The sequence below is a fragment of the Ixodes scapularis genome, unplaced genomic scaffold (assembly GCF_016920785.2).
Source record: "Ixodes scapularis isolate PalLabHiFi unplaced genomic scaffold, ASM1692078v2 PGA_scaffold8__174_contigs__length_109621045, whole genome shotgun sequence".
Taxonomy (NCBI): domain Eukaryota; kingdom Metazoa; phylum Arthropoda; class Arachnida; order Ixodida; family Ixodidae; genus Ixodes; species Ixodes scapularis.
In genome coordinates this window covers 61,246,194-61,357,539 of record NW_024609883.1, presented here as the reverse complement: position 1 = coordinate 61,357,539, position 111,346 = coordinate 61,246,194, and the positions used below count along the sequence as shown (strand labels likewise).

Genomic DNA, 111,346 nt, shown 5'->3' with positions numbered 1-111,346 from the left:
TTCAACATAACGAGACACGGAAGTTTCTTCTTTCGACTGCTTCGCATGCATCCCTGTGCTGCTCTCCCTTTTTACGATAGATAATCAGTCTCGGAAGTTTTAGGTCATACCTCGTATATATACATATTCAGGTGTGGACACCGCATGCGTCGTAGCTGCAAGATAAAGTCCTCTCCTAGCCTCAGTTGCAAACGGCACCGCTGGACGCTCATCCAATGGCAGCCTGTCAAGGCTCCGGTTTCCCATGCTACTTTACAGGAGACGCACTTATTTTTAAAGCTGTTATCCGGAAGTGCCACATCAAGTAGAACTTGGCACTCGTGCTATGTGCATTGCTTAGACACTGCTTCGTCATTGACCCTAGTTTTGTGCCTCAGCGGCGACAATAACGGTTTTATGAACGCGTTGAGGCAGGGAGGTTTGGCATGGCGTTCGATCCCGAGTCCGTCAAGGTTGGAGCAGATGCTCGGAGCAGATGCTCCGAGCAGAGTTAGTGTGCTCAAATGCCATAAACGTGGGACGTTTTTGTTTAGTTGCATTGTATGGATGGGGCAGAGACGTGTCGGCTGAGGCTGCTTCGACGTGCTCCAATGGGACTTTATTTGGTCGATAGCGTCGCAACGTTTGCCATGTTTTCGAATAAATTAAAAAAAAAAAAACACACTTGCTGGTCAATTTTTTCTTAATTCGGATTTATCCGACAAACTCTGAATTTCGAGGTCACAATTACAAAATAAAAAAGCAAAAACGACCGTGTTTTACGCACAACGAGTTTGCCTTTCAGCTCGTCAAGGTTTCTTCACGATAAAGGTACCCAGACTTTATTTATATTGTTTTTTTGTTTTCTTTTAAATTCTGATTACAGTAAATTAAATTTTGTATTTCAGAGAATTGGGGAATCTAACAAAATGAACTCCGATAAACCCAGAATTTTCAGCGGAAAACTAAACTCTGAAAACCACCCTCCAAATTCTATTAAAAATAAACAGAAAATGCTGAATTGTAAGTATATCTTGCACCGTGATGCAGAGCATGCTCGATTGGCAATTGTTACGATTTGAAAACGAGACCTTGCAAGTTTCAGATGGGCTGTTTCAACCTTTCTGAAGGATGGGAGAGCGTTTTCTGTGATTTTGGCTAACTGGCAACCATGATGTTATGCACCGAGATGTGAGGGAACCGTCACATGGACAGCAAGGGATCAATGCTCAAGCATAGACTATGGTCTACTCTCACCTGGAATATATGACAGGCTGACGAGCATGAAAATAGATGAGGATGGCTTGGGCAACCTGGGGAGCGACCACAACCGCCTCAGGTTGATCTTTGAGACACATGTGGACAGAACAGAAAAGGGGAAACAGGAACATAGAACAGGACACCCAACAGAGAGGGAGATAGAGAAGATAGCAACAGCACTGGAGGGCTTGAACTTACCTCTCAAGGGATATGAAGACATGGAAAATGCAATGAAAAAGGCCCTGAAGGAGCAGATCCGGTCACGACCCCGACGGAAGCGAAGACCGAAAGCTTGGTGGAACCACGAGGTGGACACGGCGGTGAAGAGAAGAAGAGAGGCGAGCCGATACCACCGCGGAATCGTAAAGAGGGGCAGGCGAGAGAAAGTCAACAGAGCCTGGGATCTCTTCAGAAGCTGCAAGCAGAAGGCAGCGGCATGTATCCAGGCCAGTATACAACGGTGTGATCGACGATTTATGGAGGAACTTGGAAGAGCGGGAAAGAGTGCACCACAGCGCTTCTGGAGGAGACTACAGTGGGAGGCCAGGTCAACGAACCACACCCAGATATTGAAACAGCCGGAAACCGGAGCAGAGAGGTTGGGTATACAATGCATACCCCTCATAGAAGAATGGTATGGGAACATGATCGGGGCAGAAGAACCAATGTCTGTGGAGGGAGATCAGGAAATCCCTGATGTGGACGATAAGGACCAGGGGCCGCCGGCAGAGCTTAGAGTAAGACCCACAGATGGGGAGCTATCAAGAGCGGCACGGAGGATCGACGCAAAGACTGCAATGGGAAGAGACGAAATCCCCATGTCACTTATTCAGGGTCTGGGACCTAGCATGCGAGCCTTGGTGGCAGAAAACCTCACAGAGATCCTCGCGGATGCCCAAATACCGGAGACATGGAAAGAAACAAGAATGAAGCTCTTGTACAAGGGAAAAGGCGAAAAGGCTGATCTCGGTAACTACCGGCTGATTAGCATCACATCAGTGCTTTACAGAATGTGCACTCAGATTATCAGAACGAGACTGCAGAAATGGGCCGAGGAAACGGAAGTGCTGGTAGAGCTGCAAAACGGTTTTCGAACAGGAAGATGCATAGAAGACAACCTATTTGTGGTAACACAATGCATCGAAGTGGCAGCCCAGGAGGGCAGACCACTTTACGCAGCTTTCCTGGACATTTCCAAGGCATATGACACGGTGGACCGGAACATACTCTGGAGTCGACTTCGAGGGCTAGGAATAAACGAGGCAGATGTGAATCTGCTGCAGGCACTGTATGCTGGGGTCTCAGTGCGGATTGAGTGGGAGGGCCACATGACCAGGCGTCTACCAGTACCCAGGGGCCTGAGGCAAGGATGTCCACTATCCCCCTTGCTATTTATGTTGTATGTGGCACCGTTGGAGAAAGCGCTGGAGCAGTCGGGTGTGGGCTTCGACCTATCATACAGAGTGGAGGGAGCCTGGAAGCGGCAGAGAATACCGGCCCTCATTTACGCCGATGATGTGGTGCTCCTTGCCAACTCGCCTGAGGACCTCCAGGTGCTTCTGGACATATGCGGGGAGCTCGCCACGCATTTTAGACTCCGTTTCAACCAGAGGAAGAGTGCGGTCCTAGCCTGGGGAGACCGAGATGGACCGAATCGGGAACCAGAGGAACAACGGTGGCACCTGCAGGGAGGGAGGTTGACAAGACAAAACACAGTCAAATACTTGGGAGTGACCCTGACTGCGGAGCCCGACTACCTGAAGGTCCATGAACGAGAGAAGAGATTGGGAGCGATAAGGGGGAAAGGAGTCCTGGCGAAGAAGAGCACCTGGACGTTCAACAGGTTCGAGGTGGTGAGGGGTCTATGGAAGATGGCCATCGTTCCGGGACTCACGTACGCAAATGGCGTACTCGTCCTCTCATCGCAAACAAGGGCCTTCCTGGAGAGAAGACAGAGGGATGCGGGAAGAATGGCCTTGGCAGTTTCAAGAACAGCACCCAACGAGGGTGTCCAGGGGGACTTGGGCTGGTCGTCCTTCGAGGCCAGAGAAGCCAGCGCCAAGGCACTGTACGAGAGGAGAGTGCACAGACTCCCGGATGGGAATTGGGCCCACCGTACCCTGCGCTACATGATATACCAGGGAAGAGGCACCAAATGGATGCACCGCCTCCGAAGGCTGCGGGACCGCTATGGTTTTGAACCGATCTGTCTGGAGTCAGCGGGCGAGAGCCGGGAGGGCCCAGCGGCAATCAGAAAGGGCATCCGAGCAGTGGAGACGGAGAGATGGAGAGAGGGAGCGGCGGCGAAGCCGTCCCTCGCGATGTACTGCGCGGAGAAGGAGGCCATAGGGAAAGAGCCCTGGTACGACAACTCGACAGGCAGTGGACTCCTCGCAGAGGCCCGCATGGGCACATTACGGACCCGGGTGTGGAGGGCCAGGTTCACGGAGGGACAGGAGAGGACGTGCACACTCTGCGGGCAGACCGACGAGACGATGGAGCACCTAGTGCTGCAGTGCCGGCACATTGTACCGGTCCCAAGTACAGAGGTGCTACCTGTAGCACTCGGTTTCCGAATCGGTGCAGAACAAGGAGAGGAAGAACAAAAGAACGTTCGATCGGCGGTAGACGCGACGAAGAGGCGGCTGGAGGTCTGGTGGAGGGAGACGCATCGGCGGAGGGAATGCAACCGATCAGCGGAACATCAAGCGGAAGCGGAAGTCGCGGGAGGCGCGACAGGCTAGATCCAGTACTTGTTGCTGTTGATCACCCGATACAAAGGGAAGAGCCGCAGACTCCAATCCAATCCAATGGCCGAAGCGTTGTTAGCTATTTGAGTCATGGCTTACTCGGCGGCTCCAACAGACTAAAATTTAATTCTAACATGGCACCCACAGTCGTCTTTATCTCTGGGCATAAATCCGAGCAATCCATCCTCTCCTTGAGACGCCTCCTTCTTGCCAGTGCTAGAGCAAAGCACACAAGAAGCTGTTGTTTATCAATGACATCCTGTGGCAGCGGGGACACTTTTCCGTGCTTGGTGACAACAAATCCGGCGTCGCCGCTGGCCGCTGTACCGGGCAGTGAATGCTGCCGAGCATAATGTATCCCCACCCCTTGTGGCACTGTGAGCTACAATACACAATCTCTCTTTATTCTATGTCTGTGGTTGCCACAGGTTCCGGTATCTTGGTTCGTCGGAGAGTTTGGAGGCTGGGACCTAAACTCTGCGTTCCAGCACTTGTCTTCCCCCTTGGGGGGTGGTATAGCATAAGTGGTGGGAAACAACGACAAAGAAAATCACAAACGCCACAGATCTTGATCGGCGACACATTCTATTTGGTGGGAAAGGCCGTTCCACTCCGAAGCTGCACAGGGAAAGAATGAGGTGAAAAAGGTAGTTGTGCAAGTACGTGGGCAAGAAACTTGAAGTGGACGACGAGTGTGTTTTGGGATACGACACAGGGTGCATGGGCAAGCGACCGAATGATTCAAACTTTCAAAACAAATAAAGGCTGGTGATGTGGCGATGACAAGAAAGATTAGACCTGATTCAGCTTTCAATCGTAATATATGTAGACTATGAATATGACGAAATAATAAATTTAGTGGGGCAAATTTTAATTGATGCGGGTTCCAGATTGCAGGTGTATATTCGAGATTTGATCTAGTAAATGATTTGAGATAAGATTTAAAGGAGTGCTCCAGGCCAGAGCTTAAAAATCTGATAAGTATCAAAGAAAATTGTGGCAGGTTGTTGACATTCACACATTGTTCTCAAGACTATGTCGCTAGATGTACAATGTACACACTATGCTATGGTTAGTTACGGTGATAGATGTTAGCAGTATTTATTTTGACTTCATAACGTGCTATGCCATAGGGAGGCTGGTAGACTGTACATATCTGTTTGGGGAACCACACTGCTGAAGAAGGCAACCGTTGCGCAAGTATACAGGATAGCAGCTGTTGGAAAGTCTTTTCATCGGAAGGTGTTGGTCTTTGCTCCTGGTGGTGAGAGAGATGGAATTAGCAGGGCTTAGTAGTGGCATATGCATTTGAAGGCCATCCTAGGATCTGCAATGATGGCCATTGGTGCAGTGCTCTCTGTGAAAGGTCTATCATGCGAGTAACCCACTTCAGGGAGTCCTGGTGTTATGTTCCCAACAGCTAAGTGGTGATTGTTTTATATAGCTTATTCACGCAAAGGAAGCTATACAAAGCAACATACTCTAAGCAACTGTCAGGGCATCAAACATGCTAAAATCGAGTTTCTTTTAGATATAGAATATTGCATTCTTTTTAAGCTATAGAACTGGACTTGAAAATAGTGAGTTGGCTGGCTGCCAAGGACCTGCGTTGTTGGTCAAAGTGCAGCTGCCAAAAACAGAAGACTTCGCCAGCAGCGCTTTGAAACCACGACAAAAAAAAATTGTGAAGGTGGGACCGGAGTTTGCGTCTTGTGTTTCTCATAGAACGCAATTCTGCATATTAGCTAGGGTTTGATTAATAAATCAAACTACAATTCGTGTAAAAAAATATGGTTTGGTTTACGGGATCGAGCGCTCAGCGGCTCAGCCACTGCCCAGAGCGATGAGCGAGGAGATTATGGAATCACGGCTACATCCTGCATCTGGTTCGGACCGGCGCTCGTGAATTCGTGCCACCCCCCCCTTCCTCCCCTTTTGCCTCTTTCCACTTTAGCAGAACGAACGCTGAAGAGAAGGTCTCCCCCTCGAGATCTCCAGTGTTCACTTTGCTAAGGTGGAAGAAGTTAGGAGGAACTTCCCCTGAACTCCTACGTGTGGGGTACTATCGCCCCCTGCCACTCTACCTTTCACCTCATCTTCCGATGACTGTAACGTCGAAATCCTTTGATATCGCACCGATATGGAAAACAGGACGCCAAACGTAGCCAGGAGGAATAAACGTCTTTATTTGCCTGCACAGCTAGGTCAAGCCTAGCCGGTGCGGCCCACACCATCCGACGCCCCAGCGCAGGGGGCCCGAGGTCGGACCTGCCTGCGCAGTAGACGCCGGGCCTGCTGGACGACCGCTACCTGGAGGTCCAGGCTACTAGCCATCGTAGCACCGTCGCGCTCTTTTGAATTTGGCGGACTCTGGAAGCACAGTGTGACCAGACAAGTCAAGGAATTTCATTGCCAGGAAAATATAACTGTATAACTCTTAACTAAAACCCAGCCAATGTTTTAGTGGCATAAAATTTATGTTTATGAAAACTTAAAATAGAAGCACATTGTTAAGAAGACAAGAAAATAAAAAAGAAACAACGCTGCTGCACTTGTTCTGCTTGTTGTTTGGGAATCCAACACAATCCATGGCCTTGTAACTCAAAGATGGCGGCTTCCTTGGAAAATGTGCTGTCGCGGCTCCTCATCCCCGACAATGCCGTTATTATGCAGGTGCGTCGTCGACGTTTGTCACTCGTTCACTATGTCCGTTTGTTCGTCACGAATGAGCCCACCGCGGGACAGTCTATCGCGGATCCCCCAATGTCCTTGTTCAGCTACGCCTACGCCGCTGGCCCCATGTGCTCACACACGTCACTGGCGTGCTCACTTCCCAAGTGTAACCTCTCGGTCACTGCACACGTGTTTCGTACACATATATCAATAATTGCTTAGCTTTTGCAGACGGCTCGCGCGGATTGTCGTCGACACTGCCGTGTCGACGTGTAACATCGTTAGGACGGCAGGCTGTTATCGTCGAGTGCCGCTCCTTCAAATGTCACTCGTATCCGTTGTAGAGTTGCTTACGTCAATCACATTACCACGAACCGAATAAAAAAAGGATATATATATATATATAATGGGCACAGTTATAGCGTTAAAAAATTGCAATTCATTCTATCGAGTAGTAAAAAAATGCAGCGGTGCGCGCTGCGGACAGAGGTGTCGCCGGCGGTCAGTGACCCTGAAAGTTCATTCGGTCTGTCCATCACCCCAGCACGCCGCGTGCCATTTTCGAATCGAGGGCATACCTTGGGAACGGAATGTCCGCTGGTTTCTGGGGCGCATTCTGTCTGTGAGAAGATGCCGTCGGTTGTCGGGGATTGTTGTTGAAGCAGGGGCCGATTTGCCACAAGCGCGGGCTAAATGAGGTTCCATCGCAGACTAATTTTTTTCTTTCTTTCTTTCACCGGGCATATCGCGAGACATTGAGTATTTAAAATCGGCGATTTGCGAGAAAATTAAAGGAAACATTCCTTTGACTTCCAGAGGTTGTATGCTGCTCATACTACTAATTCCTGGCCATCTAATATGTGCCCCTTCAGGAGTTGCTCATTGTGTGATACCGTTGGAAGCATACACGAATGTGGAGAGCAAAAAAACATAATCTGGAAGCCTAGTGAATGTTTCCTTAAATTTGAAACGAGCAACAGAACCCGTATGAGGCCGAGCAATAGAAATCCGCTCAATAAAATTCACCCTCCGCGTTTCTTAGTACTGCCGCCAACGATTGCGCGATGTGCAAGACACGAGCGAGTGCTTTGCCGCCATTCACCTTCATGGGCCGCTCAATTTAGTGTTGTGCCACCATTTGCTTCCAAAGGCCACACGACGCGCGGACCTTGTGCATCAACACATTTGACCAGTGTTGGGTAAAGTACAACTAAAAAGTACTTGAACTAAAGTACAAAGTAAATGAGAGCTTATATACTTCAAGTAAAGTAGTAGACACACCAGGTGCAATGTATTTGAAGGGAAGAAGTAAACACACCAGGTGCAATGTATTTGAAGGAAAGAAGTACACCGGCTGCAATGTACTTGAAATAAAATACTATAAATACAATGTACCGGTACAAAGCAGAGCACACATACTTTTTATACAAACTTTTGATTCGCCCTTTAATTCCCCTGTAGTGTTATTTATAACTGGTATGCCTTGCCCCAGGGGTAATAGGGGGGGGGTGCATAAGTTATTTTCGGAAACGGCAGCGAACACTGGGGAAGTCAAGTGGCCACGGATTAGATATTTTCGGAAATGGCATCAAATTCAGAAGTTTCTCCGACTTCTGACTGTGGCGCCACTTGCACGTTGGCCCCATAGCTTCCGCAAGTAACACTCTCGTGAAGGAGTGTCCTATCCTAATATTTTTAACCTCCTTGCTTGCGCTGACTGAGCAAGAAGTAAGGAGAGTTTGAAATGCTGCTACCCCCCCCCCCCCCCCCCCCGCCCCCCCCCCTTGTACAAATAGAGCAATGCGTTGTTTGCTCAGAATTCTGGTGAGAATAGATTATCTCAAAATATCCATTTTAATATTTTTTAAGAGTTGGCAAAGCATCATTTTGTGATACAAATTTAACCAAATTTTGGAATGCGCTTTGAAGTAGGAAGTGGTGCTTTCTTCAGAAAGTACCAGGAAATATACTTTAAGTAAAGTACAGGCACACACGTAAAATCCCGAGATAGCCCAACTAACATTGAGAGCAAATCGCCTGAAAATATGAAGTGGGCTAGCTTTTGGTCTACAATCAAGAAAAGTAAAAAAAAATTGCTATTTTTAGGTTGGGTCTTTTCCAAGCTTGTTATAGTGGCAAGGAGCTATGAAGCAAAGATGGCTGTCCCTCCCAGTCAGCAACGTTTGCTTATATCCCGCCATAGCTAATTAGCCGCATTTACGCCGAGGCCATCACTGATCCCAACACTACTATTACTAAGAGTGGGCTATCTCTCTGTGTTTAAAAAAATATAGCAAATGGAGCCAAAAAGAAAAGTGGGCTATCTTATGGGGGTGGGGCATCTCTGGGAAGTTCACAGTACTCAGAAAATGTACTTCAAGTAAAGTAAACATTTTTTTTAACCTACTTGAAGTAATACTTTAAGTGCAACGTACTTAAAGTACTTCCCAACACTGCATTTGATGCTACTTGTGCTTTAGAGCAATAGCGGTAGCACTGCCCGAAAGTGCACAAAACAAGCTCCAAAACAGGAACATGAGCCATGCTCACGGCCGGGCTTTCTGGTTCGTAATGGATGGCACGTCTGACACTTGCGATTAAAAACCAAGGGCTAAATGTGTGTTGCTAAATAAATTGCAGCTATGTTTCAGACTTGTTCTGTTGTCTCTAATGTTTCATTATTTCCATGTATCTCGGCTCTAGTGGACTGCATCAATCAGTTTCTTGATTCTGTGTATATCTGCTATGTGCACAATAATAATTGTGTTTTGTGTATGTTTATACAGCCGGAAGTTAGTCAGGCTGAACGGGCGTCCAACTTCTCGCGGCCGTAGTTGAGCAATTTGGCCAGTGCGGTACAACCGCTAGCCTGGGGTCTTTAACGTGCACCACGCAGTAGTGGTATACGACCGTACGCCGGTACGATGCTCATCCAGATCGAAATGGGCATGGGGGGGAAGGGAATGAGCATGGATTTCTTGGCTTCTGTAGCATGAGCCTTTCGCTACATGTGCTCGAAGCTGAGGTGCGCTAACCCGCTCAGCCACCGATCCTCTTATTTGCGTAATCACTTTCCGAGTCTTTTCAAAGTTTCAGTCTGTGGTATTCAGGGGTAGTCAAAGTCACTAACAGCAGCTACTAAGAAAATTAAGAGGCTTCTGTTTCGCTTCTGTCTATTGCAATATTAAAATAATTAGACATTGTATTGACCAGGGCCAATTAATTACTCTCCCAATTAGAATTCTCAAACCAACGTTAGTCAACCCACCCCAGCAAGGTCTAAGGTTTCTAAACTGACTGCCAACACATATTGATATTGGAGTTCGAGAGTCTTTGGTCCTCTTTTTCTTTTGCTTTGGTCGAGGGAAGAAGGGAAAAACCTTTTTATTGGAATTCAGGGCCTCAGATAATCTGTGCTAGCACAAAAGGGACACATGGGAAGCCCGACATACTTTAATATCTTGGGAGATGGCCCATCTTCAATCAAAAGAAAACCGGGAAAAAATAAGAAGTAAGCTAACTTATAATTTGCAAAAAAAATAGTAAAAAAAAATGCTGTTGTAAAATACCGAGTGAGCGCCCACTCAAAATTTGAAGATAATTGCGAAAAAATAGGGGATGGGCGCATGTGAGCTCATCAGTTTTACATATATATGTACTGTGCATATTTTTTCAGATGTTTCAAATTTTGGGGTTGGGCGTCTAGTGTGGAATGGGCGGATGCATGGTATTCTACGGAAGTTTTAGAGCTTATGACCAGCGGAACTTCTGATTGCAGTGAGGGGCGATGAACCAAAGACGACTGTCCTTTCCAGTCGGCTATGTTTGCTTATTTATCTCGTGCCGTGGCTTAATAACATAATTCCCGCCGATGTCATTATTGGCCGGGGCTCTGCAATTACTAAAAATAAACCATCTTTTGGCATATAAAAAAAAAAATAGCATATCATGTCAAACATATGGGTGGGTAATTTTTTCTCTCGGGATATTAGAGTAGGCCATTGAAGCTCGACAGAGAGAACAGGAACTTTACTCCATTTACCGCTAATTTGACAGGGTGGTAAAAGACATGTGCTCGTTGAACACTGTAGGTTTCACACCAGATGATCATGCTCTCTGCGCACACTCCCACTTCAAGGGCGGGATCAGGTGATGAAAAGCAGGTGATCGATTAGTTTGGCGAGCACGTAGCTCCCACCACTTTGTCAACTTAGCGATGGAAGGGGATGCAGCTTCCGTGCCCCCTTCTTGGGAGTGCGCACATTCTACCCAGTACCCTTTGACTAGTTGCTCTGAAAATGATGGATTTGATATTGAAACCTTAATTTGCGTGATTTTTTTGAGCCTCGAGACTATTCTGCACCTGAGTATTATCGGCAAACATCCACAATTCGTTTCGGTTTTTCCAACTTTTATGTGATCTCCATTTCTGGACTGTGACCGATAAAGGCAGTCCTGGCTCGCCAAGGCTGCCATCGCCTAGGGTGAAAATATTGTTTCTCCATTGCCATCTCGGTCCAACCTTTCCGATCCCGCACAAATTTCAGCAATCATACCACACTCTTTAGACTTAGAGTAACATTTTCAATTGATCGATGCAGGCCACCCACGAGCTGCGAGAGCTATACAAGGACCCCAACATTGCCCAGTACCTGTATGCCACGCTCTGCATGGCACAGATTCCACAGGTGAGTGGCTACCGTTTCCAAACCGACCTTTTGTCCCCTTGCATCAGATGAAGAGAGGACAGTGGCTGTTTCCCTTGTGACGTGTGGTAACTAGCACCACCTAGCTTCGGTCATTTTCTCATGGATCGTTCCACATTTAGTTGTGAAACGCTGTTTTGTGTGCCGAGGCTTTTTTGTTCCCGGGTTTGTGATGCAAAAGTGTTAACTGTATTATGGAGCGAAGCCTGCGTTGTCTGTAACTGTCTGTAGCAGCGAAACGGCAGTTGATTTCCCACTGGCCAAAAGCACGGCAATTGAATTCCTATTGGCCAAAAGTAGAGCAATGCGGATGCTTTGTCACGGAAGCCGGCGGGGCGCTCAAGGTCAAAGCGGACGTGCCTCAGAAAAAAAAATAATGAAGTAAAACACACAGAAAAGCACAGTAACGGAGATGCTGGAGATGCCTCCATGGCCTCTGTGACGGAGGCCAGGGAGGCAGTGGGGTTCGCCGCGCCTGCGCAGTGGGGGGTGTAATGTCACAGCTGGAGGGTATATGGCTCCATAGCAATGGCATCATCGTTGCTAAGGAGCAGGAGGGGGGGACGCTGGAGCGCCGTGTGCGAAAGGAAGACGTTGTGCGCTGCTTGTGGAATGTGCTTTTGTATTCCTACGTGTAAGCTTTCTCAAGTGTCCTCTTTAGTCTTTTATATTTTGCATAATGCAGGTGCAGGGAACCCGAGTTACATTTTCAGGCTTAAATTCATGGAGCAGCCAGGCTTTCTTGTATCCAATCTTACTATTTGGCTTTTTATTTAATTTGCCTTTTCTGTTTAGGGTGAAAAACCTCACTTCGCCTTCGTCGAGGCGTTTATGCAAGACCAAAAATTGGTGTATCTGACCTGTAAGATGGTTTATACCTGATCTTTTCTGCTAGAATGAGTGACCTTTGTCAGAATTCCCTGCTATGCATAGTATAAATATACTGGGGGGCATTTCTCTGTTTTTTTTTGGCTGTTCTTTCAATGTTTTACCCATGCTATGAATTTCAGAGTTGTGCTGAAAGTATGTGTGTTTTGTATGTTCTCCTTCTTTAGAGCACAGCTCTTAGGTGCCCGTTTCCATGTTTTGTGGCGTCAGCGTAACTGTGCTAAATTTAGCGTGATAATTGACGCTACGTGACCTCAACAGCAATTCAATTACCCCGCTAATTTTAACGGGGAAAATGATGTCACATGACTTGGTATCACGTCACCTATGAACAAATTAAATTTCTTTGCTCGATTTTGTGTGAAAATTGACCGTCACGTTACCTCAACACCAATTTAATTCCCCGCTAAACTTAGCGGGGAATTGAATTAGTAGGTGGAGGGGGGGGGAGGGCCGTGCCCTTCCCTCCATACCTTTTCCTCCTCCTCCTGAAGAGCTGCACTCTAATTTCGCATTACAGAGATTTGTAAACGGCTTTCATTTTTTTTTTGTGTTCCTTAGTATTGCAGTGTGACTCATTGTATTGCACTCCCCCCTCCCACCCCTCCCATGTAATCCCCTAACACACCTTTTGGGTGTATAAATGCATAAATAAACGAATATTCTAATGTTCTCAAGAAAATATTTTAGATATTGCCATGCCATTTTCAGAAAAAAAAAAAAATTGCGCTTAACCCTTGTTTTTTAGAAAATGATTTAAAGGTGCATATATGTCTCAGTAATTTGGGTTATTTTTGGAAATGAAAACTGGTGTCGAGAGCCCGTCTTCCGTGTCTCTCACGACAACAGGTTCGGCAGTACTCGGCCGTCCTCCTAAGGAAAAAGATCTGCAAGACCAAGGCGTGGAAGCAGCTGTCAGAAGAACCCAAGACTGCGTACGTTCCACCTGGTGAATCGTTCACCATAGTCACTAACAGCGCAAGAAACGCGGGACGTGGCTTGTTACGGTCCCGGCTTCCGCTCGGTGCTTTGGCGTTCGTGTCGGCCAACGCCGCAATCCGATTGGCTGCAGGGCGGTGATGGGAAGCTCGGGACTTGCCGCACCCCGCGTTTCTTAAGCCTTCAGTTACTATGTCGATTTTCATCGGTCATTTCGTCGGTGACTAGCTCCGACGAAAAGACGTCGTCCCCTTTGGTCCCCAAACTACTGCCCGGCACGGGCAAGTGTTTGAAGAGATCCCCCTCCGGTAGCAGACGAGCGTGGCTGGTGTTTTGCTTGCACTGGTTGTTGCAAAGTTTGGGCTTTGATACATTGCAAAGAGAAACGCTGGTTTTGATAATGCCGAGAACTAAGCGGTGACTTCACGGGGGGGGTTCAAAAACTTTGAAAGACCTTTGAGTTTGAAAGTGCCATTTTCAAGTCTTTGAAAACCCTGGGATTTTTAACGGTGCTGTATGAACCTTGTGAAGTGATAACAAGCTGGGCTTACCCTATACCTAGGGTTCCGCGTTTTCGGTGTTTATTTGTTTTCTTGAAATTGGAGGGGTTTTTTTTTTCGGGGTTTACTTTTCTCCTACAGGTTCGGTGTTTTTTGTGTAAATCGGTTTTGACTTAATCAATTTATACAAAAAAAAAAACAAATCTGTTGAAGAAAATAAAACGCAAAAAAAAAAAAAAAAATGCCCCCAATTTTGAGAAAAATATAAACACCGAAAACGCGGAATACTGCTTATACCTGAAAACGTAATAGTCAAGGTAACACGGCATATTGGTTTTAAAAGCCATTTATATATGTATTCCTGTCGTTTCAGCCTGAAGAACAATCTGCTGCAGCTGCTGACTTCTGAAAAAGAGTATGGCTCTTTGTTTGTCTTTGCTTTAATCCTGCTAGTTAGCATATTCTGTTAGGGGTAGTTTTGCAAGCAGCTGAGCTAGGTGGTAACTTAGCAGCTTTGTGATAGCTACAATAGATATGCTAGATTTGAGGTGTGATGGTTAAGTATGCTAGGTATGTACGCTGCAGCATGCCAATTATCAGTATGCATATAAAGTTAGTGCGAGCTGTATGGTGCAAAGTAAACATTTCCAGTTTTAGCGACCATTCTCAACCTTCAAAATGTCAGATAAGAGACAAACTTCATTTGCTGGATCCGTGAAAAAAATAGTGTACTAGTTTGTAACTACAAAGAAAAAGAAGAGACTAGAATAAGCTATTTAAAGATCTCTAACATTTACAACATTATTCCGGGGTATAATATACATGTTTTTACGTAATTTATATTGAAGTGATGCCTATATTCGAAGCTATCACTTCTATATTAATTTCTGCTACGCCATTTAGTTTGGACATCTCCAGTCGTAAGTTGCAGTTGAAATATGGAGGCTGACGCGCGAATGTGTGTGCAGGAAGCCAGTGGTGCAGGCGATTGGGCAGCTGGTGGCCGTGATCGCGAAGCACGAATGGCAGCAGTCGAGGCAGTGGGCCGAGCTGCAGCAGTTCATGAATGTGCTCACACAGAGCAAGGACCTGGAGCAGTGCAGGGTGAGGGATGCTTTTTGTCTATCTCTCTTTCTCCTTCTTTGTGCTTTTTCTCCCTTTCTGTTTTTGTTCCCTTCTCCTCTCTTTCCCCTTCTGCTCTGTTCTCTCTCTCTCTCCTCTCCTCTCCCTTGCTCACTGTCTTCTTTCTCTATATTATTTCTCCTTTCCTCTTTAGCCCTTTCTTCCCCTCTCTCTTTCCCATTCCTCTCTACTCTCTCCCCCTCTCCTCCTCTCCCTATGTCTCTCTACTCCCCCTCACATTGAGGTTGAAATTCATCGACACCTCCTCGACAACAAGACGATGAGTGCCCTAGTGCCGGACTTTCTGTGTCACCTGCTGGAGCAGCTTGGTGCACGGTATGGATTGGACATGAGCTGCGTCGGCACGCGGCCGGGACGCGCGTTCAGTCTATGGGTCCCATCCAAAAGGCGATGCAGAACTCGAACCTAATCTGTACCTTGCGTGGGCCTCTAATAGGTCTGGTCATCTAAAAGGTGTTGACTTCATTTTCTAGACCTTGTAACCGAAGCGACTTCGCCCTCGCGACTGAAGCAAAACTTGCGCAGGCGGCGCCGCAACGTCCCCTGCTGCTTCAGCACCGACTAATAAACATCTTTGAGGGCGGGTCACTTCAGAGGAAGAAATCTCCTGAGGAGCAACGTGTTTTAATTGAAATAAAGGACGAGTTGGAAGAGGTTACGTAAAATGGGAGAAATTTATGGAAGAAATTTCTCCATGTAAAGATCACTTAAATTTCTGTCTTCGATCGCTTACGAAGGACTGTCTTTTGTGGCATCGGTCTTTATTCTTTATTCTTTATTCAATGATTACCCCGCAGTGCCCGAGGGCGTTACAGCAGGGGGGTTACAAGGATGAAAAGAACACGTCTTCATTGAAACAGCACACTTGCTCTTCAGACAGCCGATTCCACTGTGCAATTGTTCGTACAAAAAAGGAGTTTGCAAACATGCATGTCCTAGCGCGGTACTCTCTAATTTTAAGACTATGATCATTACGACTAGAAACATAATAGGGTTCTTTTAAGTAAGTCTCGCTATTTATTCCCGTTTTATTTTTAACTATTGAGTATAAAAATTTTAGTCGCAGTTTTTCCCGACATACGGAAAGTGGTTCCCAGTTTAACATTTTTTTCATTTCTGTACAACTTTCTTTCCTCCCGTATCGTCCAAGAACAAACCTAGCCGCCCTGTTTTGTATTTTCTCCAGCTTATCTATCAACGTTTTTTGGGCTGGATCCCAGACAGCACATGCATACTCTAAAATGGGTCTAACACATGTTAAATAAGCAGTTATCTTTAAGTTAGGTTGTGAGCATTTTAAGTTACGTTGAATAAAATTCATTGCCCTGCCAGCTTTTAAGACTACTTCCTCTATGTGGGCATTCCATGAACAGTCAGATGACAATATGACACCCAAGTATTTGTAAGTAAGTTCCTTGGTTATAGGGTTATTATTTATAAAATACTGAGATTCAATTTGTTTCCTTTTCTTTGTAAAACAAAGGTTAACACACTTTTTGTGATTTAAATTCATTTTCCACGTAGAGCACCAACTTTGAATACGATCAAGGTCTGCTTGCAACTGGGCGACATCATCTGAACTCTTAATCTTTCTATACACTACACAATCATCAGCAAAAAGTCGAATACAAGAGGAAATTCCAACAGAAATATCATTAATATAAATTAAAAACAAAAGTGGACCCAGGACAGAGCCCTGTGGAACTCCTGATGTTACATCAACGTAATTAGATTTCTTGCCATTCAGTACTACACATTGACGACGCTGGAACAAGTAATTTTCTATCCTTCTAAACACAGCCGAGTCTAGATTTAACATTCTTAGTTTGTTGAGAAGAAGTGAGTGTGAGACCGTGTCTCACACTCACTTCTTGTCGTTGGAATTGTCCTTTCGCCAGGTCTTTTCGTCGGCCCGTTCTGGTTTCGGGCCCGACGTCAAAGGCCAGCCTTTGTCTCTCTTCTGTGAACTTGTAGTCAGCCTCTGCCAAACAGGTCTTGTTTCTCCTCTTTTTGCTTTCTTTTTTATCTCTTCTCTTTTCCTTCTCCCAGTAAATGCACGAGATCCACGCAGAAAATACACTGAAGCGTTCAACCTTACGACAGTGGCAAATTTCTAGTGTGTAACGGCGTGTTCTGTGAATTGCCTCGATTCTGACGAAAGCAAATATATGTGTTACTAATTCCGAGATGCCAAAACGGTGGAGAAACTCTAGCTTTTACGGCGCTCCAAAGGTTCGGAAACATGAAGACGCACAAAAGTATGTTCCACGAGCGAAACGAGTAGGCGAGCGTGGCCGAAACTCGCAACATTCCAAAACGGCAAATACCATGTCTCCCTTGCCTCTACGCCATGGCTCGTGCCGCAGGCTCGCAGCACAGAACTCTGCCTGTTCTGAAATTGAAAACGAAAGTGAAACGAGAGCGCTCGGAAGATCACGACCGCTTGGATACTCGTCGAGCTGCAAAATTCAAGCAGGAGTGGCACAGTCAAAGCAAACAACATGCAAAGAGAGATGGAGTCATTCACGTTGGTACAGGTTAGACCACGTGAGAAGCGCAAGGCGGATGCCGCGTCCCCCGCTCGTCCTCCACGCATTTTCTCGTTGTCGTCATTGTTGTTTCCCGTTCTGCAGCTTGGCTTCCACATTGTGGGTGTGGTGGCCTCTGTGGCTCCCGAGGTGCTCAAGCCCCACCTGGTTCCCCTGCTGGCCCTCTTCGGGGGTTGCTTGCAGACGTGCGCCGATCAGCAGCTCTGCCTCGACGTTGTCAAGTAAGGCCACATTGAATTTGGTCTCTGTATCTCTATTAAAAAGTGAGACGTTCCTTGGCTTGGTGTTCGGCATTTCGTGAAGCTCAAAAGTGAAGCCTAGATAAAAGTATGGCCGCGATGCTCGACACTGATTGATTGACAAGTGGGAGAGGAGGAATGAGGTGCTTGACGTGGATTGGACTAACAGGGAGGTCCTGGGACCAGAGGGGTAGGCGAGGAGGTGTGAGGTAGACGAGGAGGAGCTCTACCACCTGTGCACACCGAGGGAGAGGAACTAGCGAGCATGGAAGGCTCTGGAAGATTGCCAGGTTTATCAGCTCAATTATAGCCAATTCACAAGACGGACCGAATCGCGATTTTCGTCTGCAGACCGTGTACCTCGTCACCGTCACGTCGCCGATTCCTGCGATCCGCATCTTGTCTGCGGACGCGCAGACTGATAAAGTCTAGCGCCTTTTCACTCATGGGCGTTTTGGCGGGAGATTGACTTGTAAAGCGTCTAGCACAATGTTGTCTTGTTTTTTTTTTTTGTTTTTTGGACGATTAAAACAAAAATGGCACATCGTTGTGTTTTGTGCATTAACTGGTTCATTTTGTCTCGCGATTCTTGATTCTATACGTGAAAGAAACTGAGGAAACTTCGTTTGGTTGACGCGACGCAGGTGGTGCTTCTCCTCCGGGTTCGTGTCAAGAAGCTTCCGTCAAAACTAACTTGTCTAGCACGCCGCGATAATTCTTGCACATCCAATCAGGCTTTTACCGAGCAAGACCTTTTTTGTGGCTGTGTTGTACTTGAGTGTTGTGCACGAGCAGAACCATGCCTGTGTCACTGTCATGCATTGGTTTAGTAAAGCTAGTGGCACTTTGTGCGAAGCCTATCGCGGTGTTCTGTCCTGGTCTGTATTTAGCAGCAGCGCACGATTCTTTATCGCGGTAGCAAACATCGATTTCTGTCTTGAACAACGGTGCCACAGTGGAGTTTTGCGGCACTGTGGGGTCTGCTCATTGTCTCCCTCGTGTGGATGTGCTTGGGAGACGACGAATCGCCGTCACGTGATCAATCCATCCACAGATCAGTCCGTCGTGTGAATCGGCCATTAGCGGGTATTGCTTCATTATAGAAACAACTGTCAAGTTCGCACATGGAATGCATTAAACTCTCTGATGAAGAGCATAATGAACCTAGGTGTCTGGCATCTGGAGACTCGGAGTACCGCTAGACGTTTCTGATGCTATAACGTTCCACATGCCACATGTGCACCACAATTGCCTAGCAATTTTCCATACATTTCTTAAATTAGAGTACAGTAAATCGGGCTCACGGTAATGCTTTTCGTGTTTATTGATTCTTCTGAGATCCTAATGTATTCCATTTGAGGAAACGTGATTATAGTCCATTGCAACTCAAGATGGTAGGGCGAGGCAAAGGAAGGCCGGGGAAGAGGAAGCTGACGAAACGCTAAAGGGAGAAAGTTTCCGCTCTCTCCTCTCCAGCGTTCCGTCTGCTGCCTCCTCTGCGGCCTCCCTTTTCCTCGCCCTACCTTCTTGAGTTGCGACGGACTATAGTATATTTTCCTTCTCTTAAAAACTCTTAAGTTGAGTTTTTTTTGGTTTTTTTTTGCTCACTAGCAGTTCAATCAAAACATCACTTTGCTAAATCTAGTTTTAGTGATACGGTAACCAATGTTTCACTAAAACTAGAGTTAGTTGATTGGTACTTACCACACTTGGACTGGCAAGGTGACACAACATAGACAATCTGGATGCCGAATTGTCTGTGTCCCCTGAACTTCGTTAGGTCACATTTTAACCATACTATTACACTTCATTCTACTTATTTAGATTTCCTCATAGACAGAGAAAGGGTACTTCAAACATTGCTAAAACCGACAAAGTCAAATTAAGGCAAACATTAGTGTATTAGAAATTTGCCTGTAAGCAATATAAAGACCCTGTTATAATTTCGTCCATATCTCTTGGCAAATACTGCGTACAGAGAAAACAATTTTGCAGAGGTCTTTCGTGAAGAGTGTGAATTGCCACATATATGTCATGTTTACCGAGCTTTTCATAGGATTTGATTGGGAGAAGAAACCGACATTAAAAAATTGTTTATTTTTTCATTGCTTTATTAATGTCACATGTATTAGCACCTCATGATTTTTCCTCAAACTTATCTCTAACCAGAGCCATGTCGTCCCTAGTATGCTGTCTTGGGAGTGAGCATGCTGTAAGTAGCCCACTTTTATTTCTCTTTAATATAGTTTTACTGATTGAATGAATGAGTTGTTAAAAGTGTGTCAATAATGAACTAAATAAGGAGTTTATTAACATGTTAATTAGGTGGGGAATCAATTTACTGAACAACTAGGTTGCTGGAGGGATTGACAGATTTAATTTTCTGTTGTCTGGTGGATGTGCCAATTTGTTGTAGAGGTGCGTAAATATGGAGTTTCTGATTGGGAGTCAAATATGAATAATGAAATATAACTGTGAATCAATGAGAATAATAAAATATATCTGCAAATAAATATTATTATTTTGAAACACAATTAGTTTGCATTCAATGTCAATTGAGGATGGATACTTTTAAGAAATCACACTTGGGAATTTTTTCTAGAAAGCACACCTATGAAAGAAGCAGTTTTGTAGCATGAGAAACATTTCACATATTACTTGCAGTAGAAAACAAAGGCCCTGATAAAATTAGTTGTTTAGGATGTAATGTAACATTGCAAGCAAAGTAATAACCACCATAATTATATAAATTTGGCACAAAGTTTTTTTTTGTTTTTTTTTCTTCCAAAGTATGATTTTATTTGGAGAAGGTCGACCCACAATAGTGAGCAAAATTTCCGAGACCATCGAGCCAGCTGAGATGCTCCGACACGTCAGCCATTTCCCCAACACATTGGTGCAAAGCGGTGAAGCTCGACACCAGAGAGCTGGTGCAAAGCAGCAAAGTTTGACACGAGAAGTTGGAGAATGCATAAGACAATATTCGTAAATTTAGAATATTCGTAAAATTTGTATTTCACACAGTAAAATTGTGCTGAGAATCTAAAAGGCCTTTCTAGAAAATTGTACAAGGTTTCTCGTCAATCCCGTATTGAAACCGTGGAGGCATTTGTGGGGCTGTTCTGATGTATGCTCGGTCATGCTCATGCATTCCATACATCCTGGAACTGGTTAAATTCCTTCTCTATTGCCACTCCAAGATCAGAATACAAAGGAAACAGAGTGAACAGATCACAAAGCCGATACGTAACCTGTTTCGTCATTGTGCTGCTTGGTTTGCGTTGTCAAATCGCAATATGCCAAACAGGTCTTTGATGGTCATGTTTTTTTTCCCCAAAAGATGTTTCCCAGTGATCTGGTTTTGTTTGCAAAGGAAGAGTATAAAATAAAGGGTCAATGCGCAGGTGTTTTTTTAATTATCTAGCCAGAGCACATATGGTGCTTGCAAGCTGTTTAGGTTTAGAGGCATAAAATATAAATATTGAAGCGAAAAGTTGTCTCCTTTCTTCCATTCAATTTCATATTGGCGAATCCGCTTCCGCGACATTCCGGTGGCTTCAGATTCATAACCGGAGGTACTTTACGGAACTTCTCCATAGGACGACGAGCTCTCGTCGTTTAAGTTTTATTGCGAAAAGCGTCGGAAGTCTGAATCGAAAGAGCTAGTGCTCCCATTGGCATTAACGCCAGGGCGGACGGTACACCAAGTGAGCATCGCGTGCATGGAGCATCTACTTTGAAGACTATAAATAGCCTAGCAGTGCAAAATGATTTGCGAATATAACGTTTATAGCTCACCAAAGACATGGCAAGTAGCAACACCTCTCACAGTGTGCGCAGTTTCACGTTTAGGCGGGCACTTTCAAATGTGCGATCACCACTGTTCGTGTATGGCGACGAATATGAAAGGGTGAGGGGCTACTCCTTTGCAGGCCGTACGTCATAGTGCAGTAGTGGGCCCAAAAGACGATGAGAGGTGCCGCATATTTTTTAAACGGTCTACTATCGAATAGTTGTCAGTAATATGCAAGTTATTCAAAGTTTTGAATGTTCACACAGCTCTAATTATTTTATTTTGCTTCGTTGTCTTTTTACGAACTTTTCAGCCCTCCTTCAATGCGCTCATCCCTCTGGCCATGGAGTTCATCAAACGACTCATCGAAGTGGATCAGGTGGGTTTGGGTTTTCTGACAAGGGTGTCAAAGATGAAATGAAAGCTCGGCATCTTTCGTTATCAGGTAGAATAGTAGTGTGTGTGCCTTAATATCCCGAGAGACGGCCCGCCTAGAATCGGGAACGAATCGGGCGAAAGTGAGGGATGGACTAACTTAAAGTGCAAACTAATTGTTAAGAAAATATTGAAAAAATTCAACTGTTGTATTTTGTTGTATTCAACTGTTGTACCTGCCAAAGTCGTTACCACGTAAGAGGCAAGGAAACATAGACAACTGTCATTTCCAGTCTGCAATGTTTGCATATCTACTGCCACAGGCAGTAATCCCATTTTGGCAGAGGGGACAGTTGGCCCGGGCACTGCAGTTACAAGGAGCAGGCTATCTTTCTCCATTTTTGAAGAAATTTATGTACCGTATTTACTCGCAGAATGAACACACTTTTTTTTCCGAAAGATCAATGCAAAGTTGGGGGGCATTCATACTTACTCGCATAATGAAGGGACCTTTTATCCTGAAAAATCAATGTAACTTGTACGTGACCCCGTAACCAAACTGGGCTGTGCAAAAAGAAAGAAAAAGCTCCTCTTTGTTTTTTTTTTCTTAGTTCCATGGTTTTTTTTTTTTTTTTTGCCGCCTTTCGCAAGCTGTTTTGTTTGCTTAGGCGTTGCTTAGGCAAGGGCTTCTCCGCTTATCTTTCTTATCTCCTTGCGGGCCGCGCGCAGCCCCAAAGTCCAGACTGCACTGTGAAAAAAAAAAAAAAAAAAAAAAGCTCCTCTCTATGTTTTTTTTTTCTTGCTTCCGTTGGATCTTTTTTTAATTTTTTTAACGCGGCGTTTTGTTCGCCCACGCTTCCCATGCATTCGCGACCTCGCTGCACTAGGATAGAAAAGTGTGTTCATTTTGCGACCGTGGGGGGAGGGGGTCAAAATTTTGACGTCCGAGTTGGGGGTGCGTTTAATATGCGAGTGAAAAAAAAAAAAAGTCGAAATTTTGAGAGTCGACTTGGGGGTGCTTTCATTACGCGAGTGCGTTCATTGTGCGAGTAAATATGGTAATTTTTCTATGTGTGTATGTCATTTTTATGGGGGCGAATCATCTCTAGAGATATTGCGATAGTGTCTTTCTCGCGATTTCGAAGATATAATTGGGCATGCCCTTGCCTGTCGTGTGTCAACCGTCATAACGGCGTCCTCGCACTTGGCTTCTCTCAGGACAAAGCTATGGACGCGATGGAGTTGTTTGACGAACTCCTCGATTCCGAAGTCGCCATCCTGCTGCCCCACATCAAGCCGCTGATCAAGCTGTGCCTGGATGTGAGTCCTCCCGATTCCCTCGACGGCCGCCGTTGCCACGCCGCCGCCTCGGCCCTTCCTCGGAGCCGCAGCCAACTCATAGGAAGCGCCGAGACACGCCTCTATGGCTTAGTACGGCGAGAAATTAACGGCGGTCCGAATTTTCTCACTGGAACTAACGTAGACTGTGTTTGCCATATGTTTGGGTGCCACTGCTTTGTTTGTGTCTTGCCCTACAAGAAGTTGTACTCTTCCATACTCCGTTTCACCTTACGATGAACCTCGGTAGATGCTAAGAAACGATCCTTGTCGTAAATGTATCATGCGACTTCGCATCTCGCGTGTCGCTGCACCGCTCCGGAAGGTTGCCCAATGCTCGCGTGACACAGGATCAAATCCAACGGCTTTTGACGTCTGCCGCAGTCCACCGTAAGGCGACGTGGCTTGCGTACTTCGTCTCGCCTTATGACGGGCCACGACGAATCTTACGAATTGCTTTAGACAATCCATCATTCCACACGCGACTTGCGCCTTGGCTGTCGGCTCGGCGGCCGGAAGGTCACGCGACGCACTCCGGTGGCCTGGCTTTGGTGGCTTGCAGCATCCGTTGCAATAGGTCGAAAGGGGAAACGGAGCGTGACATATGACACCTGCACGTGATAGGTCTCCCACGAAACCTTCATTATCGCTGGATGTTTTGAGACCCAGTTCAAGCCTCTCGGTTGTGTCGGCTCTAGTCCCGGTACGGGTGCAGGCAGATCCCTGTCGGTCACTGAGTTGCACGAATTACTATTATAAAAAATCTTCGAATGTGTCGTGAAATACCGAGCAAGTGCCCACTTAAAATTTGGAGAGTAATCTTAAAGAACTAGGAAATGGGTGCCTGCTATAGGCCCAAGAGCAAAAATGCAGAAGGGGCGCACAATGGGGTGGGCTTCCGTTGCTTTGCACCGGGGGGCTTGGAGAAGCAGCTGATATGGAGCACCTTCTTAGCAATGTGGATTTAGATGTCTGAAGTTTCTCGATACGTTTCTTGGGGTTTCTTCCGTTCGTTTTGAAATGGGTGGGTAGGGCGATTATTGGGATACGGGCGCACACTAAGTGTTTTACTGTCACAATCTAGTTGCGCACGTTCAACGAGGTACACAGTTTCTTAAAACTTTCTTTGTTGGGGGAAATGGCTATTTTAAAATCTATTTCTTTTTTTATCTGCCAAGTTTCTTATTTTTGCAGATTAATAGTAGAACCTCGTTAATACGTTTTTCAGGGGACCGCGGAAAAAAAAACATATTATCCGGGAAAACGTAACAACCGATAACGCTGTTGGTGGGGCTACAGATGTGATGGCAAGCAACCCTTACACTGGGGTTTACTCCAGGATGACTTTTGGGGGTTCAGAGAACTACCAAGTTAGTTACCATATAGCTGGGCATCCTTTTTTGGCACAGTTGTTTAGAACTAGCAGTCAATCTACCCGATTACAGCGCGACTATGATTGCTACCTCGAGGGGCAACTTTTCATATTGCTCAGTGGGGAAAATAGAACCACGAATGTTGCGTGAGGCTAATAAAGAAATGAGACGGTACCTTTATTTTGCTAGAAATCGTTTCCAGCACGATTTCTGACAACTGCACTCATTCACGTCGAGCAGTGATCAAGTTTTTCTCAGCTCTTGCTCCACTCGTGAAGTCGAAACGGGCGTCACACTGAGCCCGCCGCGTTGCCATCAGTTCCATCAAAACGTCCGACAGGAACGAATCTGTTAAGATCCAAGAACTAAAACACGCGCTAGAGACTAGTGCGTTAAAACTTCAAAATCTTTGAGCTGGTTGAGCTATACTAAGCGGACTCCGATCGTGTCATCGCTCGCTCGCTAGCCGCTATGGATTCGAACGGATTGGGATTCAACTAGATAATTTGAGGAATCCAGCTGAGAGGCCGAGAGGCTTACCAAGGCATGCATTTCCAACAGAAGACCGAAAATGCGCTGCGTGCAGCTCAGGAGCGCGGACTCGGGGGCGCCAAGGGGCAGCTTTTGGACGTAGCAACCGGGAAATCAGACATAACAGATGGGAAACTAGTACATGTATCTCTATGGGAGTTAAACGGGACCAGCGCTCGTAAACGTAACAGCCGGGAAAACGTATCAACCGGGAACATATCAACAAGGTTCTACTGTATTTAAGCTGTAACATCACTTTTGTTTATAATATCTATGCAGACTGAAATTGCATTGAAGTTGATGCTAAAATCACACTTTCTCAAAAACACATATTTTGAACTCTGCAAATTTTTAGAAGGGATATGTCAGCATCTAGGTCATCTAAAAATATAAAAAAATTTTTACAATATGTGCGAAGTATAGAATATTGGGGGCAGATTTTTCAATACACACTAGGTGTAGGAATATTTTAAACTGAACTATTGTTTTATTGCTTGGTAGCCACACATCGAACACTGAACACCAGTGTGTTGTAAAGTTACTATAGTCGGTGACTGGTCAAGAACGAAGTGGAAGCCCCTCCCACCTCTTCCCACTTTAGTAGTGCGAACACAGAAGAGGAAATGACCTCCTCTCCATCGTTCGCTCCACCGAAGCAGAAAGGTGTGGGACGAGCGTCCACTTCGTTCTTGAGCTGTCACCGACTAAATGGTTCAATCTAAAAAAATGCTTCCGAGAATGCATTATTCATGTTTTGTAGTATCTAACCATATGTTTGATTTTAAAAAAAAATGTTTTTACCCTTTTGCTTTTGGAAACAAAGGTGGGTAGTTATAATTATCCTGAGAACTAACCCACTGACTAGCAAAAATTCCCAGATATTTGAGATTGGCACTAAAATCTGAACGAGCCTGTGCTACTTCGATGGGTTTTGTCCAAAAAAAAATAAGGGAGAAAGCTCCAAGACACTTGTTCCCTTAAACTGTATGCTGGGTACGGCTAGCAAACTGTTAGCCTAGTGTGTTGTTTCAAGCGATACCCGTTCTCTTCGGCTCCGCTGTTGGTTGTGCTGGGTTCTGGGTCGATTCTGGGTCAAACGAGTGGTTGGCATTGCAGGTTGCGAGTGACACGAAGCGGGACAGTGCCCTGCGTGTGCGCTGCCTGTGCCTCATCAGTTGGATGGTGAATGTGAAGAAGAAGGTGAGGGGGGGGGGGGAGAGACTCTGGGGGCGGGGGAAATGGACACGGGTCACTCGAGCTTTGGTTTTGTTTCTGTCATACGTTTGGGACACTTTCGGGAAGATAGTTGTGAGGGCGTACGAATGCGAGGAGACAGGCCGCTGTTTGGGAGTTTTAAAAAGCAAATGTACCGGGTGTTTCAGGGAAGACTTTAGAAACTCCTACCAGTAGAATGATTGAGAAGGAAAAAGAAAATCTTTTCAGGAACAAATTGTTAGCCCCGGCAGACATCAGGTGTTGCAAAAAAAAAACACACTTAGTCAGGTAATTAACTAAACCTTGCTAGTTATCTTTTCAATTTTAATTAGTAAAAGTACAGATATGGTTCCAATTAGAAACTTGCTGAGTGTCATCAGAAACCTCTAAATCAGTCGATTTTAGGAAGATTTAAAGTGCGTGTGAAGCAGTGGGGGGGGGCACTAAAATTTCTGCTCGTTCAGCGAGTACAAGGCTGGCATTGTGAAAATGCAGATAATATTGTTATCGTCCGCAATTTCGCATTGCCAGGGATTTTTTTTTTTTTTTTCATCCACCCTTTTGGTAGGAATTTTTTAAAGTCTTCGCTCAAACACCCGGTATACCCTATTGAGAGAAAATATAGAAGCAAGTGGTAGGTGGCACCCGGGCAAGGCATTAATAATTCCACACCGAATATGAGCTCTCCTCAATTTAGAGGCCCTATCTTCAACTCGTGAAAGTTGCAGAAATTGAACCACTGTTTTGTGTGAGAGGCATCTGAATGAGCCATTGAATAGGTCTAGTATCTAACAAACTGACGACTTCGTAGCTTAGATGATGAGCCCGTAAGTTGGACGAGACGTTTCAAGGGTGGAGTAGTTAACTCCTTGCCTGGTGTTTCATTTGCCTTTTCTAAGGCGTATAAATTATGCTATAGGAATGCTGCAACAGCAATTTGTTCTAAGAGTGTTCTTGGCTCATTAGAGTTCACTGTTGTTAACATTGTTGAAATAAAATGCTAATACTTTTAGTTTGTTTGCGAAAAACCACTTTGGGGAGATTTCTTCTATTCAAAAGTGGAGGGAAGCAAAAAAAGGCTACAGCTTTATGCATAGCGTACATCATCAAACTCACATTTTTGGAAGCTTCTCCCGCTTGCGCCGGAGTACAACAAGGAAGCCGCAGCGCGGGAACGGCCCCGCTGTACGAGATATTACTCTGGTATTTTTCGCTCCCAAGTTAAGCCAATGACTATCGGCACCTGGCTCTATCAAAGCCCACAAAAGCTCAGAGCTGAAGCTGACTACTGAGGTTAAAGGTGGAAAAAGCTGATAGCAAACATCACGCAAACAAAATGAGTACGGCAGCAGCAGCTTCTCTGTCCTGGACGTGACCCGTTGCAGAGGTCTTCGCTCTATCTTGGCTCTTTTGGTGTCTGTCCAAGTGGTCCTCTCACACCTCTCACACCTATATATACTATAGCATATGCTTGTTGCTGATCCGCGCAGACGATCGTGAAGCACAAGCTGATCCCCGAGCTGTTGGACATCCTGTTTCCAATCATGGCGGAAGTGACCGACAACGACCTGGACGCAGACGAGGATGACGACGAAGACGACGACCTGTCGCAGACGCCTTCGGCCAGTGCAGCGCAGGCAAGTCTGCTCGTCGTTCAGACAACCTTGGTCCTTCCTGGGCCTGCTTCTTGTTATTTGTTTAATCTCGGACGCTGAATGAGGGGATGAAGTGGCATTAATTTTGTGAAAATGTACAGTGTGTTCTGCAGCTAAATGTAATTAAAGTTCAGCATTTTCGGCTCTTATTTTTTTAAAAATTCGGCATACTTTTTTTTTGTTTTTATTTTGAACGGTTGTTTTTGGCGTTTTTTCGGCGTATAAACGCTCGTAAGGGTTTCACTTTTTTTTTCCCTTCAAATTTTGGTGCTAATTTAGGTGCAGCCCGTACACGGATAAAAGCAAAGTAGTTATTGAATGTGCATAGAAAAACGGACATACTTGCAATCGCACGCAGTGGTCTTTGCGCCTTTGTTTCGGTCTCGGATCGTTGTAACCTGCGGCATCCTCGGCGTTTGGTTCTGACTGGTGTCATCAGTGAGTTGCTCTTTTGAGCCATCCAGTTAGCACCGTTTCAGGGTTCGCTTTAACCATTTATTTCGTAGACTTTCACCTCAACGCCCGTTTCGATTACGGCGTCAAGCCGCTGCAGCGTGCAAGTGAGCCTGCTCTGGACCCTAGGCTTTGTCCAGCACCGTGCGCAGGTCTTGTCGACGCTTAATTCGCGACCCGTTTCATGTGTGCTGCACTCCAAGGCATAAATGACAGCTTAAAAAAAAAAAAAAAAAAATTGGGGTGTGTGTGTGTTTATACAGTCTAGAACTTGGTCTGCCTCAACGGGCGACGAGTCTCCCAGCTGTAGATGAGAAATTTAGCCAGTGCAGTACAACCGCTAGCCTGGGGTCTTTAACATGCATCACGCAGTAGTGATACACGACCGCACGCCGGTACGATGCTCATCCAGATTGAAATGTGACAGTTCGAAAGTACTTGCCCGCTGCGTGTGTGGGCCTGCATAAACCAAACTAGCAAGACGAAACATTCGCGAAGCTTAACGGTGCTGGTTGGAAACCTGACTGTCTAATTTCACAGCAGCTGTTGTCACATGGCCAGAAGGCGACCGTGGATAATATGAAAACCATCAAAAGGACAGCTTTCCGAAGTTTTACCCCTGTAATCTTTCTTTTTTGCGCTTCATAACACGGCGAAAAGTTCGAGCAGAGGTGCGTGCACGGCGGGGTGAAGATGATGCAGACGCAAGGCGTGCACAACAGTGCGGAAGCGGTTGGCGCCCCTCGGAGAAAGGGGGGTGCGGCTAATACAAAAATAATTCTTAAAATCTTTTTTATATATATATATTTTTGGTGTACTGTATTTACTCGCATAATGAACACATTTTTTTCCCCGGAGAATGGACACATATTTGGGGCGGGCGTTCATTACGCCGGGGTAAAATTTTTGCATTTGTAATTTTATCGCTCTTTAATCGGTTTAAACCGACAATGCTTAAAAGAGGTACTGCGGTGATTTTTGAGCTACCCTAACTAACTGTATTTTCGATATTGCCGGCCTTTACTCCTTCCGGTATGCTATTTAGTATAGCGAAATTCGGAATAGTTATGAAATCAGCAGATGAAAATAACGCCAAAGCCAAGATTGATATATACCCGCGCTTTTCAATGCCATGACGTCGGGGGAAGGCAGGCTTGTGGGTCGAGCGGGCAGTCTGATAATGGACTGCCGAGCATTTGTTTCGTGCTGCTGGGCAGGAGCTGGAACAACCTTCTAAAGCGTTCATTTGACCCCATGAAACTGTTTGTAATCAGTTGGGAACAAAGTCTACAGCCCAAAGACGTCATGGGAAGGCCCCTGCCTTCCCATGACGTCACTTTTTCATTGTTGCCAGTAGAGACTTTCACTTTGAATGAGGACCAAAATTGTAAATTCAGTAACTTTGCAAAAAAAAATCATTTTGGCCAAATATTTGAGTTGCTATTTCAGCGATGTTTGTTGGTGTGTTTTGGCAATTTTTAGGCATATCGGGGACTTTGAAGGAACTGCTGGGGTACTTCCTTAGCCTTAAATATAACGCTAAGCGTCAGCCGGATAGACTGCCTGCGCCACCTAGTGGCGCAGTCTGGCAGCTCACGTCGGTGTTCTTTTTTAGTGTTAATGCTCCCAGTACGGACGCGATGACTGATGTTTGCTTAGGTAATTAATTTTATAAAATGTTGCCTTTTGACTTTTATTTTGTTGGGTTTGCAGTGAGTTTGCTTTTTTGAGAAACTGCTATGTCCATCAATATAGAAAGCCTTGCACGTCATCCATCAATATAGAAAGCCTGACTAACTTGCACGTCATGTGTGGTCGATAAGGCGCTTGACAACAATACAGTAATTTATGGTTCGTACGTAGGAGAAAAACTAGGAGGTCAAGCAACTTGTATTGGGAAATGGTAATGGTCTCGGGGAGAAACGCTTTATTCTCTGCAACACCATTATTGTCGTCGTTGGGCGGCGGTGATATGTTTTGGCCACCGCTCGCATATTATATTTGTCAGATGAGCGCACTGTACAGTTAGCTCTTGTTAACATGAGCACCATTCACCTAATGCTCTTGTTTTCTGAAGACATTGTATCTTTCAGTCTCTAAGTCACAGTTCTATGTTTTTACGGTCAGGGCAGTGAAATCACATTGATAAGCTCGCACACATATATTATGATTACAATATATGGGGCAGTGTGAGCCAGTTTCAATTTTCTTGCCAGTGAATCGAATAAGAAATATAACCCCCGCAGCAAGTTTGCACAGTTAAGGTTCTTCATACTTATAATGATAAACACATGCAAGTCACACCGTTTTATAAGGCACACTGGCAGAAACTCGGGGAAAGAATTCGCGACCTAAACACCGGCGAAAATGCAGTAAGTAGTTTCGGCCTGCGTCCCGAGGCACTCCCGTTAATTGTGGGTCTTAAGGCGAAGTCAGCACGAAGGACAGTTTTGTTGCACCTTGACAGACTTTTCTAACCCGGCGACGTCTTTGCAGCTCGTCGACACAATGGCCCTGCACCTTCCACCAGAGAAGCTGATTCCCCCATTGGTAAGAATGTGCTCGAATCGACGTCAGTGTCGACTAACCGGGGATGCTTTTGTCCGACGACGCCCAGTCTCAACACGTGGAGAAGTACTTGACGAGCGACAACCCGCTGCACAAGAAGGCGGCCTACCTGGCCATGGCGGTCATCGCGGAGGGCTGCTCGGAGGCCATCCGAGAAAAGTGAGACGCTTTTTTACGGTGACAGCTGTTTTGGGCTTTTCCCACTGCTGGAAATGACGTCCGTTGTTGATGTTACAGTACTAGTTGATGTTGTAGTTGGCGATGTAGGGGATTTGTCGTCGGTGTTGCCGAATCCTCGAAAAGATTGCCCACAGCCCGCGGGAACTGAACCTGGGTCCGCCGCATGCGAAACGGAGGATTTTCCGCTGAGCTATGCCATGGCGTTAACAAATTGCTTTAAATTTGGGAATTTTTTGTACCCAACACCCATTGCATGCACCCTCTAAAAAAAAAAAAAAAAATGCAATTACAGTCAAGGCCAAGAGCTCGTGCCGAGGGACGCGCTTTCACGAGCTCCGGAACAAAAAAAACAAACAAAAGCATTCGTAACAAAATGGTCAGACGTCTTATTTTGCTCCGAGCGTTTTTGTTAATGCACCCCACGGTGCGTGAATGCGACGTCGACGCTGAACAACTCCGCCGTGACTCGTCGCAGCCATCGCATCGCTGTGATTAACTCGGGACCACTCGATTTTCATCTCGGCCTCTTGGATTTTTCTTTTCATTTTCGCCGACACGCCTGCATGTCGGGGAGAGGAGTTAGTCGGAGCAGACTTGTCCGAGTGTTTGCAGTGTTCACTCACACCAGGATTTTTCTAGGTACCTGCAGACTTTTCTGCAAGTCATCTGCCAGGGAATTGGTCATGAGAATCCGCACGTGAAGAACGCTGCCCTCTTTGCCCTGGGAGAGTTTGCCGACTATTTGCAGGTGCGTTTTGGCGCCTCTCTTCGTGACGCCGAAGTTCTTGAAGGGGGCCGGCTTGTTAATGGGGACACCACTCCGTTTCGCCTCACGGTGCACCGCGACAAATGTCACGAGCCACGTCGGCCGATTCAGAGCTCCACGTGTGCCCCGTGGCTTCGAGCTCTGGGCCTCACTCCGCCTAACCTCCGGTTGCTCGTGGTGTCTGTCGCGGTAGATTGCAAGGCGAAACGGAGTGTAGTGCTCGCAACTTGTACGTTTAGAAGGTCCTGCTGGTTAGTACGTACGTTTAGAAGGTCCTGTCGCTTGTGGTTTTGGTCATGAAGGTAATCCTTTCACCGCTCACCGTGAAGCAATTAGAGCCTAATTATGAAATCTTTGCGACTTGGACATCTTTGGCATGCCTCTGGGCTGCACAATTTCAAGAGGAGCTAATGTCATAGAGCTATCAGGATTGAAGGGCACATCGTGGCAGCTTTGTTTTATAAAGCAGCTGAACATAGTTAAGCCTGAAGCGACGGATGCAACATAATGGAACTCAACGCTTCAGGCTTGATACAGCAGCTATGATGGCAGCTTTGTGTTAAAGCAGATATTGCTGGTTCAACACAGCGAGTCTATGGTGTCTCATTCACCATGGAAGTTCCGTATCGGACCTTGAGACATTGGATATAGCGTAGCAAGCTCTACTTGATACACCTGGTAGTATAACGGGCCTCGTGCACCAGATCTAATGGCGACGATGATTTGACGAGGAACCTCCTGGCTCGTCAAATCATCTTACTAAATCTTTCAACGAGCTGCTGGCTGCCACTCTTAGGCTTCCAGGTGGTTCTTCCTATGGTCCCTGACACGATTAGAACGTTATGGCAAATTCCACGGGTCGTTTTGGAGTGCGCTGGGTTCGACTTTCCCGGAGCCTGCCTATTTCACTGGGTGATCGGGATCGAGAGGAAAAAGTTCCACTCATCGTTTTGGATCAGCTCCCTCCAGATCTCAATCCGAATCCAAGAAAAGTTGCTCCGCCGATTTCAGCGTCTATTAGACCGAAAGCCAGCCTGGTCGGCCCTCGGCGCGCACACGTGACTTTCTTTCTCGTTGGGCATCTCGCAATCTCACCTCGGAAGAATTCGTAACGGCTGTTTGCGAAGTCGTCATCAAGTTGTTCGAGCAGCTTCTCCAGTGGAAGCGGCTTGAGAAGCAGCGAGGACGAGGATTGCTTGCATGTCTCACATGAATTCGACCGCCTCTTCGGACCTCAGCAGAAGTGGCCGAAAATCGAGACGTAGTTGGGCACCGTTCATGAGTATTCAAATGAAGAGGTGGGTGGGCTATGCTGATGCACGTCGCTTATCTACGCGTATCTTCACATTATGATTAACTTCGCTCGTTCGTTGGGCATGAGTTATTAACGCCACGATTGCGAAAACATATGCTTTGAGATCTGGGACTGTGGGAAGGGGATTCCGGGGAAGATGATTCTCGGGAAGGTGAACGACGGGAAGACATCCGCCGATCCCAGAAGAGTGGTCACGTTGCACTGGGGTACGGAGGCGGAGCAACTTCGTTCGGATTGCGTGCTCCATCTGGGATCTGGTCTACTGATCCCGGCGTGTTCCAAAACAGCCGGTGGAATTTGCCATCAGGGAGGCCCATCAGTTGTCCCACCTCCAGCGCGAGCTTTGTATGTCATCTCTCGAGTCTTCAGCGGGCAGGCATAGCCAAGGCACGGCAGACGGCAACGAGTATGTGCTGAAGTCCGAGCATCCAGAACAGATGCTCTACCGTTCTCGCCCTGTCAGCTACTGTACCAGCTCCAACCGTTTTATGACAGTTGAGGATGATGATGATAATTAGAAGTATCCTCGTGGTGCTGAAGATGACAAATAGCCCCGGTGGTACCTTGCAGCCGGACATCAACAAGTTTGCCGGCGACGTGATGCCCATCCTCCTGGTCCAGCTGACCCAGATGGCCCAGCAGATGGGCCAACTCGGCAAGAACGTGCCCAACCTCTCGAAGACGTTCTATGCCCTCGAGACCTTCTGCGAGAACTTGGGTAGGCCTGGTTTCGTTTCTTTCGGTGTCCGGACGACGTGCTCCGGGAGGGAAGACAGACGTCGAGACCCCGACGATGTCTTGCAGAGGAAGGACTAGTCCCGTACCTGCCCACGCTGATGGAGCAGATCCTGCTGTTCCTTACACTGCCGTCGCACAGGGCCAAGGAACTAGCCATCAGCTGCGTCGGGGCCGCAGGTGAGGCCGAATTCAACCTCTTCGTGCCGACGTCTTTGTCAATGCCAGTATCAGTCGTATACAGATTTGCTGGATTCAATTATGTCAAGCTTTTCTTTCTGGCTGCTTATGACCTTGTCACTTGGATTGTTTGACACAGCGTTGGTAGGGGTCTGTTGGCGTTAGTGAAGCTGGGTACGGTTGCGGTCGCTTAGCATCGGTCGTTTACCATCAGTCGCTTACAACCTGATTTTCTGGAGTTGCATTTGGTGAAATATAGCTGACACTTTTAGATTTATTGTTGCCCAGAATACAATCTTGATTAGCATATCTTGTTAGTTTGGGCCGCCTGCAGAAACTTATGTTTTCTGTGGTCTATTAGTTTATTTATTTACAATACTGCAGACTTTTTGATCTATGCAGAAGAGGGGAAAAAAAGAACACAGGATAAATACACAACAAACACGTCATACAGTTTAAGCATGCTAAGAAGTTTGGAGTTTCCAGCGCATGCTTTTACATCCATCATTTAACGAAAGAATCATTCAACTGGGTTGCAAATAGCTCAAGGCTGGGACAACTGACAATCTCTTCGGGCAGGACGTTCTACTTCATTATTGTTCTACAAAAAAATTAATATTTGGAAGCATCATTCTTGTATTGATACGGGCTTTAGTTGCTTTAGTGTTGCTCATCCCTTGAGGGCGGGATGCTGAAGGTAAAATATATGTTTTGGGATCAATTTTTGTCACCCTGTTCGCTATAATGTATAATTTTTTGAGTCTGGAAAGTTTTCTTTCGTTTTCTAGATGATCGGACCGCACCTCACTTCTCATTGCGGTAACGGATTTCGTATGCCTATATATTCAAAGAAAAAAAATTGTAATGCAAGGTCCTCTGTTGTTTCTATTTGTGTGACCTGGTGTTTCCTGTAGATATCCTACAGGCAACTCGCATATTCGAATATCGGATGCACATAAGATTCACATGCAGTTAATCATACATCTCTATTTGCATATCTAAGATGCCTTCTAAAGAATGCTAGTCTTTGATGCACCCTTGCACGTACATAATCCATGTGACTATAACATGGTTATAATTTGATATGGCTTTGTACACATATAACGCACGTGACTATAACTTGCACATATATTTATCCACGTGGCATATATAATGCGTGCAACATGTAACGGTCTTGGGAATCTCCGAGGTGACCGAGCATCTCTGCTCCAAACAGCCAACGCCACAAAGGAAGCGATGCTGCCGTACTTCCCGCGGATCATCGAACATCTCAAGGGGTACCTGACGGAGCATCAGTCGGAACAGGACTCCATCCTCAGGACACAGGCTTTGGGCAAGTGAATTTTCTTGCAGTTGTCTGGGGTTCTCAAGCTTCGCAATCTCGAGGAACTACCGTAAAATACCAGGGAAGCGCCCACTCAAAATTTAAAGATAATCATGAAAAAATGGGGGATGGGCACTTGCCCGGTTATCAATTTTACATATAAATGTACCGTGCATATTTTTTTATATCTTAGAAATTTTTATATGGGCGCTTAATGTGGAATGGGCGGATGCGCAGTATTCTACGGTAGGTACTCTCCGTCTCGATTGAAAGCCAAGGAACCCGGTCTCATCATGGTTACAACACAGCAGTACAGGAACCAACAGACCATGTAGACAATAATGGACATACCAGGGGAGTGTTTGGCCCAAAGCTATTGATTGAAGGGAAGCTGAAGCGGTCTTGTATTTGAGGAAACACACTTTAATTACCTTCATTTGACCCCCAAAATCTCAAATATCGAAATTATTTTTTAATTTGGTGCATAGAGGCTGCAGAAAATCATTTTTGAAGTACCGCTTAAGGCCCTCCTTCTGGGAGCATGACATCACAAAAGGAGTTTTCGGGATCTACGCTCCCGCGCCTCATGAGCGCTTGTCAAAGCTATGCACGCGCACCCCTGCTATTTTTAAGAAGGGCAGAAAACGACGTCACGACTGGTGCCAGTGTGGGGGAATATACCTGGCAAGCTTGCGATTGCACGCGTGGCCCTCGAGCGACACGCACTCGGCGGCCGAAAGATCCTCTTATGACGTCACGGCTGGTTGGAGGTTTTTCGCGTTTTCTCGCATTCAGTTACATCTTCGGGGGAAACAATTGTCATATTCAGATTCACGGGATAAAACTACTCTAGAATCAACCTCTATCTCATTTTTGTTTAGAGTGTTTCAGCTCCCCTTTAATGGATGGCTCAGATATGGTAATATAACCCTTAAAATGGAGAAACCTTTTGCTTCAAGGTAGGGGTGGGCAAAAAAATTTGGGACTTTGGGGGATTCCCCAGGGGTACTCGAGGAGTTTATGGGCTGAGGACCCATGGTTTAGATGTCCATTGACTGTGGAAAAGAGAGAAGAAAGCTTGCAAAAGGTTCGAGCTTTGCCTACCTGGGCCATTTACAGATACGCTGGGCTGCCTCGCCAAGACAATAGGGGAAGTGCACTTCCGGCCCATGGCCCCAGAGTGCGCCCAGCTGGGTCTACGACTCTTGGAAGCGGTGGACGACCCCGACTTGCGCCGTAGCACGTGAGTGACCTCTCCACACTCGTCGTAGTTTACGATGGAAAAGTTGTGCCTTTTTCTCGCATTCTAAGGGACGCGGCTAGAATTTCCCATTCATGCATGGCGCACGTGGCATATCACGTGACTTGACGTCACGTAACTCGCGGTGCGAAGTGGCGTTACCTACCATCACGGTGTCAACAGCGTTATTGGATCTAAGTAACCCCATTGCTTGATGTAATTAATGAAAGCATGCCAATATTCAAACGTCATGACAACCCGCCATTTCGCTTACATTGCAGTTCCGCATGAGATGGTTTGATCGATCGATCAAAGAAGAGCCGCCAATCTTTTGAACCTGCCGGTCTTCATCCAATTCCCAGTTTTCGTTTCGTTTTTTCTTTGTAACATTTCCAATGTTCTTTGTTGTAACTGTAAGTTGGCAACCCTTCAGGTATGGCCTGTTTGCCTCCCTGTCCCTGGTGCTCAAGGCAGACATGTCGCCGTACATGGGGCCACTTCTCGAACACATGTTCACGTCGCTTCAGTCAACCGAAGGAGTCGTGGTAAGTCGGCCAGCGCCTCCTTGTTTTTTAATCTAGAGTCACCAAATGTCCTCAGAGTAGCGCAACTTCCCAGGCTTCATTTCAGAACCACGTTGTGGTCTTGAAATCAACGGTTACAATACGGCGACTGTTCAGTCAAATCAAACTGGAGCTGGCAGATAGGGCAGCATTGCTGTTTCGCAGAAAGATTCTGGGCTTCTTGGCGTAGAAAACACTAGCAAAAACCAGCGTGGTTACCACCCTCCGGACTATCGTAATGTACCGGCTGTTCAGAGCTCCCATTTTTGTCTTCTCCCGGCATCAGCATGGCCATGAGGTTTTTTTGTTTTTTTTAAACTCTACTTTAAAACTTTATTTATAATCTAGCAGATGTTGTTTGGAGCTCTCGCTATAAATTTCCCTCTTTCTGATGGGTCCATTGAGTAGTTGTTCACTGCATAGTACTGTTGGAAACATTCAGGGAAGTGGAAAATAACAAACAGCATCTGGAGACCGAGTGGACGTTCAGTTCAATTGTTATGCAAATAGCTGATTCGCACAATGATTGAATTGATTTGCGTGACGACCTCCGCCTCAATGCTGAGGTTGGCTAAAGCTGACCTCCACCTTGAGGTGAGCCTCTCCTCACATTTGCAGATGTTACTTTTTTTTTTTTGGTGAAAACATTAGCTTCTTTGGTGAAAATTCAAATAGTAGCAGAACCTGAAGGGGGTAATGTCACCATCCGCTGGAGAGCACACTAAACGGGCCGTGAAACGTGTGCGAGACTCGTGGTCGGGGTTTTCGGTTCGTAATGAACGGCATGAGCCACCCTTGTGTTAGTAACCAAAAGTTAACCAGATAGAAAGTTTGATTGGCTTGCCCGGAAAACATTAGCCAACCCGAAAGTTTGATTGGATCACTTCTCGTGGTCGGGCAGACAATACAGAACATGGTACCATGGTGCCCGGGATGCCTATCCGACCGGTGCGTTTAGCATTCCATGCGGAGTGCAAGTTCGTCTGCTTTTTGCGCATGGGTTGCGATGATGTCGATATGTTATACTCTTATTGGCTGATTGAAAATAAAAAAAAAAATTGGGTAGACCTCCACGCATCTAGCATCAAGGTATGCGCCCACTGTCCTTTCAATCAAAGCCAATCGGAGCTCTGTGTAGTTCGGACGTCACCGCAACTCTTGCTCAAGAAGCAGACGACTCGCCTTCCGCATTCCGCCTATGCATCAAAAGCGTTCCCGAAATGGCAAGAAACAAATAAACACTTGGGCAACCCGTAAGGTGAAAGACGGCGACAGCCAAGGTGCGTCGTCGGAGCTGCTAATGCACGGAGGTAGGAAGCTTCTGGAGGCGACGTGAGGCCACCAGAGGTCAAGGTGGAAGTGTTTTGGTTGGTGCCATGTCAGCTTTCTTTTTCGTCCAATAGCACCCCTTGGTTTTTGGTCGTCGTTGGGGGCGTGTCCCTCCACACTTCTGGCTTCACCTCTGGTGCCTTTGTGTTGCCTCCAGAAGCTTCCTACCTCCATGCGCTAAGCTGTCGTTCTGGAGCAGATGGACTGGACAAGCGGTAAAGGTGCGAGCGCGCACGACGGAGTCCGCGTAGCCACTTCGTATTAAGCCGAGTAACGCGCTGGACGAAAATTTCGTTGGGTCTTCGAACCAATGGGGGTGTGTTAAGTAGAGGGCATTTCAGCTCTCTGCTGAAGAGGGGAGCGTGTCTTCGTACGTCACTTCGGCACGAATGGTTGTGCATGCCAAATGAAAAGTGCCGAATAGACAAGGACAAGGAAGTAAATGAGACGGTAGTACACTCTCAAATGAAGGTTTATTGAAACAAACACACACTGTTAATACCATCTTTCTGGCTATTCATCTAGAAAAGGAAATTTGTAAATCTGTCAGGTGCGTTGATGAGGCACTAATGCTCTTGCTTGCCCCTTGCTTTCTGATGCGGGATGCGTTGTAAAATTCCAAGGCAGTTTTATCCGCATATCTGGCGAGAATCATTCTTTGTGCTACTTCTGGGTCATGAGGGCACCTATGCCATTGCACTGCTGGTTGCCCAGCGGGGACATTTTGGCTGACCATGTATGTTATCTTGCTACCGTCCATGACCATGCGTGCAATCTCGCTTGCTTGTTATCTTGTTATCAGCAGCCCGCAGAATGTTTTGGCGGAGTGTCGAAAATGGCCTGCATCAATATGGAGCGCGGTCGACTGCGCGGAACCGGAAAGCATCCCACCAACATCTGTCACCGTAAAGCATTTGGCGACTCAGACGCATCCTCCTCCGTTCAAGGACACAAACAGTGTTGCAGCTGTCTGCAGTCGTCCCACCCATTCTCGCAAACTTCCCTGCTTTCTCGCCTCATTTATCCCCACTTAACTCCAATTGGCTTTTCCTGAAAATTCCCACTTGATCATACGATCCGATTCATTTTTATTTGAATTGGCTTTAATTCGGCTGTGCCCTCAAGGCGGTACCGATTGAGGCATTTTTATTTTTCAATCTTTTTAGCAAAGCAAAGCCTTATCAAATGCTTTCTCGCCTTGCTGGGACGACCTTCGGCAGTTTGGTCCTTGTCTGTGGGTGATACTAGACCCACCTAACAAGCTACATCTAGAATATCAGCTCTTCATTTTCTGGTTTTCTTCTGGGCACTGTCATTTTGGTGCTCGGTGCAGGGCAGGTGCCATTGGCGATTGTTACGGTTAGAAAATGTGATTTCACAATCCTTTAGGTATGGGGTTGGAAGGCTCGGGCAGACATTGTCTTGCCTCTGTTGCGAATTGCTTTTACGTTTCTGGAAGACAGAAGAGCATTTCCTGCGATTTTGAACAAAGCTCCAGATAACTGGCAGGTATTTCACATTTTTCTGCCATTTCAGCACAAATGGGAGCTAAATTTTTCCCATCTATTATAGCTTTCAAGAAAACCGACTTTATCACAAATGCTTCTTTATGTCCATGTTTCTTGCAATATCCCCATAAAATAATATGGCACAAATTATGTCTGCGTGTTCTAAACACTAGAAAGTACATCAAAGCCGTTGTTATGATTTTAGCATCGTTCTAAAAAAACATTATCCCCACTAGTTGAAATTTTTTTGCTGATAATTAGGAATGAGTCATTAAAGTCTTTGCCAATGAAAAACTTTTCATCGACGGAGGGTGGGACGAAACGGGTTAATCCCATTTTCCCCCATCTCGCCTTGAAGGAAAACTGGCGGACCAGTTTCAATAAAGTTTATTGTCTCTCTAGTTAACAATTGAAGAAATAGTAGTCTTGCTGCACCCTCTGATTTACGAGGTTTCAACCCTAAAAGAGTATTCAGTGCCAAGTTCTAGATTCTAAGATGCCATGGACAAAACTTTCTGTTTTGACGGAAAGAAGGAATTCTGAGAAAGCGGAAAGAACTTTTCATAAAATGTTTACAAACAGCCTGGGTATAAAAGTTTGAATTGATATAACTATATAAATGTGCACTCCATAAGTGTAGTACTTACAATGCATGTTAAAACTTATGGGACAAAAAAACTTTTTTTAATAACTTTTTTTTTATTAAATTTTTGTGTTTCAAGGACCAAGCTGAAATGTTGTTACCCTGAAACGTAGCTAAGTCAGTGGCTCTAAGCGACTCGATCAGCGAACCGACGTGTGAGGCGTCTTCTTGGCTTGCAGACGAGCGCAGGTGACGGCGGCTTCCCTCTGTTCGACGAGCTCGAGGACAGCGACGACGAGGACGCCGCAATCCATTCCGGAGGCGACGGAGAAGACTCCGACGACGACGAGCTCAAGGGGTGAGGGAGTGTTTCTGCTGAGTCCTGGACAGCAAATTGCCACGTGTATTTGACGAGATCGGCATTTTCAGGAGACCCTTCGCTTTGCGTCAGAACAGTGAAATGTGCGCCTTTTGAAAGGGTCATGAAATAATCTTCCGACTTCGACTAAATGCTGTTCAGAATGTGTCCTTGATGTCTGTGACCCACAAAACTTGCATAAGTTTTTGTCTGCACCTTCTAAGAGTCACAAAAATATTTTTAGGAAAATGAGCAGTGCTCACTCCCATCAACTGGCAATCCCTGGACCTCGTGTCAATTATGCGCTACCAACGTTTATTGTAAGCACGCGCCACAATTGGCAAAGACCAGGACGTGTGCTGCACCCCAGATGTTGGAATTCGACTATTCCTCTCACTGCAGCAATTAAAATTGAGTCCCAACCCAAATGTCTGCTGCGGCATCGATAGCAACCGAGCTTAAGTTGAACACTTGCGCAGTTTTGGTGTCCCATCTACAATCCACACTGAACTGTTGTCACGACGGGTCGATCCTTCCAACTATGTCGACGCGCTGACCCCTTCCGGAGGCTCTGAGAAAGAAAAACGGCAAGAAATAGTCCACTTTAAAGGGTAACTGCAAGGAAAAAGAAGTGTTTTTTTAAACAGCCTAATTGGGACAAGCATCTCACAATACAAATGTTCCGCGAAAAAAATAATTTTTTTTAGCAATATTTACGTCACGGGACGTAATTTAGTCGGAATCAGAACCTCTCCACATTTGAAACTTCCGCTCTTTCAACCCCCGTGGAGAACTACGCCCTGCCCCTCACTCTTGGATTTGCTCTTTCCTTTTGACTTGGCGAGTTGAACGACGCAGCGTCTTGACTTCCGGTAAGATCTGTCAACAACGCATGTTAAACATGGCGCCGGTATTGTAAGCTGCGCGGTTTGCGAGCACATAGCGAAGACGTGACCGGAGAAGTGTGCCTGTGATGTTCCCGGAAGGCTCAAAGTATCAATCCTAACCGTCGTGTGTGCTTTGAAAGCGAAGGGAGTCACAGGGTCCACGAGTGTGCAACCACAAGCCAAGGTTCACGACAGCGCTGCGTTGACATCGGCGATCTCGTTCTGTTTGGTGCAACACGGCGATGCGACAGAGAACTGAAACGTTCATGGTGTGTGTGGTATGGTGCTTGGAAGTAGACACCCACACTAACACGGAGTGCAAATTGGTTGTTGGGTTGAGGTTCAACGGGTTCAGTCCCGTCGTCGTCAGCTGATCCAGTCAAACTGGTCTGGGAGGATGCAGCGAGCGTTTTTATCTTCCTTAGTTCCTAAAAGTGTGGAAGATTCCCGACGCATACCATGAGTAAAAAGCTGCGGGCGTTTTCAACAAAATTATGTCGTTTTAATTGAACAATGGACTCCAAATTGTTGTCCTAAATCTGCCGTTTTATGCCTCGTGTTGTACTGCGTTTGCACAGCGACGTGTTGCGCTCATCGTGCGGTGTGAATAAATTTGGGCAAGATTTCCTACCTGCCCACAGACGCATGAACTGAGACCATTTTTTACATAGTGAACATAGTGTTGTTATTTTGGGAAGAGGCATTGTGCATTTATTACGGTACGATCACTTGAAAGTTGAGAAATTGGGGAGGGCGACGGTGCGGACTCCGTGTTTCGCGCTTTTTGCAAGGTGACTGGGGATGTGCTTTTGCAAGGTACGCGGATTGTACAACCGATTTTGTTATGCCCGTCGTTTGCATCTCTCCAGCAAAACAAATACGATAATCTATGAAGCCGCGATCACAAGCCAAGATTTACGATAACAGTACACATTCATTCAAACAATTTTACGTAAAATGGTTCGGAAGCCGAAAAAAAAAAACGGTCAGCTAACGCAGAATTCGGACGTTTGAAGGCTTTTGCGGACAGCTATTATGTAATAACCTGGCTGTTGCAGGTTTTTTACGTAACAGCTGTTTCTAGTCGCGGACGTTCGATGCACCCGGTGCGAATCTTGACGGCCTCCGGAGCGACATGACGAGAACGTAAGTGGACACAGTTGTCGCTATGCGAATGCCCGATTGCCTCCAGCCAAATAGCATTCCTTTCGGGGCGACATGGCTGCTGGAAGGCTCGCTGTCGGGATCACTCATCTGACATCTCCGAAAAGTCTGCATTTGCACGCGCAAGTGCAAGAAAAAAAAAAAGAAAGAAGAAAAAAAAAAGCACGCTAAGCAAGCAAAGAGGAAAATGAAAAAACAGCGCAATGAAAGCCAAAACCCCGCGTCACTTCCTATTACTAACACCTGCGACAGCTGCTAAACACACACTACTTCACTTCAAAAAGTCTTAATCAAGCACCTGGGTCAGCACGAAACACTGATCACTTCGGCAAAACGATTAGTCGAGGTAGTCGAGACAGGCGGGAGCAGAGATTTCAGGGGCTATGAAAGAATGGAGAAGGTTTTGTTTGTTACGGTATGAATCCTAACGGATGTGCCCGTCTTGTAAACTTTTTGTAAAGAATAATAACTCATCACATGGGTTACTTTAAACATAAAAATATGCAGCTTAAAAAGGAAATTAGAACATATAACAAAGGTTTAACAACCAAGATTTAAGCTGTCAATCAAACTCTTAGCCAATGAGAAGTATAGCAGCCAATTGGGGCTAATTGTCACGGAACATCAACTTTGTGGCGCGTGATTTAAAACGGACGAAATAGCGGCAAACTAAAATCAGTCTCACGCAACAAATATTGCTGTAAAAAAGTTTTTTCTCGCGGAAAATATGTTTTTTGACATGCTTGGCTGTTTAAAAAAAAAAACTTTTTTTCTTTGCAGTTACCCTTTAAGGGGACCCATGCTCCCCGAGAATATATATATATATATTTTTTTAATTTTGATGCTTGGAGGCTAAATTTGCACAGTTAGAACTATTGAGCTCCTCTTGTCATATATGTAGTCAGTTTTCTTATATTTGCCTTGGTGAAATATCTGTGTCGTATGAAGGCATATGAAATGCCTTTTTTGTGCACCCTTTTTCTAAAATTTACTAGAAGAAAGCATCCTAAGATAGCCTGGTTGCTTCCTTGTGAACAGTGGAGTGTGCAAATCCGCCTGAAAAAAATATATCTATGCCTCGAGAGAAAATAAAAATTGTGAACTATGAGTCATCACTTTTTATGTTTCACTTTTCTTATAAAAATGGTGTGGTGCCAATCACATAACTAGCAATGTTTGTGCACTCTCTGCATCACCAGGAACACCTGTACAAAATTTGGTTGCAATACAGTAACTGCAAACGGTGAACATTGTGTTCACAAACTCCGAAAACAAGCAGAAATACCAATTTGAGAAAAACGCAAATGAAAGTTTAGTTTTATGAGACATACCTAAATTCTCACTCAAACTGCACAAAACTTGGTGGTAATATAGTTCTAAATGTCAGAGCCTGGACCGCAAAACTAGAATTCCCCCGCTGCATTGCACAGCTCCAGAAAAGATGCCAGTCCCTTACGCGTAATGGCCGATTCCTGGACGGCGAGTTTGCACTTTCCACAAGTCGAGCATGCCATGCCACTGATAAAAGCTTTCGTCACGTCGATCTCGCAGATCGCAGTACTTGCATGCTCATCTCCAGCTCTCCCTCCGTTTTCAAACATCCTGATCTTCTTTTCCGATGCACTAACGAACTTGTCAATGCTGCCGATGAAACTCGAGCGATCGTACTCGGAAGCGTTGCCGGGTCGCCCTGACCAAGGTTAGGGTTAGGTGCCGCGAATGAACTTCTCTTCTTTGAAGCTTTCCGCTTGCCCTGTTTGAGACTTCCTTTGAACCTGTGTGTAGTCTGAAACTTCAGAGCTCGAAAGTCGCATTTTCGGTCGACGTCCTTTGCAAAGGATGCAGGATGATCGAACAAGACGTTGGTCTTGGTTTCAGGAGCAGTGCAACGCTAAAACAGCAAGCAAGCTTCGCCGCTCAGCACGTCGCTTTCGGCCAATGGCAGGGCCACAGTCGCTGCACGTGATTTAAAGGGCCAGTGGCGACGCGCATCTGCAGCGGGGAAAAAAATTTATTTCTTATTATTTACAACCAGAATACGAAACTATTCATGACAGTTTCGGAGTGAAAGGGGTAGGCCTATGCGCCGAAATAAACGCAATGGCGGGCGACGCCACGATAAAAAAAAATCAACCACTCGAAAATGGCTCATATTTGCACTGTTTACCATCGCGAGAAGGGCTTCAAACTCGTATCTTTTTGCGATGATAACCGGTCTGGATCTTTTTATACGCAAAAGAGGACGGTTCAAAGATAATAAAACACTAAAAAATTAAAAATCACTTTTTTGAAAAGTCACCGTTTTTTTATTTGCATTGTTCCTTGGCACTTAAAATTATGTTGTAACGAAGGAAGTTCCGTCTCGTTTGGTCTTTTTGCATGCGGGCGGGCTTGCTTGCTCATGCAAAATTTGTAACACTAAAACTCAGTATTGTTTTATGGCCCCTTTAAGCCGCTACTTCAGACGCAACTCTGCCGAGCATCTGTAAAAAAAAAATTAAAAAAAGTTTACGGCATTATTTTACCACAAAGATAGCTGCATATTGCCGAATGCTCACTCTCAACTTAAGTGATAATAATAACAGCAAGAGCCTTAGTGGTCCGAATTAAAAAGTTGGGATTTTCAGAAATTTTAATTTGGAAAGTGGCACCAACTACTAGAGAACAGGTGCCATTTTCTCACTAAAATTCCCAAAAATCTCCTCTGAGCAGGATTTCGTGTTTTGGGGGGTTTTTTTTCTTCGAATTCGGGAATATTTTTGGGGGTTTATTTTTTCCCGTGGATTTTGCGCATCTCTGCGTTTATTTTCGGTGTCAGACAAAAATCGGGGTGTATCAGGGCCTATTTTGAAGAAAATAGGACATGGAATTCCCCAGCCCCTAAAGAACATGAGTGTACCCTGAACACTTGAAAAACATCCCTGTACGGATAAGAGAAGGAAACAAAGTATGGGGTAGAACTCTGCATGGGCCCAGGGCCAACCTGAAAGCTCGGGTCAGGCCGGGTAGCACGCATTGTCCTCGAGCATGGGTTGGGTGTTCAGACGGGACACACTTGTACCGTCGTTAGCACACGAAGGCAATACATGAACAACTCTCTCTCTGTTTTTTTCGCCTCAATAGTCTTATTCAACAACATGTTTACCTTGCTAACTGACTGATACAAGAGCCATGTGCCTAAGCATGTAGCTCTTTAATGGTGAATTCCATTGGTAGATTCAGATGGGTTTTCAAAATCCGCGACAGAGGAGAAGGAACAGCTCCTTGGCACCCGGTCAAAATCGACGAGCTGAAGATGGAGTCGCATTTCTGGGGCGACCTGCCGGAGACGGTCTGTCGTTCAAAATGGTCACTTCTTGAACTTGCCCGAGCTCGAACTTGACAAGTTGAGTGAAATTTCCGACGACCAATTGCTACTGTCGCCGTCCACCGGCAGAAGGAACACCCGGCACGGGTCGAGCGCATTGTCCGAACCACGGTGTGCATGCCGCCGAGAGAAATAGGTCCGCGTTTGCCGCCTTCACATACATTTCGGCCGCCCTGGAGTTCACCAGGCCGGGCTCGAATCGGGCAAGATTTAGAGTTGGCGGGCCCGGGCCGGGCCTCAAAAAGTAGGCCTGTGCAATGCTCTGGTGTGGTTTCCAAGAAAAGAAGCAGCCTTTCGGATAGTTTAGCGAATGCTCTATTCTAAGTTAACGCAAAATAAAACTGTAGATAAATATTTTCTCCAATGAAGCTTGTTTTATTTTTTCTTTCAAGGACAGCTTCGATTCGGCGTTTCTCTATTTTCCCCCATTTTTCATAAAATTGTTTCGGGAGCTAATTTTCAGGGTTCGTTGATGTTTTCTGAACACACGGAACCCCACTTATAACGTTTTTACTCGGGTATCGGCAAGCTCTGAAACTTTGGCATCTGGTCCAAACCGCTAGTGCTACGTTAGGGCTAAAGCTGAGCATTCGGCAATGCATAGTAAAAAAAACGAAACAGTTCAAACTTCTTTTCTCTATACACCCGGTAGACGCCTGTTGCACAAAAACCTTCTTCGTCTACGTGTGCGAGCATAGGCAACATTGCTATAGACCTTTGCAACTCAAGAAGGTAGGGCGAGGGAAAGGGAAGTCGGGGAGGAGGAATCAGACGAATGCTGGAGAGGGGAGGAGTTTTCCCCCTCTCCTCTCCAGCATTTCGTCTGCTTCTTCCCCAGCCTTCCTGTCCCTCGCCCTACCTTCTTGAGCTGTAACTTACTACAGGTCACAACCGGTTGGCAAGCTTCCTAGAACATCTGGCGCCTTTTCGTGACGCGTCCACCCATATGGGCAGAAGGGTCAGTACCGGTGGAACGTTGGGATGCACTTTGCCTGCCGTCGAAAGTGATTCCATTGCGTTTTTTATGGTGAACGTAGAGTTGGCACAAAAAGAGCACACCGCGATATCCCGTGAGATGCCCGCCCCACCCCGTAAAGATAACCTGCCCCCTATATTTGGTTAGATTTTCCTTTTTTTTTTTAAATACCGTAAGATAGCCCATTTTTATTAATCATAGTGGTCGAATCAAGGATGGTTTTGACGCAAATGCGGCTAGTTAGCTATGGCGGGAAGTAGGTGAACATTGCTGAATGGGAAGTACATTCATCTTTGCTTCATTGCCCCTCACCACAATGACATGTTTGGCAGAGACACATAATCTAAACATAGCATTTTTTTCAACTTTCCTCGATTGCACGCCGAAAGTTAGACCCACTCCTCATTTCCGACCGATTTGCTTTCGATTTTAGGTGGGCTATCTCTCGGGATACAATCAAATCTCATTAATTCAAACTTGCGGATAATTTAAACTAACACGCAGGTCCCACCCTATGCGCCTCTATGGGAGAAAACTCCTGGTAATTCAAACTTTGCTTTATTCAAACAAATTTCTAGTCCCCCTCGAGTTCCAATTATTGAGATTCGTATTACGGTAGTTCAAAAACGCTCCTTTGCTCACGTGCGGGCGACTGGGAAGTACCGTTTTCGAACCACGCTCTTCCTAGGAGCTTGTCAACCGCTAGATCAAAGAATGTGGACCGCAGGTGCAGTGTGGAGAACGCTTACCTGGAGGAGAAGGAGGACACCAGCCTGGCCCTGGGGCAGATGGCGGAGAACATGGGGCCGGCCTTCGTGCCCTTCCTGGACAACTGCTTCACCCAGCTGCTGTTGGTGGCAGACCACCCGTCACCCGACGTGCAGAAGGCGGTACTGTCCTCCCTCGCCAAGCTCACCGTGGTCCTCGCCCAATTTGCCGCCTCCGGGGTTCCAGGCGCCACGGGACAGATGACAGGTGGCGGCGCAATTTCTCTCTTCGTTGGAGGTCACCTGTCACTGTTAAAAGCACCGGCTAGGTCATAGGGTCAATGTGTTAACCTAGAAGGAAAAGTCTTGCGCATTTCGGCCGTTTTGAAAAAGCGGCACGTAGACACGGGCATTGGCAGTCCCAGCAGGGGCAGATTTAGGAGAAAAGGAAGGGGGGGGGGGGGGGGGGGGGGGGCGACCGCGCCCCTCCTTCCTTTCCCTATAAGCCCCCAAGGTCAACTTTTTTTTTAATAGAACAATTGATATATGCCAGTTAAACATTTAATTTTTGGTGACATTGCAAATATTGGGTCAACAAAATAGATCTGGGCAATGTTTTGGTCGTAACTTTTTTACTCGGTAAACTCCCCCCCCAGCCAACCAGCCAAATGCCCCCCCCCGAGCCTGTCCCATAAATCCACCCCTGGGTCCCAGTGGGCCCCTATTGCTGGCGACGCTTAAACGTACACAGAGGTGGCAAAACATCACTTGCAAGATGTGTATCTAATGTTTCTCTAGCTTTATTTTGCACAAAATGCAGCTTGGTTGCTTACATTTTGAGGGATATGGGGTGTGCTTTTTGTAGGATTTACAGACACGTTTTAAAGAAGATTTGAAAGCTACATTAATGTGTTCTGTGCAAGTAAGCTATATGTCAAGGGGTAATATAGGAGGCTAATCATCACGGTAAGTCAGTTAATATTTGTTAATTCACTTTTCAATTTGTGAAAATGAACAAATGTTTATCTTTTTGTTTTTAAGGATATACAGAAAAAGATAAACACATAATTTCAGTTAGAAACTTGTCTAGCATCATCAAAACCGCTAAATTAGTCAGTTTTAGGAACCCTCGGTTGGAGTGGATGGGAAGTGCGGTAGTGCACTAAAGGCTGGTGGTGTAAAAGCACAGCTGCACAGTTTTTTTCTCTCCTATCATCCAAGTTGTTGCATTGCCAGCTTTGCACCCCTGACACGAGTGGTTACTTCAGCGCACCCGCATGCTTCCCACGTGCTCCGAGTCTGAAATTTACTAATTTAGCAATCTTCAGTGTCTCTCAGCAAGATTCTAATAAAAAGTCATATCTTTGTCTTCACTAATTAAAAAGTTACTTAGCAGTTAAAAATTGTAGAGCTTTTCCAATTCACGTGAAGATGGAGGATCAGCGAAACTGTTTTTTTTACGACAATGCCAAGAGGACGACGTTTAGGACTACTTCGGGGACGACGCCGAGAAGACGACATCTTGGACGACCTCCAGGACAACCTCAAGGATGACTTCTAAAATGACCTCGAGGACGCCGCCTAGAGGATGAGGTCTAGGACGACCTCAAGGATGGCTTCTAGCACAACCCCGAGGACGACACCTAGAGGATGACCTCTCGGGCGATCTCAAGGACATCTTTGAGGACGATTTCTAGGACAGCCTCAAGGACGACGTCTAGGACGACCTCAAGGACAATGCCTAGTAGACGATGCCTAGTATGACCTCTCGGACGACTTCTAGGACGACCTCGAGGACGATGCCTAGAGATGATAACAAGGGATCAGGACCTCTCTATCTAATAATGCCAAGGAAGGCTGACTCTTGCTGGTTGCTCTTTCTTTTTATTTTTTTTATTCATACTTGCCATGACCAATAGGGAGTTTTCTGTCAACATCTGCGGATGCATTTTTTCCCAGATCCTAATGCATAGCAGCTTTGCTGTAAAAGTTAATTAGCATTTCGACGTATTGTAACGATTAGCCCCCCATATTATGTCCCCCCGGCTGTGAAACTCGCTTGTACAGATTGCACAAGTGTAGCTTTCATGTTTTTTTTAAGCCAAATCTGTAAGGCCTGAAAGAGATCCAGTGTAATGTGTGCTGTCTGGTGGCCGTTTCAGACGTGCAGAAGGCGGTGTCCATCCTGATGCCCAAGCTGATCGAGGTGTGCCAGACGGAGCCTGAGCGGGAGCTGGTCATTGGGGCCTTGGAGACTCTGGCAGTGCTGGTCAAGGAGCTCAAATCCGTCGCGGTCGAGGATCCCAAGCATGTCGAGCACATCGTCAGCCTCGTTAGAAGTGCCTTCAACCACAAGGTGAGTGTCGGCATTTACTGGTGCGGGGAGCAGCAATGGCTCTTAAGAGGGAGCGCTCCTCCAAGCCCCATAGAGAATACACGCGATTTTCTGCCATTTTACGAAAATTCTCATTTAATAACCGTTACACCGATTTTTTCAAACTTTTTTGCTATAAAAAGATTGATTCTTCGTCCAACTATCCCACCGAGCATATTTTTCATAAAAAAATTTATTATATTTTATATTAAATCGTGAAATCGGTCGGAATTGGCTGTTTTGACATGTTTACGTTAGAACGCGTTTCTAAAAACCTGTGAATTTTTAACTACAAATGTGTCTGGTGGGATATCTGCGGAATTTAACACGGAATTCAATTATATTAAAATTATAGCTGTAAGTACATCCGTTCTTTAACTACATCGAAAAAACTCAACCAAGGTGTTGTGGCTTGTTTTCCTCGTTTGGACGGTCAAGACTAGTTCGACGAGCGCCGCGTGAGGGCGCCACCATTTCGCCACGCACGCTGCTCTGATTTTGTATTACTCCGCGCGCATGCGCTCTTCAGTAACGCGCTTGTGGTGGTCCAGAGACGGCAAGACCCGTCCAGGCAGAGTGGTTTTGTTTCTCGGGGTGGGATGTCAGGCGGATAGCTGTGCGTGTTTTCATAACTAGAAAGGCCGTCCTCGCAGCTATGGGTCCAAAGAGGTATAAATATGGCAAGCGAAAGGTCTCGAAGTCGCAAATAGAGTTTGCACGTAAGCGACCCTCTGCTGAAACTACGGATGGTGAGGTTTCAGGTGAGGTTGAGTCATTGTGTCGTCGCGCTGCGAGAACGAATTGACTCGGGGTGTTGAAGATGCCGCTTGGGAAGCCATGCAACAGGCCGGAGTGGAAGAAGCGAGGCGCGCGAAGGAATCTGGCGAGATCGATGCCGAAGGCTATCCGCTTGTTACCGTCGTTGCAGACTGTGCGTGATCAAAGCGATCGTACAGGCACAAGAACGACGCTCCTTCTGGTACGGTAAGTACTACATTTCTTCCTCTAAAAGGGGCGCGAATTTTGATCGTAGATATAATATACATTTCTTTAGAGTGCGTTCGAAAGAAATCCGAAGCATGTTTTTCTCGCCACGAAAATACATTAGTCTCTGTCGCTAGGCTACATTTGGGCGGACGCTGAGCATTTGGCAATGCGTAGTTTATTTTTATGGTGAGATGACCGTGGTTAGAATCCCTCTCTGTTGTATGTGTATTTCTGTGAATGCAAGATTTGTTTCGGCAACTGGGGTGACGATTTCTCACGAAGCACTGGAAACAGTTATGCTTTTTGTGTGCTTGTTTTAGTGACCGCTGTTTTATGTACTATACATTCCGAATATACGCGGTGCCATGCAGTCAGTTCGTCAGACGACGTTTTAGACAGCGCGTTTCTTCGAAGCTGCACTTTTTCAAGGATAAATCGTTCCATCGGAAATAGCCGGCGTTCGTTTCATCGATACACCTTGTGACGTTTCGTCTAGTTTTTCTATTATGTGCGTGCTCGCGCTTGCGAACGTAATTGCGCGTCCGTGTCTGCTTGCGTGTGCGCCTGCATGAGCGAGGATGCTTATGTGCGTGCCCCCCGTGCACATGCGTGTTTTCATGTTTACGCGTGAGTATATATACCCGCGTATCTGTGTGCGTGTTATACGTGCATCTGCGTGCGTGTTTGCACGCGTGGGCGTTTGCCTGCTCATAAGTGCGCGTGCCTGTGCGAGTGCGCGCGTGCACGTGCGTGTGTAATTCGTGCGTACGTGTGCGCGGGTGTGCTTGTGCGTGTGTACGTGAATTTGCATCCGTGCCTGCGCGTGCATCCGCGTATCTGTGTTCGCGCATGCGTATGAGTGCCTAATTCGTGCGTGTTTGAGTGGGCGCATGCATACTTGGGCGTACGTGTGCCCAAGTACGCACGTTGTCGGACTTGCGGGTAAGGTTCGAGAAGCTCGAACCTGGTCGAACTCGAACGTCGGCCGGTTCGCGACACCTTTAGTACTCACGTTGCGGACGGTTGGTGATTGGCCGCTGATAACTTCACCGTAACTTTTTGCTTTATGTTTAGCGCCATTTTTTATATTTTTTATTCGTGCGATTGTAATCTTTTGCGATTAAACTCTCTGTACCCTTTCCTTGTGACCTATGAAACGATCTCGAACGCCTCGAACAACAGCGACGCTTGCGTTCGTTCTCGGGGCTAGTAGGCAAGGAGGTTACAAGTATTTATATGACGTCAGACTGCCTTTTGATGCCGAGTCACAACACAGAAGTATGGCCACCGAAGGCAAAAGCAGTTATCCCATTGGCGTGTTTGCTTTGTCTTTCAATTTTCACAACTCTCCCGAATCAGTTTTGCTTTATCGTTTGGTGGTCATGTTTGTGGGCGATGACTCAGCACGTGACTAGACCCTATAACCGTTCATGGTGTTTTTCTCTGTTTTTATTTTTTAGATTGAACGATTCTGCTGCAGTGTGGAACGAACTACACGAAAGTGCTCAACCTTCTACGAAGTCTTCCGAGGAGCAGAACGTGTGGGGATCAGGACTATTGGAAGATATGTTCTCAAGTCATGAAAAACTGTCCGGTCGCCAATCATTACAAATTGTATATGAAATACTATAAGAAACAATCAGTGTCGCGAAAAATTGTATAAAAATACTTTGTTGTGCAGTGCTGGTGGCTAGTTGTGATGAAGTAACGAAGGTATATGCCGGTAGTTTGTCATATATGTATTCGATTATGTATTTATTTTTAAAGTACCTAATATACAGTGTTGTTTTTACTTAACTGGAACGTGTTTTTCTTTTAAAAGAGGGGGAGGCATTTACCTTAGTGCCGTATTCACTGTGCCTTTAGGGGGCTCGGCGAACACTACATGGGAGATCATTGTAGCGATAAGCTGGGTGGGTAAATAACTAAAATCTGCTAATCAAGTTTCCCACGAGCGGGTTTATAGCTCGTATTGCAATTATATATTTAAAGTCATTAGACGGTAAATAAATTTGGACGTATTGCTAAAACCCAAAGGGATTTTAAGTATCTAGGTTTTCAGTTTTTTTATGGCCAAAACATAATTGGCTCGTTTGGCCACGGGAATCGCAGTACCGCTATTTCTGCATAATTGAATAAAGCAATCACTCGCTAACACATCGTACAAAATAAATAGCGTGTTAATTGCAAACACAATGTTTATAGTGAGAAATAATATTCCGGAGCGCCTCTCGCGGCACAGATCATTTGAGTGTTTTATCAATGCCATTTATGTAATACAGTATCGCGAGAAATATATTGTGTAATTAAAAAAATATTTATTATATATTGACAGTGCTACTGGCGAACTCTCCACGCCGGTCCACTTGTAAAGACGGATTTTGAAGTAATGTCTTGTGATTGTCTTTGTCGCCTCGTGTCCCATATGTTTGTAGTTGACAAGTGTTTATTTGAATCCACGGTCAGTGCATTCAACCGTACGTTCAGTGCAGTTTCGCTTATTTTGCTCGAATTATTAAATTTGCATTTGTTTTAATTTTCTTCCCTTTAGTTGTGTCTGTGCGCCGCTGTTTTTACTCACATGAACACATATACAGGGTGATCCTCGAATCAGCCGGGACCCCTTCAACCGTCGCCGCGGACCACAGTTTGAGAACCGCTGAACTAAGATGTGCTAAATATCTCGAGTTAATTCCGTGATTCGTCATGTTGCAACTGCTGTTTTAGAGACAACTAATATGGGCGGCTTTATCTTGGTAGTGTACTTTGAAACGAGTTTAAATTTATCCTACTCGGAATTCGTTTTATCGTTTGGAAGAGCAAGGCTGATGGATTTTTACGACTCGTTAGAGCATGAATGAACTGGCTTAGAAATAATTACTGAACAGTGAGAGCGTCTCGTGAATTGGACTATTGGGGAGCGGATCGAAATATAGGGGCCGCTTTGTCTAGATTGTTGTCCACACAGTTGGGTGTTTATTTTGAGAGCATACACGTTGGTTATGCTCTGCAAGAGCCAGATGGGCTCTGCAAGAGCCAGACGAAGATTAAACATTGCGACGGCGAGGACGCAAGCCCCGCGTCGCCGTACGTGACGACGGACGACGTTCTTTCCCACGAACAACGGCAGTGCATCTTCAAACCGAGAGTACTGCGCGTGGTTGCCCGACCGATCCTCGCTTCAAACAACGTGCCCATTCGCGGAGCGAGTTTCTTGGCCGTTGCACGCACCTTACGATGGACCGGAACTGGAGCTACAAGTCGTAGCAGCCAATCCAGCGCATATGAACGTGCCACGCGCCTCGTGCTTCGTTGTGTCTGTCCTAAAGCTGACGTGACGCTCACGCGGCATTGGATTGGCTCCGATAGCTCGTAGGGTCCTCTGCGGTCCATCGTAAGGAGAAACGGAACATACCACGAACCCGGGGCAAAGGAGGGTCGACGAAGAGAGGTAACGAAGGGGGAAATAAATAAAAACAAAAACACGCAGAGAAAGAATGAGAGAGAGAGAGTGAGGAGACCCGGCCGCGCGCGTGGAAGACCTGCAGTTGTCTGCGCCCGCGTTTACGCGGCAGGCTTTTGCGGGTTGATTTCGCGGGGAGCAGGCGTTTTTTCTTTTTCTTTTTTGTCTCGCCACCGTTAATAGGGTGCCTTCGTACACATTCGCTTGTGCGGAGTGGCGACATCTCGGCGATTTCACTGCCCGACCTTTTTTTTTTTATTTATTTATTTTATTTTTTTGTTTATGCAGAGTATACGTGCTTTGGCATCTCTCGGTGCGAGCCCGCAATTTTGGCTATAGACGAGCGCGCGAAGACCGCCCTGTTTACAAACACGGTTTTTGCTTTGCCCACACCGGGTGTGGGCACTGCGGAATCGCAGCGTCTCGTTTTTGAAGAGAAGCCGCCTCTGCGTGGTGCGCCGTACTCAAGGCAGCGCCACCGCAGAGGGACGGCGTCGGAGCCGCGTGTCGGTGTATATACTTCGTTTCACGTCATGTGCGAGCGAAGTCAAAGCTAGAAGCGCGAGCCCAAGGCTCCGAGCGTGCCGGCTTCGCACGTGCGTACGTGCACCACAGGCGCTGTTACAAGCAGCATGCTCGCGCTTGTAGCGTTGGCTTCGCTCGCCCATAAGGTGAAACGAACTAGCCTTTTGATACCATATTCCCTCTAGAAGTTAATTTATAAACCGGGTGTTCTTTTTTTTCTTTTTTTTTCTTTCTTTCATTAAACTTTCAAGTTGTATGATAAAGTCTCAAAGGCAATACAATGTCTCTGTCAGTTACTTCAAAATATCTGTATTCCTTGGCAGAGTCCTGCCTTTTCCGTGCGGATACTTCGAAAGTCTGACTGATTATTGAATTCCTGTTGCCCACGAGGATAACAGAGGAATATGTGCAGAGAAAGACGCTTCTTTTGACGCTTACAAAAACAAAAAAGAAAAACAAAGAAAAACGGTTGCAAAACTTGTCCTCGGATCCCTGGAAAAGGTCAAGACCGCTCAAGATTTTACAACTGACAGCCGTCGAATTCGGAGTTGTTCGGATAAATCCGAATTCGCGATAGTTTCACCGGCGAGTGTTTCACGGTGTTTATAGCATTTGTCCGAAAGTTAAAGTCCCTATCTACAACCTAGGTTAGGGCCCACCAGGTCCAATCACAGACCAGTTATAGGCACGTGTGCATTAGCGTGCTTTTCTTATACGCGCGTCGAAGTAATGCATTACGTGACTGGCTCCCGATTGAACCTAACGGGCCGTGGCGTCGGCTGACGACCATCGCAGGACGAGACGAAATCATAGTGCTAAATTCTTCTCGTTGATAAGACTGAAGGATGTGAATGAAATGTACTGTACTTTTTGCTTGGTGGATGTTTTAATGATTTCGCGTACATAGAGCTGACTATCATGTCATGATTCGTGTGGCACCGAAATCCGGCTGGTGGATTGCTGAAATCATCACCTCATCAACCCTCCCGGAACCCCCTAGGAACCCACTTGCCAGTATTCGTTAGACCCACTGTGTCCGACCAAATCCGATCAACTGCCTCGCGCTTCGACACCAAGGCGGTTTTCGTTTGCAGCGTCTAGGCGATCTGAACCGATTATTTTATCTATACTTCAAATGGTGCAGGTGTCAACGATTTGCAGTGTTGTTCAAGATACTCGACAAAAGTATTTAAGACAAGATACTAAATACCCAAGTGAGAAAGTATTTAGGGTAGTATTCAAGTTACTTTTGCGCCAAACTATTTTGAGTAAAGTGCAAATACTTTGAAAAATAATTGAATTACTTTCGAAGATACTTTATAAGCGCGCGACGAGCTGAAGTTATTACAACTAAATAAAAAAATGGGGGCATCTTGATTATATTAACTTAGCTGAAACGCATATCGTTCGATGACCTCCTAGTGTACACCTCATTTGTCCCCCTAGACACGTGCAAAGGAGAAAGAAAGAACATTTAGTCTTAGTACTTCCCCTTTGGGGACAAACTTCTTCGTACGCCGGAAAAGGTATTTGAGATACTGAGTAGAAGATACTAAGCAATGTAGTCAAGATAGAGTGCTAATTACTCTCAATCGAATGTATCTTCAAGATACCAAAATACCGACAAAAGTGTCTTAATTACAGTATCTTGAGTAGAGTATTTGAGATACGTAGAAGCCTTGCTATTTGCTTGTTTCAAGCGAACCTCCTGCCGTCATATTGCTGGCGACACAGGAGAAAAGAGGTTTACCCGCCCTCTTGTTCAACATACCATAAAATACGCAGTATAATTACGAAATATTTACATATATCTTTACTGACATGCGTATGTACATATACAGAAAGCTGGTGCACAACTGCTGAGGAAACGCACTGGTCGACACTTTTCAATATTTTAAAGATAAAGGTAAAACAAATAAACAGTGGGCGACACCGGTCCAAAATGTATACCTCGGTAAAAAAAGTTCCCGTGTGTCTGTGTTTCCCCAAAGCAATTCGAGAGCCAGTTCTGTAAGCTACGGAGGATGCTCGGCGAATGGCGAAGCCATTGATGTGTCTGGACTGAAAAATAGTCGCCGAGGGGACACTCAGAGGCATGACACGGCTGTTGTCTGTCCGTCATAAAGACATCGTTTTTAGAGCGAAACAATAATTCGGATTCGCCATTCGCCGAGCTTCCCCCGCAGATTACAGAGATTGATCCTCTACTCTAGGAAAAGTTGACGCGCAGGAAGTTGTGCGAGGAAAGAAAAAAGGTAGCGAGTGGCGAATATTTGTGATTGCGTGTGCCGGAAAAATATAAAAAGAACCTGAACAATACTTAAAAATTAAAAATCTCGACCAGCCAGCAGACTTCACTGAGGCGCATTTTCATTTTCGGAAATTTCGACAAACTCCAGTCGTGTGGCTTTAGCCCCATAACTTTTGCAACTGTGAATCCGTGGGCGTCAATCAACGCCAGGCCGCTTCGTCATCCATAGCCCAAAAGCGACGTTCACGGCGCCCACCAGGATACCAGCCAAGGTCGCTGTACCGGGGCCACCCGATACGTGATACTTGTCCGCCGCCAGCAGGCCTTTTTTCGTATTTTTTCTCTCGGTCGAGGCAGGGCCGGCATTTGGAGTGGGCGACCTATGCAGTTGCGCCGGGCGCCATTCATAGAGGGGCGCCGAAAGGGCCGCCAGGTCATGCAGGGCTCAAACCTCGAGGGGATAAAATCAAAAACAAAAAACGACCGCATCGCCGTTTGGCATTTCGGCCGCAAAACCAACGACTAAGTTCCTGTTATAATTGGCGTCCATCAACCCGCAGCCACCTGCGAATGTTGTTTTACTATAGAGAACCTCTCCCCCGTGAGAATCAAAGCGCCATTGAATGAGTCATGAACGACTGGGCAAGCGGTCACCTCCGCACAGCTCTCAAATTACGAGTGGAGCAAAACCTGACTGGCAAAAAGCGATGGAGCCAGCATGCCGCACTCTTAGCGCAACTTACTAAACGGTGGCGCCAAACCCATCGGCGAGCAAATCAGTGTGTCGGAGCGAGTCACGGGACAAAATAGTATTGGAACGGAGTTTTGCTCTTAGTTATCACGTGCTTCGCTCAGAGTCTCTGATTGGCTCGCAGAAAACGTAGGCTTCACCCTTTGCCAAGTTATTCTGAGCCGAAGAATGACTTCGCTCAGTAGGTCTGACCGGGGGTAAAATGAACCCGATTCCTCCCGACATTCGAGCTGCGCTTTGGGCAACGCTCGCTGTGGAGTCTCTAGCAGTAAGCTGAACGAACCAATGCCCCCTCAGCATCCGGTGAGTCTCTGTGCCCACAGGCTTCAACCTAACTGAAAATAATATGTGTAAAGAACTTTGGATCCGCAGCTCTTTCTTTTTTTGTGTGTAAGCGACCAGCGACGACTACGGACTTCCAATGCCGATCAGTGTTGCCAACTCAAAATTCAGAAACTCGCCACAAAAATCCCGAAAACCGCGAAAAACATAAATTTATAATGTTGCGCAAGAATGGCCGCATCACAGCAGGCAAACCTGGTGTCCGACATGAAGCTCTAACTCTTGCAGTTCAGTTTCTCGTTTACATTGTTGTGTGGTACGACATTCTTTTTACAAGTTAATGTTGTAAGCGAGAACATGCAATGCAAAACGAAGGACATCGTAGCAACCACCCAGCTGATGAAAGCATGCAGCGATTGCATCGACAATTATCGCGATGTCGGGTACGAAACTGCAACTGGCAACTGCGAACGGTCTTCCCGAGAGCATGGGTATTGACAGTGCGACGAAACCGGCCCCTCGACTGCGGCGGAAAAAGCGCCAGTTCTGTTATGAGTGCCAGGACGAGGTTGATGATGTCGAGACAAAATTCAAGCGAGAGTTCTTCTACGAGATGATTCACACCGTGAGATGTCGATTGAAGAACGCTTCACGCGGATGGAGCAGCACGTGAGCTTCTGGGGGTTCCTTTACGGCCTCACCCGACTTCCCGACAAAGCGGAACGTCTTAAACTTTGCCAATACCTTGACCATGCACTCAGAGTCTGAGACACCTAGAAAGTGCAGACATCGACGGTACAGATCTCTGCGAGGAGCTGATCTAACTATGCAGCCTGCTGCCCACTGGATGCAGTGCTCGCCAGGACGTTTTCCAGTTCATTCCGGACAACCATCTATGTGACAAATTCCCTCATACGTGGGTGTCATTGAGGATCCTCCTCCCTTTGCCAATGTCAATGGCCACCGCTGAGAGGAGTTTCTAAAATTAAAGCTTATTAAGACATACCTAAGATCAACCATGGCAGATGACAGGATATCGTCATTGGCAATTTCGTCCATTGAAAACAAGATAGCGTCTAGCCTGGATATGTCGCAAGACGTAGCCCAATTTGCGTTGTTGAAGGCTCGGAAGGTTGCCTTCTACGGCATTTGACATGGTTAACTTGTGCTTTTGTTTTCTCTGTCCCTTAGACGTTAGCTTGCTATGGGAGACCCACAGCTGAAGTTTGGTTAATCTAAGAAATAAATGATTCTTGAACTTTGAACACGGTGCCGACAAAGCTCACAATGCTCGCGGACGACGTTCGTTTTTAGGACGCGGTTTTCGACTGACGACGACAAAATCGCGACCATTCGCGCTGGGTCACTGTGGCATGTTTGCTTACAACATGATGTTTGGTGCGAGAATAGTATACGTGTGTGTAAGGGGGGGGGGGGGGGGGGGGGGGCGCCACGCCTGCAGTTTGCCCAGGGCGCTTGCTGCTCTAAGGCCGGCCCTGGGTCGAGAAATCTGTGCTGAAAACGAAGAGACACGTAGTGGATGTATTTGGACAGAGCAGGCCTATTCAACTCAGAGTACCGCAAGATTGAACGGCTTATTATGATCATGGTTAATGCTGTTTCATTAGAGGGGCCATGCAACGATTTTGCTACTTTCACCGAATACTGTTCTGAATGAATACTTGAAGTTCATTATGGGCGGAAAGCGTGTGGCAACCCTCCACAGACCTTGCGTATTCGTGCTCGTCGTGCTCTAATAAGTGATCGGTGGGCCATTGTCCGTGGGATCCTGTGCACCACGTGACCACGCTGGAAAAAACGCACCTCTGGTGGTCACATGACCACGTGACCATGTCCCGTGGGGGTCATGTGAACATGGTCAGTTGGGTCCCGCCCACCACGTGACCAAACTGCGAATAGCGCGCCTATGGTGGTCGCATGATCACGTGACCTTGTTGCGTGGGGTCACGTAATTACGCAGCGACGATTAAACTTGTAGCTCATGGCGTTGCGCATGAGATACTTGCGTGACACTTGTGTCAGTATGGTTGTGCAAAGTGCCCGAAATTCGAACTTAAAATTGCTGCAACGGAACTTTAAACCGCGTGGAAGCAAATTAGTCACAGCTTCCGGTTTTAGCGCACGCGCCAGCCTTTGTCCCTACAATAGGCGAAATAAAAGGCAGTACATTGGGGGATAAGCCAGTGAGGAGAGGACACTTTCATGGTAGCCGGCAGGTAGACCGGCATAACAGACTTGTTTGTTGCTGTTGTTAAAAAACATCTGTATTAAGTCTAATAAAGGAAAAATAGAAAGGGAGAACAATGTGTGACTACCCCTATTCCGGGTCCCATTAAATTTCTATCGAGGTGCGCGCTGTCCGAGGCAGAACGAAAGTTCTTGTGTTCGTGGCTTTTATTTTCAGCGCTGTAATAATACGAATGTTGAGGACCCAAATAAGTCACTAAGATTATCAAAATATTTTTCCTGTTTCTCCTGGCTCGTGCAAATGTACTTTACCATTTGCGAAAATCAATGCCGCTATGCTCTAGAATGTAATGCGTCAAAAAGTAGGAGTAATTTCGTTAGACTGAACAAAATTACGCGTAAACTCCTCTCAATAGTGTTATGGTAGGTCATATGATAGAGTTAGTATGCCATATGATAGTTGTCCTCTTCTAATTAGCTTCTTAGAAAATCCAAGGACCTTGCGTTTGCAAGAGACGTGCGATTTTATGGGAAAGGGCAACTCAGAAAGATACAAACTTACGTCCACATTCAAGACGACCAAGATCCGCTCCTTTGTGCACTCTATTGCACGTGGCAGTGCCTTGTTGAATAACCGTACTTCGGGCTCAACTGCCTTCTTTCGGAGTTGCGGTATGAGCTTGTAACAGAACACAAAATGTACTCTTTGCCTGAGCCATAGGAGCAGGTCCCGAAAAGCAAAGTCCAGATGCTAGCTGTGCTTTGCAAAAACGCGCACACTTATTGAATCATCGGAAAATATGTGATAGCATTTCTCGGTAGAAAGAACACGAAAATATAAAATTTAGCCAAAAGATGTAGATACGTCATGTTTTTCTTTGGGATCTAGTATAAAACTAAAATAACAAGACCTTGAGATAGTTGCATGATTTTCGTGTTGCACAACAAACTTTGATGTTTGCTTCAAACGACTATTGAAGGTGTCAAAAAGAAAAAAAAAAAGACGGGTTTATTACGGTTATCGAACGCGGTTTTATCCAGGTTCGTTTCAACGAAAGGGGTGAGGTATATCGAAGCACGGTTTAGCGAAAATGGATACATTTTATCGAGGCCTCCGTTTGAGAAATGCTGTTTGTAGGCGGCGGCAAGCTAGGCTTCCAAACAGACCGCGCTTCGTGCGGGCACCCCTCGCTGTCGCTCGGGAAAAGTTTAATATAAGTTCGAGCGTGGATCGCCAAAGGTTGGTTAGCATGCGGGCGGTCGCCATTTTCTCTAAACGGCGATCCGATCTGCTGTTGTCGCGAAAACGGTGTTCGGTAAAACGAGCTTCCCTAAACCCCACTTCTCCGAAAACCAGCACATTTTTCTCCATAGCTTACAACCATGCTGGGGTGTTGTAAGCTCTTCTTGTTTGACCGAGGCTGACCCCCTGTCGCCATTTTGCAGGTTGTTTCCGCCTACGTAGACTACCGCAAAATCGAACTTTTTGAGAGGCAACCCGTCAATGTTCTCCTTGAGAGCCTGCACCGTCGCTCCCGAGAAGCTAAAGCTGCATGCACACTTGTATGCACTCATCTAAAAAGCGCGGCAAAGCCATTTCACTGGGCTGCTCCCGAAGATTGCGCCTTTCATCTTCGTCCGGACCTCAGTGAAATCTTCTAAATCTCACTTCTTTGTATACCAAGGTCGAACGCTAGAGCACGTTTTTTGAAAGCAATACACCACAAGCGCACACAAGGAACTGAATAAAGACCCAGGATCGGCTGAGTGAGAAACGGCTAGCTAGACTTATTTTTGCCTCAAACATGCAGTCCGTGTTTGAAGTGCAGGCCACTATAGACTACCGAAAAGTAGCTCCTAAAGTCATTTTTACGGAACGTGCAGATGGTCTTCACCGGAGAAGAAAATTGTGGCGGAGCGCTTATTTGTACGTGTTTTACTTGTTTTGATATCTAGCATTCAACAATGCTGCAGAGTGCCACCGTGAAAACTAACACCAAACAAAAACTAACCCAAAACAAACGAAAGAGCCAGAACCCGTGCAAACTGCGAGCGAGGTCTTTCCTTCTATTTTTACTTTGTGCACGCGGCCCAACGCTGCCCGGTGCCGCCAGCTCAGTCCAGACGGACTTTGCGGGCACTGAAAGTGAAGCGAAACAAAAGGAGACAGACGCGCGCGTCTCCAACCGAGAAAAAGGAGGCAGGAGGCTTTGAAGTTGAACTGGTTGAACTTGAGCGCAGACGTCTCTGTCGAAGAGCGGGCCCCGGACGGACGAGTTCACCCCAAGTTGGAGGGGAGGCAGGCGAAACCAAATTCGCGTAACCTGCCGATCGCGGCGGCGGCATTTGCACCCGCAAATGAATGGGCTTGGCAACTTACAGACTCGTAAGACTTCACGCTCAATGAACCGATCAAGTTAACCAGTTGACAGAAAAAAAAAGTGAAATAAAATATTTCGCTACGCGAAAGCGGTAGGTTTTGTACTAACAGCGACAAAGCGTCTTTACTACGGCTGATCGAACGCCGTTATATCGAGGCTCATCTTAGCGAAAGGGGTACGGTTTATCGAAGCACGGTTTAGCGAGAGGTGCACGTTTTCTCGAGGCCTCCGTTTGAGAGCTGCTGTTTCTAGGCGGCGGCAAGCTAGTAGTAATGCAAAACTATCGATAAATTGACTATCGATACTATCGATAGTTTTTCCAAAACTATCGATAGTGTCGCAGAACTATCGATAGTAGACTATCGGTAGTACTATCGACAGTTTTTCGATAGTCGACTGTCGATAGTACTCTCGATAGTTTTTCGACAGTCAACTATCGAGAGTTTTTCGATAGTACTATCGATTCCTTTTTTACTATCGATACTCAGTTTTCTGGTGACTATCGATAGTACTATGGATAGTTTTGCACTACTAGAGCGAACACAGTTGCCGCACCGCCGCTCGCTTCCCCTTCCTCCTCTCTTCGGCCAAACTCCCGTCTTCGTCATCACTGAAAGCTGAACCGAAGTTGAGACGGTAATTGCTTGGGCTAGTTGGTGTCCCATTTGAAAAAAAAAAATAAATAAATAAAAAATAAAGCGAGAAAAAGAGACGAGGGAGCGACGCTCACTACTAATGTCGCATAGCTATCGATAGTAAACTGTCGACAGTACTATCGATAGGTCTACGATAGTCGACTATCGATAGTTTTCTGATAGTCGCTTAACAACAATTTTCCGATCGTCGAGTATCGATAGTACTATCCATAGATTTTCGATAGTCGACTATCGATAGTTTTTCGATAGACGACTATCGATAGTTTCTTTTACTATCGATGGTCAAATTTCTGGCGACTATCGATACTATCGAGAGTACTATCGATATTTTTGGACCACTACAAGCTAGGCTTCCAATCAGACCGCGCTTGGCGCGGTCGCCCCTCACTGTCGCTGGGGGAAAATTTATTATAACCTCAAGCTTGAGCGTGCACTACCAATAGTTCACCGCCAAGGGTTCGGCAATCTAGGCTAATGAACCAGGGGGATATCGGAAACGGCACTCCGGCTGCCGTCATTTTCTCTAAACTGCGATTGGATAAACTGATATCGATAAAACGGCGTTCCCTAAAAGGAGCTTTTCTAAACCGCATGCCTCCGGGACAAAACGGGAATCCGCGGAGGTAAGAGCGGCATCGAAATGCGCACATCTGAGTCCATTTGGACTGTTGGCGTTTTGTCTTCGCCAACGGGCGACACAGTGCAAATAACCCGTGCCGCGGATTTTTTTTTTTTTTTTTACATTTGCTTTTGCTCTTTTGAGGTGTGCGTGTCCTGCGTGTGTTGCTAGAAAAGTATGCCAATTATTGAGATTCTAAAAGCAAACGTCTCGCAAGATGAGGTAATCGGATAACACTAACACTGACATTATGTCAAACTGATAACCTGTATCTCCCTAGGTTTACCCCCAAAATTTACAAAACGTCCTTGTACTTACACAAGATAATGACTTCGGAAGGCATTTTAGGTGTGTTTTGCTACTTTTTTTTTTTACTTTGCGAGCTACCTTGCGGATGTTAGTTTGGAACAATACAGAGGTGTGAACTTCAAAACACCAAGTAATCAAATGACTAATGCCGAACGTATAAATGCCGGAAAATTAGATAGAAGTATGTCGTGCTAAATAAAAAAAATAAAAAAACTCGTTCGTCCACAGGTAACTTAAATCGATACATGGGGACTTAATTCCCCATGTGTAATTTGTTCGGGAAATTCATAATCTCGCGAAGGGAGTTTTTTTTGGAATAAGAAGAATTATTTTTTTTCATTTCCGTAGTTCAATATCGTAGATTATCATCATGTATGTCAGCACAAATGACATTCACCAACAAAAACAAAATCACACTTTCTTCGAACGCATTGCTACATATTAAAAAAAAAAAACAAAAAAAAAAAAACCAAAAGTGCAAATAATAATAGGCCTCGTGAACAATTATAGCAAACAACGAAGACATTATTTATTTTGTTTAATCTACGCGCTTTGATATACTTTGCACAATTCGGAAGGTGCATCTGGTGTTTCAGATAAGAACGGTCGACCATATCCGGTGACCATTTTTAATTCTGACTAGAAAAATGCATCTTGCTGCCACAATGCCCAGGAAAACGGAACCGGTCGTTGTTGTTGTTGTTTTCTTTTTTCTTTTTTTTTCTCTGGGGGGGGGGGGGGGGGGGGGGGGGGGGGGCGGGGTTGCCTCCAAGAAAAAAAAAGTCAGAAACACCTGGTCAATCTGAAGCGTTGTTTGCGGATTTCGCAACATTGGCATTTCAGGCAACTTTCCTCCAAAATGTGTTGTGACTACTAACCCAGATATATTTACCGACAAAGTAAGTATGGGAATGATTGACCCAAATTATTTATCACGAAGTATCGACGTCGTTATTTTGAAATAAAAAATCGCACAGACGACTGCACAATAAGCCGTACAGCTCAAGTTTTATCTTTTTTTCTCCGCATTTATTCCAGCCAGGATTTTCAAACTTTGTCAGCGTGTTATCCTCTATTTGGCTAATCTTCGTGACAAGTATTGTTGTCCTTGTTAGCGGGAAAAGTTCACGAAAAACGCTCAAATAAAGGCATTTTCGTAAATGTGCATAATTTTGAAAATCAATTTAAAAAGAAAGGCCATCTTCGATTTTTTCAAACTCTTTCAAGTTAACGCCAGTGATATGTACTAACAGGATGTGCAAAAACATGTTGCATTATTTGTGTGTCTTTAAAGTTACAAAGCAAGAAAATCTGGCCAAATGGAGGCTACCGCGGTTGCCATGAATGAGGCCTGTGCGTACGCCTATTTGACAATTTCATTATTTTTACACAGCGTAAAACCTCTCCCGGGTGGTCAGATTGACAGCACAGAGGTGGAGGGTACTTTTGAAGTGATGATTCTTGATACGTCTTTTTTTGTCCTTACTATTAGTACAAGAGTCACAAAAATGCGCAGAAGCTGGAGCAATCGCGAGACGCTATAGCCTGTCGCACGCTTCGCAGGGCCCGCTTTCTATGGCGGGCGTGTAGCGTCTCTGCGCACGCCACGTAGGGGAAACGATCGGTGCGGCTCCGATAACAGGCGTTTAGGTAACAGGATATAGGGCTCTAACACGATATTGAGGTTAGGGCGCCGTACAACGGGGGCACCTTCGCGCGGCAATAGAGCCTCGGCCGTGGTGGGCCGCACACCGCAAAAAAAAAAAAAAAAAAAAAAAAAAAAAGAGGAAGAAAGATTTTTGTTTGTTTATAATGCAATTAAATGCAAAGGTGCAAGCGAGCTGGACAGTTCGTTTGTTTGAGACTTTTTATGCTCCCTTTTCATCACATTTTTGTCTTAGACGCATTGTAACCGCTTCGCACCAGCCTGCCAGCAGGCCTGGGTGGAATCGAGCCTTTATTGTCCGAGTGGCTTGCTTGTAGACGCTATCGTTCGTGCTACGAGCAATTCGTGGCGCAGTGAGTTGACGCATCTATACACTGTCAGCAGTGCCAGGATTGAATTCCAGGCACGGGATGGAGGGAATTCCAGGCACGGGATGGAAGGAATCCCAGGCTGTTGTTTTCATTTCAACTGAACTCCTAAAAGTCAGCCCTTGCTAATCAATGCCACGTTGGGTAATTTGGTGCTGAGGACGTCCACCATATCTGACGCACATTTCATATCTGATGTAGCCGGCCCTCGAAGGTTGTAAACAGTTGCATCATGGTGCTTGACGAGGCCTCCAATCCCATCGCAGGCGTTCTTGGTATGCCCAGTAGCGGAAACTAGCCACTTGGCCGACAGGTACTCGGTCTTAGCGAGCTCATGAAGTTGGTGCCTATTCCTGAAGTAGCTTGCTCCGCCGTCACTGACCCACATAAAATGTGCGTAGAAAGGAGCAACCTCCCCAAGCCACTCGTGAATGTTCCCAAGGCCATAGTATGCGCGGGCGGAATCGTGGCTGGTGTCATCACTGATTGGAGCGCAGCTACAAGTCCCTTTTTTTGGTTGTCACTATGCATGACGTCGCATGTGAATATCTTCTCTAATAATATATGGCAACCGAAGAGGTTGTGCCCTCTAATGGTTTCGCCTCGCCTCCTTTTCCTTCAATCAACGCACCCTTTCTTGTGACGTGATCCTCCGGGTGACCAATTAATCAAAAACACGAAAGATGCAGCTACACTGCCTAAAACGTGGACGGGAAGGAAAATACGACGTTTCGGGCGAACGTCCTTCTTCAAGTGATAGATACGAAACACGGCGAGAAACAAAGAAAGGGTCGTATACGTCACAAGAAAAGGGGGCTGTACATTTGTTACTCACCGATTTTTTGTTTCTTACACGAAGATGGGCGTCCGCCCGAAACTTCGTGTATTCCTTCCCGTTCACGTCCTATTTATTGTAGCACAATAATATTTCTTTTGTGATTACGTGCCGAAGATCATTGTTCTCGGCAGCCCCATTCTCTTACACGCTGAGATAAACATCTGCTATCGGAACCACTTCTGTTGATTCCTTTGCTTGGCGTACACAGAGACGCTACACGCCGACTACCGAAAACGTACCCTGCGAAGCGTGCGACAGGCTAGCGTCTCTCGATTGCTCCGGCTCATGCGTACTTTTTTTTTTAAATCTTGTGCGAAGAAAAAATAACTTGCTAAACATTATCACTTAGAAACTATCGCCCACCCCTGCGCTGCCAATCTGACCACCCCGGAGCACTCTTACGGGCTGTAAAAATTATGAACTTGTCAACTACGGGTATGTATAAGACACAGAAACAATGCAATAATATTTTTGCACATCATGCTCATAGATACTATTGGCGTTATTTTGGAAGAGTTAAAATATCGAAGATAGCATTTTTTTAAATTGATTTGCAAAAGTATGCATATTTAGTAAAATGCCTCGATTTGAGCGTTTCTCGTCAACTTTTCCTGCTAATCAGGACGACAATATTTATAGCAAAATAGAGGACAACACGCTGGCAAAGTTTGAAAACGGGCTTGAATAAATGCGGACAAAAAAAAAGTTAAAACTTTGGCAGTATTGCTCAATGTGCCGTCGTCTGTGCGATTTTTTTTTTTTTTATTTCAAAATAACGACGTCGATACGTAGTGATAAATAATTTGGGTCAACCATTCCGATACGGGCCAGCAGCCACAACACATTTTCGGGGAGAGCTGCCTGAAATGCCAATTTTGCTAAATCCACAGACAACGCTTCAGATTGAGCAGGTGTTTCTGACTTGTTTTCTTGAAGGTAACTTTGTTTTGTTTTTTCCTAAAACAAAGACCGGTTCCGTTTTTCTGGGCATTGAGGCAGCAAGATGCATTTTTCTGGTCAAAATTAAAAACTGTCACCGGACTCGGTCGGCCGTTCTTATCTGAAGACAGAGTCGTCCTAGAGAAAACTGCTGCGGCATAACATAACAGAACTGCATGTATATTTGACGCACAAATATCAGTAAGCTAGGTGGCCTCTTTACGTTTTATTTATGTAGAATACGCTTGCAACATCACATTTTAATGCTTTCTTTTAGTGGGTAGAGGAAAATCGGACCCTTCACGTAACATATTTTTGTAGATTTACTTTTTCGAGTACAAAAGAGGGATTTTAGTAGTGGAGGAGAAGTAACCAAACTTAGGAACGACTATAGAGACACGACAAGAAATGTAGAAACGAAAACTGGTGGTCAGTCAAGTGCAAAACAAGCACCCAGGAGATTTTATTCACATTGCGTGGTCGCATTTTAATATTGCAATTATGAAATTCGTCTAAATTTGGAAAATAAACGCAAGTGGAAACGTTCTCAATTGAAAGAACGCATGTTGTTCCTTTCCTCACTCAGAATACTGTAGCGGGACTTCGCTCTTCCTCCACAACCCCAATACAGTGAAGACGATGACGAGTTAATGTTTCAAAGGCCTGCTCATAGAATGATAACATCATGTCCCTTGCAGTGCCGTATTCACTGTGACTTTAGGGGGCTCGGCGAACATTGCATGGGAGATCATTGTAGCGATAAGCTGGGTGGGTAAATAACTAAAATCTGCTAATCAAGTTTCCCACGAGCGGGTTTATGGCTGCTGTTGGAATTATATATTTAAAGTCATTAGAGGCTAAATAAATTTGGACGTATTGCTAAAACCCAAAGGGATTTTAGGTATCTAGGTTTTCAGTTTTCACATTGATTTGTTTTGGGTTATCTTGCGGAGCGGATCCAGCGGTATTTAAATGGACCAAACATAATTGGCTGGTTTGGCCACGGGAATCGCACTACCGCTATTTCTGCATATTGAATAAAGCAATCACTCGCTAACCCCTCGTACAAAATAAATAGCGTGTTAATTGCAAACACAATGTTTATATTGACAAAATATTTTAATCCGGAGCGCATGTCGCGGGAGAGATCATTTGGTAGTGTTTTATTAAGGTCATTTATGTAATACAGTGCCGCGAGAAATATATTATGTAATTAAAAAATTATTATATATTGACAGTGCTACTGCCGAACTCTCCACGCCGGTCCGTTTGTAAAGACGGATTTTGAAGTAATGTCTTGTGATTGTCTTTGTCGCCTCGTGTCCAATGTGTTTGTAATTGACAAGTGTTTATTTGAATCTACGTTCAGTACATTCAACCTTACGTTCAGTACGGTCTCGCTTATTTTGCTCGAGTTATTAAATTTGTATTTGTTTTAATTTTTTTCCCTTTAGTTGTGTCTGTGCGCCGCTTTTTTTGAAGAGATATACAGGGTGATCCTCGAACCAGCTGGGACCCCTTCAAACGTCGCCGCGGACCACAGTTTGAGAACCGCTGGACTAAGATGTGCTAAATATCTTGAGTTAATTCCGTGATTCGTCATGTTGCAGCTGCTATTTTAGAGACAATTATTATGGGCGGCTTTATCTCGGCAGTGTGCTTTGAAACGAATTTCAATTTATCCTGCTCGGAATTTGTTTTATCGCTTGGAAGAGCAAGGCTGATGAATTTTTGCGACTCGTTATAGCATGAATGAACTGGCTTAGAAATAGTTACTGAACAGTGAGAGCGTCTCGTGAATTGGACTATTGGGGAGGGGATCGAAATATAGGGACCGCTTTGTCTAGATTGTTGTCCACACAGTTGGGTGTTTATTTCGAGAGCATACACATTGGTTACCTTGTACATAATTTACAAACGACCACCACTTTCGGCGGTGCGGTTCCTCGCGCGTTACCCTGACCATTGCTTTATTCGCACGAGGACTATAACACGAGTTCGTGCATCTCGCAGACTCTGAATCGTTCTTTTAGATTTCCTTTGAAAAATACACAAGCAGTTTACATTTGTCGTCCATACACGCGGACCGTGTGTGGACGTCAAATGTACCGGACGCTTTGCAGCAGATGTGCATGGGCGCGACCATAACTGACCTTCATTTTTTATTTCCTTTTATTCGGGTCGCTTCGCTTTACTACTGTGGTTACATGAGAAGCCAATGCTTTTCTAGACACCATGGTGTTCCTTTCACCGACGCAGGCTTTGTTTTCACTCATCATCGCTAGTTTTTGTGGCCCGGCCTCTTGGCAAGACACATGGTCAGTTATGGCGGCTCTAATGTACGCGTGAGCAAAGCGTCTCTACGTCAACTCAAGTAGCCCTAGGTGTGCCAGCCACACAAGCCAGCGTGGAGCGGGCCTTCTGGGCGCTGACATATATTTTATCGTACCAGAGGCCTCGCATTTCACCGAGCACAGTTGATGACGTGCTGCTTCTGAGTTCATGCTCAGTGCCTTGATCATGATATCGTCCTCAACGCAATGAACATGATCTCAGAAGCAGTGTCGATTACGCGGATCCCTCCAGAGCTCTTGAATTATCTATTTTTGTGTAAAAAGAAATGTTAAATTCCTTTCCAATTTTTTTTTTTTTTTGAACACAAATTGTTAGGCCCGCTTCAAACGGGGCAACTTTTCCAGCAATTTTGAGGTTGCTGGCGGGTTGTTCCCTAACTTTCCCTAGATCGACGCGAATTCTTGAGACCGGGTCCGGCTCGAACAAGCGAGCTACTCGGAGCAATTCGAAGACCGTTGAAGCGGCTGCAGCCAATCAGAGACGCGATATTTTCACGTGACACCCCTGTGGTGGTGATAATGACAGCTAAAGACTTAGTTCTGATTTGGAATGGATCGTTTTCGGAAATAAATAGTTTCAGAAAAATGAGTTAGTATTCTCAACGCCGTTCAAAGATATAAGAACGCGTTTGTAGCGCGTAGCTGGGCGTCTAAGTAGTGAAAAAATAATCAAATTTAATCATGATGATGGCAAGTCGGAGCGATTCGGTTGCTGCGTGTGAACGCGGGCGGCCGGTGTTGCTGGTGTTGCGACGTCAAGTTGCTGGGTGAAATTGCTCCGTCTGAAGCGTGCCTTACGAGTTGTTACGGACCATTATTTGTTTCGTTCCGGAGCAGAAACGGAACTGAACTTATTTTGTATGGAACGCAAATGAAACCGGTACGAAAATACATTTTGTTCCAACACCCTGCTTTTACTTCATACGTTGTGTAAGTCATATTGTCAAAAGTCGTCTAAATCAATTTTACCACACCTTCCGAGCGAGCCCTGCGGCTTTGCGATAGTTATCGTACCAGCTCAAGGGCTCTGCAAGGGCCAGACGAAGATTAAACATTGCGATGGCGAAAACGCCAGATCCGCGTCGCCGTACACGACGACGGACGGCGTTCTTCCCCACGAACAACGGCGGTGCTTCTTCCAAGCGAGAGTACTACGCATAGTTGCAACTCGTCTAGCTTCAAACAGCGTGCCCGTTCGCGGAGCGCGTTTCTTGGCGGTTGCATGGTTGGACACGGAGCCCGTTTCAAGCTTATGATGGACCGCAACGGACGCTACAAGCCGCAGGAGCCAATCCAGCGCATATGAACGTATCGCGTGGCCACGCGCCTCGTGCTTCGCTGTGTCCGTCCTAAAGGTGACGTGACGCTCACGCGGCATTGGATTAGCTCTGATAGCTCGTAGGGTTCTCTGCGGTCCATCGTAAGGAGAAACGGAGCAGGAACCTGAGTCAAAGGAGGGACGAGGAAGAGAGATAACGAAGGGAGAAATATATAAAAACAAACATCCAAGACAACACGCAGAGCAAGAAAAGAGAGAAAATGAGGAACGTTTCTGCGCGCGCGCGTGGGGCCTGGGACGTGTCTGCGCCCGCGTTTACACTGTAGGCTTTTGTGGTTTGATTTTGCGGGGAGCAGGCGTTTTTTTCTTTTTCTGACACCACTCCGCTTGTGCGAAGTGGCGACATCTCGGCGATTTCACTGCCCGACCATTTTGTGTTTTTGTTTGTTCGCATCTGTAAGACGAGCGCGCGAAGACTGCTGTGTTTCCAAACACGCTTGCTTTGCCCACACCGGGTGTGGGCACTGCGGAATCACAGCATCTCGTTTTTGCAGAGAAGAAGCCTCTGCATGTGCGCCGTGCTCAAGGCAGCGCCACCGCAGAGGGATGGCGTATACTTACCACGACTTCTTTCACCACTGCTGACCCCCTGTCGCCATTCTGCAGGTTGTTTCCTCCTATGTAGACTGCCGCAAAATCCAACTTTTTGAGAGGCAACCCGTCGATGTATTCCTTGAGAGCCTGAACCGTCGCTCCCGACAAGCTAAATGTGCACACTTGTATGCGCTCATCTAAAAACAAACGGTCGCGGCAAAGCCATTTCACTTGGCTGCTCCCGAAGATTGCGCCTTTCATCTTCGTCCGGACCTCAATGAAATGTTCTAAACCTCACTTCTCTGTATGCCAGGGTCGAACGCTAGAGCACGTCTTTTGAAAGCAATACTCCACAAGTCTTTTTTACGGAACGTGCAGATGGTCTTCACCGGAAAAGAAAATTGTGGGGGAGCGGTTATTTGTACGTATTTTACTTGTTTTGATGTCTAGCATTCAACAATGCTGCGGAATGAACACCGTGAAAACTAACACCAAACAAAAACTAACCCAAAACAAACAAAAGAACCAAAACCCGTGCAAACTCCGCGCGAGGTCTTTCCTTCTGTTTTTACTTTGCGCACGCGACCCAACGCTGCCCGGTGCCGCCAGCTCCGTGCAGACGGACTTTGCGGGCACTGAAAGTGAAGGGAAACAAAAGGAGACAGACGCGCGCGTCTCCAACCGAGAAAAAGGAGGCAGTAGACTTTGAAGTTGAACTTGAGCGCAGACGTCTCTGTCGAAGAGCGGGCCCCGGACGGACGAGTTCACGCGAAGTTGGAGGGGAGGAAGGCGAAAGCAAATTCGCGCAACCTGCCGATCGCGGCATTTGCACCCGCAAATGAATGGGCTTGCCAACTTACAGACTAGCAAGACTTCACACCCAGTGAACCGAGCAAGTTAACCAGTTGATAAAAAAAAGTGAAATATACAAAGTAAAATATTTTGCTCCGCGAAAGCGGTCGGTTTTGTACTAACAGCGACAAAGCGCATTTACTACGGCTGATCGAACGCCTTTATATCGAGGCTCATTTTAGCGAAAAGGGTACGGTTTATGGAAGCACGGTTTAGCGAGAGGTGTACGTTTTATCGAGGCCTCCGTTTGAGAACTGTTGTTTGTAGCGGCGGCAAGCTAGGCTTCCAATCAGACCGCGCTTGGCGCGCGCGCTCCTCACTGTCGCTGGGGGAAAATTTAATATAATCTCAAGCTTGAGCGTGCACTACCAATAGTTCACCGCCAAGGGTTCGGCAATCTAGGCTAATGAATCGGGGGGATATCGGGAACGGCTCGCCGGCTGCCGCTATTTTCTCTAAACTGCGATTGGATGAACTGATATCGATAAAACGGCGTTCGCTAAAAGGAGCTCTTCTAAACCGCATGCCTCCGCGACAAAACGGTAATCCGCGGAGGTAAGAGCGACGTTGAAATGCGCACATCTCTGTCCATTTGGGCTTTTGGCGTTTCATGTCATTGCCAATGGGCGACGCAGCGCAGGTAATGCTAACTGCCCCGTGCCGCGCGCTTTTTTTTTTTTTTCATTTCTTTCCGATTTTTTGAGCTGTGCGTTTCTGCTTGTGTTGCTTGAAAAGTATGCCAATTATTGAGATTCTAAAAGCAAACGTCTCGCAAGATGAGGTAATCGGATAACACTGACATTATGTCAATGTGATAACCTTTATCTCCCTAGGTTTACCCCCGAAATTCCCGAAACGTCCTAGTACTTACACAAGATAATGACTTCGGAAGGCATTTTAGGTATGCTTTGCAACTTTTTCTTTTACTTTACGAGCCACCTTGCGGATGTTAGTTTGGAACAATACAGGGGCGTGAACTCCAAAACGCCAAGTGATCAAGCGACAAATGCCTAACGTATAAATGCCGAAAAAGATATAAAAATATGTCGTGCTAAAAAAAAAAAAAAAAAAAAAACTCGTTTGTTTAAAGGTAACTTAAATCGATACATGGGGATTTAATTACCCATGTGTAATTTGTTCGGGAAATTCATAATCTCGCGAAGAGAGTTTGTGCAATAAGAATTGTTTTTTTTTTTTTGTTTTTGTTTTTTTATTTCCGCAGTTCAATATTGTAGCTTATCATCATGTATGTCAGCATAAATGACATTCACCAACCAAAACAAAATCACCCTTTATTCCAACACATTGCTGCATGTTAAAAAAAATATATATATATATATATATTTAGATCTCGAAAACAATTATAGCAAACAACGAAGACATTATTTATTTTATTTAATCTACGCGCTTCGATATGCTTTGCACAATGGGGAAGGGGCATATGCTAGAGGGTGTTCTCAGATAAGAACGGCCGACCATATCCGGTGACCATTTTTAGTTTTGACTAGAAAAATGCATCTTGCTGTCTCAATGCCCAGGAAAACGGAACCGGTCGTTGTTTTGTTGGTTTCTTTTCTTTTTTTTTGTTTGTGTGTGTGTGGGGGGGGGGGGGGGGGGAGGGCGGGAGAGGAGTTGCCTTCAAAAAAAAAAAAAAAAAAAAGTCAGAAACACCTGCTCAATCTGAAGCGGTGTTTGCGGATTTCAAAACATTGGCATTTCAGGGAACTTTCCCCCAAAATGTGTTGTGGCTACTGGCCCACAAATATTTACCGACAAAGTAAGTATGAGAATGGTTGAGCCAAAATATTTATCACGAAGTGTCGACGTCGTTATTTTGAAATAAGAAATCGCACAGACGACTGCACATTGAGCCATTCTGCCTAATACCCGTGCCACACGGGCAACTTGAATGCCATTTACAACGAATGAGATTTGTGTGATCGGAGAATCAGCTCGCACTCTGTCGCGCGTGGAATGCGCCACGCCCGGAGTGTCGCCCGCTCATTGGCCGTTCGCTCAAATTTCATTCCTTGTAAATGGCATTTGAGTTGCCCGTGTGGCACGGGTATGAGTTTCATCTTTTTTTCTCCGCATTTATTGAAGACAGGATTTTCAAACTTTGTCAGCGTGTTGTCCTCTATTTGGCTAATCTTCGTGATAAATATTTTTGTCCTGGTTAGCGGCAAAAGTTCCCGAAAAACGCCCAAATAAAGGCATTTTCCTAAATGTGCATAATGTGGAAAATCAATTTAAAAAGAAAAGGCTATCTTCGATTTTTTTTAAACTCTTCCAAGTTAACGCCAATGATATGCACTAACAGGATGTGCAAAAACACGTTGCATTATTTGTGTGTCTTTGAAGTTACAAAGCAAGAAACTGACTAAATGGAGGCTACCGCGGTTGCCATGAATGAGGCCTGTGCATACGCCTAGTTGACAATTTCATTATTTTTACACAGCGTAAAACTGCTCCCGGGTGGTCAGATTGACAGCACAGAGGTGGAGGGTACTTTTGAAGTGATAATTCGTGATACGTATTTTTTAGGGGCGAACCTCCTTAGGGACTAGCCATGTCCGTATGTCCGTCCGCCGTCGGGTGCACGTGCTCCTGCTCGTGAGCTCACGCGCTCACGAGCACGTGAGCACGTGCTCGTGTAGGGCAAAAAAAAAAAAAAACGCATCTCCACGTGGTGAATGATGTTGTTGGGGGCGAAGCTCTGGTGGTGGTTGTCTGCGTAGACCATAGAGATCGTACATACTAACTCTAGAGGAAAAGGTCCGCCCTTTTCCCATGCATTCTGGCTGCCGCAAGCGGCGGAGCATGCAGGCAGACCCTCGGGGTCCCACACATTGTTACCAACTGCCTTCGATTTCGCGAATATAATTATATCATCAGAGCAGTGTCATGAACTTCAACAATCCACGAACTTACCGGTGGAAAGATATTCGCGTTCCTTTCGAAGCTTTCTTTTTGCATAGCGCGGAGATGTACGGCCTCGCATCAACGCTAAACTAAACCAGATAACCGTCCTCCCAGGCGGGGCGCGAGTGGGCGCGCCTCAGGAATACGAAACCAAGCAAACACAAGATTTCGGAGATTTCAACAGAAGGAAAGTTAATGCAGCGTAATGAGTATACTGCTTTTTATAAGCGTTAGAATAGCTCAGAATTTAGTTTACAACGTTAAATTACCACTGTTTATATTGCTGAGAGTTTTCAGTCTTCGCGATTACCACTGCGACTGCCGTCCTTTAGCTGGCAACATTGGTTTCTTTCTCTCATGTTCTGTCGCTCTCTTTCACTCGGGACCCAGGATGTAGGCCCTTGATGTAGGCGCGCGGGATTTGCCACTCCTCCTCACCCACCTTTACCCCACCTGGCGTAGACAATGAGCCGCAGCATGCCGAGCCTTTCGTTCGTTTTCATCCATGTCAGAAAGAGAATGCGTGGTATCGAACGTGGTTATATACGCCTTTGAGCATTTGATCGCAGCGTGACATGGATGAAAACGAACGAAAGGCTGGGCATGCTGCGGCTCAGCGTCTACGCAGACAAGCACCACCAGATCTTCGCCTCAATCAACATCATTTACCACGTGGAGATGCGGTTGTTTTTTGTCCTTATTATTAGTACAAGAGTCACAAAAATGCGCAGAAGCTGGAGCAATCGCGAGACGCTAGCCTGTCGCACGCTTCGCAGTGCCCGTTTTCTACAGCGGGCGTGTAGCCTCTGTGCGCACGCCACGTAGGGGAAACGATCGGTGCGGCTCCGATGACAGGCGTTTGGGTAACACGATATAGGGCTCTAACACGATATTGAGGACAGGGCGCCGTACAACGGGGGCACCTTCGCGCGGCAATAGGGCCTCGTGGTGGGCCGCACACCGCACACCGTGAAGAGAATAAAAAGAAAAAGAAAAGAAAAGAAAGACTTTCGTTTGCTTGAGACTTTTTATGCTCCCTTTTCATCACATTTTTGTCTTAGACTCACTGTAGCCGCTTCGCACTAGACTGCCAGCAGGCCTGGGTGGAATCGTGCCTTTATTGTCCGAGTGGCTTGTTTGCAGACGCTATCGTTCTTGCTACCAGCAATTCGTGTCGCAGTGGGTTGATGCATGTATACACTGTCAGCAGTGCCAGAATTGAATTCCAGGCACGGGATGGAGGGAATCCCAGGCTGTGGTTTTCATTTCAACTGAACTCCTGAAAGTCAGCCCTTGCGAACCAATGCCACATTGGGTAATTTGGTGCTGAGGACGTCCTCCATATCTGACGCACATTTGATATCTGATGTAGCCGGCCCTCGAAGGTTGTAAACAGTTGCATCATGGTGCTTGACGAGGCCTCCAATCCCATCGCAGGCGTTCTTACCTCCCAGTAGCGGAAACTTGTTACTTGGCCGACAGGTACTCGGGTCTTAGCGAGCTCATGAAGTTCGTACCTATTCTTGAAGTAGCTTGCTCCGCCGTCACTGACCTAGATAAAATGTGCGTAGAAAGGAGCAACGTCCTCAGCCACTCGTGAATTTTCCCAAGGCCGTAGCATGTGCGGGAGGAATCGTGGCTGGTATCATCACTGATCGGAGCGCAGCTACAAGCCCTTTTTTTATTTGTCACTACGCATGACGTCGCTTGTGAATATATTCTCTAATAATATATGGCAACCGAAGAGTTTGTGCCCTCTAATGGTTTCGCCTCCCCTCTTTTTCCACCAATCAACGCACTCCTTCTTGTGACGTGATCCTCTGGGTGACTAATTAATCAAGAACGCGAAGGATGCAGCAAAACTGCCTAAAACGTGGACTGGAAGGAAAATACGACGTTTCGGGGGAACGTCCTTCAAGTGATAGTTACGAAACACGGTGAGGAACAAGGAAAGGGTTGTATACGTCACAAGAAAAGGGGGCTATGCTTCTTACTCACCGATTTTTTGTTTCTTACAAGAAGATGGGCGTCCACCCGAAACTTCGTGTATTCCTTCCCGTCCACGTCCTGTTTATTGTTGCACAATATATCTTTTGTGATTACGTGCTCAAGCTCATTGTTCTCGGCAGCCCCATTCTCTTACACGCTGAGATAAACATCTGCTATCGGAGCCACTTCGGTTGATTCCTTTGCTGGGCGTACACGCCGACTACTGGAAACGTACCCTGCGAAGCGTGCGACAGGCTAGCGTCTCTGGATTGCTCCGGGTCATGCTGATTTTTTTTTTTTTTTTTTTTTTTAATCTTGTACAAAGAAAACATGACTTGCTCAAAATTATCACTTAGAAACTATCGCCCACCCGAGCGCTGTCCATCTGACCACCCCGGAGGACTTTTACGGGCTGTAAAAATTATGAACTTGTCAACTACGGGTATGTATAATACACGCAAACAATGCAATGATATTTTTGCTCATCATGTTCATAGATATCATTGGCGTTAATTTGGAAGAGTTAAAAATATCTAAGATTGCAATTTTTTTTAAAAATTGATTTGCAAAAGTATGCATATTTAGTAAAATGCCTCCATTTAAGCGTTTCTCGTAAACTTTTCTTGCTAATCAGGACAACAATATTTATAGTCAGATAGAGGACAACACGCTAGCAAAGTTTGAAAATCCGGGCTTGAATAAATGCAGAGAAAAAAAAAAAAGTTAAAACTTAGGCAGTATGGCTCAATGTGCCGTCGTCTGTGCGATTTTCTATTTCAAAATAACGACGTCAATACGTCGTGATAAATAATTTAGGTCAACCATCCCCATAGGGGCCAGTAGCCACAGCACATTTTGGGGGAGAGCTGCCTGAAATGCCAATTTTGCGAAATCCACAAACAACGCTTCAGATTGAGCAGGTGTTTCTGACTTTTTTTCTTGAAGGCAAGTTTGCTTTTTCCTAAAACAAAGACCGGTTCCGTTTTTCGGGGCATTGAGGCAGCAAGATGCATTTTTCTGGTCAAAATTAAAAACTGTCACCGGACACGGTCGGCCGTTCTTATCTGAAGACGGAGTCGTCTTAGAGAAAACTGCCGCGGCATAACATAACACAACTGCGTGTATATTTGACAAACAAATATCAGTAAGCTAGGTGGCTTCTGTACGTTTTATTTATGTAGAATACGCATGCACCATCACATTTTATTGCGTTCTTTTAGTGGGTAGAGGAAAATCGGACCCTTCACGTAACATATTTTAGTAGCTTTACGTTTTCGAGTACAAAAGAGGGATCTTAGTAGTCGAGGAGAAGTAATCAAACTTAGGAACGACTATAGAGACACGACAAGAAATGTAGAAACGAAAACTGGTGGTCAGTCAAGTGCAAAACAAGCACCCAGGAGACTTTATTCACATTGCGCGGTCGCATTTTAATATTGCAATTATGAAATTCATCTAAAATTGGAAAATAGACGCAAGTGGAAAACGTTCTCGATTGAAAGAACGCATGTTCTTCCTGTCCTCACTCAGAATACTGTAGCGGGACTTCGTCCTTCCTCCAAAACACCAACACAGTGAAGACGATAACGAGTTGATGTTTGAAAGGCCTGTGCATAGAATGATAACATCATGTCCCTTGATTGCAGATTAGCGCAGTCTTCAGGCACGAAACCGCCCAAGTTGAAGCACTGGAGGCGGTCACAAACTGGAGTCGATAAGACTGTTTGCCGAGCCGACCAAGTCTTGCGCTAGAATGTATAAATAGCAGATTGGTTAAAAGCAGAGTCAATAATTATGTTCAATGCAGGACACCAAGTAACAGTTGCGAGCTTTCATGAAAATTTCAAACTAGCTAATGATAGCGACGTACTTCGTCCCTCGAACACATCCGAATCTGGAAGCAATCTGTTTACAATAGATGTTATACGTCTATTCAGTGTGTGGTTCGCACCAACCTGAAGTACACAAAGTGACTCTCAGTTGATCGTGGCAATCGCACGATTTTGATAAAGTGAAAATGTACATCACTTGCGACAGAAATCATAACTGAATGGAGACGTCATAAAAAAAGTTCTTACCTCTTGATTTTGCTTCTCTTCGGGAAGGCTAGCCGACTGACATATCGCGACTGAAAAGTCTAGGCCTTCTCAACCAATAACGACCAAAACAAAGCGGTCGTGCGCGAACAGCCGTCACCGCCGGACGGACAACATATCGGCGTTCAGAGTTCTGCGAATCCTCCGGAGAAGTCACTCCCCGCGAACATTCACCGACCGCACTCCTCACCCCTCTAGCCCCTGAGGGCGACTGCCGACCGCGGCCCGCCCGCCGCCGCCGCCGTGAGCGACTCGGCACGAGCCTCACAAACCCGCCAATCCGCTGCGAGCATCGAATGCGACGTCATCACGTGTCGTTTACGTCACCCTACCGAAGGAGACGTGAAGCGCCGTCCGCGAATTTCTGGGGGCACGGAAGCACTGTGAAGGCTGTCACTAGCGGCGTTTTGGTTGCGTTTCGACTACACTGAAGGAAATGCAACTGTAACGAACCAAAATGTGGTTTACGTTCTTTCCCGAGGAGTTTTAAGGGACACGAGCTCTCATTTCGCTGCTAGACCCAAATACGTTACGCACTCATTCGCCTCGGAGGGAGAGCGCCTTTTCACGCCTTCGACGCGCGCGCCATCTGGAATCTTGAAAAGTTCCTATCGGAGATGAAAATCGAGGAGCGCTCCCTCTTAACACCTCTTGAACCTAAAAAGAGAGTAGTTTCTCGGAAACATAATTTCCTGGTTCCTTGCCATGTCCCGCAAAAGAACTCTGGTGCAGTGCGATTGTGTGCAGTCTGTGTCTGCACAAAGGCTACACACAATGACATTGCACACAGGCATTCTCCCGATACTGTACACAACTTAATTATTCAAAATTTTGAGGCTTAGAAAAATATTGTGAAAAATTGGTCTTGCGAACGTATGACCCCAAAGTAATGAATACATAGCACGTCTCCCGAAATCACAAAATTTCATGCCCGCAACATATTCCCGAAACCTTGATTTTCCGAAATTTGCAAAATATTGAACCCGCAAAAATGAAGTCGTTCACAGTAAAGCTAAGGAGGAATTTCCCTGCTGAACCTGGCGATGTTACATGACATTGTGACATCAGTTCCGATGTCACGCAACACCGTGACATCAAGTGGCACTGTGATATTCTGTCACACGACATTATGGTGTCATGTGATGTCTCGTTGTGTGATGCCATGATGTTGCGCGAAACTGACGTCACGAGAGACTACATGAAACACTCAAGGATCCGCTGCAAAGGCTTGCCTGTAATGGCCGTCTCCGTTAAAGATAAATAGAATGTGCAGGTGTCTATACTCTAAACATGGCTCAGCACTAGGAACGTCGACGGTCACCGACCCCGTCCTCCGCAGCTGCCGTCCCAGGACTGTGACAGCGACGGCGAAGAGGCGGAAGACGAGGAGGCGGAGTACGACGGGCTCCTGGTCCAGGTGGCCGGGGACCTGGTCCCGGCGCTGGCCCAGGCACTGCCTCCCGAGCGCTTCCTGCCCCACCTGGGCCAGCTGGTGCCCTTGTTTACGGGCAAGCTGAAGGAGCGCAGCAGCCGCTCGGACCGCTCCTATGCGGTGGGCACCTTGGCGGAGGTGGCACAGCACCTCAACAGGGATGCCCTGGCACCCTTCTGCCAGCCCTTGCTGGCCGTCTTCCTCGGCTGCATGCGGGACGCGGACGCCGAGGTGCGCAGCAACGCAGTCTTCGGGCTGGGTGCGCTCGCCGAGAGCGCCGGCGACGCACTGGTCTCGTATCCTTGCCTGGTGTGTGCCAAGCCTCTTCTTCCCTTGTGGTACGGCGCCTGGAACGCGTCTCCGACTGGCGCGTTTGTTGCGTCCCGAAAAGTGGGCCACTGATTTCCGCCCGGCGACGTCGTAATGTGTCGCGTTGTCGCTGGCCGCCATCCCGGCGGTGTCCCGTTTTTCTTAACCTGCGTACAGAGTATACTGGTAACCTTTAGACAGTCCGAAATGTGCAGATCAGGAGATATCTTCGAGCTTAGAAAACGCTCATCTCTCCCGATATATGGCTGAGGAAACGCTCTCAAGCACAGCGTTGGTCCAAGAACGGAGTGCAGAAGCCCACAGACTTTGTAAACTGTAATGCGCATACTTTTTGACTCGCATCATTGGATGACTCGGATCTTTGAAAGTAGTGATTAAACCAGAAGAACATTTTATTAAGGGGCCGAGACGGTTGGGGAAATGTGGCTCATCAGAGAACCCTCCAGGGTGCTCTGGGAAACCTCAGGGAACCTGTGGTTGAGATTCCATTGTTTACTTTTGACCGAAAAAGGGCATGCATCCAGTCGCGCTTGATCTTGGACAGGCTTTTGTCCGACTTGCTGCATTATGGGGTCGCTGGGCTCGTTCCGTAGGAGTTGGAAGTTTTGGGGATATTGAGGCAATATGTTGACGTGCAGTGGAGACATTTGAAGCCTTGACTCAGTGATGTGTGGCAGAGAGTATCCTGCCCTCCTGGCAGCACTCTCCTCGATGCTGTCCAAGGAGAGCAGTCGCCAGGCGAAGGACAACATCTGTGGAGCCGTGGCGAGACTGATCCTGACCTCGGTGAATGCGGTGCCCATGGCAGAGGTGAACGCCGTTAATTGATTTGTGTTCGTTGACCATTTTACACACTCTTGTATTACTTCAGGTGTTTAGTAGTTGTAGATGCCTGATCATGCCATACAACCTGTACCACGGTGGTTTTTGACCACCGATGTTTGAGGCACCCCTCCTGGATCGGCGGAAGTGATGGTGGCCCCCATCTACGGGAAGTGGGGGAGGGTTTGAATGATTGTAGTGACAAAAAAAGTAAGTGAAGGAAACTAAATGTATGCAAACCAACTTTGCAGCCCTCAAATAGAGAAAAACTTCGAGGACACCTAGGCACTTATGAGTTCTTAATGCGAAAGCATGAATGTCTTTCTTCCGCTCCCTTAGTTCGTCTGCGGCATACTGGCGTGGATGGCCACGTTTCGCTACTGCCGAGGTAGCGGCCGTCGACCCAGCGTGCACTCTCGTGAAGTGATCGTGTGCGCTGAGCTCTGCCGTGCAGCCTCTCCGGAGTTTGCCCGCGCAGGCTCGGCGGCCAGCTGCTCCCTCTTACCGGTGGCCGGGTCGCTGTGTGCACTGCGCTGCCATAGACAGGGCTTCTCTGCTGGCGTTTTTTCTAACTACTTCGCACGAGAGCCGATGGGAGCCTATCCATTAGATTTCTACTACAGACGACAGCCTTCACTCCACTGGGACAGGGGAAGGTGCCGTTTGGCTCGGCTTCAAAAGCTGAATACGTCAGTTTGCTCCATAAGACAGTTAATGCTTTCGCATTAATAATGAACCTACTCACTCAGTGCACATGGTTTTGTCTATTTAGCTTTGTGTGGCAGCCAGCATCAATAAAAAAAAGTTTTAGTGCTCAGCTTGACTGATCGTCGAAGCATTCAGGAACCCCAAGAGGGCCTTCAGGGACCCCGTGCAGCCCCTTAGGGACCCCAAAGGGTCTGCGGATTTCCATTTGAGAGCTGCTGCCATACCAGTTTAGTAGAACTGTGACTTTTTTGTACCCGCCTTTTACCTTTTCACCGGTTCCTTTTCGTCTTGTAGGCCTTTGACGTAAAGATTAAACTAAACTTGCGCCGTTTTGTCAGTTTTTTTTTTTTAATTTGTTTGTCTTGTATTATGTTTGGATAAGTTTGTCGTTTCAAGGATCTTACACCACATTTGAACAATTGCGTAAAAAGGTCATAGAAGAAAAATCTGATTATTTGTTATTATTTATTAATTTATTTTACACCTTAAATGCCCGAAAGCATTACATAAATATATGTAATACAAAAAGAAACAAGCCATAAATACAAGATCATAGGCTAAGTAAAATGCAACATTAAAAGAAATGTCAAATCATGTTGTAGGTGACCTTTGAGCAGAACAGAAGAGGATCTACACTTATGTAGTACCATTGTCAATTGTCACTAAATTAGTAGTAGGGAAAATAAGGCAGTTGAATTGAAGGTGACTAGCAAAACTAATAGCATCAAACAAAAACCCAGAAATCAGTCAAGGTTGGCACAACATCCTTTTGTGACTGTAGCAAAACATAAGAGCACCTGCTTGCTAGCTCCCAAAGCTATTTGTCGATGTCACTTAAGCCTGCTTAGAACGTCGAAAGCAAACTTTTCAACCTTGAGAAACATCTAGGGTGCTTAATTTTAAGTTCAACTGATTTTTTTAAAAATGGGGAGTGAGAGTTAGACGAGTTCTGTCTTCACCATGTATTTATCAGGCTCGGTGGACATTAGATCAGGGAATAATTGTTGTGGTAAGTTGACTTGTTAATTAAAATCTCCATTAACTTTTTTCATTATTGGTTTTAGGAGTCATGTTGGAATTCTCGCATATTTTTGCACAATTTAAAAGTTGCGCTTAAAGAGTGTTGCAAGCCCTGCCCATAATGACGCTTGGAAGAGTGACCTGGTCGTTTCAATCATGTCACTATCTCAGCAGCGTGTCCTTGGTAGCTGCGCCGGCGACACAAGTGACGACGTGACCTAAACGACTACGTCACTCTTCCAAGCGTCATTGTGGGCAGGGGTTGATGCACTCTTTTTGTGTGCAAGTTTTAAATAGGGCAAAAAAACTCAGAAAAATTTTCTGTGAATATCTTAAAAATCATCACCTTTTCACAAATTCTTTAAATTGGTCTGGCCTTTAATAGTAATTGCAGTCAATATTACAATTCTAACATGATTCATAAACTCAGTAATTAAAAAGTTGACAAATGTAAGTTTATCGGTCAAGTTAGCACGACGGTTATCTTCTCACCTAATGACGTTCGCCGAGCCTGATAAATGCAAGGTGAAAATGGCTTCACCATGTATTCACCATGTATTCACCCAATACCACCTAGAAGACAAGGCCTGCGCATGACGTTTCGTTAGTAGATCCCCGACCCGCCCCAAGTGGCAAACAGCTGAAGCTTGACGAGAGTAGGGGCCGCGTCGCAACTGTCGCAACTACGTACTACGTCGCATTCACTTGCGGCCGCAGCTGTGTGCGTGACTGCTGAGCGCGAGCTGATAGCGAGCTTCCAGTGCATTTGCGACGTGCACGCGAACGCTCCCTCGGCCAGGAGCGCGAGCTAGCACGCGCTCCTGGCTTTGAGACGCGCATTTCTAGCGCGCGCGCTCGTTCTGCGGTAGAACGCTTCGAAGCATCTACCCGGGGTATAAACAGCGCCCTCGAAAATGGCGTCCAGTGTCAGCGGCCAGCGTCCAACGAAGGGCTTTTCAGCCCTTCGCGCAGCAGTAAGGCAATTTCGCTCATGCATTTGACGCTCCACGTGAACGTCTAACTTCATCGTATGCTATTTGCAAGAAACACTCGGCGTGAGCATCTGTTTCATTATCTGTTACAGAAACCACCGAAGCAGGCGATGGAGCAGACGATGGAGCAGACGATGTTGCTCATCCGGGCTAGCTAGGGGGCGCTGAGGGGATCTACTAGTGATGACGTTTAGAGGAGGAAACGCGCAGGCCTTGTGTTCTAGGTGGTATTGATTCACCCCTTTAAAAAAATATATATATTTTCACATTAAATTTTGGCTTCTTGAATTGCAGCCGAGGAACCCCTCCCAGTCTCGGCATTGATCCAGTAAAGCAATGCAGAAGCTTACTGACCTTGTAATCAATAATGTGCATGCTAAAGAGTGTTGGGCTTGTAGGTAATCAGTTGTTCAGACCTGTTAAAATAGTGCTTGAAGACGGTAAAAACAATGCTTTGGGAGGGATGGTCAAGAAAATATGACAGCTGAGGGAACCCAGGAGCCCCTGAGTTTTAAAGACTCAGTTTGAGAACTCATGGTCTAAAAAAAAGGGGAACAAAGTTGCCTACAATTGTACTGGTTCCCGAGCAATTCGTCCTGCAGAAGTTTTAATCGTGTGGGTCTGGCAACACTTTTGCAGGTGTTTCCCGTGTTGCTCCAGCACCTTCCGCTGGAGGAAGATTTAGAAGAGAATGTGACCCTGTTTCGTTGCATCTGCCGCCTGTACGAGTTGAGGCATGAGCAGTTCCTCAAGAACCTGCCCCAGATCCTGAGGCTAGTTCTGGGAGTCATCAAGACCAACCAGGTCACACCCGGTGAGTTTGGGGCAAGGGTGGAACCGGAGTCATCCGTCCACAGGGCCGGAATCGTCGGAAATCCTAGTAAAGATGCCGCAGCATGGGCGGTAAACAAATCTGGGGCAACGTGTCGCTTCTTTGCGCGTTTTCTTCGGGATATCATGCTTATGAAAAGGAACCGTCTTATTTCATGAGAAACATTTCACATGCTTGTATTCAAAGAAAAAGACTCTTTGGGAAAAACATAATGTAACACGGTGAGCGAAGCAGTGGTGACTCCCTTATTTATTTGAGATAATCAAAATCTTCTCATCAGCTTAATATTTGATACGAGTCCCATTTGGACGCAAGATACAACTCCTATTTTTGGATTGCGGTGAAGTCTTTGAACCTTTTTTCACCTTTGTCATGGGTTAACCCGATATTGCACTGCCTCCGTGATCGGCCCACCATTAGAAATCAAAGCATTTTGAAGATATTCGTAATTTTCCAATAGTTTAAGAACTCAAATACTTTGAACAGTAAAAGTGTGCTGCGAATTGAATCGAATAGCACACATTTTTTTGTCGAAGTATTCCAAGTTCCGGATATTTGCACACCTTTAATATTTGGAGAAAGCTTTTAATGCCACGGTGTCTGCACTTTTCACTTTTTCCAGACACAAGGACCAGCCTGGTGCAGCTCATCAAGTCCACAAGCTCCGAGATTCCCAGCGAGGTTCAGGCGGTGCTCCAGACCTTCCCTCCAGACGAGCAGGAACTGTTTAATGCCATCCTTGCTAGTCCCTAATTTAACTAATCAATAAATTATACGTCTCAATTATTGACACAAATATTTTAATTAGTCGCTGTGTCTGTTTGATTCACATTTGCTGGCAGATCTATGCTAGTCCTGTATTGTTTCTACCCTTTAGGACAAGTACAGGTTTTCCCTCTTATTTTAATTTAAACGACGGTTAACTTAATCCAAGTGCCACCCAATTTAATCCCAGTGTTATCAGGATCAGTGAATTTAATTCACAATATATAAATGCCTGTTCTTGTCTTCAGTGGTCATGTTGTGCCTACACTTTTGATAAATTAGAGTAATTGTTTGTAGAACTAGACTTTTGTTAGGGACTACTTATATGTTGATCACTATTTCGGTCACTTGGAGTCTAGTTGCACGACTGACATGTTGATTACTCTTTTGGTAACTGAGTTAGTAGTAATGCACTCGGCTTTTTTTGAGCTGAATTGACATTTTGTGTACTGTTTCTTATTTTTATTTTTATTATTACAATTCAGATGATATACTAAGTGCAATTGCAATTTGTGATTGCTCTTTTGATTTATTTGTGCTATTAACGCATCTGATTTTATTTTAAGCTTAGTTGACATATGGCTTGCACTTCTAATTACTTCGATCTAATAATAATACAATTTACGTGAGAAAGGTTCAACAAACATGTTTTATTACTCTCGAATACTTAGAGAAATTATTGACAAAAAATACAACTTGGTAGAAGCTTATCTGACCCGATTACTTTTTGGTTATAGAAATATTACTGACACAAAAAGCCTTATAGAAGCAAAACTTTCATTACTCAGTCGATTACTTTGAAATATTATTGACAAGTGCGACTACATAAAGGTTCAGCTAAATATGCGAAATGTAGAGTGCAATCTAGTATCGCACTGAGAACTATGTCCGCCATCGCGGCGAGAAAACGAAACCAGTGACCCGACCTGCAAAGACTCCAAATAAATAATTCGGGGGGGGGGGGGGGGGGGGGGGGGAGCGGGGAGCGGGGGGGGGGGGGGGGGGGGATTGTGTGTAGATTTATTACGGGCGGCGGAGAAAATATCACCGGAGAAAAGATCACCGGAGATAAGCTCACCACAAGACCGGCAGATGCGGAGAAAAGCTCACCGGCCTTTGAGCGGATGCGGAGAAAAGCTCACCGATATATTTTTTTTAGCTTGGCTTGATTCTGCGTCAAACTTCGCAATTTAACACAATTCGCATTCGTCACTTCATTAAAAATATGTCATCTCTTTTGTAAGATTCTTGAAGTTCATTGGGCATATTTACCAATTCCTCAGAAATTAGTAATCACCCATTCTATAAATTAATGAAGCCGCAAGCATAAAATCAAAACATCGTACACCGTTAAAAAAGACAACAATTTATTGACAGCTGAGGGTGCGCCGTCGGTACTTCTGTCAGATAAAGAGGTTTGCTATTTGCGAGCTATAATGAATAGCGGTGTGTGAACCGGTTCAGCTCCAAATATTGTGTAGTGCCCAATAGATAAGGTGTTTGTTGACGTAATCAGTGTCGGCTACGTTATTTTCTTTCTGTTAATTTCACTAACAAAACTTTAGTTGCGAGAACAGCTTCGCTTGTCGTGTTTGTTTTCTTCACACCGTTGTCGTTGTTTGAGCGGTTTTCATCATGTATAACGTTTACCAATTTGCCCTATTCGCTGCATAACAGAGGACTACTTCTTCTATAGGTTACGAGTAACAACGGTGCCATTGTGCAGCTAAGAAGGTCATGGGTGGCTCACCGTAGAAGGGCACTCAGTATCACACAAAGGGAACGTGTGAAAACACGAGCACGAACGGCTAGAAAGCGTGCATGTCCGTGGAAGAAAGAAGCCTCGATATCCTATTGACTGTTTTATCCTGTTTTCAAAGATTAACAAAAGCTTCAAAGAGAATTTCGGGCACCGCGTTGTTGCGCATGCACTTTTGAATTTTCGGCAGTTACAGCTTTGATTTTTTAGGTTTTAGGCAGACATCATTTTTTTTTTTTTTTTCCTGTTCTTCAAGTTTATAAAGTTTTTAGTTAGGCTTTCGTTGTTTCGAGAGTAAGCCACAGAAAACACTCGCCCGCAATTATTAATTTGGGAGATATATACCCAATAAGCTTAACAAATATTACAAAAAGGACATTTTCTTTTTTACAAAGCTGACGAATTTTAATGATTATAAATTGATATATGTTACGCATTATCCAACAGCCTCCATACAAAAAGAAGAAAAAATATCGGTAAGCTTTGCTCCGCATACGCTCAATGGCCGGTGAGCTTTTCTCCGCATCCGCCGGTTTTGCGGTGAGCTTTTCTCAGGTGAGCTTATCTCCAGTGAGCTTTTCTCCGGTGAGTTTTTCTCCGGGATTCATTTATTACAGCGTGTAGTTGGTCAGCCATTTCAAAGTTGCGACGAGTCACTTGTGTAGATGTGCAGTTTAGCCAGTGCAGTACAACCGCTAGCCTGGCGTGACGACCGCACGCCGGTACAATGCTCATCCAGATCGAAACGGGCAGGGGTGGGGATTGAACCCAGGATCCCTGTTTTCTGCAGCACGAGCTTTCGCTCCACGTGCTCCGAACTGGTGTGCACTAGCCCACTGGCAAAGACCCCATAAAAACAAGGGACCGCGCTTCGTGCAAGAGATGCGATGCTAACACGTTGCTGCGTTCCGCTGCAGATACAGCGATAAACCTTCGATTTGTGCGTGACGTGAACGCAAACATGAACAGAGTTCACATTTTTTTCTTATTTTTATTTGTCACTCGAGACGCAGCTTTTGACAAAAGAATCGAGCCATTCCACTCTGTGAAGGTGGATGACCAGCGAAGCTGTTTAGCACTTGATGCAGACGTGACAAAATTTTGAAGAAAGGTACGAACACATTTATTGTCTTGATCGGTGGTCATCGTGACGAAAGGTAGGCACATACATTTATTGTTGTCTTGGTCAGTGGTCATTATTTTGCGTGGACGACTTCGCTGCCCCGAGAAGCCGGAGGAAACTAGACACGCGCGACGGGACTGCCACTCAGCGGAAAGTAGACACGCGCGACGGGACCGCCACCCCGGGAAAGCGGAAAAAATGGAAATGGCACGCAAGCGCTTGGAACGACGACAAAGAGAGGGCGGTGCGAGCGTAGACATCGCCGACGCGGGTCGCACAGCGGAAAATCTTTGAGAAACCTTCATTATCTACCTGAGAGTCTACTAATCTTGAAAATGGTGCTATCTACCGAATAGCCTTGTTGCTAAATTACCCAAGCATCAAGGAGAATCCAAGGATGCGCGTGTTGGCGTCTGCAAAACAAATGGCATCTTGCGCACGCGTTCGTCAACGCTTTATTTTGGTAATTTACTTTTAATCTTTTATACGGAGAATTCGTGCGCGCGCGGCGGTGTGAGTGAAGAGTTTTTGTTGATGCGCATGAAAAATCCACGGAACCCTAGCCATAGAAAGCTTCGCTGTAAAACAATCGGTGACAACGCGAAGAAACATGCGGACGTACTCGCGCGGCGTAAAGCGTGTACAACTATTGAACTGGGCCCTAATCGTTTCACAAAATTAAACCAAATTTGTTTCTGAACTTTTTTTTATTCTTTTTTTTTATTCTTTTATGCTCGTCCTGTGTTTTTCTCGATGCGCAGGCAGCTCAATGTATGCGGACGAGAGGCATAAAAATAACAGTCCTAATAATCTACGCCACCAACCGTAATTGAAGATGCGTATGATTAACACCAACCAAAAGCTGAAAGCATCACAGAGCCCTCAATTTAATGTCCTGTATTAAAACAAAACAAAAAAATTACTTTGTAAAGCCAGAAAACAATCGCATTGCTTCGATGTCGGCGGCGGCGAAAACGGACGCTGATTACGTCGAGGAGAACACGGGCTGTGCCAACTTCATTTCATAATCTTTTTATTTTTTTTTTTTTTGTCGCAGTTGTGATAAAAATTTGTTTAGTGCGAAGAACCTCGGAAGGTAGCTTTGAAAAAGCCAAACAGTTATTCTGTTAGGGTTGAACAAATCTTCATCAATACCGCAACATCCGTCAACTTGCGGATGCTATCTGAAAACAATCTAAGCTCTTTGCAACGCCTGAAAAATATTGTCCAGGGTACAGTCCTTGCCTCAAACAACAATAAGCTTCCCTGGCGAGCTCAGAGTCTCCGCTAGCAGACGAATTCTCCACAGCCCATTGGTATTGCCTATCTCCGTGCGAAAAGACCAATGAAAAAAAACAAAAACAAAAAAAATTGTCACGGGTATTTGCTACTTTGAATGTTAAAAAATAGGTGCAACCTCATGAGTGAAGGAATTTTCGTCACGTGGGAAAGATGTTACAGCTTGTAGGGTGCAATTTTCGGGCTCTTCTGAAGAAAGCACCCTGTCAGAACTTACGTATGCCAGTCAAAACACGAATGTACCTTCGCCCATGTTTACTAAAAAAAAAGCAATGCAAAAAAAAAAAAAAAATTCAGAACATATTTACGTTTAACTTTACTGTTCTTATCGATCAATTCGTTTTGTTGTTGCGATTCTAATTTCTCATGAATGTATTGCTTAAAACCGTATTGTCGAATAGTCGAGATGGCTAATCCCGATCGTCTCCGGATGAAGAGGCAAAAGGCATTTTCAAACTACGTACGTTACTGCGATGTCCGTATGCTCTGGAGAAGTCGATTGTGCACATGCAAAATGACGCTATCACAAAAACTAATAAAAGCGGATTTGAAAGGAAAAAAAAAAAAAGAACACTTGTTGGACAAAAAAATAGTCAAAGTGCAGGCGAGCTGGTGTTAGTTGAACATGATCGTAAACCTGAGACTGGGGAGACGTTGCCTCCTCTTTCTCTACCGTCTGTTGTGTTCTCTTTTCTGCCCCAGTCTCAGGTTTACGATCATCTTCAACTGGTTGAACGGTTGTGCACCTCCTACTATTTTCTTTCTTTTTATGTGTGAGGAGACGCTACGCCGCAATCTTTCTTCCTCCTGTGTTTATCTTTTTTTTTTATTTCTTGTGTTTACTAGGCGTTTGCGTGTTTTGCTTTGCCTTGTTTGGCTTAGTTTTTACTTTCTTTCCTTCGCTTCGTCGCTTACTACCTGCTACGCTATGGGACATCTGGAGGGCTACCTGCAACTTGGTCATTGTTTTGTTTTACACGATCGTCTGTGATAACATCCTATGTTCGCCTTCGATTTAGTTTCTGATCTGAAATCTTTATATGTACTTTTTGATACTTAACAAATATATTAAAAAGTGTACCGGATTTTATTTGAGTATACGCGGTCACGTACCTGCTATGGGTCATCGTTGGTTGATCAACCGGGCGCCTTCGGGCATGTGCTGCTTACCACAGGAAAAACAAGTTTCTGTGATGTGGGGAAAAATCCTCCTTCCGCTTCCCAAAGACCGAACAAACGTGAGTAATTAAGTTACTTCGAATTAAACTGGAAGAGCTATCCAAGTCTGGTTTCAAAATCGCCACTGACGCCTCAGCAGACGATTATGACACTTCACGGAGATCGCTGAGAACTTCACGGACGACAGGCGAGATGCACCACTGTGATGCACTACTACCCAGCTAGTCCTATGTAACCGGGTGGGCAGCCAGTCAGATCTGTCATCATGCTTGCTATCAGAAACACGGAAAACCTTGAAATACATTCTGTTGAAGAACAAGGAATACTCGCATGCGAAAATGACACCACCTTAAGAATTAGGTCATCACCTAGCCGGTACCAGCCGTGCCTTCGACACACATTTCACTGACATATTTCACCAAACAAGAGTTCAGCTGAAAACGCAGTTGAGGCCGCTGTCGACACTCAAAACAAGGGCACGGTGTGCAAGGATTGCCCGGACATGTACGAAGTACATACATGTCCGGCAATCAACAAGCACTTGAATGTACTTTTGAACTGCTTCGCCAAACGAGCAAACAAACAACCTGCCAAAGTCACTGAGAAAAGAAATGCGAAAAAAAAAAAAGGTCACACACTGCTAGTACGTAGCAGATTGCAGCGTGGGACTGGCCCGTTCACACATGCGTCCGTAGCAACCGCAACGACTGGAACAACCGAAACGACCGTTGCAAGGGTCTGCAACCTTCAGTTACCATAGCGACGGAGGGACGCACGCACGTGTCGTTCACGACGCAAGGAGTTGGAGCGAGCCCAACTTTCCCCGCTGCGTTGGAAACAGCCGCAACGACAGACCAATCACAGGTCGAGGAGAACTGGTCGCGCGCGTTGCATGCCGGTCGCGACGTAGACGGCGTGGTGAAAGCTCATTGTTCCGCGTAAAAGCGTTATCTTTGACTGTGAATTTTCGTCGTGGATCACTATGATAACCCAGCACGTACTAGAAGGGAAGATCCACCTACTCGTGCGGCGATGTCGTGGCGGCACTCTCAAGACAGCAGAAACGCCCATGCCGTCGTGTTTGTTTACTTCGACTACAGTGGTGCTTTCTAAGCATTTGTGTCCTCGAACATCGCCCGGATTTCTTATTTTGCGCAGTCCATGCGTGTGCTCAAGTTCAAGGTATTACTGACGCGTACGTCTATCTGTCATGAAATCACCTTTCTACCTTGCTATATCGCTGCTAAGATTACATCGTCTTTTATAATCGTAGAAAAGGCGTGTGGCGAGATTTGTACTATAGGCGAAGTCGTGTATTAGAGTCGTGATCGTCGAAGACGGCGTACTGCATCTTTTCATTCACTCTACCCTGCAAGCCTATCATGAAGAAAAATAAATAATGATAATAAAGCTTTAGAGGCACCGCTGAAACAGCTGACGGCGGCCTAGAAGCGGTCGCCGTGCTGACGACCCCCTCCGCTTGTTGCAGTGGTTGCAGGTGCGCCCGTGCGAAAATGTCAGATCGGAGCGGTTCCAGTTCGGATCCGCGCGGAGCCGCGTTGTTCTAAACTTGTGGACAGTTCCGATCCGGGCGATTCTGGGTGTAACCAGTCCGATCCAGTGAGACGCAACGCACTGGAATCGCACCGTGATAAGTGGATCCGTTCCGTTCCCCTTGTTCCAGTAGGGTCTGCTTCCAGCCAGCGGGCGCGCACATGCGTGACTGGAAGAGGGGAGGGGGGTGGGGTCGGGCGAGGAACTTCCGCGGTCTCTCGCAAGTCACATAGGGACAGGCGCATCCGCTACGCAGGCGCTGCGAGCGGGCATTCTCCGCGCGCGCGCCTCGCTTTGTCTGTTGCAGTCGGCGACAGCGCTCCGAGAGTTTAGGTTCTTTTTCGCTCTCGCCGGATTGTCGGTCGGCGCTCGCCCGGCGGCGACGTTAGCGCTGCGGGCGCACGGATACTGACGCGCCCATCGTTTCATTAGATGGATACCCATCAGTGTTGCCAATTTAGCGGTTTTCCCGCTAAACTTAGCGGTTTTTGGTTCTGTTTAGCGGGATAAATTATTGTTTTGCAGGCGGCGGGATTTTTAGCCGGTTTTAGGGAACCTTGGCGGTTTTTTAGCGATCTACTGTCAACTATGCATCTTTCATATCCATAAAGACAAGGATAATAAGCCACAGTAATTGTCTTCTCTTACTCTCAGAAATGTTCTGGTTTGTGAAAGTAACACTTGTGACGTCATCAAAACATTAAGGCGTCGAATGTCGGAACATGCCTCCCTGTTTTGTGCGCGCACGTTTGAACAGTAGGAATGTTCCAATTTTCCTTTGACGTTTTTGTCACTGTTTTGTGAAATAGGCGTGGTGAAGTACGCTCAAAAGTTTACAAAAAAAATGGCTGTAAGACTCTAAACCTAAAGACTGGCTACTGGAGGTTCCTGGTGATAGCAGACGATGTGCCGCTATTTCAAAACAGAACTATCTGCGAAGAATTTGGATTTCGTCACGCACGCTGCAACGAAGAAGCATGTTTCGGCCGCTGCACTTTTCTCCTCTGGTAGCAGACGACTCTACGAGTTGAACGGGTCTGACTAGTCACGCACTGCTGAAAGGTCCCTTGCCATGTTCGTATGCGCTCACTCTGCAACTTTGACTTTGGATCACCTGGGTGAACTGTGGCGTGGCGTGACAGATTTCTAGTCAAAACAAAAGAAAAGCTTCCTTTCAGATGGCATTGATATGATCTATACTGTTATTATACGTTTGTCAAGAACACTGATCTCAATGACAATAGGGAGTTTTCGTAGACCGCGCTGCCCCCTCCGCTAAGCGTTCCGCAACGAAGAAGTTGCTACTGCGCCTGCGCGCCGATAGCCTTGACAGTGGAGTCCCCGCTATCCTAGCGGGTTGTGGAGGGCCTTGCGGGACGGCGAAAACGATCTACGAAAACTCCCTAATTGCTGGATCGCGCTTGCCGCTCCCGCAAGTGAAGCCACCGGGCTTCACTCGCTTGGGATACGATTTGCCGTTTTTGCTAGCCTTTGCTGCGGTTTTCCAGCGTGCTGACGACACGTTTTCTACTCGTTCGTCATCATTCGCCGAAGAAGTTTTTTGAAGACTCTGTGTATTGTTGAGACTTGCCGTTGTGAACACGTGGAAAATTTTACGAAAGTGCAGTGTCGCAGGAAAAAGGCACAACGCGTCGAAAGGAAGGGCTGGCGGCGTGTTCAAAGCTTCCTTGGCACGCCGAAGTGCCGTGTCTCTGTGCCTTCGCGCGCTTGGATACCGACCAAGAACCGATGCCGTGTGAATGTGTTTAGCGAGTGCAATGTGCGTGAAGCCGTATCAAAAAGTACAACTCGTCGAAAACGTGTCGCCGGTGTCGCGGCGTGATCAAAGCTTCCTTGGCACGCCGAGTGATGCATCTTTGTGCCTTCGCACGCTTGGATACCGGTCAAGAATTGACGCCGCGCCAAAGTTCTGAACGTGTGTCGCGCGTAGATGCCTTTAGATCATTTATATATATCGGCCACGGAGTTCTGGATCGTCCAGCTGTTCCGGTGAGTTGCTATCAATAAAAGGGGGAGATCTGTACGTGTTCTTATGTACTATATTAATCATGGCTATGTCCCAAATCTACTCTAATAGATTCCGTGGGAGCACGAATAGGGCAACGTTGTGGAGCCAGGGGGGTTTTCGAAAGCAAAAGTACAAGACGGCGAGAATGAAAATCTTTGAAGCGCGGCCGATATGGTCGTGTGCAATCTGTTGACCAATTACAATTAGGCGAGCCGCGCTCAAACGTCAAGTGCAATTAAGTAGGTTGATAATAAGCCAGCACTGATCAGTGATGAGGAGCTGTTGTGCACGGTATTGTGTCAATCGTCTAAGGACGAAAAAAAGACGTACCTTCCCTTCATCTTCCGTCGCTAGTGGACGCTGGATTAAGCTCGTTCCTAAACCGCGAGGGGAAAAGACGCTGATCCAGAGGCACGAACAGCTTCACGCACATTGCACTCGCTAAACACATACACACGGCGTCGGTTGTTTGTCGGTATCCAAGCGTGCGAAGGCACAGAGACACGGCACTTCGGCGTGCCAAGGAAGCTTTGAACACGCCGCCAGCCCTTCCTTTCGACGCGTTGTGCCTTTTTCCTGCGACACTGCACTTTCGTAAAATTTTCCACGTGTTCACAACGGCAAGTCTCAACAATACACAGAGTCTTCAAAAAACTTCTTCGGCGAATGACGACGAACGAGTAGAAAACGTGTCGTCAGCACGCTGGAAAACCGCAGCAAAGGCTAGCAAAAACGGCAAATCGTATCCGAAGCGAGTGAAGCCCGGTGGCTTCACTTGCGCTGCAGCGAACAAGCGGGGAAGCGCGATCCAGCAATTGTCATAGAGATCAGTGGTCAAGAATTAAAGCAAAAAAAAAAGTGTCTAAAAAGTTTTTGCGCTGTGTTCTGGATTTAGCGTTTTTTTAGCGGTTTTTGGGATTCCGAGTGCGGGTTTTTAATTTTTGAGTTGGCAACACTGATACCCACTGTCCTCAGCTTTGAATAATTATAGACATTTTCCACAGGAGCGCCGCCATCTTGAATTGTCGTCACTTCCAGTATGGGCGACGACAAAATAGTAAAACGTTTCAACCTGTAACTAATAAAAAAATAGAGGGGAGCCAAAACAAGAATGTGTGACGGTTAGGTTTATATTCTAAATGTCGTCAATTGACGTGGTGACGGCAAAGTAATCTTTTCGCCCATACTGGAAGTGACGACAATTCAAGATGGCGGCGCCCTTGTGGAAAAGGTCTATAGTGTGAAGCTGCCGATCCATTGCACTTTGGCTCGGCATCTGGATGCGTTTGGCGTTGGTGTGCTTGGTGACAATACTTGGACAACTCGGATACCGCTTGCCCGCCGGAACTTCCTGATGCCTCAACACTAGATACTGTGCTTGTGCGTGCTGTGTGTGTGTTTCGTGCGCCGTGTTTGGTGACGACGCCTGGACGACCGTGTGCGCCGACGGAATTCCCGCTGCGCTCACCACTGGACTCTACAAAAGTATTTCGCGCGATGCCCTTAGCCGTTACAAGCTAGAGATCGTCGCGATTTCAGACCCAGGCGGACTGGGTTTGAAATCGGGACGATCTCTCGCTTGCAACGGCTAAGTTCATAGGACGAAATTCTTTTGTATAGAGTCTAGTGGTGAGCGCAGCGGGAATTCCGGCGATACACCGCCTGGGTCTAAAATTGGGGCTGGAACTGTGCAGTTCCAGGCTGGATACAAACTGGTGCCCCGATTTTGGGTCTAGGCGGAACCGGCATTTTTCATTCCGGCCTGTATCTGGCATTTTCATACGGGAGTGTACCGCGGCGCAAAGGGGTCTTTCTGGTCGCTCCGGTTGCAACAGACGCAGTCGTAGAAAACGTGCTCGTTGCAGATGTCTGAACCAGCCTTTATTTACCGGGCAGTGTGAGCTGGACTACGTTATTGTAGCGTGAGCTACACTGGCCGAGGTTGAGCAGTTTCGCGTGGCTCCTAGAGAGCCGTGCTGCGCATGCGCGAGGAGCAGTGACGTCACACGGCGCACAGCTGGTGCGCCGGAGCCGCCGCGTCCTCCGCCGCCGCCGCCGCGCGCGCCTCGCCGGTCTGCGCATTCCGGAGGAGTGACGTCATAGCCGCGGCAGACGCACTGGCGTCGCCGCGTGCCCAGCTGTGCTCCTCCGTTGCGCAGTAGCCAAGTCTGACGCTGCACCGGAGCCGCTTGATAGGGGTCCATATCACAAGAGCGAATGACATTTTAGCGAACGGCGACATTTGAGCGAATGGTCGTTTTAGCGAATAACGGGGGCGCGCGTTAACCCATCCGTCGCGCTGCGCTTTACGCCGCTTCGTGGCGACAGTCTGCGGCAACTCATTACAAAAATATGAACTCATTTGGCCTACCCGAAAACGCCGCTTCGCGGCGTCCGACTATTCGCTAAAGTGTCGTTCGATGAAACGTGGGCGTTCGCTAAAACGTCCTTCGATCAAGTGAGTGCCTCCCCTTGATAGCGCCTCTAATTTTGTAGCGTGAGCTACACTGGCCGAGGTTGAGCAGTTTCGCGTGGCTCCTGGAGAGCCGTGCTGCGAATGCGCGAGGAGCAGTGACGTCACACGGCGCACAGCTGGCGCGCCGGAGCCGCCGCGCCCTCCGCCGCCTCCGCGCGAGCCTCGCCGGTCTGCGCATTCCAGAGGAGTGACGTCATAGTTGCGGCAGACGCACTGGCGCCGGCGCGTGCCCAGCTGTGCGCCTCCGTTGCGCAGTAGCCAAGTCTGACGCTGCACCGGAGCCGCTTGATAGCGCCTCTCATTTTGTGCGCATGCGCAGAGGTATCAGTGGTGGTATACATATAACGGGGCGTTTGCCAGTGTGGTATAGGCGTAGAGAAGGGGAGCGAAATCGCTGCTCAGCGGCGCAGAAGAGCGGAGAAGCTTAACTCATCGGATCCCGAAGTAGTTACCTGTTGTAGGAAGAACGAACAGAAGAAGGCTAAACGTGCTGCGGAGACATTGGAGCAAAGGGAAGAACGTCTAGCAAAGCGGCGTCACCAGGAGGCTGAGCGACGTGCCCGACCGCTCACGCTACGTATATCCTGGCATAGCCGAGCTAAGCCACTGCAATTTTTCGCTTTGCTCTAATAGTTCTTAGTTCCTACAACGCCGCGAAAGAAAATAAACAAAACAAGTAACGCGCAGCGGAAAAAAAAAAGTTTTTTTAGTAGTTTCGTCGTGTTGCTTCCCCTTTGTTTGTTGTGGACTCAACGCCGACGGCGAGCACCACCTGCTAATTTTCAATGCTCCTTCCGACGCTCCGTGCCTTCGTCGTCGTTGAAGGAGGTCTTTGCTGGGTGATTTGTATCTGTATCGTCTGCTAACTTTCTTGTTTCTTTCGCCGTTGTTCGCGGCTGTTCCCCATTTCTTTTTATTTTCGTCTAGGATGGGAACCCCGACTTCTCTGCAAAGTTCGGAAAATGTTTGTACGGTCATCTTTCTCGTTACTTTTTGTTTTTGTAATGCAGGCTGGTGCGCTTGCTCTGGTAATTTTAACATGTTGTTTGCGCACGTTTTAAAAAATACCCTATTCAGGTAAGAAATTGTGGCAACGCAGTTTGTGACATATAAACGGTAACCTCTTACGACGTGGTTCGAGTAGCTAAACGCTTTTTTTTCCCGCTTCCCAGATGCGCTTCAAAAGCGTGTGATCCCCCTGAGTGGCGTTTGAGACCTCTAAATAAACTGCTCTACCTTCGTTTTTTTTTTTTTTTTTTTTTTACACAAAGTTAGAGGTACTTGGAGATCACAGGAGCCTTGTTGTGGAAGGGTCAAATTTGCTGCAAACAGCAGTATCGCTTCTCGGCCTGTTGGCTAAGATCGTAAATAGTTTCTGTTCTTATCAGCTTAATATCTGATACGGACCTTACTGGTCCGAGATATTAAACTTATTTTTGAAAATGGCGATTACTCGGAGCTTGCCCTGAGGACGCCACGGTTGGCCCGGTTTTGCACTACTTCCGGGACTGGCCTCTTTCCCCTTTGGGGGACAAATGAAGTTTCAAAAATGAGATCTAAAATATCCACCTTTATTTGCGTTGTGATCAATCCATGGCATTTGAGCACTATGCTGCGAACTTCAATAAACTACTTTCGAATTTTAATTTAAGTGAACTACTTGGTTGAAGTATCCAAGGAAGTCTGGGGAGGAGGCAGGCGGGAATGCTGGAGCGAGGGGCATGTTTCTTCTCTCCAGCCTTCTTTTTCCTCGTGCTGAATCTGTTTACCTATCATGGCGAATTCGCGTGGTTCTTTCTGCGCGCTCTCGAGCGCTCTTTCCAGAGCGCGCGTAATCGAGTGGTTGAAAGAGAGTGCTGTGGCCTGATCGGGTGGTTCATTCCGAGGGCGCCTCTCCCTCTCAGAGCGCTCTCTGGCACTCCGTCTGTAGCCGTCGGAGTGCGGAGCGGCGCAGGCGTCACGTGGTACTTGGACGGTGATCACGTGGTTTTGTTGACGTCGACGATGGCCGGCAGTGGTCTGTGGTGGTGTGCGGGGTCCGGCATGACGGTGATTGACGTCTGGTTCTACAAAGTGCTTGTGCATTCGACGGTGCGAGGATTACAACGGACGGAACAACATTCGTTTGCGACCATAACGGGAAAAGCCGACGTGTGAAGTGTTCCCAGTACTTTCACAAAATCGTTCATCTCACGGTGGTGAATCCGCTAAAGGGGTGTCCAAACAGGACACTACAAAACGCACGACTCCGACAAATCGTGAAAATTGAAGCGGGCGCGTCCGCTTCAATTTTCACGATTTGTCGGAGTCGTGCGTTTTGTAGTGTCCTGTTTGGACACCCCTTAAGCCTAACCGACGACGAAACAGCTCGGAGAGCTCGCCGCTTTTTTGCCGGATTTTGTAGTCTCTTCAAAAGATTTTTGAGGTTTGGTAAAAGTGCGTTCAAAGGTTTGTGTTGTAAAATAAAGGAAGAGCCGAATATAATGCACTGTGATTTCTCTAACATTGCGATGCTTGCACGATATTTTGCTGTGAGAAAAATACGGTTTATTAACCATTTTATATTCGCCTGCTCAGTCGTACGCATGACCGCTGTCGCAGCGCGTTCGCTGTCGAAAACGCGATAAGTTGACAACTGTTTCCAAACTGGCCCTCTATCCCGAAAACAAGGTCAGCTATTCGTGCGGGAAGGGTCCACTTCGAAGAAAATGTCGGGGGCATCCTGTTCTGAGTCAGCAAGGCGCGCCTAGCTGGGCTTTGCTTGTGGGCGAAGTCAAGGGAATCACAGGCGAGATAGGCGGGTCCGTGCTTTTTTTTTTTTTTTTTTTTTTTTTTTTTCCCGCTGCCTGAACTCGTAATTTGTACGAACATCCCGGAGAAAAATCTTCAGAGTGCCAAAATAGCAAAATGTTGGCTTTGGATCGTCGATTAAAGTGGATTTTGGATTGCAAAACAGGGTTGCCAAACGCAAGTCTCAAAAGATCACGCGTGATCGCCGAGAAACCGCCAACCGCCTCTCGGTGTGTCTGAACGGGGTCTCTCGCGAACCGCATCCGCAACCGCTTCGCGAACGCGGATCCGCTTCAAGTGTGAATGCGCCCTTTAAAGTTTAAATGATAAAAAGTTAGGGAAAAGTAATTTTTGAGAAAATGGCTTTTCTGATATTTGGACATACCCACACAGTTCCTTACAAAATAATATTGCTCTATCTAATTTTCAACTCTGAAAAAAAAAAAATTAAGTCTTAATTTTTATGAACATTTGAGGGCAAACGTTCGGCAGCCCTCTTGCCTGGTCAGGAATAGACATAAAGCGAGAGATAGGGAATCTAACCAAAAATTTAACTTTTAGTTAGAGTCCCTATTTTTCGCTTCATGTCTATGAACATTGAGAAGAAATGCACATATTTCAAGCGCTTTTTTCTCTCTTCACACTTCTTTCACAAGTGATCGTTAAGGCTCGTTCGCTCACTTGTAACCGAGTACGACCGAGTCGTACGGGCAGAGAGACAAGACCGATTTTTAAGCCTTTTGCGACGTCTTAGGACCAGCTCCGCAGCAGCGCATCCAGTTCTAAGACGTCGTAAGAGGCTTAGAAACCGGTCTGGTCTCTCTCGGTCTTATTCGGTTGCAAGAGTGTGAACGAGTCTTTACCGTGACTGAGGATGTCTCATTTGCAAAACTTTGTTGTTCAACGTTGCACCAGTGGAACGAGGTTACCTGTCGTACAAATAAGGCCCGTACCTTTGACTGCATTGCCAAGAAAAGTTGTCACCGAGTAGCTGATCGTGCTACAAACGACTCATTTGTAAAGCGCTGAAAGATCTCCTTGAGGTAGCCTCGACCTCACACGTTTTTCTTTCGACTTCTGAACAAAGCGTCTCCCGCGCACAACTCCGTAGGTGGCACCGAGGTAACCTGTAGGCCGGGAAATCCCCGATCTGCAGGTTTGAAATTCAACCGAGGCTCTTCGCTGGGAGCGTCCTTCATAGCATTAGTGGTTCTTGAACGCAAGCCCCTCGATTTCCTCGCGTCAAGGAAAGGCGCGAGCGGAGAGCGACGCCGATGCGCTACAGCGAACGCTGAATCGGCGCATCGGCGTGTTTCCCCCTCCGCGCTAGCCCTACGCTACAAAAGAAACCGCCACTGCGCCTGCGCGCCGATGGCCTTGGCTGTAGAGTTCCGGGTAGCGGAGGGGCTTAGCGGAGGGGGAAACACGGTCTACTAAAACTCGCTAGTAACCGACTGCATTTTAGAGCGGCAAATAGCTCCACTAATCGAAGAAAAGTTTCAGGCAGCGGCAATATGGTTATAGCCCGATAACAACCGGTCGTGACCTAATCAGCTGTGTTGGGCCGGGTGGTCCCCTAATTAAGTCTGGTTGCATTCTCCTCAACCTTGAGTTGTGTTTGGTGCTGTACGTGTGTTCTCTGCATCCCACGGGTCATCCCGCCGAAAATAAACGCCCAGTGCAACTAAAAATGTTTGGGAAGCCTGGATGCCTTTATGTGAAGGCGTTGTCCCTCATATTTAGTCGTCTTATGCCAGCATTGCATTCAGGCGACGCTTGATCGGATTGCTACTAGTTTGCAAATAAGCATGCAGGTTCGCCTCAGGACTTTTTGATGAACAGTTCAACCATTTAACGCTTGTTCCATGCGTTGCGACAAACAACGAGTAATACTGGTAGTGGCGTTAGTATACCCAAGCACTGAGAAGGAAGGAGTATATTTACGGCGTAAGAAAAGTGGCCAACGTTTTCAGTAAAATCTGTAGCACATTTCGCGATTTTTTTTTAGATGAATTCACGAAAACTGATGGTGAATTCCGCTCGCAGATCTCGAGCGCTCCAAAAGCGCTCCATTTTGAGCGCGCATAATCCGCTCGCAGATCTGGCTCGATTTGGTCATCCTCCGCTCGTAGATCTCAGCTCGCCCTCCGTGGAGCGCCTCCAACTCCGCCGAACTTGATCTGTGGGATTTCAGAGATCCACACGGAAGTTGACAGAGCGCGTTACGCCATTTTCCCTCCCTCGCCGGTGGCGCATGCGCAACGAGGTCGGTGGGTCCACACCATACCACGGTGGGGCAACCGGCGAGTCGGCGATCGACCGCGCCGTCGACGGGGTGACGGAGTCGAGTCGGTCGAGCTGGATCTGCTCGGATGCGTCGGTTGTCTACGCGGGATTGTGACGGCTCGAACGCTTCCACCTCGCCTAGAAAAGGGACGGAAAGCCAGGACAGGAGCGTGACCAATCGGAAGCGCTGACATCTCTGATCGTGAGAGGAAGAACGGGAAAAAGAACAACAGACGCAAGGTTAGGCCTGTTTATTTGGCCGCCACTGAATTGTTTACTTTTTTTTACACTGCATGCCGCCGGCGTTTTATCGTGCAATAAAGCAAGAACAGATTAGGCAACGGCTGTGCCCGAGCCTGGTTTGTTACCTCTCGGTTTATTAAAGTCGTACCAGCGATCCGACCTCCACCGATTCGCTGTGCGTGCCCCGCCGCTTCGAGGCGGCCGAAAGGTATGTCACGTGCCGAATGCGGACGTCTTCCTCTTTGTTTGTGACATGGGCTCCGTGGTACTTATAATTTCGCCCGGCCTGTGTCGTGTGTTATTTCGGCAGCTAAGCAGTGACAGTTGCCACTGGTCGTCGGGAAGATCAGTCGGCTGAGGCGTTGGGGGGCTCGTCAGGTTCGAGCAGCGGCCATATTGAACGGCCGAGGGGGGGTGGGGGTCGATCCAAAAAGGCGAGTTCATCTTCCCCTCGTCGATTCGGAGCGGGTCCCACGGAGCGGAATTTTGCCTCCCTCGCGGATTTTGGAAGGCGCTCCCGATCTACAAGTGGGATTCACCATTAGTTCAAAACTGTGGAGTATTGATTTCCATCCGTGAAGTTCAGACTTATGGTGAATTCCGCTCGCAGATCTCGAGCGCTCCAAAAGCGCTCCATTTGGAGCGCGCATATTCCGCTCGCACATCTGGCTCAAGTTGGTCATCTTCCGCTCGTAGATCTCTGGCAGCGCCCGCTCCACGGAGCGCCCCAAACTCCGCCGAACTTGCTCTGCGGGATTTCACAGATCTCTCCGGAAATTGACAGAGCGGCCCACGTGATTTCCGTCTAAATCGGCGGTGCGCATGCGCGGCGAGGTTGGAGAGATCGGCGGGCCGGTCGGTGGAGTTGGATCTGTTCGGGTGCGTCGGTTGTTTACTCTGGACTGTGACGGCTCGAACGCTTCTACCTCGCAGATCAGGGATAAAAAGCCGGGAATGTGGAGCGTGGCAAATCGTAAGCGCTGACATCTGTGATCACCGAGGAAGAACGAAAAAAAGAACGACAGAAAAGCCGGAGGCAGACGCAAGGTTAGGCCTATTCATTCTGCAGCCAGTGATTGTTTACCTTTTTACACTGCATTCCATCGGCGTTTTCCCGTGAAATAAAGCAAGATGTGGTTAGGCAACGACCGCGCAAGTGATGGTTTGTTACCTCTGTGTTTATTAAAGTCGTACTAGCAATCTGAACTCCACCGCTGGCAATCGCTGTCCGTGCCCCGCCGCTTCTAGCCGATTCACACGACGGACTGATCCGCGGACGGATTGATCACGTGACGACATATCCGCGGTTCGTCCGTCTCCCAGGCGCATCCACACGAGGGAGACGACGAGCAGACGCCAGTGAGGACGGACCGAACCTGTTCGCACCCCACAGCGCCGCGAAACTCCAACATCGCACAGTAGCACCGTTGTCCAAGAGAGAAATCGACGGTTGCTACCGCGATAAAGAATCGTACGCCGCCGCTACGTACAGATCGAGAACAAAACACCGGGACAGGCTTCGCGCGAAGCGCCACTAACTTTATTAACCCAAAGCATGACAGTGACACAGGCATGATCCTGCCCGAGAAAGCTTCGGCGTAGACGCGACGAACTTCTGGGCTCGCGGAGGGGCGTTTGGAGATGCCTTCACACACTCGGCGCTCGTGCACAACACTCAAGCACACCACATCCACAAGAGAGGGCTTGCTCGGTGAAATCCTGATTGGACGTGCACGAATTATCGCGGCGTGCTAGACTAGTTTTGACGGGAGCTTCTTGACACGGACCCGGAGGAGCACCGGTACCTGCGTCGCGTCAGCCGGACAAAGTTTCTGGAGTTTCTCTCACGCGTGGAACCAAGAATCGTACGACAAAATGAACCAACAAACGCACAAAACGCAACGACGCGCCATTTTTGTTTTGAACGCACAGAAGCAAAATACCAAGAAAACCATGTACCGTTGCCAGACTAAATGCTTTCCAAGTCAGTCTGCCGCCAAACGTCCGCGAGTGAAAAAGGCGCTCGACTTTATCAGTCCGCGCCTCCGCGGAGGAGGCGCGGATCGCAGGAATCGGTGACGTCCCGGTCACGTGGTACACGGTCCGCGGACGAAAATCGCGATTTGGTCCGTCGTGTGACCAAATCGCGTGTGACCAAAGGCGGCCGAAAGGTATGTGACGGTGCCGAACGCGGACGTCTTCGCTATTTGTGACATGGGCGCCGTGGTACGTATAATTCCGCCCGGCCTGTGTCGCGTGTTACTTCTGCAGCTAAGCAGTGACAGTCGTCACTGGTCGTCGGAAAGATCAGCCGGCTGAGGCGTTGGTGGGCTGGTCAAGTTCGAGCAGCGGCCATTTTGAACGGCGGAAGGAGAAGGGGTGGGGAGGGGTGTGGGGAAGGTCGCTCCAAAAATGCAAGTTTATCTTCCCCTCGTCGATACGGAGCGGGTCCCACGGAGCGGAATTTTGCCTCCCTCGCGGATTTTGGAAAGCGCTCCAGATCTACGAGTGGAATTCACCATTATAGAACTCAAAATCGAAACTTTCGACCATTTCGACATTGTACCTTGAAAAACTTCCAATATTCGATTTTTCGAATTTGAATCCTAAAACAAATTCGAATCGCTAAAATTTTTCGATCTATTTATACCAAAATTTGATATCTTCGAACTCTAACTTTCAAAAACCTTAACATTTTCGAACTTTTTTAATTCGAACTTTAGCAAGGTTCGAACATTTCGAAACATTTCGACCTTGAACTGCATAAAAAGACTATTGGCACTATTGGCGAGGAGAAAGAACTATAGGGGGCGCAGTTTCATTATCATCATCATCACCACAAAAAATCACTGTGTGGCAAAGAGCTCAGATTCCAGAACTCGCCAAGCGAACGCCGCATCGTTTCCGGGCTGGCTGCTTATACGTTTGTAGCGATATGGTGCGCACTTGCTGCGTGGCGCAGTGCTCGAAGCATGCTTTTAAACCGGGTATGTGCAGCGCTTTTGGACTGCAGCACACAGGCAACGATGCGGACACTGTCCACCGTCGGCTCTGGTGCAACGCTGCACTCGATGACATGATCGCAGTTGAACTCGTCCTTCAACGAGACACCGCTTGCTTTTGCCGATGCCGGGTATGATTGTCGCAAGAAACAGGGTCACTAAAAGTAAAATAAATAATTTGTGAAAAAAAAAAAAAAGCGCGTAAGCCGGCTACTTACAATCCAGCGCGCAGGACCGACTCGACGCGGCTGGCCCGCCACGTCCGCGTGTAACCGCTCATGCGTTTTTTTTTTTTTTTTTTTTTTGCCTTCCGGGAGGACTTTGATGACATCGAACGCTAGAGTGGGCGAGATTACTTCTATCTTGATGCGTTTAGGAGAAAAGAATAATTTATTTATTTTTCAAAAGCCTTGCGTCGTCTTCTTCCATGGCAGCGAATGCACTAATGACCAAGGACTCACACCAAAAAATATAACGTTTCGGTTACGGTTACGGATACCGCTTCCTGTTGATAACGGTGTCGTTTCGGTTTTTAACGGTTTTAATCTTTACGGTTTCGGTTTCCGGTTACAAGTTTCTAAAAACCGGTTTATTTCGTTTTTTACAATAATTTGTTTAACTGAAATGCTACAGAGCCGTTTTATAATAAACAGTTTAAAGTAGTCCCAGATACCCAACAACGTGAAATTCAAAAGACTTAGAAACGCCTTAATACTTCTGATTGGTCAAAAGTTGCACAGGTTTCTAGCTCCAACGCTTGTTCACTACATCTATTTACATTATATAGTTTGATACCCTAGCATACATATGTTACTTCCGCTACTCGGGGATCTTCGATTTCTATATAATAAAAACGGAAAATAAAAAATACTTTGTGTTCGGCCGCGTTTGTAAACAACCCTAAGAAAGTTCCCACTGGGTGCTGGAAGAACCATTCGCACCTTCTCGTCGCTAAAGTTCATTTGAACCTAATGCATGCAGACGAGTCTTCGCCCACACTGAAGGAAGGAGCAGAGCCTTAACCATCATCTAGTAAAATGCTCCTAAGGAACAAAGTAATAAAATAGAAAGCTGGGCTAGTTGGTGAAAGTCAAACATAATGTAAATGCAGTAGCCCAAAACAAGGACGACTAAGGAGAGGACCGAACAACACAGTAACTACACAGAAAGATGTAAAAATATGTCATGTGTTGTTCGTTCCTTTCCCTTGTCTTCGTTGTGCTCTGGTTGTGCCATGCTACATCTACGTCATGTTTGCTATTTCCAAGCAATTGCCTAGGGTATTCGAAGCGCACGTCTGTCGCTGGCCGATTCTGTGACGCTTGAAAAATAGTGCAATTATATATAACAAAAATAAAATAAAAAAAAGCTGTGGACGCAAAAAATGAAAATAAAGTGCGGGTGTACCCTATATATATATATATATATATATATATATATATATATATATATATGGGTGGTTTCATCTCAAATCGTGCAGGCAAAAAGGGTCGAATTTTTAATTTCGATGAAAAAAATATATGTTATGGCGCCGTTTCTAAAACCGCAGTCGACACAAACCGCAAGTTCGTCCGATTTTTTGTTCTCGACTTATGAATTTTTAAAGAGGCCTCGGCGAAAAGCAGTGTTTTTCACACCCGTCGTGGGTCGGATGTTTTGCTTGATCTCCCGCCATGGATTTTCAGTTCACATTATATTATCTTTTTTCAAGCACTCTGTGGACACATTTAAAAGGCTCCAATACCATGAAATAATTTTAGGCCTTTTTCTTTTTTTCTGTAAAAATGTCAAAAACGCCTCCTCGGTCAATTGTTGACGAACTTTGACAATTAATTACTGGCGATCTACTTGGGTTACACCGATATTTTTTATGTCTACGGAGAGCCCAAAACACGCTCTTTATATTTATTATAAAATTCCTTGGCTGTATAAAATATTCTTTGCGGTACATTTACGTTAATATTATGCAAAAACCAAAAAGTACCATTTTTGTAATTGATTTTCTCAAAAAAACCCATTTTTTATTTTTTTATTTTTTGTTTAAATGTAGATATGATAGTTGTCTACACGAAAATTAAGCCTAGAAAGTGTATATTTTGTTTGCATGTTTTATATTTAGTCCTCAATATCGGAAAAAGACGTCTTTGTTTTGCAAGACCTAAGTCAGACATAGCGACCCATGCGTCTCTATGAATTGTGAAAAAGTTTTCTTGAATTTTCTCTGCATTTTGTAATCAATTATAAACGGATTTTGTGGTATTGAATATTTATGTATGTTTTGATAAGAGCGGGAACCATGAGATACATATCTAACCAAATCAGCAGGCCTAGTAGACTTTCAATAACCAAAAGGCACAGACGTTGTATTGTTTCGATTTATAAACCTTTCAAAGTAAACTAGCACGACTAGCTATTAGCTGTAATATTACTAAGACAAAGAAAGTCACCACATCGTCGACATATTATATACAATTCTTTACGAAACCAAACATTGGGGCTTGTTTATCGCACATCGCACAGGTCACCAGGGAATGTCCTTTCACTTCCGTAATACACAAAAGTGGTGACACAGAAACGGTCCATAACACACAGAGAGTGTGTCACGGAGAGGGGTAGGAAATAAAAATAAATAAATAGGAATAAAATTGCCCAACTCCGATCTTAACAAAAATTGCGTTAAAAAAATAATAAAGTATTTAGGTTCGAGCGGTGGCAAGGCGATAGGTCCACGCCTGGTGGAGAGTCAGACAAAGAAGTCGACGGCACGTAAAGGTAAAACAAAAACAAAAAAATCAATAATTTAATAAAGACGGGAAAACTCAGCCGCACATGGCAAGAACCAAAACCAACTCCCCCGGGCATTCCCTAAACGGGACGCAACCAAATGCATGCGAACACGCTCTCTACATCACCGCCAGGCCGCTACGCCATGACGAAATAAACCCAACAACTGAACAGTGCTAACAAACAGTTAGTAAGAAAACATTGAAAAAAAAAAAAAAGTTTAGAAAAAACCGCACCCGAGAAACAAAGTTCAGCGGGGCGAAGAAACACACACGAGTCGGCCCCACGACATTGAAGTCTGGCAGGATGACGGCGTCCAGATGATGCTCGAATCTGTTTCTCCCTCTATTACGCACATCCACGACGGCTGTGCGGAACTGTAGCTGTACGAAAGAATGTGACGAATAGATTCGAGCAGGCGATGCGCGAGAAGGTAACCGAGACTATGCCTCAAGCTTCATATCGGGAGAGGAGCTTTCGAGGTAGTTTCTGCAGTTACTCAAACTTTCTCTTTCCCCTTCTCTTTTTTAAAAGAACACGTCAGCCGGCGCTAATGTTTCATCTTGGGAGAAGCCCACTCTTCACAAACGGTTATAGTTGACAAGGAGGCTGACTTCGACCCAACTAGTCTCCGGGCAGAATACAAACACAAGTATATTTACCTATACACGCTCGTTTTAATGTCTGTCTCCGGGCTTTGCTGTTTCCAAAAGAGATAACCCTTTATAAGGACACAGCGAGCGGGTTGGTGGGGATAATGAAACTTAAACACTCCCTTCTCGTTTTCTTCCTCAAGTTTAATAGATAACCCTTCGGTGCTATCGGATCTCCCCGGAGAGAGAGAGAGAGCACGGCCGTTTCAAGGTAAGGATTGGGAGCTCAAAGCTAGGGCAAACAGGCGGTATCGTTTCACGCATGCACGGATGGCTGGTTTGAAATTTCCCCACATCCCTAACGAAACCGGCCCATCTTCGTGTGTGCGTCTGCGGGATTTCTGTCCCGCGCCGCCGGTTTTAGCGCGCACGCGGCGTTGTTTTGGCTGGCAGAACAGTTGTTGACCGTCGACATTGTAAGGCCGTGGTGTCCTCATCTTTTCAGGCAACGATTCC

At 46.3% G+C, this 111,346-nt stretch overlaps 2 protein-coding genes, 1 non-coding gene and 1 pseudogene across 3 annotated transcripts; all 4 read left to right on the top strand.

Moving 5' to 3' along the window:
* Window positions 1-2,378: 2,378 nt before the first annotated feature.
* Window positions 2,379-4,045, top strand: LOC121833590 (the record flags this gene model as incomplete). The annotated part of the gene is made up of 1 exon (XM_042287001.1): window positions 2,379-4,045. A coding segment is annotated over one exon (1,605 nt), but the record flags the coding sequence as incomplete, so codon positions are not given.
* Window positions 4,046-6,564: 2,519 nt separating this feature from the next.
* On the top strand, window positions 6,565-87,752 carry LOC8033031 (importin-4). Its single transcript, XM_042286908.1, has 26 exons — window positions 6,565-6,662; window positions 11,264-11,350; window positions 13,106-13,191; window positions 14,069-14,110; window positions 14,664-14,799; window positions 17,472-17,608; window positions 19,796-19,838; window positions 21,733-21,798; window positions 23,013-23,114; window positions 26,153-26,236; window positions 27,742-27,888; window positions 30,856-30,909; window positions 30,977-31,086; window positions 31,747-31,855; window positions 33,759-33,906; window positions 33,993-34,103; window positions 35,320-35,436; window positions 36,547-36,670; window positions 37,101-37,212; window positions 40,890-41,008; window positions 48,130-48,349; window positions 50,241-50,465; window positions 82,152-82,540; window positions 83,252-83,384; window positions 86,756-86,930; window positions 87,571-87,752. The coding sequence occupies exons 1-26, from the start codon at window positions 6,597-6,599 to the stop codon at window positions 87,699-87,701; spliced, it is 3,273 nt and encodes a 1,090-aa protein (XP_042142842.1). The 5' UTR covers window positions 6,565-6,596; the 3' UTR covers window positions 87,702-87,752.
* On the top strand, window positions 87,188-87,367 carry LOC115317737 (annotated as a pseudogene).
* Window positions 87,753-100,468: 12,716 nt separating the features above from the next.
* On the top strand, window positions 100,469-100,653 carry LOC115317736. Its single transcript, XR_003918111.3, has one exon. It is a non-coding gene; the product is annotated as a U2 spliceosomal RNA (small nuclear RNA).
* The last annotated feature ends 10,693 nt before the right edge of the window (window positions 100,654-111,346 follow it).

Excerpts from the sequence above, each read along its gene's own strand:
- LOC8033031 (XM_042286908.1), top strand. The coding sequence starts at position 6,597 with ATGGCGGCTTCCTTGGAAAATGTGCTGTCGCGGCTCCTCATCCCCGAC. Across the intron at positions 14,800-17,471 it reads AGGACCTGGAGCAGTGCAGG|CTTGGCTTCCACATTGTGGG; the intron begins GTGAGGGATGCT and ends CCCGTTCTGCAG. Across the intron at positions 36,671-37,100 it reads CCCGACTTGCGCCGTAGCAC|GTATGGCCTGTTTGCCTCCC; the intron begins GTGAGTGACCTC and ends GCAACCCTTCAG.